The 144,179-nt window shown below is 40.9% G+C and overlaps 2 protein-coding genes across 2 annotated transcripts; one reads left to right on the forward strand and one right to left on the reverse strand.

Moving 5' to 3' along the window:
• Positions 1-214: 214 nt before the first annotated feature.
• LOC122445546 (tsukushi-like) lies at positions 215-71,614 on the reverse strand. The gene is given in 3 exon segments (XM_043474849.1): positions 215-2,793; positions 18,726-18,911; positions 71,456-71,614. Coding segments are annotated over 2 exon segments (1,209 nt in total). The 5' UTR covers positions 18,797-18,911; positions 71,456-71,614; the 3' UTR covers positions 215-1,655.
• Positions 71,615-87,790: 16,176 nt separating this feature from the next.
• LOC122445547 (calmodulin-1) lies at positions 87,791-88,945 on the forward strand. The gene has a single exon (XM_043474850.1). It carries the CDS (start codon positions 87,872-87,874, stop codon positions 88,319-88,321), a length of 450 nt encoding a protein of 149 aa, XP_043330785.1. The 5' UTR covers positions 87,791-87,871; the 3' UTR covers positions 88,322-88,945.
• Positions 88,946-144,179: the final 55,234 nt, after the last annotated feature.

The following is a 144,179-nucleotide window of genomic DNA, read 5'->3' on the forward strand; positions in this document are numbered from 1 at the left end:
GGCAACCTAACTGGGAGGAAAAATTAAATAAGGCCCATAGATTACGTGCCTAAAAGCAACTCCCAGCAGAAAAGTACCCCAGACGCCCGCATCCGCCACCAGCAAGTGGGGGCGGAACGGAGAGGAGTGGGCGGCATTGCTTAGGGTAAGGACTGGGCCTGAGTGCTCTGAGAGCAATCGGAGGGAGCTTTTTATTTATTTATTTAAAAAAAAATTTTTTTTTTGACTCTTTGTAGTGTTTATTAAACCAAGGTGTTGGGTGGGGCTGCTGGGGGAGGATAGAGCTCTCATTGTCCTGTGGGCGTCTCTAAGGGACCGGCCCCATGGATGCCCGCATGGCGATGTATGGCTGGCTTCTACCCAACGCCTCCTCTCCCAGCTCATCCCCAGGACGCAGTGTTACAAAAGTGAAAAAATGCAATGTCTTCCTCCTTTTACAAATGACATATTTCCAATCCCCTGCCAGCAGGGACCTGGATGGGGGGGGGGAGAGGGGGGGTGTGGTGGTGGTTAAGTGACAGTCCATTAAAAAGGCAACAACTTTTATAAAACTGATACTAAGGAAAGAGCCCAGGGCTGGGAAGCTGAGATGCCACCCTGGTGGGGAAGCATAAACATGGGTGGGGGCTACCCTGCCTCCTTGGCTGCATTCGCAATAGGATGAGCTGGGCTGTCAGGCACAAGGCCAGTAGGGGCTGACTGCAGGAGGCCCCTCGGAGCTGGTGGGGCTCCAGGACGGCATCAACTCCTGGGGAACCAGCTAGATGAAGGACCTCAGGGGTCAAGGAGCGCATTTCCATTCTGGACGCTGGGGGATGCCTCCCGAGTGGGAAACTGGCAGGGCTGGGACTGGCACCCCTTAGGCTTCCAGGGCCTCTAGGGTGAACTGACTTAGCCTGAGCCACAGCTAGTTACCAGGCCCAGAGTGCCACCCTCGAGGCCCTGGCCTGCCCTCCTGGGGATGACAGGGAAAGGGTACAAATGGGAGGATGTGAGTCTTGGAAGCAAGGGGGAGCCCAGGAAGGGGAGAGGGAGGGCATGATTTAGAGAAGAGAGAAAAGTGCAACCAGGCCCTTTGAGCGGGCATGTGGGACACTGAGTTCACTCATGCTTCTGCCACTGTAAGACCTCTGAACACAGTTTTTTCTTCTTTGGGCCTCAGTTTCCCCATCTGTCACATGAGGAAGTGGGCTTGATGTTTTTCTCCCATCCTTTCTACAATTGAAGTCCTATCCAGAGTTCTACGGGAAGAAAAAAGAATGAGGTAGGCCTCACATGGCCAGAACAAAGAGAGATTTATGTCACAGAAGAAGTCTGAGTGGCTGGACCTCCCTCCCGCCTCCCTCCTGTCACAGGGTCAGGTTGGTCCAGGCCTCAGGGAAGGCACTTTGGGGACAAGTGGGGAAGGACAGCAGGGGACTGCTGTCTGGTTTGGCATCGAAGACCCTTGGCTTATGGTCTGGGGAGCAACATAGACAAAGGGGCAAGACTTTGCTCCTGGGTGTGGGTCCCAGGTTCAAAGCCTCTCTTTCAATGATGCTGCCACACAGGAATGGAGAGTCCCTGTGGGCATTGGCACATTAAAATATAAATTACCCAGGACCTGAGGAAACCCAGGGCACAGTCTGTTACACGGCCCCAGGCCGCACCGTTCGTCACAAGGTATTGGAGCCCCTGGCGGCTAACTCCTGGGTGTCTATGCAGTGCAGGGCCACCTTGGGGGTGTAGCCAGGCTGCCGTGGGTAGGTGCCCTCCCGCACCAGGCGCCGGCACTGCACGCCCTGGCCCACACTGATGCTCTACAGTGCGGGGAGGTGGACGAGCAGCCTCTCGGGCAGGGGCACCAGGCCCGTGCCCGACAGGTCCAGCTCCTGCAGGGAGCCCAGGCCCAAGAACACCTCAGGTCCCGCCCACTGGAGCCTGGGGTTGCTGGACAAGTCCAGGACCTGCAGGCCCTGCAGCTCGTAGAAGCCGTGGGGCGCCAGCTGGGGGAGACCCTGCAGGCTGCCCAGCGACAGGTGAGTGAGGCCCGCCAGCCCCTCAAAGGCGCCAGGGCCGATGGCTGCCAGCGGGTTCCCATCCAGGCTCAGGTAGTGCAGGGGCAGGCCCTGGAGGTCGGGCACGGCGCGGAGCAGGTTCCAGGCCAGGGTGAGGCTCTGAATGGTGGGCGCCGGCCGGACAGTCCGCGAGGAATGGGGCAGCAGGCGGTGGAGGAGGTTGTGGGAGAGGTCCACGTGCAGCGCCCTGCCCTGGCTGTGGGTGGCGAAGGCGGACACGGAGACCTCGCGGAGCCGGTTGTGGCTCAGGTTCACGTCGCTCAGGGGCGAGCTGGTGAAGCTCTTGGTGGGCAGGGTGGCCAGGCCGTTGTGGCTGAGGTCAAGCGACTCCAGGTAGTGGAGGCGGGAGAAGGCCGTGGGCGAGAGGCTGGTGAGCAGGTTGTGGCTGAGATCCAGGCCGGACAGCGTGGTGTAGCTCGGCCCTGCCAACACGGACTTGTTCACTGTCTCCAGCCGATTTGAGGACAGGTCCAGGTGGGCTGTGTCCAGGGGGATGGGCACGGGCACCATGTGGGGGCCCAGGCCGCTGCAGTCCACCCGTGTCACGCTGAAGCTGTCAAAGAGGCCGAACGTCTCCACCTCGCACTGGCACCCGGGGAAGCAGGGCCGGGTGGTCTGGGCCCTGCTTGCCGCCAGCAACAGCAGTAGTAGCAACAGGGGCCACAGCATGGTGGGGCTGGAAGCCTGCACTGCAGCCGCCTCAGCACGCTCACCCAGGCGCGGGAGCTTTTTTAAACTGTGGGATAGCAAGAGAGAAAATTAACCAGCCTGAACACACCGCCGGCTGTTCGCAAAACAAGGGACTGAGAAACTCCAGAGAAGAGCTAGCCTGCAGCGGACCGGCCCATCCCCGCCAGAGGTAGGAGGCGGGGGGAGGGGAAAGGGACAAACTCTGCCTCAGAGATGGCATCCACTCCCACACTGCAAACAGGCCTCCAGTTTCTATCCAAAGACGTCCTGAGATTCTGGATGGTCGACATCCGCTGCCGGGAGGGTCGCGGCTAGAGGCCAGCTCCTGAGAACAAACACAAGCCGCTGGCACCCCAACCAGCGCGCGCAGAAACTGAGGCTGGGGCCGTGGAGGGGAGAGGGTGCGCCGCACCCCGGGGAGAGTGCGCCTGTCAAGCTCCTGGCTGCCTGAGCCGCTCAAGCCGGGGAAGGCACAAAACGCAGGCACAACCGAGTCCTCGCTTTTGTGGAGCCTGCGCTTTTGTGGAGTACCCAAAAACTGGAACCGCACACAATGCAGGGCACACTCCCTATAGAGCAGCCGGGAGCCTGAGCAGTGTAGACGGGAAAGCACAGACACCCGTAAGCAGGGGCAAACCCAGTGTGGCTGGAACACGGTGAGTGCTCCCCAAACACAGCGATATCTGTCTGCAGTGCCCCGCCCTCCCCATAGCAGGACTGAAGTGAAGTAGCGAACCTAAATAAGAGATCACCTCCGCCTGCCTGTGTCAGGGCGGAAATTAGACATGGAAGAGACCGCAAACAGAAGCCAAATAAACAAAGGGAACCGCTTCAGAAAGGACCGGTGCAACAGATTAAAATCCCTGTAGGTAACACCGACTACACTGGAAGGGGCCTATAGATATCAAGAAGTGTAAGCTGGAATGAGGAGCTATATGAAACTGAACTGAACCCACACTGACCACAACAGCTCCAGAGAAATTCCTAGATACATACATATATATATATTTTTTTTTTTTAATTAAAAAAAATTTTTTTCTTTCCTTTTCTTTTTTATTTTTTCTCTGTTATTTTCTTTTAAAATTCCCTATTACTCCCCCATTACTCCTTAAATTTCATTTTCATATATTTTTACAATTTTTTTTAATTAGGGAAAAAAAATTTTTTTTCTTGTTTTTTCTTTTTCTTGTTTTTCTCTCTTATTTCCTTTTAAAGTCCTCTAATACTCCTCTATTATTCCTTAATTTTCATTTTCATTTCACTATAACCTTGCAAAAAAAAAGAGAGAAGCCCTATTTTTAAACCAAACTTCATATATATTTCTAAATTTTTTTTGTGTTTTTGTTTTTGTTTTTAAATATTGTATTTTAAAGAGTCTAACCTCTATGCTAGATTTTTAATCTTTGTTTTTCAGTACGTAATATAAATTTTAGACATTTAAGAATCCAATATTCAGTTCCCATTTCTATTCAGGAGTGTGTTGATTACCCTCTCCCACTTTTGACCCTCTGTTTTCTACCTCAGAACACCTCTATTTCCTCCTTTCCCCTTCTTTTCCCAATCCAATTCTGTGAATCTTTGTTGGTGTCTGGGCTACGGAGAACACTTTGGGAACAGAGTACTGTGTAGATCTGTCTCTCTCCTCTTGAGTTCCCCTTTTTCGCCTCCTGCTCATCTCTATCTCCCTCCTCCCTCTCCTCTTTTTCATGTAACTCTGTGAACCTCTCTGGGTGTCCCTCACGGTGGAGAATCTTTTCACCATTAACCTAGAAGTTTTATTATCAGTGCTGTATAGTTGGAGAAGTCTTGAGACTACTGGAAGAAAAAAGAAAAAATCAAAAGAAATGAGGACAACCTCAGGGACCTCTGGGACAATGTGAAAATCCCCAACATTCGAATCATAGGAATCCCAGAAGAAGAAGACAAAAAGAAAGACCATGAGAAAATACTCAAGGAGATAATAGCTGAAAACTTCCCTAAAATGGGGAAGGAAATAGCCACCCAAGTCCAAGAAACCCAGAGTCCCAAACAGGATAAACCCAAGGCGAAACACCCCAAGACACATATTAATCAAATTAACAAAGATCAAACACAAAGAACAAATACTAAAAGCAGCAAGGGAGAAACAACAAATAACACACAAAGGGATTCCCATTAGGATAACAGCTGATCTTTCAATAGAAACTCTTCAGGCCAGAAGGGAATGGCAGGACATACTTAAAGTAATGAAAGAGAATAACCTACAACCTAGATTACTGTACCCAGCAAGGATCTCATTCAGATATGAAGGAGAATTCAAAAGCTTTACAGACAAGCAAAAGCTGAGAGAATTCAGCACCACCAAACCAGCTCTTCAACAAATGCTAAAGGATCTTCTCTAGACAGGAAACACAGAAAGGCTGTATAAACGTGAACCCAAAACAACAAAGTAAATGGCAATGGGACCACACCTATCAATAATTACCTTAAATGTAAATGGGTTGAATGCCCCAACCAAAAGACAAAGACTGGCTGAATGGATACAAAAACAAGACCCCTATATATGCTGTCTACAAGAGACCCACCTCAAAACAAGAGACACATACAGACTAAAAGTGAAGGGCTGGAAAAAAATATTTCACACAAACGGAGACCAAAGGAAAGCAGGAGTCGCAATACTCATATCAGATAAAATAGACTTTCAAATAAAGGCTGTGAAAAGAGACAAAGAAGGACACTACATAATGATCAAAGGATCAATCCAAGAAGAAGATATAATAATTACAAATATATATGCACCCAACATAGGGGCACCGCAATATGTAATGCAAATGCTAACAAGTATGAAAGAGGAAATTAATAGTAACACATTAATAGTGGGAGACTTTAATACCCCACTCACACCTATGGATAGATCAACTAAACAGAAAATTAACAAGGAAACACAAACTTTAAATGACACAATGGACCAGCTAGACCTAATTGACATCTATAGGACGTTTCACCCCAAAACAATCAACTTCACCTTTTTCTCAAGTGCACATGGAACCTTCTCCAGAATAGATCACATCCTGGGCCATAAATCTGGTCTTGGAAAATTCAAAAAAATTGAAATCATTCCAGTCATCTTTTCTGACCACAGTGCATTAGGATTAGATCTCAATTACAGGAAAAAAACCATTAAAAATTCAAACATATGGAGGCTAAATAACACGCTTCTGAATAACCAACAAATCATAGAAGAAATCAAAAAAGAAATCAAAATATGCATAGAAATGAATGAAAATGAAAACACAACAACCCAAAATCTATGGGACACTGTAAAAGCAGTGCTAAGGGGAAGGTTCATAGCAATACAGGCTTACCTCAAAAAACAAGAAAAAAGCCAAATAAATAACCTAACTCTACACCTAAAGCAACTAGAGAAGGAAGAAATGAAGAACCCCAGGGTTAGTAGAAGGAAAGAAATCTTAAAAATTAAGGCAGAAATAAATGCAAAAGAAACTAAAGAGACCATAGCAAAAATCAACAAAGCTAAAAGCTGGTTTTTTGAAAAAATAAACAAAATTGACAAACCATTAGCAACACTCATTAAGAAACAAAGGGAGAAGAACCAAATTAACAAAATTAGAAATGAAAATGGAGAGATCACAACAGACAACACTGAAATACAAAGGATCATAAGAGACTACTACCAGCAGCTCTATGCCAATAAAATGGACAACTTGGATGAAATGGACAAATTCTTAGAAAAGTATAACTTTCTAAAACTGAACCAGGAAGAAATAGAAGATCTTAACAGACCCATCACAAGCAAGGAAATTGAAACTGTAATCAGAAATCTTCCAGCAAACAAAAGCCCAGGACCAGATGGCTTCACAGCTGAATTCTACCAAAAATTTAGAGAAGAGCTACACCTATCTTACTCAAACTCTTCCGGAAAATTGCAGAAGAAGGTAAATTTCCAAACTCACTCTATGAGGCCACCATCACCCTAATTCCAAAACCAGACAAAGATGCCACAAAAAAAGAAAACTACAGGCCAATATCACTGATGAACATAGATGCAAAAATCCTTAACAAAATTCTAGCAAACAGAATCCAACAACATATTAAAAAAATCATACACCATGACCAAGTGGGCTTTATCCCAGGAATGCAAGGATTCTTTAATATCCGCAAATCAATCAATGTAATACACCACATTAACAAATTGAAAGATAAAAACCATATGATTATCTCAATAGATGCAGAGAAAGCCTTTGACAAAATTCAACACCCATTTATGATTAAAACTCTCCAGAAAGCAGGAATAGAAGGAACATACCTCAACATAATAAAAGCTATATATGACAAACCCACAGCAAGCATTACCCTCAATGGTGAAAAACTGAAAGCATTTCCCCTAAAATCAGGAACAAGACAAGGGTGCCCACTCTCACCACTACTATTCAACACAGTTTTGGAAGTTTTGGCCACAGCAATCAGAGCAGAAAAAGAAGTAAAAGGAATCCAGATAGGAAAAGAAGAAGTGAAACTCTCTCTGTTTGCAGATGACATGATCCTCTACATAGAAAACCATAAAGACTCTACCAGAAAATTACTAGAGCTAATCAATGAATATAGTGAAGTTGCAGGATATAAAATTAACACACAGAAATCCCTTGCATTCCTATACACTAACAATGAAAAAACAGAAAGAGAAATTAAGGAAACAATACCATTCACCATTGCAACAAAAAGAATAAAATACTTAGGAGTACATCTACCTAAAGAAACAAAAGACCTATACATAGAAAACTATAAAACACTGATGAAAGAAATCAAAGAGGACACAAACAGATGGAGAAACATACCGTGTTCATGGATTGGAAGAATCAATATTGTCAAAATGGCTATTCTACCCAAAGCAATCTATAGATTCAATGCAATCCCTATCAAGCTACCAACGGTATTTTTCACAGAACTAGAACAAATAATTTCACAATTTGTATGGAAATACAAAAAACCTCGAATAGCCAAAGTAATCTTGAGAAAGAAGAATGGAACTGGAGGAATCAACCTGCCTGACTTCAGGCTCTACTACAAAGCCACAGTCATCAAGACAATATGGTACTGGCACAAAGACAGAAATATAGATCAATGGAACAGAATAGAAAGCCCAGAGATAAATCCACGAACCTATGGACACCTTATCTTTGACAAAGGAGGCAAGGATATACAATGGAAAAAAGACAACCTCTTTAACAAGTGGTGCTGGGAAAACTGGTCAACCACTTGTAAAAGAATGAAACTAGAACACTTTCTAACACCATACACAAAAATAAACTCAAAATGGATTAAAGATCTAAATGTAAGACCAGAAACTATAAAACTCCTAGAGGAGAACATAGGCAAAACACTCTCCGACATAAATCACAGCAGGATCCTCTATGACCCACCTCCCAGAATATTAGAAATAAAAGCAAAACTAAACAAATGGGACCTAATGAAACTTAAAAGCTTTTGCACAACAAAGGAAACTATAAGTAAGGTGAAAAGACAGCCCTCAGATTGGGAGAAAATAATAGCAAATGAAGAAACAGACAAAGGATTAATCTCAAAAATATACAAGCAACTCCTGCAGCTCAATTCCAGAAAAATAAATGACCCAATCAAAAAATGGGCCAAAGAACTAAACAGACATTTCTCCAAAGAAGACATACAGATGGCTAACAAACACATGAAAAGATGCTCAACATCACTCATTATTAGAGAAATGCAAATCAAAACCACAATGAGGTACCATTACACGCCAGTCAGGATGGCTGCTATCCAAAAGTCTACAAGCAATAAATGCTGGAGAGGGTGTGGAGAAAAGGGAACCCTCTTACACTGTTGGTGGGAATGCAAACTAGTACAGCCGCTATGGAAAACAGTGTGGAGATTCCTTAAAAAACTGGAAATAGAACTGCCATATGACCCAGCAATCCCACTTCTGGGCATACACACTGAGGAAACCAGATCTGAAAGAGACACGTGCACCCCAATGTTCATCGCAGCACTGCTTATAATAACCAGGACATGGAAGCAACCTAGATGCCCATCAGCAGACGAATGGATAAGGAAGCTGTGGTACATATACACCATGGAATATTACTCAGCCATTAAAAAGAATTCATTTGAATCAGTTCTAATGAGATGGATGAAACTGGAGCCCATTATACAGAGTGAAGTAAGCCAGAAAGATAAAGACCATTACAGCATACTAACACATATATATGGAATTTAGAAAGATGGTAACGATAACCCTATATGCAAAACAGAAAAAGAGACACAGATGTACAGAACAGACTTTTGGACTCTGTGGGAGAAGGCGAGGGTGGGATGTTTTGAGAGAACAGCATCGAAACATGTATATTATCTAGGGTGAAACAGATCACCAGCCCAGGTGGGATGCATGAGACAAGTGCTCGGGGCTGGTGCACTGGGAAGACCCAGAGGGATTGGGTAGAGAGGGAGGTGGGAGGGGGGATCGGGATGGGGAACACATGTAAATCCATGGCTGATTCATGTCAATGTATGACAAAAACCACTACAGTATTGTAAAGTAGTTAGCCTCCAACTGATAAAAATAAATGAAGAAAATAAATAAATAAAAGGCATCCTATCAGAGGTTTTAATTTAAAACGCACTCTTCTACCTGATTATAATTTTTTAAAATGTTGACATTTTTAGGTCTGTAAAAAGAAAGCCTATTTTCTTTTAAAAAGTACTTCATGCAAAAGTCTTAAGGAGATTACCTCTCACTTGCACTTAGAACTTTCAGAAGATATAAGGCTAACATGTTTCATTTGAATTCCTGAAGTGAGTTTTGGTTTGGATTTTTATCTGAATGTATAGGTATAAATCACAGTTTAAAGTCTGGAGGATAGAAGGATTATACTTTTCCTGGGTCAAATACTGATTTTCCCTTTTTGGAAATGTGTAAAAATAACCCCTTACAAGAATCTTATAATTATCATGTAAAGATACATAAAGTGATGGTTGATGAAAAGGAAGAGTTTAGAGAAAAAAAAAAGGGAAATGAGTCCCCAACAAGCATAAATAAAAAGAGAGTGGAATTAAAAAAAAAAAAAAAAAGAGAGTGGAATTAAAGATCCCATTATTGAGAAATCAGACTCTTTTAGAGCAACCATTTAAACTCCATTCAGTATATATTTTTATTATAACATTTAGCTTCACAATAGAGTATTACTTAATAGCTTTAAGTGTAATTATTTCCCCATCGACATTTGCATAGACACCTTGACAGCTTTTGCTGAGAAATCAAATTTCTCAGTTGTGGCTTCTTCAATATCCATCTCTCCACCAGAGGGCAGCAAGAAGCTGTGACCAGATTACCCTCTAAGGGCTCCTAGCTTCATTAAGAAACCAAGCAGAACTTAATCTACATTCCAACTCGCCAGTGGAATCCCAGCTTCACAACTTCAGACAGAATGGAGACAAACTGACTTATTCCTGGCAGAGGAGATTCAAATAATCAAAGGAATGTCTTACAGCAAAGTAGATACACATGATTTCAAGGCTTTACCCCTAACTTGGAAGCAAGTCATGTGACCTGAAGGCCTAGTTTTGGCCAGGAGTGGCATAAACCAAGTTCATTTTCAAGGAGCCGAGTCACTTGACCCTGGGAATGGCAAGACTTTTTTAAAAGGGTGATAATCAGATATGTTTTTTCAACATTAAAGACTCAGTGCCAACGAACTTGTCTTGGAGAAAATGAAATTATTATTCCTACTCTTTGACAGCCTTGAGGCAAAATTTCCAAGTCAAAAGGAAGAGTTTAGAGAAAAAATGAGAAATGAGCTCCCAACAAACAGATATAAAAAGAGAGTGAAATTAGCCTTGAGGCAAAATTTCCAAGTCAAATTTATTAGGTGTGTAGGGATTTGGTTGCTTGTTTTGCTTTCTTCTTTCTTGCCAGTTACCTCCTGAGAGCTGGGCATGGATCAGTAAAATCCCTCTGCTGTGGCTGCCAGCAAGTCTGTGTCTGATTTGGCGCATTTCTGGAAAGGTACCAGAGCCTCTAGTGGAACATAACATCCTAGTACTAAGCCAAGGGACAGAGCCAAGCCACATTTCAGTGTCTGCCACTGAACCAAGCTGCAAGCAGGGGCCATCTTTTCTGCTCAAAAAATTGTTACTGGAATCTTTCAAGTGTTTGCTTTTGCAACTAAATTGGTCAAGAAAATGTTCTTTAAAATTAGGATTGACTTAGAAAGAAGATAGTCTCTCTATACCCAAAATTTCCAAGAGACACATCATCTGTGCACCCAGATACATTCACAAGAACACATATACACACTTGCCAAGAAACAAAATGTTCTCAGGAGAATCATGCTCTTAAAATCTTTCTCTTTCCTATACCAGTATTTATTACTGTCTGTTCTCATAAAATCTACTTTGGGAGATTCTGGCATAGCAAGAATTTTGCCTCAGGAATATGTAAAAAAACATGATCAGGCAGTAAGCAGATATATTCAAATAGTGACAAGGTACTCAAGTGTGGTCTTCCCAGGTAGCGCTAGTGGTAAAGAACTCTCCTACCAATGCAGGAGACATAAGAGTCATGGGTGCAATCCCTGGGTCAGGAAGATCTCTTGGAGGAAGGCATGGCAACCCACTCCAGTATTCTTGCCTGGAAAATCTCATGGACAGAGGAGCCTGATAGGATACGGTCCATAGGGTTGCAAAAAGTCAGAAATGACTGAAGCGGCTAAGCACGCATGCACTCGAGTGGTAAAGCCAATAAATGGAGACACATCTAAATCAGGGCAACTCTAGGATTAAAAATTAAAGATACTAAAATCAACATTGATAATCTCTCCCCATGAGCATGTAGGCATCACAAGAACAGGAATGTTTAGTTCCTTGTTCTAAGAAGCAGCTCTTCAGTTCTTCATTCTGTTCTAAGTGCCTAAAATGCTTAATATTTGTCAAGTGAATACTTAAGAAAGTTACCACATCAGAAACCAATATCTTAAGAGAGTACATTTCAGATAATCTTTCTCCCCTTCTAGCATGAAAGCAAATCATGATTTCTTCAGTTGAACACTAGCTGACAAAATTGTCTTGTGTCAAGGGACCATGTTGTCTGCATCGTTAACAACAGTCATAACCAGAGAGGCAAGCTGCTCAACCCAGAGAAGTCTGTGTGAACAGAGACTGATTGAATAAATGAAGATTCCCATCTCACACTCTCTCTGGGGTAGCGTTGCCAGATTTAGCAAATAAAAATAGAGGATGTACAATTAAATTTGAATTTCAGATTAATACATTTATCATAGGGCAAAGACTTATCCTAAAAAAAAAGAAAGTTCACTGAGTGAAAATCAAAATTAACTGGGTGTCCTGTATTTGATCTGGCAATCCTAATCTGCAGCATATACTCCCTAAGCAAAATAGTAGAAGAATTGTTTGACCTTAAAATTGGGACCTTCCTCTCAGGTAACACAGGTTGTATTAATAATATCTTTTTAACTTCAATGTATGAATGCCACTGTAGTATGGTGACAACAATGGGTTCCATTTAATTCCTTTAGGTGTGCCATCAAAAATTCCAGTATTTGGAAACATCCTTGGAACTCAAAGTTTTGAACACCACTAATATAGAGTCTTTGGTAATCTGTGTTCTTTGATCTGAATGAAAGGTCTGCCCTATAACATTTTTCATCCCTGTACTTCAGGAAATAATTTTTGGGAAAATAACATTCAGTATCACAGTAATCCAAGTCTATGCCCCAACCAGTAATGCTGAAGAAGGTAAAGTTGAACAGTTCTAGGAAGACCTACAAGACCTTCTAGAACTATCACCCAAAAAAGATTTCCTTTTCATTATAGGGGACTGGAATGCAAAAGTAGGAAGTCAAGAAATACCTGAAGTAACAGGCAAATCTGGCCTTGGAGTACAGAATGAAGCAGGACAAAGGCTAATAAAGTTTTGCCAAGAGAATGCACTGGTCATAGCAAACACCCTCTTCCAACAACAAAAGAGAAGACTCTACACATGGACATCACCAGATGGTCAGTACTGATATCAGATTGATTATATTCTTTGTAGCCCAAGATGGAGAAGCTCTATACAGTCGGCAAAAACAAGACCAGGAGCTGACTGTGGCTCAGATTATGAACTCCTTATTGCCAAATTCAGATTTAAATTCAAGGAAGTAGGGAAAATCACTAGGCCATTCAGGGATGACCTAAATCAAATCACTTATGATTATACAGTGGAAGTGACAAATAGATTCAAGGGATTAGATCTGATGGAGTGCCTAAAGAACTATGGGTGGAGGTTCATGACATTGTACAGGAGGCAGGGATCAAGACCATCCCCAAGAAAAAGAAATGCAAAAAGGCAAAATGGTTGTCTGAGGAGGCCTTACAAATAGCTGTGAAAAGAAGAAAAGTGAAAGGCAAAGGAGAAAAGGAAAGATATACCATTTGAGTGCAGAGTTCCAAAGGATAGCAAGGAGAGATAAGAAAGCCTCCCTCAGTGATCAATGCCAAGAAATAAAGGAAAACAATAGAAAGGGAAAGACTAGAGATCTCTTCAAGAAAATTCAAGATATCAAGGGAACATTTCAGGCAAAGATGGGCATAATAAAGGACAGAAATGGTATGGACCTAATAGAAGCAGAAGATATTAAGAAGAGGTGGCAAGAATACAAAGAAGAATTATTAAAAAAAAAAAATCTTCATGACCCAGATAACCACGATGGTGTGATCACTCACCTAGAGCCAGACATCCTGGAATGCGAAGTAAGGTGGGCCTTAGGAAGCATCACTATGAACAAAGCGAGTGGAGGTGATGGAATTCCAGTTGAGCTATTTCAAATCCTAAAAGGTGATGCTGTGAAAGTGCTGCACTCAATATGCCAGCAAATCTGGAAAACTCAGCAGTGGCCATAGGACTGGAAAAGGTCACTTTTCATTCCAATCCCAAAGAAAGGCAATACCAAAAAAATGTCCAAAGTACCGCACAATTGCACTCATTTCACACACTAGTAAAGTAATGCTCAAAATTCTCCAAGCCAGGCTTCAACAGTATGTGAACTGTGAACTTCCAGATGTTCAAGCTAGATGTAGAAAAGGCAGAGGAACCAGAGATCAAATTGCCAACATCCACTGGATCATCGAAAAAGCAAGAGAGTTTCAGAAAAGTATCTACTCCTGTTTTATTGACTATCCCAATGTCTTTGACTGTGTGGATCGCAACAAACTGTGGAAAATTCTAAAAGAGATGGGAATACCAGATCACCTGACCTGCCTCCTGAGAAATCTGTATGCAGGTCAGGAAGCAACAGTTAGAACTGAACATGGAACAACAGAATGTTTCCAAATTGGGAAAGGGGTATGTCAAGGCTGTATATTGTCACCCTGCTTATTTAACTTATATGCAGAGTACATCATGAGAAACGCTGGGCTGGATGAAGCACAAGCTGGAATCAAGATTGCCAGAACAAATATCAATAACCTCAGATATGCAGATGACACTACACTATGGTAGAAAGTGAAGAAGAATTAAGGAGCCTCTTGATGAAAGTGAAAGAGGAGAATGAAAAAGCTGGCTTAAAACTCAACATTCAAAAAACGAAGATCATGTCATCCTGTCCCATCACTTCATGACAAAGAGATGGGGAAACAGTGGAAACAGTGAGAAACTTTATTTTGGGGGGCTCCAAAATCACTGCAGATGGTGACTGCAGTCGTGAAATTAAGACATTTACTCCTTGGAAGAAACGCTATGACCAACCTAAATAGCATATTAAAAAGCAGAGACATTACTTTGCCAACAAAGGTCTGTCTAGTCAAAGCTATGGATTTTCCAGTAGTCTTGTATGGATGTGATAGTTGGACTATAAAAAAGTTGAGTGCCAAAGAATTGTTGCTTTTGAACTGTGGTGTTGGAGAAGACTCTTGAGAATCTCTTGGACTGCAAGGAGATCCAACCAGTCCATCCTAAAAGAAATCAGTCTTGAATATTCATTGGAAGGACTGATGCTGAAGCTGAAACTCCAATACTTTGGCTACCTGATGCATAGAACTGACTCCTTTGAAAAGACCCTGATGCTGGGAAAGATTGAAGGTGGGAGTAGAAGGGGACAACAGAGAATGAAACAGTTGGATGGAATCATTGACTCAATGGACATGAGTTTGAGTGAATTCGGGGAGTGGTGATGGACAGGGAGGCCTGGCATGCTGCAGTCCAGGGGGTCATAGAGTCAGACACAATTGAACAACTGAACCTTTGTTTAGAAGGTTGAAACTAGGCTTAGGAGGTTCTGTGTTTCCTGAGTGACTTCCAGTTCAATCATCTACCTCCTGATCCTGAAGTGGTAATAAAACCCAGTTCTGAGTGGGAGAGGAATTCATAATGCAAGAGCTTGGGAGGAAAGGTACTGAATTAAGTAATGATTATACGAACTCAGTTTTTCCAACTTGAGTATGGCTTAGAAGATTTCTGTTCACAAACATCATATATTAGTCCTGGACCAGAGCCAGTCTTTTGGGAAAACTTGTACCTAACTGTAAGCTAAACAAGTGATCAGTTCCTGGTTACAGTCTCAGAGGCACCTAGTCCACCTTTACCCAGAGTTCAGCCCTTGTGCTTCATGGGTCAGTTCAGCCAGAAATCTCAGGGGATAACCTTGGGATGGACGTAGGGATGGAAGGTGAAGGAGTGGCTAGGGGCAGAGGAATTTAGCTGGTAATCATCAAAGGGATACATAGGGATGAACTCTTTTCCATAAGAAAATCTTTGTTGAGATGACCTCAAAGTTTAGTTACAGAATTTTATAAAGAAAATGTTCCTTTGTCACTTATAAGCATTATTGCTTCTTATTGAACTGTACTATAAATGAGTACAATTGAGTAAAAGAAGACCAACCAAATGAATAAAAATAAAGCTCTTACCTTCCTAGAAATCTCTGTTATATTTTATGGTGTTTAAGACCTTTCACAAATTAACGCCGATCTATTTTTCCAAGCTCATTTCCTACTACTTCTTTCTAGGACTGTCATACTCTATACTCCAGAGTTTCTGAGCCTCAGCACTATCAGCATTTTGAATGGGATAATTCTTTGTTGTAAGGAACTGTCCTGTGCAGTTCTTATTGTATTGTAGGGTATTTAGCAACATGTCTGGCTTCTACCCACTAGAAGTCCCCAATTCCCACCCTGCTGTTACCCTCCCGACAGCCAGAAAATCTGGAGACATTGCCAGAGGTCCCCTGGGGGGCAAAATCATCTCCATCAATCATCCTACCTGGGGCTAACTTCCCCCACTCCCACTGAGAACCTGCCTTCCTATGAACACATTTTCACATACCCTCCCCACCACACACACACAACACACATACACCCACACACACACCTTTCTTCCTGTTACCTTTACCTGAAACATTCTACTTTCCCCCTTTCCACTGACAAACTCTACTCATTTCTGAAAGCTGTAAGCAAATGCCTCCTCTCTGATAATTTTCCTTACAAATTCATGCCAGCGTGATTTCCCTTCCCTTCCCTGGCTGTCAGAGGCACTGCACACAATTTTACTACTAGTACTAATGATGTCTACCACATGGAGTTGCAATCATCCCCTCCCCTCAAGAGAGAGAGTTTCTTAAGAGCAAGGTCCATATGTCTACACTACCCAGCACAGCATGTGCGTGTGTCCCACCAAATACACACAGCACTCAAACAAGCTGAAGTCCTAAGCCTGATGAACTATGGACGGAGGTTCATGACATTGTACAGGGGACAGGGATCAAGACCATCCCCAAGAAAAAGAAATGCAAAAAAGCAAAATGGCTGTCTGAGGAGGCCTTACAAATAGCTGTTAAAAGAAGAGAAGTGAAAAGCAAAGGAGAAAAGGGAAGATATTCCCATTTGAATGCAGAGTTCCAAAGAATAGCAAGGAGAGAAAAGAAAGCCTTCCTCAGTGATCAATGCAAAGAAGTAGAGGAAAACAACAGAATGAGAAAGACTAGAGATCTCTTCAAGAAAATTAGAGATACCAAGAGAACATTTCATGCAAAGATGGGCTCAATAAAGGACAGAAATGGTATGGACCTAACAGAAGCAGAAGATATTAAGAAGAGGTGGCAAGAATACACAGAACTGTACAAAAAAGGTCTTCACGACCCAGATAATCACAATGGTGTGATCACTCACCTAGAGCCAGACATCCTGGAATGTGAAGTCAGGTGGGCCTTAGAAAGCATCACTATGAACAAAACGAGTGGAGGTGATGGAATTCCAGTTGAGCTATTTCAAATCCTGAAAGATGATGCTGTGAAAGTGCTGCACTCAATATGCCAGCACATTTGGAAAACTCAGCAGTGGTCACAGGACTGGAAAAGGTCAGTTTTCATTCCAATCCCAAAGAAAGGCAATGCCAAAGAATACTCAAACTACCACACAATTGCACTCATCTCACATGCTAGTAAAGTAATGCTCAAAATTCTCCAAGCCAGGCTTCAGCAATATGTGAACCATGAACTTCCAGGTGTTCAAGCTGGTTTTAGATAAGGCAGAGGGAACAGAGATCAAATTGCCAACATCCGCTGGATCATCAAAAAAGCAAGAGAGTTCCAGAAAAATATCTATTTCTGCTTTATTGACTATGCCAAAGCCTTTGACTGTGTGGATCACAATAAACTGTGGAAAATTCTGAAAGAGATGGGTATACCAGACTACCTGACCTGCCTCTTGAGAAACCTATATGCAGGTCAGAAAGCAACAGTTGGAACTGGACATGGAACAACAGACTGGTTCCAAATAGGAAACGGAGTACATCATGGCTGTATATTGTCACCCTGCTTATTTAACTTATATTCAGAGTACTTCATGAGAAATGCTGGGATGGAAGAAGCACAAGCTGGAATCAAGATTGCCAGGAGAAATATCAATAACCTCAGATATGCAGATGACACCACCCTTATGGAAGAAAGTAAAGAAGAACTAAAAAGCCTCTTGATGAAAGTGAACGAGGAGAGTGGAAAAGTTGGCTTAAAGCTCAATATTCGGAAAACTAAGATCATGGCATCCGGTCCCATCACTTCATGGCAAATAGATGGGGAAACAGTGGAAACCATGTCAGACTTTATTTTTTTGGGCTCCAAAATCACTGCGATAGCCATTACATTAAAAGATGCTTACTCCTTGGAAGGAAAGTTATGACCAACCTAGACAGCATACTAAAAAGCAGAGACATTACTTTGTCAACAAAGGTCCATCTAGTCAAGGCTATGGTTTTTCCAGTGGTCATGTACAGATGTGAGTGTTGGACTGTGAAGAAAGCTGAGTGCCAAAGAATTGATGCTTTTGAACTGTGGTGTTGGAGAAGACTCTTGAGAGTCCCTTGGACTGCAAGGAGATCCAACCAGTCCATCCTAAAGGAAATCAGTCCTGGGTGTTCATTGGAAGGACTGATGCTGAAGCTGAAAGTCCAATACTTTGGCCACCTCATGCGAGGAGTTGACTCATTGGAAAATACCCTGATGCTGGAAGGGATTGGGGGCAGGAGAAGAAGAGGACGACAGAGGATGAGATGGCTGGATGGCAATACCAACTCGACGGACATGAGTTTGAGTAAACTCCAGGAGTTGGTGATGGACAGGGAGGCTTGGCGTGCTGCAGTTCATGGGGCCGCAAAGAGTCAGGCACAACTGAGCAACTGAACTGGACTGAACTGAACACCATTTACTCTATATTTCCTAAAGGAATACATGGATTTTCATGCTTATCAAGTAGATTAAATTAGACTGGACTTCACTAGACTTCTGTTCTTCAGCAAATCTGGATTACTCGCCATTTTCCAAACATTCATGGTAATTTCTCATCTTTACACCATGGTTGAAAATGTTTTCTTCACCTGGAAGCTTCTACTCTCATTTCTCCCTATTAAAATCTTCCACAAATGCCACTTCCACCTACAACACTAGATACATACTTACTCACATGCATATACTATGACCTCCTCCTTCTGAAAGCATCATTGCTTTTTTCTCTTCCTTTCTAGTTCTTCTCATTCTCTGTCTTATTCCCCATGGTCTTCTCTTAAAGTTGCATTCTGCTTCTTGAAGGTAAAGACTCTATCTTCCTCTTTCTGCAGCTGTTCATCAAGGGACTTGTACATACCAGTCACTAACCAAGAATTTGTTGAATTGAATAGAAAAATAAGACGTTATTTTAAAATGCTTGGCTCATATCCTGAGACAAATATAAGTGTTTAAAGAAAGGAAGGGGATTGCAACCCATCATGGGGAAGCTTTAAAAAGATGAATTCACCTGGGTCAGGAAAGAATGAAGGTGTATTACCAGGCAACCACAGTAATACAAGGGTAAGGCAAATCCATTGCTTTGATAATAATGTTAGGTAGTTAGAATAGGAAACATGAGTCCAAAATGGCAGTGACTAAAAGACAAGGAAGAGACAAGCCCGTGAAAATAGAACAAAGGAAGGTCCAAGGATTGGAGTGAGGACCTCAGGTAGAACAAACAGCCCTCCTGGCTAGCCCAATTTACATAGGGCAGGCCCAGGGGGAAGGAAAAAATCATATAAAAAAAGGAGCCAAAAGGCTCTCTCCCCCCGCCCCACCCCCACCCCCACATGCTCTCTTCTCTTTGCATCTTTGGGTCAGCATGCCCTCACTCCTCGAGGATGGATTCTCCTGCTATTTTCTAAAAATTTTCAAATCAGCTGTAACACGGTCTGTTTGAGACCTGAGAGCTGTGATGCGCCAAGGGCTTTAATGTCCGTCACTCCAAATCTTTGTTGTGACAAGACAGAACTGAGGAGCATACACTCGCCTGACAATAACAAAGATGATAGGAGTGATTTCAGAAATGATGGTGTACAGGATTTGGTAACTAACTGGAAATGAGACAAGGGAGAGAGACAAATGGGAATAAATAATATTCAGATCCTGGTTTTGGGTGCTGGGATGATGCAGCATCACTCACCAAAATATAAAGATTCAGAGAAAGGACAATGAGTGCAGCAGTTGAGTGTCAGTGAGCCACCCCAGTAGAAATATAGCAGAGACAGTTGGAAAGATTCGCTTGAGGCTTAGAGAAGCAGGGGAACCTTTGGGAGTCAGTCTTATAGCTGAGGCCAAGGGGCAATATGGATAACTGAGGGAAGGGGTCTGTGACAAGAGAAGAGGGGGTGTTGGGGGGAAAGGGAAAGGAAGAAGGTGGGGAGCACAATGTTGTGGAATAAATAACATTAGGGTTTCAGTGCTGCGTGAGTAGTTGAGAATGAGGACTGGAGATAGGCCAGTGGATTCATTGATCTGGTGGTCTGCTGCCTCTTGAGAAATGAGACTTGGTGGGGTAGAGGGGCTGAAAGCCAGACTGGTAGGAGGTGAGGAGTGAAAGAACAGTGAGAATGTAATCACTGAGATAAAAGAAACCAATTTCCTCAACAAGTGTATCAGTAAGAGGAAGGCAGTTTACCATGATACCTTGAGGGCATAGCAAGGTTCATAAAGGTTGTGTTTGTTTTTGGGTTGTATGAGACTGGAATCTGTTTGTTGACAAAGGGAAGGAGCTTGAGAGTATGAGATTTTGAAGTTATGAGAGCGAAAACGTAATAAACAAAATCTTGGAGGAGGTGAGATGCTATTAGAGTCTTGGAGGAGGGGCTGGCTTTGGGAGGAGAAAATACCTCTTCCTCTGAGGGAAAGTGGGAAGGAGTGAGGAATTACATGACTCAGGCAAAGAGGAGGGTGGAGGGGCTTCACCTCCATACTTTCTTATCCATTAGAGCAGGGGGTGAGACCATGCACCCAGGAATACCCAGTTTGTGAAGCTGGACTTACCTGAGGACAATCCTGAGGCACCTGTGTCAGGGAGATGACTAGAGACAAGGGAAGGGGTGACAAAGCAGCAGTGAGCTCTGAGGATTCCTTTCATATGGTTGTATCTTTTCCTGAAAAACTCCTTACCTTTCAAACCCAGCTCAAATGTTTTCTTCTGTGGCTCACCCAGGTGGAAACTGAACTCATGGGAGTCATACTCCCCCCACCCCCAGACCTGCAACCTTTATGAAACTATTTACCTTGTTGTATTTCAAGTATCTTTCATTTGTCTGCCCCATCAGTTCTTAAGCTTCTCAGAGGTCATTATTCATTTCTGTATACCTAGTGCCTGGCAACATGGCCAGCACACACAATAAGTGCTCAAAAAATAATGAGTGAGTGAATGAACGATGGGATGGATATGTGAATGAATGATATTTCCTTCCCTGGCGGAGGCTGACTTGGGCTTCCAGTATATTAACTAGTGCAGAGAGAGACCTCAGGAGAGAGATTAAAGGAAAACTGCATGTGTGGATATGTGTGAAGTAAAAGCAAATGAAAACAAGAATAGCCATGAAACAAATGTGGAACTCAAATGTTTTTCTCAAAAGCCATATGCAGTCCTGAATAGTAGGGGAAACAAGTGGGAGGATGGAGAACTGAGTGAAAAAAGTAACAGGCCCAGGATGTAATTTACAGTTGGGAATGGAATGACTTCTTAAATCGTAGAGTGTGTGGTCCAGAGAGCACAGCACTGCAGATGCAGTTACTGTTAAAAAAACAAAACAAAACAAAACAAAACAAAACACTCGTGACTCTTTTTTGCAAAAAGAAAGTCTGTTTTGAATCTGACAGTCTCTCTAGCAGTATATAACCTTGTCTTAGAAAGCAACAGCTCCATGAAACCCTCCTTCAGATGGAATCCAGTTTCATGTGAATAACAGTACCTTGCAACACTGGTGATGCTGTTTACGAATCCCAACACATGCTTACAACCTTCCTTCTGGGTGGGTGTGATTTGCCTGTTTTAACCACAAGGAAATTGAGGCAAGGAGCAACTAGATGAGGAACCCAAGATCACACACTGGTGCATAGAGCCAAGATTAAAGACCAAGTCTTTCTTTTTGTTTTTTACTGAAGGATAGTTGATTTATAGCGTTGTGTTAGTTTCTGGTAAAGACCAAGTCTTTCCAACTTCAAAGCCCATATTCTTCCCACTACATTAAGCAGATGCTCCATCAGAAAAGGGTAATGTGGGGTTATCCATAGAATCAAGGCCAACTTCCTGAGCACACCATCTGGTCAGGCACTCAGGGGCCGGTGCTTAGAAGGATCCTATGCTTGTCTTCATGTTCTGCTCTTGCTGTCTTGAAATTCTTGCCTTGCAAGAAGTCTTGCATTTTCATTTTGCACTGAGCCCTGCAAATTATGTAGACAGTCCTGTGTAAAATCGTAGAATGCTTGAGCTGGAAGGGCTTTGAGAGGTCACCCATTCCCCTCACCACTCATTTTAGAGGTGAAGAAACTGAAGCACAGAGAGGCAAACTGGCCAGCTTTCAGTCACACAGCTCATTGGTGGCAGAGGAGCAGCAGAACCCAGGTGTCCCGTGTTCTTCCTCTTTGACCACACAAACCTTTGAGAGCCTTTAAAGTTAAAGAAGGGAGGTTTCCCTCTTCCCTACAGGAGCTTATCTTCAGCCAAAATATCATTTGTGGCTGAGTTGGGTCAACTCATTTCACTCCTGGGCAAATGGCCCTGGGTTTTTCATAAAACCAAACACACACAAACCTGGACGTGATTCTGACAAAACCACAGTGTCTACACTGTGGTTAAAGAAACCTTTAGCTGAGTCTCTTACCCCACACCCCTCTCACTGGCTGCAATCTCCTTTCTTATGAGCCGAGGGGGCTGGCTTAGCCAGGGTCAAGCTGGGACATGGCCAGGGCAATTAGGGGGAGGCTACATTCAAGGACAACGCCCAAACTGCTACCAAAACTGACCCTAAGAAGAGGAAGTATTCTGACATGGCCAGTCTCCATCCAGCGCCCAGGGTGTAGATATGCTGTTTCTCTTAAACTGGTAGCACATTAAGCCCCAATAGCAGGACCCAGCAGAGCCACCCTTGGGCCAAGACAGAAGTGACCAAACATGTGTAAAGGTTTATGTTCATCTCCTCTATGCCCATGTATTTGGAAGTTGCACTAAGGAAGACAGTTCTGATTTTCAGCCCAGAAAACATGTATTTGCTTCAGACATACCAGGGCATGTGGCTCTGCTCAGGGCAGAGCTGGTGCTGAGAAGCATTTGAAACGTTTTGAAGGTCATGTGCATTCCCCCAGCATGAAGAAGTAGAAGTGCGGCTCATGCAGGTCACCAAGGAAACTTGATTATGTTATAAAAGAGCTTCCATGTCTTGGCTATTGTAAATAGTGAATGCTGGGGCACATGTATCTTTTTGAATGAGACTTCTTGCTTTTTGGGGGGTATATACCCAGGGGTAGACTTCCTGAGTCATATGGTAGTACTATTTCTGTTTCCTTAAGGAAACGCCATACTGTTTTTCATAGCAGTTTCACCAATTTACATTTCCAATAACAGTGTCTGCAGGGTCCCTTTTTTCCACACCCTCTCCAGCATTTATTGTTTGTAGACTTTTTGATGATAGCCATTTTGACTAGTGTGAGGTGATACCTCATTGTAGTTTTGATGCGCCTTTCTCTAATACTAATTTATTAGTGGTGTTGTCTTTTCATGTGCCTGCTAGCCATTTGCTTTCCTGGAAAAATGTCTGTTTAGGTCCTTTGCCCAGTTTTTGTATTGGGTTGTTTGTTCTTTGATTTTGAGTTGTATACACTGCTTGTATATTTTGGATATTTACCCCTGGTCCATCACATCATTTGCAAAAATTTTCTTCCATTCTGTACATTGTCTTTTCACTTTGTTGATGGTTTCATTTGCTGTGCAAAAGCTTTTAATCTTAATTAGACCCCATTTGTTTATTTTTGCTTTACTTCCTTCTGCATTAGGAGATTGATCTAAGAAAATATTGCTATGATTTATGTCAAAGAAACTCAAACCATTTTGAGTTTATTTTTGTATGGTGTAAGGGAATGTTCTAATCTCATTGATTTACATGTAGCTCTCCAACTTTCCCAGCACCACTTCTGAAGAAACTGTCTTTTCTCCATTGTATATTCTTGCCACCTTTGAAATAGATTGACTATAGGTGCATGTGTTTATTTCTGGGCTCTCTAATCTGTTCCACTGAAATACGTGTCTATTTTTGTGCCAATACCTATGTGTCTATTTTGTGCTATTTTGATTACTGTAGCTTTGTTATATAGCCTGAAGTCTGGAAGTGTTATACCCAGCTTTGGTCTTTTTTCTCAGGATTACTTTGGCAATTCTAGGTCTTTTGTGGTTCCATATAATTTTTAAGGTTATTTGTTCTAGTTCTGTAACAATGTCATGGGGATTTTGATAGGGATTGCACTATATTTGTAGATTGCTTTCAGTAATATGGCCATTTTAACAATTCTCTCAATCCAAGAGCAGGGGATATCTTTCCATTTCTTTGAGTCATCTTCAATTTTCTTTATTGGCATTTTATAGTTTTCAGCATAAATGCCTTTCATCTCCTTAGTGAAGTATATTCCTAGGTATTTTTTCAATGAAATTTTTTAATGGGATTATTTCTTAATTTCTCTTTCCAATATTTCATTATTAGTGTATAGAAAGCCAACCAATTTCTGTATTTTAACTTTCTTTCCTGCTGACTTGCTGAATTCATTTCTTAGTTCTAACAGTTTTGTGTGGAAACTTTAAGGTTCTTGATATAAACTATCATGTCATCTTCAGAGAGTGACAGTTTTCTCTCTTTCATTCCAATTTGGATACCTTTTATTTCTTGACTGATCACTGTGGCTAGGAATTCCAGTTCTGTGTTGAATGGAAGAAGTGAGAGTGACCATCCTTACCTTGTTCTTGACTTTAGTGGGAATGAAACCATTTACCACAGATTGGGACTTGAACCTATGTGCCTGGGACTCGAACCCAGCCAAAACCCTGCTTGGGACTTGAACCCAAGTGGCTGGGACTCAAACCCAGCCAACACCCACAGTACCTAGTTTCAGGGCCTAATGAAGCTCAGGTTCTTGATGTCTCATTGCAGAAAAAATTCAGTAAGAGACAAAATGATGAATAAGAAGTGGATTTATTCAGATACAGAGAGAAGCACACTCGGCAGAGTACAGGCCATCACAGAGGGTAAATGCAGCGGCTGTGAAATGTGTCATGGTTAGTTTTTATAGGCTGGGTAATTTCATGTGCTCATGAGTGGGAGGACTCATTTTGGGGAAGGGGAGGAGATTTCCTGGATTTGGGCCACCACCCGCTCCTTAGTCTTTTAACAGTGCCTGGGAACTGTCATGGCACCTCTAGGTGTGTCATTTCACTTGCTGATTCAGGATCAAGGTCTAGTCTTGTCTGCCATCTTGGTCCCATTTGATTCTAATCAGTTTATGTTGTCCTTGGGCTAAGTCATTTTTCGAAAGTTGTGCCCTGCCCCTTTCCCTCCTGTTACAGGAAGACTTTCAGCGTTTCACCATTTTGTTGTGTCTGGGTTTGTCATAAATTGCCTTTATTTTGTTGAGATATGTTCCCTCCGTACACACTTTGATGAGAATTTTTTTATCGTGAATGGATATTGAGTTTTGCAGAAGCTTTTTCTGCAGCTATTAAGGTGATAGTCTTGTTTTTAATCTTTCCTTGTGTTACTGTGGTGTATCACATTGATTGATTTGCATCTGTTGAACCAACTTTGAGACCCAGGGTAAATCCAGCTTGATTGTAGTGTATGATTCTTTTTATGTGTTATTGGGTTTGAATTGTTATTATTTTGTTAAGGATTTTGAATCTATATTCATCAAAGATATTGGCCTGTAATTTTCTTTTTTTCTCTTTTTAGTAATGTCTTTGTCTGATTTTGATATCAGGCTGATTGTGAATTGTGAAAGTCGCTCAATCGTGTCTGACTCTTTGTGACCCCATGGACTATACAGACCCCATGGAATTCTCCAGGCCAGAATGCTAGAGTGGGTAGCCTTTCCCTTCTCCAGGGGCTCTTCCTAACCCAGAGATTGAACCCAGGTCTCCTGCATTGCTGGCAGATTCTTTACCAGCTGAGCCACAAGGGAAGCCCATGGTTGCCTCATAGAATGAATTTGGGAGTGTTCTCGCCTCTTCAATTCTTTGGAGTAGTTTGAAAATGATAAATATAAGTTTTTCGTATGCCTGGTAGGATTCCCCAGTAAAGCCATCCAGTCCTGGGCTTTTGTTTGCTGAGGTTTTATTATTATTATTATTACAGATTCCATTCCACTTCTACTGTTAAGTCTGTTCAAATTGTCTATTTCACTTGACTTAGTCTTTGCAGACTGTCTGTTTCTAGAAATTTGCCCATTTTGTTTTGATTGTCCAAATCATTGATATATAACTGTTCATAGTATAGTCTTATGATATTTTGTTTTCCTATATTGAGTGCATATATATTAATAAGTATAATATCCTCTTCTTGTATTGATTCCTTTATCATTATATAATGCCCTTCTTTGTCTTTCCTTATGACCTTTGCTTTAAAGTCTGTTTTGTCTGATACAAGTATTGCTATTCCTGCCTTCTTGTCATTTCCATTTGCATGAAGTATTGTTTTCTATCTCATAACTTTCCATCTCTATGTGTCTTTCACCTTGAAGTGACTCTTGTAGGCAACAAATTGCAGGTTCTTGTTTTTTATCTAAGCAATCACTCTTTTTCTTTTGATCAGAGCATTTATTTGTTGACATTTAGAGTAATTATTGATAGGTATGTATTTATTGCCATTTTAATCCTTGTTTTCCAGTTGTTTTTGTAGTTTTTATGTGTTCTTATTCTCTTTGTTTTTCCTTTTGTGGTTTGATGATTTTCCTTTGTAGTATGCTGAGTTCCTTTGTTTTTGCTTTTTGTGAATCTATGGTATGTTTTTGATTTGTGGTTGCCATGCAGTTTGTAGATGTTGATCCATAACTATACCTACTCTCTTTAAACTGATAGTCATTCAAGTTCAAACACATTGTAAAATATCTACAGTTTTATAATTCCTTCTCTCGTATTTTGTGATTTTGATGTCCTATTTTAAAGCTTCATGATTATCATTTTACTGTTAATTGTAGTTATAATCAGTTTTACCATTTTAAAATAATTTTTCATCTATATGCATGCTTATTTAAAAGACCTTCAATCTTTACTATATGTTTGCCTTTCCTATTTTGATTTTACCTTTCTTATGCATTTGTGCTTCTTTTCTGTTTAGAGAAGACCTTTTAATATTTCTTTAAGGGTAGATTTTGTGTTTAAAAAATACTCTGTTCATATCCTGAGACAAATTTAAGTATTTAAAGAAAGGAAGGAGATTGTGACCCATCGTGTGGAAGCTTTAGGAAGATGAATTCACCTGGGTCAGGAAAGAATGGAAGTGCATTATCAGGCAACCACAGTAGTACAAGGGTAAGGTAAAGTTATATAAAATAAAGTTATTATTACTTTCATAGTAACAAAGATGTCAGGAATGGTTTCAAAATAATGGTGTACAGGATTTGGTACCTAACTGGAAATGAGACAAGGGAGAGAGACTAGTGGGAATAAATAATATTTAGGTCCTAATTCTGCATGCTGGGATAATGACAGCATTACTCACCAAAATATAAAGATTTGGAGGAAAGGACAATGAGTGCAGCAGTTGAGTGTCAGTGAGTCACCCCAGTAGAAATATAGCAGACAGTTGGAAAGATCATTTTAGTTTTTGCTTACCTGAGAAATTTTTTATTAAATCACTCCTTCTATTATACATGATAATCTTGCTGAGTAGAGTATCCTAGGTTGCAGGTTGTTCCTTTTCAGGACTTTGAATATTTATCATGCCACTCCCTTCTGGTCTGCAAAGTTAAATTGGCTGATAGCCTTGTGGGGATTCCCTTGTAAATAATTGTTTTTCTCTTGCTTCCTTGAGAATCCTTCCCTTATCTTTAACTTTTGTCATTTTAATTATAGTATGTCTTGGTGTGGGCCTGTTTGAGTTTATCTGGTTTCAGACCTTTTGTACTTCCTATATCTGGATTGTTTCCTTCTTTTCTTCTTCAGGTTTGGGAAGTTTTCAGCCATAATTTCTTCAAATACATTTTAGATATCTTTCTCTCTCTCTCTCTTCTCCTTCTGGTATTCTTATACATAGGTTGTCACACTTTATTTTATCCTATAGGTCTCATATGTTTCTTTCATTTTTCTTTTTCGGTTGTCTTTCTGTCTACTGTTCTGATTGGAGATCTCCATTATTCTATCTTCCAGATCACTTATTTATTTTTCTGTGTCATTTAGTTGGCTATTTATTGCTTTTTGCCTTAGAAATTGAATTACATATTTTTGATTGGTTTATCTTTATAGTTTCTAGTTCCTTGTTACAGTTATCTGCATTTATAGCAATAATTTTTCTCAATTCAGTTGATATTTTTATTACCACCTTTATAAACTCAGGATTTGGTAGAGAGGTGAGCTCTGTTTCATTATTTGTTCTTTCAGGAGATTTCTCTTGTTCTTTTAATTGGCACTGGTTCCTCTGCCTTTTAATTTTATTTAACTTTCTCTATTTATATCTCTATGAATTTGGGAGAAACAAAATATCCATTGTGGTTTAGAAGCAGTGTTTTTATATGGGAGAGTCCCTGTGTAGACTGTGTGTATCCAATGTCTTTGGTGTGAGGTCTGATTTTGACACAGACACCAGTCATTTGTTGTTTCCTCAGGGTGTGCTGGCCATTAGCACTTAATGCTGGCCATTATCATTATCCCCCTTGATAGGGGATTTGATTGGTGTTGGGGGACCTAAAGCCTGTGCAGGGTGTGAGGCAGGACTTCCACTCTCTCTCTCTCTCTCTGCTCCTTGGCAGTTGCTGCCCTGCTGCGGGGTGTATGCTCCCCAATTGTTGGAGTGGAAGCCTTGAGGGTCAAGCTCTATCAGGCTCTGACCCCCTTGAATGTATGCTCTGCCCCTTGGTGGGGGAGGTTGCTCAAGGAAGTGAGATCAATGTTCTCACAGAGGACTTATGCATCACCTGTGTAGGCGTCTGCAGTTCTGCTCAGAGGTAGCCCAAGGTTACAACCCTTTCCCTGTTGTGCTTGTCCTAGATCTAGTTCAAGTCTGTGGTGAGGAGTGGGTAGGGCCAGAGAATTCACTGGACTTGGGACTGGGGGGTCGGAACAGGAATTGAGGTGTCTGTACTGCCACCTGAGATCTGGGCTGCCTCTGTAGCAGTCTTCTCCCAGGACCTGTCTGCCCTAGATGCAGTGCTAAACTGTGGTGTAGAGTGCATGGGGCTGGAGCCCTCTCATTTAGCTGGGAGAAGAAATACAAAGTCTCTTGTGGCACACCACTCGAGCATGTGCTGGCAATGGCTGCCACCATATTACCTGGATCACACCCCACACCCCTCAGGCTAGCTGTCTTTGTAGCTAGTCCAGGTCTTTACCCATGGCCCAGTTGGTCCTAATCTCCCACCAGGCTGTGGTGTGAAGTGAACAGGGCCAGGGTATTCACCCTGTTTGGACTGGGGAGTTCAGCAAGGTGGCAGCCACCAGTGTAAGGCTCTCTTCACCCTGTCAGTAAGCTAACATGTTTGCATTCCTCATGAGTAGAGTCTAGGCTTCTCCAACCCTCCTGTCTGTCCCAGCAGTTCTTCCAGGAGCCACTGGGTCTCTGGTGGGTGAGGTGGTGGAAGCCATTGTGAGTGAGTATAGCCAGTGGATGCACAATTTTGTCTTGAACACATCTCTGCCAGCACACCCCAGCCTTGACCTGTGATGTCTGCTTTCAACTGATCTGACTTTGAACCACCACTCAGCAACCTCATCGCCTTCTTTATTTAATCTTTGTAATATAGCCTAGTAGGAATCATAAACCCAACACCAAACTCCACAAGCCAGAACTGCCAGGGTAAAGCAATATTAACCCATTTGAGCCAAAGTTATTGCACTTTCTCCAGCTCCACACTAATGAAGAAATGTGTCAAATGTTTATTCTGGAAGAGAAATTGAAATCAAGTTAATAGGAAAGGAGAATGAATTATTACATTCTGATATTGCCCTTCCTGGCTTTTGATGCTGCTAGGGAAAGCTACAAAACTTTATTTGTGCTGTTAATTTTCATACTTTCATGCTTACATTATGGTTGAAAGGAAAGTCACATCTGGCTCCGGATGAAACATCTCTGCCTAGAAAAGGAACATTTTGTCCCAGAGCCACCACTGGCATGGCCCTACAAAGCAAGCTTATACAACAAAGTTAAGGGGAAAGGTAAACATGAGGAGAACTAAAAAGAGAAAGAGCCCAACAGAGGAGGTTCTTTAATTTATTAAAGCTTTGTTAAGTTAATATCTGGCTTGATAATAATAGATTGGTCTCTAAAATCTTCCTCTGACCTGATGGTCAATTCCCAGAGATCACCATGAATGGTATTTAGAGAAGGAATCCTTGAGTAAATCACAGATGGACATGGACCACAAGAAAACTCCTGTTAGACATGGAATTCATGCTGCTTAAAGCTTAGCTTTAGGAGTACCTTCTCCTTTCTAAAATGCTAACATGGAAGGTTAAAGTTGATTATATTTTCATGGGTATGTGTGTGTGCCTTAAAAATCAAAGTAGCACAATCAAGCACAGCAGACTTGATGTCTGGTAAGGGGCCCCTTCCTGGTTCATAGATGGCTGGTTATCTTCTCACTGTGTCCTTACATGGCAGAAAGGGATGAGAGAGCTTTCTGGGGTCTCTTCTGTAAGAGCACTAGGCCCAATCATGAGGGCTCCACCCTTATGACCTAGTTACCTCTCAAAGATTCCACCTCCAAATACTATCAAATTGGGGATTAGATTTCAACATGTGAATCTGGGGATAGAAGATTATCATGTCATGATGAGGCTCGATCAATCAAGGGCTCACTTGTGTTCCTGCTCTGTACACTGCAATGTATTGACATGAACTGATAAAAGAAATAAAATGTTCTTACCTATAATCTCTGTTGGACCAGTGGTGTGTTGGAATAAGTTCATGTTGCCTCATGAGAACAGGTTGTTAAATATTCAGGCAGTTCTCAAGCAGGTTGTTACATCATTTTTAACCTGAAATTGGCCACAAAAGTAATATTTATACCATGAAAATAGACAAATGCTACAAATTAGGACTTTATTTTGAAAGAGCCAGTTTGTCAGCACAGCAGTGCCAGTACCCATACAGAGACACTCCCCAAGTTGGAGATGATCAACTTAGAGTTAGAAGGAATATGAGGATTGACATGAGAAAGAATGAGTTGGCTCCTATAGAGCCAGCTACCAGAAGAAGGCAAAGCCATCTGGTGTCTTGGGGAGGTTTCTGTTCAAAGTAGGGCTTGAGAAAAGGGGAGGAAATAAACATCTGTGTTTTTTCCTAGCTAGTCTTAGTCACTATCCCCAGCTTATCCTTAACCAGAGCTGTCCCACCAACCTACTCAGTTTTTAGGGAAAGGCAGAGAGGAACACAAACAAAGCAAAGGAGATAGTAGAAAATGTACTAAAGCATACAATCCATTGATTTCTAGCAATGGACAGGACCTTGAGGATTACTCAATCCAACCCCTCACTTAGAGTCGTGGAAATAGAGCCAAAAAGGTAAAACAACACGAAGCTTGCACAAAGAACGACACAGCCAGGGCCGGAACCACGTCTTGTCCACTACCCCTACTATGTGCCCGGTTCTGTGATGATTCCTAAATCCTTGCTTCTCCTACTGTCACCTCCAGTGTAACTTAGGGAGAAGCTGAGTGGAATTGAAGGAAGAACCGAGACTCATTAATCTTTCTCTCCCAGACAGCACATTGACTATGTGATGTTCCAAGAAGAATTAGGTTTATTAATTCCAACCACATAGGCCTGCCAACTTAGAAAAGGGCTGTGTGATTAAACAGCTGGTGATGAAGGTGCTGTGTATGTACCATCTGGTGTAATTGGGGAAAAGTCCTATTTTTTTGCTAAATTGAGTTCTAAATTACAATTTCTTAAATCCCAACCTACTCCCTAGGAAACTACCAAAGATGAGCTGGTGATTTCAGTTCTTGCCAGGTGGAAAAAGGTTGATGTCATCCTGAGCATTGCCTCTGCAAGTGTCATTTATTCTGCCCAGCACAATTGGGCAGCTGAAGTAGAGACATCAGCTGGAATGAGTCCCTGAGGCCAAACAGGCCCTTCTAAAGCTATTTACACACCAGTCAGGATGGCTGCTATCCAAAAGTCTATAAGCAATAAATGCTGGAGAGGGTGTGGAGAAAAGGGAACCCTCTTACACTGTTGGTGGGAATGCAAACTCGTACAGCCACTATGGAGAACAGTGTGGAGATTTCTTAAAAAACTGGAAATAGAACTGCCATATGACCCAGCAATCCCACTTCTGGGCATACACACTGAGGAAACAAGATCTGAAAGAGACACATGCACCCCGATGTTCATCGCAGCACTGTTTATAATAGCGAGGACATGGAAGCAACCTAGATGCCCATCAGCAGACGAATGGATAAGGAAGCTGTGGTACATACACACCATGGAATATTACTCAGCCATTAAAAAGAATTCATTTGAATCAGTTCTAATGAGATGGATGAAACTGGAGCCCATTATACAGAGTGAAGTAAGCCAGAAAGGTAAAGACCAATACAGTATACTAACACATATATATGGAATTTAGAAAGATGGTAATGATAACCCCATATGCAAAACAGAAAAAGAGACACAGATGTACAGAACAGACTTTTGTACTCTGTGGGAGAAGGCAAGGGTGGGATGTTTTGAGAGAACAGCACTGAAACATGTATATTATCAAGGGTGAAACAGATCACCAGCCCAGGTTGGATGCATGAGACAAGTGCTCGGGGCTGGTGCACTGGGAAGACCCAGAGGGATGGGGTGGAGAGGGAGGTGGGAGGGGAGATCCGGATGGGGAATACATGTAAATCCATGGCTGATTCATGTTAATGTATGACAAAAACCACTACAATATTGTAAAGTAATTAGCCTCCAACTAATAAAAATAAATGGAAAAAAAAAATAAAGCTATTTAATACCTGTTAGGATTGCACCTCTCAGAACTTGGGAGGAAAACTGGTGCTGTAGATACACCAGCTGAAACTTCTCAAGACATAGGAAATTTGGTTCTGTACTTGCTGCCCAACACTTGTCATCAACATTAAACTCACATTGTATTTTAAGAAGAGAAGTTCTTATTAAGCTAGTATAAATACAGCCTTTGTGAGAGAACAATTCTATGCCGGTCCCCAGAATGGTGGATGGAATGTATAGCTTGATTGATCCTCTGCCTCCTTGACTACATTGATCATTCCAACAGAAGTAATAGGAGAATCAGTCCGCCTTTCGCAAGGACTTTCCATAGTAAGAAGATTACAGGGTTTTCTTCAAAACGTCATTTAGGGGCTTGTCTAGGGAAAGATGAATTAGATCAGATCAGTTTTCAAAATTTTTATTTTGTGCCTAATAATCATATTGCTGAGATGACTTAAAAGACTAACTCATCATCCATGGATAGTTGATCATAAAGCAGAACTGCAGAGGCATGGAGCAAAGCGAAACTGACCACTCATTCACACTACTCTGAGGACAGCAATCCATGTAAATGAGATGCACTATTACATGATATATGAACTTCATAACAATTCTGCTGAGTTGTATGGTAACCAGCCATTCCAATTTGCTCAGGACTGAGAGGGTTCCTACGATGCAGAATTTTAGTTTTAAAATCAGGATAGTCTCAGATGAACCTGGGAAGTCTGGTAACACCCTTAAACTCCAGTTCTACCTATCCCCCAAATCATACATTGTGAAACTAAGACTCCAAGAGACTTGCTCAAGATCACAAACTACCTGGTGGCAGAACCTGAATTGGTTTCCCAGTCCGATTGAAAGATGGGACTGTCCTTTCAGTGGCCTATAAGGGGATTTATATTTATTGACAGAAAAAGATATGAAAATATTAAACAGGTGGCTGCTTCCTTGTAGACCTCCATGTTGGAGGCCTATTTAACAAGACAGCAGGCTTAAAAACCAGGTTTGGATGAGGAAGATTTCCTAAATTTCTCTGGGAGCATTAAAAACTGAGATGATAATGTACCTCCTCGCAGAAGGCAATGGCACCCCACTCCAGTACTCTCGCCTGGAAAATCCCATGGACAGAGGAGCCTGGTAGGCTGCAGTACCTGGGGTCTCGAAGAGTCAGACACGACTGAGCGACTTCACTTTCACTTTTCACTTTCACTTTTCATTTTCATGCATTGGAGAAGGAAATGGCAAACCACTCCAGTGTTCTTGCCTGGAGAATCCCAGGGACGGGGGAGCCTGATGAGCTGCCATCTATGGGGTCGCACAGAGTCGGACACAACTGAAGTGACTTAGCAGCAGCAGTGTATCTCCCATATTTTATAGATAACACAATTTTCTGAGTATGAAGACTGGATCAAGAGTTTTCTGAGACTAATCCTGCTTTATTCCTGTTATTCTAATGAAAAATTAAGAGTGACTTTTTCTTTCTCAGAAAAGTCCTTGTTTGAATGATAAATTGTACAGTTCTAGCCAAGAGGCTTACCCTTCCACAATAGAAGGAGAATGTAATATATTGAAAAGAAAACCCACTCTTCACAGTTGAGAAATTGTAAGAAGAAACAAATAGATAAATGAGAAAAAAACAAAGGTAGAAAAAGCAAGGCTCCAGGTAGCTGGTAGCTGGATGCTGGTCTCAGTTTATATTGGCTAGCAAGGTCACTTTTTAAATTCAGATATTTTCTAAGCAGGTTGTTAAATTACTGATAGCTTGAGATCAGTCATGATGGAAGTATTTACACCACAGCAGCAAACACTATAAACCAGAGCCCCCTTTTTCCTCACAGATCCAGTATATTACTGGCTCCAGAGAACTCATTTTCTCTCTCACTCTCACTCACTCTTTCATGCACATATATACACAGACCATGAGCTGAAACGGCAGGGGTACTTCAGAAACACCAATAAGTTGAGTGAGTTCTAAGGAGAGAAATCTTTATTCTGGCTCCTCACTTGGGGCTCTGTAAGAAGATGACTTCTTATGCTGCTCTTGATCAACATGAGATGTGTTACTTAATGCAAACCAACGCATATAGTGTAGTTGAGCAGAAAATGAAAAAGTGAAAGTGTCAGTTGCTCAGTTGTGTCTGACTCTGTAACCCCATGGACTGTAGCCCTCCAGGCTCCTCTGCTTATGGAATTATCCAGGCAAGAATACTGGAGAGGGTAGCCATTCCCTTCCATCAGGGAGTCTTCCCAACCCAGGGATCAAACCTGGGTCTCCTGAGTTGCAGGCAGATTCTTTACCTTCTGAGCCACGAAGTAAGCCTAGTTGAGCAGAGAAAACATATAAATTTAGCTTTTCTAAGCCACCTTCTATTACCCATGGCACATAGAACTCAAATGTGGCTAAGAGTCTACTTGGAGAACTTGGCAAAGAGGATATGCCAACTTGGGGTGGGATGATAGCGCAGAGGACTGCCTGGACCAAGGCCAAATATAGGTCTTAGCTCAACTCCAGAGGAATCACAGATGAGGCAAGACTGGCAGTGATGGTTACAATCCCCAGAGGGGCCCAAAGGAACCTAAGTAAGCATTATGCTACTCATCAGTGTTAGTCATGAATGCCTGAAAGCCTAGTAGTGACCAGCTGGACAAAGGACATCACGGTGGGGTCAGAAGAGCAGAGGGCCTATAATAGTAAACACTTGCGTGTGTGTTCAATCGCTCAGTCATGTCTGACTCTTTGCAACACTATGGATTGTAGCCCACCAGGCTCCTCTATCCATGGAATTTTTCAGGTGGATCTTCCCAACCCAGGGATCAAACCCATGTCTCTTGTATCTCTTGCATTGGCAGGTGGATTCTTTATCACTGGCACCACCATCAACTCTCCCCCATATATGTCTAATTTTCTTTCCTTACTATTGGCCCTAGTAACCCCAGGCCTAACATCAGATACAGAAGTGTGGCCTTAAATGGACCAGCCCCCATAACTGTGCAAGGCCTTATCCCTGTCATAAGTCCCTTACTCTCTGTCACTCATGGCTCTGCTGCTCAACAAACCCTGACTAACATAGAAATTATTAACACTTGAAGTGGTTTCAAAGAAACATAGCTTTAAGGATATGTTCTCTGAATTGGCTTTGGGGTTTTGGGAATTGTTTCCTTGATCTGATTAGATTTAAAGGCTTGGATTATTCTATTTCCAGTAGTAAAGGAAACACTGGTAGCCCATGACATGCTAAGGCAGCACTTATGTTATCACCTATCACCTGAAGACGTGTATAGTCAATTTCCAGTAGAAGTCAAGTCTTCTTTGTGACAAAGCAGCTGTGTCATAGAACATTTTAGTAAAAATAAGAAGTATAATGAAGCTAGTTAGATGCTTCTTAGCATGGTGGAGAACTTGAAACAGAGAAAAGGGTGAGTTTGGGGCTTTAAATTGCCAACTCACATTTTAATGTGGACAGATGGGCAAATCCTGACCTTAAACTGCTAAATTCTACTGAGTCTTTTTTGCAGGAAGAAGCATTCCTTCTTCTCATTTCTAAGGAAATTAGTCTCCCCTCACCTGAAGAACCTGAAATGGAAAATCCTGAGGCAGCTGCCTTGAAGAAGACTACTGACCTTTCAGACCTATGCTCATGTATTCTCACTACTTGTAGACTTAGAACCAGACTCAAGTCCTGGCAGGCCCATGGGTAATATACAGAGTTGATGACATGAGAGGATGCAACATACACAAGAAGAGTTGCATGATTTTGCCCAATTTTACTGACAGAACCCTGAGGAAATGTATGGGACTGAGTCCTAGGGGTGATGGATCAGAATGGAAGGATTATAATGTTGGACACAACCTAACTCATTGTGACGAGTGTCACTAAATAGAGATTCTGGATTCAAAGTACTAGCTCAAGCAGCCAAGAGCATCTTGGAAGAGCTCTAAAATGGGTTGTTGATTGAATTCTGGAGGCAAAGTTGGCCTATCCCCATTAAAATGCCAGAACTTCTTTGATACACTATAGAGCAGAGGTTTTTAAAATATAGTCCACTGAACCTTGGAAGTCCCCATCACCCTATCACAAAGTCCATAAGATCAGAACTATTTTTGTAATAATACCATGATGTTATTTGTTATTTTTTAATATGTTGATAGTTTAATATGTTGATAGTTCCACTAATGGTGAAAAAGCTGCTAGCATGTAAGCAAGAACCAGGTAGGATCGTTCAACTATACTAGTCATTATATAGTCTTCACTGCCACACACTCACAATTAAAAGGAAAATATCAGTTGCACTTAAGAATATCCTTGATGAAGTAGTAAAAATATTAAATTTCAACCCTCAAGTACGCATCTTTTTAATATTTTGTTTAATGAAGTGAGAAGTACATATAAAGCATTACAGTTGCCTGAGAAAGAGCCCTTGTATGACTGAGTTGTAAGCTGAACTAGACAGTTTTTTCTCACGGGATGCCATACTTTACTTGATAGCATGACTGACAAACAAATTGTCAACATTTTCTTAACATTTTCACGTCACTTCAATGAAAACAACTGGCAGAATTTGTTAACAGTAAAAATTTGAAAATTCCATTGAAAGTTAGAGTTATGGAAATTTGTATCTGCCACCCTATGCTCAACAGTTTTTCAGTTTCTGATATTAACAAATGTAGTTTTTAATAGTGTAGAGTAAAATGTGTCAACATTTAGAAGCCTTCAAATTCAGTGAACCAATATTTTGCAAATGACGTTACAATAGCATAAAAGATCTATTGAAAGTTCAAGATAGACCAGTGGATTTTTTTTTTTTTTTTTAGACCAGTGGATTTTAACCAAGTAAAAAATGTTTCATTGATGAAATTTGTTTCATACTGTAATGAACCTTTATCAAGTTTTGGTGTAGCATCAAAAGAATATTTTTAAACTCAGTTTTAATTTCTAATATGATACAGAACAGTTGATATAACCCAAAGAAACAAAATCTCTTTGGAGTTCCCAATAATTTCTAAGGATGCCAGGGAGTCTGAAATCAAAAGTTAAGCTGCCAAAGAGAAAGGTATCCAAAGGTTTAATGAGATTTGAATTCTAGAATGGATTTGTTCTGTAAGACCAGTGCCTTCCAAATATGTCCCCCAAGAGAGTTCAGAGGACTCTCTTTTACCAAGATTGTAAGAAATATATTCATGAAGGGGACGCTAGCATCCTTTATCTGCTCTGTATTGCCATCTAACTGTTCTGCCTGAATTCAATGGGGTGATAGGATCCAGGAATGGCAGGAGTTAAGTGGCAATCACCAAAGACAGGTGGATATAGTTACTATAATGGGCAACAGAACCGAAACAATAAATAGAAGCATTTGAGCCTCAGAGGTCAAAGGCATTGGTTAGTTGATCGTGGTGTCCCTAGAACTAAATACTGAATAGATGGACAGTCTACTAAAGACTTATTTGATTTGTAAAAGCAGAAAAACTCTAGGTTTTTTCAACAGAACTCTGACTTGAATCACCACAATAGAGACTTGCAGCCCCTCAATTCAGTTTTTAGACTTGAGCCAGTTCACAAATCCAGAGCCCCTTAAATGAAGAGGCTCTGAGCCCTCTTGAGCAAATCCTCTTTACACAGTCAAAAAATGTATATTGTAAATTATCTTCCTAGATGTCCCTTCCTAAGAAGAGACCTATACCCCAGCTCTCCAGGGACTTCAAACTGTCCTAATTAGTCATTATTTTTCCATCCAAATCATTCCAGGCTAGCAAATTATTGCATGGTTATGCAAGGCCCCACTTAGGCCGAGAAAGGGAACACAGATCTCTACAAACACTGGGTGCCACAGCATCCACAAGATCCATGCTGGACCACCCCCTACCCTACCTTTGTGAGTGTACTTCACTTTGTCTCTACCTCTTCTCCCCCCATATCTCTCTATTTTCTCTGTGCACTCTTTTGCTTCTGCCTTATCTCTGCCCTAAAGGTGTTTTTCTGTTGGTGGCAGGCCTGTCCCAGATGAGAGGGATGTCTTATATATTTGGAATAGTGAAGATACAGGCAAGATATCTAGACCATCAATGTCATGTCTTTATCAGCCTCGACTTTACCTTCCATCCCAAAGTAAAACTACAACATAAGAACCTCCCAGCTTACGCAGGACTTGAGGGTCCTGCTGTAGTCCTACTAAAGGGCTGGCACCGCATCTCTCTCATGAAGGAACTGGTTTATAAGAGCTCAGGAAATGTGTGCTAAGTGAATGGGTATGTGTTCATTCTCAATCTTGTTGGATGTGAGTGTGGTAGAGGTCAGTGCCCAGAGTACCTGAACACTACACATTTGTAGCTGGAGAACCCCAACTCCATACCTCATATGAGAAGGTATAGTACATGTATTTCTAAAATAAGATAGAAAGATACATGCCTAAGTATATAGCTAGGATATATAATGACAATAAACTGAAATTTCAGCCCCCCACACTAGGGCCCTCAGTTCAAGTCTTCTATAATCTGAATTTTCGATGCTGCTGAGGATATATCCTCATATATATATATATATATGAGTATCGTATATATAAGTATCAAATATTTTCATTGAACTATTTTGAAATTATAGATGTATTTATTTTCATTTGCTATATATTAATATATATATACTTTCTTAACCAGAGCCTGTTGCACATAATTCTGTATGTTCTGAACATCAAATTATGACATTAAATATGGTTTAATGTAGTAGTCTAGTTCCTGTAACAATTGGATATGTCCACAAATTAGTCAAGGGTAAGATTCTGTCTCAAAGAATAATTCTATGTGTAGGCACTGAAATGAACTAAATGTCCTCTTAGTTCTTTACATTCAGGTCAACAATTGAAGGCTATGTCTATTCTGTGGCTACTTCATGTCAGGCACTGTGCCAGGGGCTAGGTACAGAGGAGTAATAAGATCTGGAAAGAGCTCTCAGTCCACATGGAAGTTTCTTTATGAGACAGAGGGTGGGAAGGAATCCTGGGAGCCTTTTCCTCCAGAATCGGTTTGTCCTCTACGTCGTCCAAATGTCTTTTCCAAGATTCCTTTTCATTGCTCTGTCATTCTTGGAGAAAAAGTTTTTGTGTCAGCAGTAGCAACAGCAACTCTTTCGATGTGTTGAGTGCTTATGCTAATCAGTAATCTGGCACCAGTTTACTGATTCTTTTGCCTGATTATTTATTATTTATAGAGTGTGGTAAGTGCAGATGGCATTTTGCAAAGCACAGAACTCTGATAATGAAACCCCAGCCTCAAGGCGTTGACTGTCTGATTTAGACATAAACAAAACAGTGAATAAACAGACATCTAGTTGAGTTGATGTGGCTGTAATGGAGCAAAAAATTGGGAGACCAAGAAAAAGAAATGAGGTTTATAGAAAGATGTGAAGGGAGAAAAAGGAGTATGAAAAATGTGAGCCATTTCAAGAAGTATATAAGCAATATTACCAAATTTAGATGTTAAAAAAGAAACGAAAGGAGCAAAGCAAAACTGAGGACAGAATCCCAGGAGAAAGGTCTCAATGAAATTTCCTGGTAGCCTCTTTTGGTTGGAGAGGCAGGGATGTCCAGGTGAAGGAAACTTTAATGATCCTGTACAAAGGTGACAAGATCATGGACTCTAGTGTTTAATATCTAGAGAGAAAGAGATAAAGATGGCAATCAAAAGTTGGGAAAGACTTGGAGGGAGTCTTAATGCAAAAAGATAGGAAAAGAAATGGACAGTTCAGAAATTAGTTTCCAACATGTGCCTAGGGAGATGGCCATTTCCATTAACTGGCCATTTACACCTAATTTTAACTTTTTAGGTTCAGAAATTTCCTCTTATTGATTCACCCAAAGATGATCCTACTTGCAATATCTTATTTAAATTAATGAAATTCACAAAAAGCTCTTACATAGACATGAATTTAGTTGTATTGATTCTGAGTGGATGATATAGGTTGAAACTAACTGGGTAGAAAAAATGAACCACACAAGGAGTAAGCATAAGAGGGATGGAATGGCTATTGATATCAAATAAAATAGACCTCAAGACAAAATAGTTCCAGAGATAGAGACATTTCATAATGATAAAAGGAGTTTATCATACAGAAAGGCATAAAATAAGAAGTGAAAATATACAAAGCAAAAATGGATGGAATGAAAAGCACAAGTAGACAAATCCACAGTCATAGTTGGATATTTTAATTCATTTATTAGAATGAATTTCTATTTCCTTCCTCAGCAGTTTCTAGAACAAGACAAAAAATTAGTGAAGACATAGGTTATTTGGACAATACTAAAGAGTCGGACACGACTGAGCGACTGAACTGAACTGAACTGATTGGCCACCTTAAATGAATTGTTTTAGAACACTTCACCCAACATCTAGAGAACTCACACATTCTTTTTAAAAATAGGTGATAGTTCTTACCTCAAAGTTTGTACAGGTTACTTGTAGAATAAATTTTGCCTATAATGAGGCAGAACATTTCAATGTCATTCAAATCTAAAGTCTCTGAATCCAAAGTGATTACAGTTTACCTTACATTTGTTGCAATCTTTCTGATTTTCTGGTAGTAGTTCTAGGTTCCCAGGTAAGACCTGACAAATACTTTTATAAAACCTACACATTTTCTTTGAGGGTGAATTATTTTCAAAGACTATATTGCTAATGTTAATTTCTTCTATAAACACAACATTCATTTTCTAGCACCAGAATGAAACATTCTGTGCCTGAGTCATAGAAGACCTGGGTTCTTGTCACTCCCTACCACCTCTGCAAACACACACACACAACTTCCTAGCTGCGTGACTTTGGACACATGACCTCTTTAAGCCTGACTCAGTTTCTTTATCTCCAGAACTCTTAGTTAGGACTATAGTGAAATTCAACTGATAGCCTGTATGAAGCTTTTTTATAGACTATGAAGTATTATCCAAATATGCAGCAGTATTTCCTTTCTGCTAATATTAGTGTGGAGAAGGAAATGGCAATCCACTCCAGTACTCTTGCCTGGAAAATCCCATGGACAGAGGAGCCTGGTAGGCTGCAGTCCATGGGGTCGCAAAGAGTCGGACAGGACTGAGCTACTTCACTTTCACTTTTCACTTTCATGCATTGGAGAAGGAAATGGCAACCCACTCAAGTGTTCTTGCCTGGAGAATCCCAGGGACAGGGGAGCCTGATGGGCTGTCGTCTATGGGTTTGCACAGAGTTGGACACGACTGAAGCGACTTAGCAGCAGCAACAGCAATATTAGTTGGGATAACTATTCTCCCAAGAAAGGGAAATTGGGACAGGGTATCCTGCTTTTGCCTTTGAATACATGTGTGTCAAGCCTAGTATGAGCAGAAGTTGAATGATGAGGGAAGAAAGTCAAGATTGCAGGGTTTATTTGGAAGTAAGACATGTGAGAACATTAGATTTCATACCACAGGAAAGATTATTAAAGGTGTAATGGGCAGCTTTTTAAGTTTGCACACAGAGACAAGGGGAAAACTTGAGCATAAAAATAAGAATAAAACAAATGGAAATTTTGTTGAAGGAAATGTTGGATGACATTGGTCTTACAGAAAGATGGGTAGATTTCAGCTTAGGAATGATGAATTTTAGACCTTAGTCTACCGTGGAATTTCTGAGTAACTAGAAGTTTCTGAGTAAACTTGTACTAATGATTTAATTTCTCCAAACCAATTTCTCCATGTGAGAGCTTAGGGTAATAACAGAGGCCACCTACTACTGTCCTGAGGTTCGATTAATGTTTACAAAATGCTCTGAGCAATTTGGCGGGATAGGCTTTTTAAGAATACAGTATACTATTTAGAAAAGTGAAAGAACATTATTAGAGAAGACTTGGGGCATCTCCCTCCATGTAACGTTTTCATGAGATTCCTTTTTTTGTCTTATAAGGAAAGAAAACCAAGTTGTAGATGACTAATTCCACAGGCTAATCTCTTCCTTTAATGTTCTCTGGACACACTCTTCTATATGAGCACATTGGGATGTTGTCGTTTAGATTTCCTCATGAGTATAAATGCATTCTTTCCTAGAAATACAATAGTGAGTTTTGCGAGCTGCTGGCTGTGGTCCCAGCAGTCAGATGTTCTTGATCCCTGGCTTTACCTTGGGCTTTGTGCAAATCACAGTGCTGTTCAACTTCCTCTCCTCATATGTACAAGTAGAATAAAAACACCACTCTCTGGGAGGTCAAGTGAAAATTAATTAGCTGTGTTTTCTTTAAGTTCCTCTCCATTGATATTTCAGCAGTCTCTGTGCCATTAATTGGAACAGTGCTTTCAGACATTACTTCTCTCCCGTGACCACAATGTTGTCAATGGAAAAGGATATGAAGGAATCTGGGAAGTTTACTAATCACTGCATTTTGGGGATTCTGGTGACATTTCCTAAGCTTTACTTTTTCAAAAGGCACTAGAGATTTTTGCTAGATCTGTTAGATACTTTCAGCTGAGTATTAGATTAAAAACACCAAAATTTTTATTTCTTTTCTCTCTTTTCCCCTTTCTTTGTTTGTTGATATTTATTTCTGAATCTCTCTGGATTTTACTCTTTCTCTCTCTGTTTCTCTCATTTCCCTCAGTTTTAGGGAACTTATGAAAACGAAGGTTTAGCTGAGTGTTTTAACAGAGTTAGCCATCTCGCAGCCTTGCTGGGAAATAAAGCACTTTTAAAATACAAGTGTCAGCCAGCTCATTAGCGTCCTCCTCCCCTTACCTCTTTTGCACTGGGTCACTAACAAGTTACAATGTTTTTCTCTTTCCTCTCCAGCCGCCCTTGTTTGGGGTTTTGTTCTCTTCTTCCTCATTTCTGCCTTGCTTGCTCGTCTTAGAAGACCGGATTGCCCCCGCTGCCACCACTGTCTTCACTCCCCAGCAGACAGAAAGGCTAAAGTGTCAAAAGATGCCTCAGTTGCCTCTGACAAAAGTGCAGATCAGCTCTGAAAAGGAATAAATATGATAGGGGGCACAATAATAACAGTGTGCACTTGTTAACTACAAAAATCCAGCAGGAGCTAGGGGCAGGGAGGGAGGGAACTATGGAGAATAGAAGCTGCCTGGGCAGGAGCCCTCCGGGGAAGGAGTGGAGGAGGGTCCTCCAGCAGCAACCATCAATTCTACCGGCTGGTTTTGTTTTGTTTTGTGAGGTCTGAGCTGAGACTCAGCTGATGGGGCAGGGGGTGGCCAGGGGGTGAATAAGGGATTTTACCCAAACCAGTGACTCTGAATGGAGGTCTTGGGCTCTGTTGAGGGGGCTTCAGCAGTGGGAGCTTGAAAAGAGGGTCTTTGGGTTGTTGGGGTGGGTGGAAGTTGAGTGGGGGCTGGGGGGAACATTTTAAGGTAGGAGGGGTAGGGAGAAGGAGGAAAATAGCACAATAATGGGAAAAAGGAGGCCAGCTTCTGAGCTCTCATTTCTGACAATGAGTCCTATGTGGTTCTCTTTATCTCGGCCATTCAGGAGTCAATAGAGAGAGCTTTTTTTTATTTTCAACTCTGAGTGTACAGCTACCCCCACCCCCCATTTCACACACACACACACACACACAGAGTGTGTGTAGGACACAGAGCAAGACACTAGAAATATCTGAAAAGCTATTCCCTTGGCTGCAGATTTGCTACTTTTCTTGTCCCCCGGCCAGAACTAACATGTGAGATATTCAGTCCACAGTTATTCCTGCCACTACACTGCTCATCATCTCCTGGCATCCCCACACTCAGCCTCTAATCTTTCTTTCCCCTGTCAGGCACCCTTCCTCTCCTCCTTCCATGGAGTCCTTGGTCCTTGACTCCTTAGGAAGACATGAGTCATACAATGACAAGTAAAGCAGAGCTCCATGATGGAGCAATGGTTACGTTTAACCAAAACAAGCAAAAAAAAAGATGGGAGCAAACCCAAGCCTAAACTCTAGACTGGTTTAGTGTAAAGAACACAATAGACAACAAACAACAACATTGTTTTTGATGGTGGACTTTTGTGAAATGGTAATCCCCAGTTAGATAGATCCCTATCAATTTGTCCTATGACTATCACTGAGGCTACTGGAGCTTGTGAAGCTAATCTGATAGAAAACAATTTGTCCCGTTTTCAAAGAATATTGTTGTGGATTTTCATAGGGTATGGGAGTGAATAGGTGCAACATTCCTAATCAGGGATGGAAGTTTTTAAAATATAGGCTCCAGGCCTCATCTCTACAAGATTCTGACTCAGTAGCTCTGAAAGGGGCTCAGGGCTTGTGAGTTTCTCTGTGTGTATGTGTATGTGTGTTGGATCAGAGAGGCATTAGTCAAATGATAGTCACTAGGCACTAGTCCAGTGCTGGGCAGATGGTTGACTTCTTGACTCAGGTTCATCTGACCAGGGGAAGGCTCTCTGCTACCAAGCAGTGTAGCTGAATGAAAGAAATGGGAAAGAGGAGGAAATGATCATTTTCATCACCAAACAATGAAGATAAGGGGAAAGGAGTAATTGAAAATGACAATAAAATCTAGCAATTGCTCAGTGCCACGTAGTTCCTCCAAGAATTAGAAGGGAAATGAGACTCAGTTGCCTTAAGTGACTTGTCCAAGGTCACGCAGCTGGTGAGTTGCAAAGCCAGAATGTCTTCCCAGTCTTGTGTAGTCTGGACAGCATGCTCTAAAGTGGGAGGAGACTCCAAGAGTGGGATAGGAGCGAGGGAGCACTGGAAAGCAGATTTTTGCATGGCTGAGAGGAATGCTCCTAAGGGCTGGTCATGCACTCAAAAGCTGTAATCTGTGAAGTGGCTCCTGGGTAATGCATTCTCATCAAGGGCTCCATAATGATTGTCCATAACAGTACTGTATTGCATATTTGAATGTTGCTGGGAGAATAGATCTTAGAAGTTTTCATAATGAGGGAAAAAATTATGACTACATGGAGTGATCAGTTCAGTTCAGTCACTCAGTTATGTCCAACTCTTTGCGACCCCACATACTGCAGCATGCCAGGCTTCCATGTCCATCACCAACTCCCGGAGCTTATTCAAACTCATGTCCATCGAGTCAGTGATGCCATCCAACCATCTCATCCTCTGTCATCCCCTTCCCACCTTCAATCTTTCCCAGCATCAGGGTCTTTTCCAATGAGTCAGTTCTTTGCATCAGGTGGCCAAGGTATTGGAGTTTCAGCTTCATCATCAGTCCTTCCAATGAATGTTCAGGGTTCATTTCCTTCAGGATTGAATGGTTGGATCTCCTGCTGTCCAAGGGACTCTCAAGAGTCTTCTCCAACACCACAGGTCAAAAGCATCAATTCTTCAGTGCTCAGCTTTGTTTATAGTCCAACTCTCACATCTGTACATGACTATTGGAAAAACCATAGCTTTAAATAGATGGACTTTTGTTGGCAAAGTAATGTCTCTGCTTTTTAATATGCTGTCTAGGTTGGTCATAACTTTTCTTCCAAGGAGCAAGCGTCATTTAATTTCATGGCTGCAGTCACCATCTGCAGTGATTTTGAAGCCCCCAGAGATATAGTCTCTCACTATTTCCATTATTTCTCCATTTATTTGTCATGAACTGATGGGACCAGATGATATGATCTTTGTTTTTTGAATGTTGAGCTTTAAGCCAGCTTTTTCACTCTCTTCTTTCACTTTCATCAAGAGGCTTTTTAGTTCTTCTTCACTTTCTGCCATAAGGGTGGTGTCATCTGCATATCTGAGGTTGATATTTCTCCCAGCAATCTTGATTCCCGCTTGAGCCTCATCCAGCCTGGCATTTTACATGATGTACTCTGCATATAAGTTAAATAAGCAGAGTGACAATATACAACCTTGACATACTCCTTTCCTCATTTGAAACCAGTGTGTTGTTCCATGTCCAGTTCTAACTGTTCCTTCTTGACCTGCATACAGATTTCTCAGGAGGCAGGTCAGGTGGTCTGGTATTCCTGTCTCTTTCAGAATTTTCCATAGTTTGTTGTGATCCACACAGTCAAAGGCTTTGGCATAGTCAATAAAACAGAAGTAGATGTTTTTTCTGGAACTCTTGTGCTTTTTCGATGATCCAACGGATGTTGGAAATTTGATCTCTGGTTCCTCTGCCTTTTCTAAATCCAGCTTGAACATCTGGAAGTTCACAGTTCATGTACTGTTGAAGCCTGGCTTGGAGAATTTTGACAATCACTTTTCTAACGTGTGAGATGAGTGCAATTGTGTGGTAGTTTGAACATTCTTTGGCATTGCCTTTCTTTGGGATTGGAATGAAAAATGACCTTTTCCAGTCCTGTGGCCCCTGCTGAGTTTTCCAAATTTGCTGACATATTGAGTGCAGCACTTTCACAGCATTGTCTTTTAGGATTTGAAATAGCTCAACTAGAATTCCATCACCTCCACTAGCTTTGTTCGTAGTGATGCTTCTTAAGGCCCACTTGACTTCACATTCCAGGATGTCTGGCTCTAGGTGAGTGATCATGCCATCGTGGTTATCTGGGTCGTGAAGACCTTTTTTGTACAGTTCTTCTTTGTATTCTTGCCACCTCTTCTTAATATCTTCTGCTTCTGTTAGGTCCATACCATTTCTGTCCTTTATTGTGCCCATCTTTGCATGAATGTTCTCTTGGTATCTCGAATTTTCTTGAAGAGATCTCTAGTCTTTCCCATTCTATTCGTTTTCCTTTATTTCTTTGCACTGATCACTGAGGAAGGCTTTCTTATCTATCCTTGCAGTTCTTCAGAACTCTGCGTTCAAATGGGTATATCTTTCCTTTCTCCTTGGCCTTTCGCTTCTCTTCTTTTCTAAGCTATTTGTAAGGCCTCCTCAGACATGGAGTGATACATGTTAACTAATCTTATGGTGGTGATCATTTTGCAGCATAATGTTATATACTTTAGACTTATGTTGTATGTCAGTTATATCTCAGTACAGCTGGGCAGAGAGGGGAGAGTAAATAATTTTCTTAAAGACCTCCAGATTTCTCATCTCTCACAAATCTCATTTCTTCCTTTTAACACAACTTGCTCTGCTGGGTGAAGTATCTCATGCCAGGCATAGAAGGAAGATGAGTACTGCTTTTAAATCTATCTGAGCAAGGAAATGAGTGTAGCTTTCAGGTCTGTCACACATGATGAGGAAATCACAGTTATCCTTTCCTTAGCTCCATTTTCATTGTCTTGAAGGTGCAGCTGTGTGATTTGGCTATGAATATTGGGGAGAATGTGAAAAAGGTAGGAGAGGGGACAGCTCCCATCATACCATCTGGCTGCTTCTTAACCAGCTATCCTCCAGCCAACTCTTCACAATGTTTGAAGTCCTAACGCACAGTGTGGATGCACTCGCTCACAGGGCTCAGATGTGCTTATCCTCTCCCTGTAATTACACTAAAGCTCTGTGAGGGCAGGAGCACTGCCTCACCCTTCTGCATCCCCAACATGTGAAGCCTAGTATGGAGCATATGCTGCTGAGTTAGTTTGTTGGATTCCCAACAAGTACCTTTTAAGCTGGAATGCTCAGAGTGGATGTGTTCGCCCAGTTGACCATTTTGAATCATCTTTCTCTTGTTGGCATAATCTAGTGTCTGATCATTCCAACTGGGGTGTTTTAACTCCATATGGACTCAGCCAGTTACTTCAGTACTACTGTCAGCTCCTTGCATTCTGGTGCCCACTTCACTTTCCCTGACCTGTTGGGTTAGTTACACACACCTGAGTCAAGTCCACTGTCTTTAGGTGTGTATCTGTGCTTACTTGGTGTATTCATGCTCATCACAACTGTTGTTTAGCAATGCTTCTTGTTCATCTATTGCTAATTACATAATACAATGGTCTGTCCAAACCTTTCCCATCCATCCACTTTATCTCCAGACCCAGAGCTTGAAAACAATCTCACATGCTACTTTATTGAAGTGGAATTTACTGAGGAAACTGAATATTCCATCTCTGTACCCCTGTTCTTCCAGATATGTGGAAACAGAGTTGTTTGGCATTGTTTTTTGTTCAGAGGGATTTTTTTTCAATATTTATAGTACTCACTCCTTTACCAATGGTCCTTTCTCCTTCAGGCCTTTGCCTCCTCAAATTCCTGTCCCTCTGAAGTTTTTAGATACCATCAACTTTTCATTCCTTTTTTCCCTTCTCCTTAATCAATAAACAAGTAAATTTAATCACCACTATAATAAAAGACAATAAAAGCACTTGACCTTACATTCCCCTTCAGTTTCCATCTTATTTTTCCTTTAAAGATAAATTCTAACTTTGTTATGATTTGGTCACTCCTTCATTTTTTGTCATCTCGTTTCCTCCCTTTCACTCTGTGTGAGTGGAATAGCAACTGGACTGGATTTACCAAACTGGAAAGAACAACAATAACTTTGAAGAGTCTTTCCTTGATCTCATCGTACCCGTGCTTGGTTCTCTGCTGCATTTGATATTGTGGCCATACCCTCTTCCCGTCGCTTCTTTAATACTCTGTGTGCCTCTGTTTCTTCTACTACTGCTGTTTCTTCATCCAGGTCACACATACAGATGTTCCCTAAGATTCTCAGATTCTGCATATTTTCCCTTGGAGATATTTTTCACTTACAAGTCTCTGCTTATGACTACATCTCAGTAGGGTCACATCTCAGTAGGGTCACACTGTCATACTTCCAGTCCAGTTGTCTATTAGATTTTTCTACTTGTTCATCTTACTATTACTTAAAACTTAAGATATCTCAAGTTGAATTTATTTCCCGCCCTAAACTGTTCATTTTCCTTCTACTAACTTCAAGCCCCAAAAGCACTGCCTTTCCACGAACTATACTATCCCATCAGTCACTAAGACCTATGACTCCTTTAGATCAACCCTCAGTCCTATCTATTAAGTTCCCTTCACCACCATCCTAATTCTGACCCTTAACTCTGACACTTTGACTGTGGAAGTGAATCAATTAAGATACTTTTAATAAAAATATTTTTAAGCTGTTAAAATTTATTTTTCTACTCAATACATCCAGTAGTTCCATATAGTTTACAGAATCAAGTCCAACCTTTGTCCACTCAAGACCTTTCTTAATCCAATCCCCATGCTGTGTTCCCACTGTTTCTCTCTTTACCATGTTTCATTTAAACAAATACATCACTCCAGCAAGCTGTTCTGCTCATAAACTCTCAAACACTTTATATTCTCTTGTATCCACACAATTGTTTTGTCCTTCCTGAGGCACTCATCCCTCTTCTTCCATCTCTGCTGGCCTAACCTTCCTTCAGATTTCAATTCAAATCTTTGTTTCCAGAATACCTTCTTTGACCATCTAAATCTAAATTCATCTATTCTTTCCTTAAATTCCCTTTAAATCTCATAAATTCCTGGAAGCTTATGAAATTATGTAAAATTACATTTTAGACTTAAAAATTTTGCTTAATTTTTAAATTGTCTTTCTAACTAGATTGTCTGCTCCATTTGGATCTGGATCCCCAACTGATATCACGCTCAGACTTAGGAAATACTAACAATTCTCTTCTGAGTTTCTGTGGATTTATAAACATAAGTTGCCTCTGTAAATTAAGTTCCAAGTCTATGTGTTTATGAGAGCAAACATCCTTGATAGGATTAACTATGTACTGGTGGGGAGATTTTGTTGTACTTCTTTTCAAACAAAATCTTATTGATTGGTTACCAATGGAACTACATGTACCTTACCCCATCCTTTCTTTTTGCCTTTTCTTTAGCAGGTGGAAAAGAAGCAAGGTAGATAGCTAGTCATATTCTCTTTCAAGTAAACTGATTTTTTTTCATTCAATGCCTAATTTCTTTCTTTAAGCTAAAATAAGCCCACTGTTTAAAAGAAAGAGAGAAAGAAATTTTGTAATATAATCTGGCTCAAATATGTTTTAAAAATATGGAAATTTATACCAGACAAATGACTTTAGTATATCTAGATCATGAGTTAATTTACTGTTTCCTAGCACCACCTACACTCATTTACCAAAAAGGAAAGATATGAGAATCATAGATATAAATACATCTCTTTTCCTTTTGTGAGGAATAAAAATCTTTGTTAATGAGACTTCACTTCTTTAATTGAAGTTAGAGTCAGTCCATCTTCACAAAGCTGTCTTCATTTCTTGCAAAGTTGACGAAGTAATTAATGTCTTGCAACGGAATCAGGCTGTCAGCACACCAGGAGCAAAGCCTTCACCTGAGAGCTTGTGAGAAATGTAGACTCTCAGGATACCTCTCAGAAGTGGCATTTTCCCAAGATTTCCAGTTGATTCACATTCACATGCAAGTTTGAAAAGCACTAAGATAAAGCAGGATTGATAACCAAACAGCCTTGGAAATTTATCTCAAATGGTGTGAATGGGATGCTTGTTTCTACAGGAATCTTAAAGCAAATATGTGGGTATTGATGAACTGACAATATAGGATACCTCATCTTGCAGACCAGAGTGATGAATAATGCCAAGGAGACCTGAAAAGACATGCCTACACCCTTTCTCTTGGGCTCAGGTAATCCCTCCAAGATTTACAGTCTATCCTCCAGCTCTCACTCATTTCTGTTACTTTACTCTCCTCCTGGACCTTCCTCTCTGCCTTTCTACAGATGTCTGGTTTAGACAGGCTGGTAGTGAGTGCCTGCTGCTAACCTTTGGGTGCCTCTCAACACCCTGATTGAGGCCAGGGTGCAGGAGAGGAAGAACCTGAACATCTGTGTAATCCAGAAATGAACTGTCCCCAGGAGCTTTTTTCTCTAGTACAAGTATCCCCAACCTTCAGGATCTAATGCCTGATGATCTGAGGTGGAGCCCATGCTTGAATGGGATTGAATCATCCTGAAACCATTCCCCCCTGCCACTCTGGTCCATGGAAAAACTGTCTTCCATGAAACCAGTCCCTGGTGTCAAAAAGTTTGGGGACCACTGCTCTGGTATGTCATCTGCTACTGTCTTTACTCTGTCATCTTTCTCAAACCATCTGGAGAAATGTATTTATTTCCTATTGGGATCTGTTATTTTCCTGTTAGGCTTTTCGTAAGTGTATCTTCATTTTGAATAGTAAAGAGAAAAAAAAAGACCAGCATTCATATAAAAGAGCAGAAACAGCAAACCAGGAGCAGGCAAACCATTTTGGTGTGATGCTGGGTTCTCCTTAACCCTGAGAGCCATCAATGACTTGCAAATAATTTTTTACTAGTACATTAATTTTCAACAAATATTAAGAGCTCCTGCTTGTGCCAGATGCTATCCTATGGCATGCAGATGTTTTGGTGAAGGAAACAAGGTCTCTTTGTCTTTTCACTGTAGATATTTGGTGTGGGTATGAAACAGAAGAGAGAGAGAACAAAAATGAGTGAAACAAAACTCCTAGCATCAAGTCTCCAGCATAAGTGGAATGATACAGGCACAGATATGAGGACAAAGGGGGAAATGAGGGAAAGGAGGAGAGGAAGGCAAGAAGTAGAGACAGAAGTCAAAAATACATGGATGTGGTAGGAGATGCCAGCCACAGCCATCATGGTGCAGCGGGCTCCCACCCAAGTTCTGAGACCAGAGTACATTTCTCCTTCAGAGGGAGGAAAAGACACTAATCAGAAAGAGGCAAAAGAGGCTCTTAGTAACAAGAAACTTTCTGAAGAAAGGAAATTTGGAATCAGATTATAGCAAAGATATAAGTCAGAATTTTAAAGCTCGGTAATTTTCATAGGTTTTAAGAAAACGTCAGAGCCTTCTGCTCTGAGAGTTCTCACAGTCCTTTGCAACAGTCACACAAACACGTTGGGTGTGAACATAGGATCCTATGTGTATATGATGTGTGTTGGGATCGTGGGGGGCGCAGTGCTTGGGCAGAAGGAAAGAAAGAAGGGAAAGCCATTAAAAGCCTTGCTGAGAAAGGTATTTCTTGTGCACAAAAAAGAATCAGGCCCCTCGCTCCCTACTGAGCCCATTTCTCCTGCCTTTGCCCGAGCTGTCAGGCATGAATCCCTGTAGCATTCCGTAACTAATTGACAGTAATGGGGGCCATTGGGAGTCTAAGAATACATGGCATTGCCCGGCATGCACTGGAAAGAAGGGGGGGGGGGCTACCTCGGGGGCAGCTGTGGGGAAAATAAAGGCTGTCTTGTAAACTTCTTTTAATGTGAAGGTAGGAGGTAGAACATAGGGAGGAGCAGATTTAGACAAACTTCTACTTTAGCCTAAAAATAAAAAAGTTATAAATCCCCTATCTTATCCTGAGCTAATATCCCAGGATACTAAGTTTGCCACAGAGAAGAAACAGATGGAATTTCAATTAACCTCAGGGGCCCCTGTGAAATCTATATTGTACCCTCTGGATTTACAACATATTGTAATGTATGACTGCAGGCTCTGGAGATTCCATCGCAAATCAACCCACTTTATTCCAGGGATTCAGAAAACAGCTACAAAGACCCACTTCAGAATCAAAAGTGGCCAACTTTTTACAACTTCATCCTCAGAGTTTGAAATCAAATTTTTATTTTTACAACAGATCTTATTTATGTGAGTGGTCTCATGTTTGTTTGTTTGTTTCTTTAAGAGGAGACATTTATTTTTTCCTTCTATTAATGATAATGTTTCTGTGCTAAAACTGTTTAGCCCAAATAGAAAATTGGGGGCAAAAAATACACCATTATCACATCTTCAAGAATGATTCACTACAGACCTGCAGTAAATTATCTTCCAAGGATTTTTACCTTTCTAGAATCTAGTTTTTAATAGTAAAAGTAGTCAGAATAAAAGCAACTACCTCTGCTATGAATAGCACATGAAGTTGGAAACATTGAAATAACTTTTTGAAGAATTCCAACTTGTTTTTCAAAGCCAGAATTATTTATCAGGTACCTGTGTGTGTGTGGTCACTCAGTCATATCCAACTCTTTGTGACCCCATGAATTGTAGCCCAGCAGGCTCCTCTGTCCATGAAATTTTCCAGGCAAGAATATTGGAGTGGGTTGCCATTTCCTATTTTAGGGGCTCTGCCCAACCCAGGGACAGAACCTGTGTCTCTTGAGTCTCTCATGCATTGGCAGGCACATTCTTTACCACTGCGCCACCCGGGAAACCCCTTATCAGGTACCTACAAACTTACAACTTTAATTTTGCTTTGCCTGTCTGTATTTGTTTTTCATTTCACAATTAATATTTGCATAAGCATTCATTTTTTCACACACAAAAAAAGTTTTCAAGTTGACTTTGGCTTTTTGATAAGTTTTCAGCACATTTTCTCAGCATAGGGCTTTTCTCTAAAATTGCACTTCACCTTAGATCTTTCATGACTTTCTGCAGAGATGAGTTTCTTCCATGCAGCAGTACAGACTCTTTCTCTCCAGGTGGCTGCTCTGTTGTCCAGCATCATTTTATAGAAGATTTTCCCTTGAACTCCTGGGGAATATCTCTAGGAATCCAGATAAGCAAAGACCTGTGCTTTGAGAAAAAGTCAATTCAGGAAAAGTTCAGGAGAACTTAAATGTGTCTTTTTAAAAAGAAGACTAGGGGCTGAAATGATGTGAAGGGTCTTCCTCTCTAAGGTCATACAGGAAACTGAGGACCAGAGGGTTGTCCTTGGAAACACTATATAGGGACTCAGATGCTGAGAGCTGGAAGGACGAGGGAAGAGATGTCATTTAGGCAGCAAAGAGATTGTGTGTCCCCATTCTTCAGTTTCATGGAAAAGTAAGCAAAATCCAATGAGGCAGTGGCAGGGACATTCCTCTCCAAATGGTCAGGAAGGCAGAATTCTCAAACTAACTGCTATTTTTCTCCACAAAAGCATAGCCTTGGAGCATTACATCAGGGAACCTTTCTTTTTTGCCTTCATCTACCAACGTGTAGCTCAGCCAGCAAAGGCTGTTACCTGGTGAGAACATCCAAATCAAGCAGAGAGCCTTCATGTGGCACAAGGACTCTTTTAGGGGCCACCAGGGACACTTAAAAGACTGGTCAACCCACTCTTCCACAGTTCTGAAACATGGCTTCAAGGTTGGAAGAGATTCCTTGTAAAGAATAAGCCCCTATTTCTAGTGATGTTGGTTTATCCTCTTAAGCCACTCTTTAATCAGATATACATGTTGATATATAAAGGATGTTTCTCAGCCTTTAGAGCTTGTGGCCAGATATCAGGTTTTCTTTTTTTTTTAATTAATTAATTTATTTTAATTGGAGGATAATTACTTTATAATATTGTGATGGCTTCTGCCATACATCAACATGAATCGGTCACAGATATACATGTGTCACCCCCATCCTGAACCACCCCCCACCTCCCACCCACCCTATCCCTCTGGGTTGTCCCAGAGCACTAGCTTTGGGTGCCCTGCTTCATGCATGGAACTTGCACTGGTCATCTATTTTATATATGGTAACATACAGGTTTCAATGCTATTCTCTCAAATCATCCCACCCATAATCCTACATGCAGGGCACCAAAGGAGACACAAATGTAGAGAACAGACTTTTGGGCTCAGAGGTATCAGATTTTCTGATGGCCTGATCACTTGCAGAGTTGAAAGTGACTTATCTTTTAAAACATAGTCAATATGGTTCTTCTTCATTTTTCCTTCTCTAACTTCTTCTCCAAGTCAGCCCTGAACTCTGTACTATTTAAAACTTGTTTAAGACTCCCACAGTTATATTTGGAAACTTTACATTTGGCCCTTATGTTTTTGTTTTTATCTTGTTAATTTCCTATTCCAACACCAGCAGAAATTAAAGCAAAATAAAGGAGAAAGAGAGGATAATATAAGCGGTGTTCTGAAATCACCGAGTTTAAGCTTCATGATCAGATAAAGTGGGAAAAAAATCCTAAGTAACTCAATTGAAAAAATATATGCTTGATGAAATTTTTTGCTATTATTTTACTTTTTCCTTGTGTGTTTTCTGGGTTAGTTTTATTATTTTATCATATCTTTTCCTGAAGACTCAAACCATGATTGTTTTTAATCTCTTCACTGACCCAAAGAAATTGAGTACACTAGATCAAACAAGCTTTCTATTAGATCTTACATACTAGTTTCTTCCAAAAATCTTCACTGACAAGCCTTTCTCAAAGATATCTATTCCTTTCTTTGAATTTTTTTGGCATTTACATTTATAGACAGCACCTCATCACCAAGCTTTTGTTTATTAACTTGGCTTGAGATTGTTCTCTATTTATTTAACTGAGACACATCTTAGCTTCAGAATCAAGTTCCAAGGAAAAGGACTATTCTTTTTCTTTGAAGATTCTGCAGAGCCTGATTTTATAGGTCAGACAGTTTGTTGAGCTGAATTAGGGAGAGTGCTATATATAGGTAATTTCCCTGAAGTATGGTTGCTGAGCCCTGAATTGATTGGGAAACTGGGCCATGTAGATGAAGTATCATAGTGAGAAGAGGAGAAACATTGGTCTGGACTATGCTAGATTCTGGCAAACAAAAAGATAATCTTAGTTGAGGACGGGAGCCCAGACAGAGCAGACACAGAGCTGGAGTCCAGCTTAGGTGCCTCTCTGGTGGTGGGACCAAAGGAGGAAGACTGTGCAGGGAAGGTATTGGAAGATGTTGAAGTTAGAGACCAGAAGTAAGACTGGGTTTTCTCTAAACAAAAGAGGAGACATTTTCTGTAACATTTGTAGCAGAGAGTCCAGGAGAAACATCTGCACTGAGAATGGAAAGCCAACCCATGAGACACCAGAGATGAAGATGTTCAAAGAAAAGCATTGATGTGGCTGAATGACTGGCCAGGAATGTTTGACTGGGCTATTATGACAAAACTGATTCCAGGATCTTATTTTTGTGGTTGCGACAATTCCTTGCCCATTCTCTGCAGATTGTCCTCTTTACCATAAGTATGAGTTTTGACCTTACATTCTCTTTATCTTTGAAAGCTCCAAGGAAATCATTGTTTAAGGAAGATCAGACTCTGCTTGTGAGAGCAGAATCACACTATGTGGATTGTTCTGAGCTTGCCACCAGCACAGTGGTAATAACAGCCACTCAGAGATAGTGTTACTATATCTGAATATATCTTTTTCTGTATATTAGGAAGCTGTTTTTATGTCTTCAGAAGTCATTTCCACCTGTCATTAAGATTGATAAAATAAATTGGCATTCATGTAGGATCTTTGCAACAAGCACTAAAACTCACTATTGACAGAAGAATCTCTCTCTCTTTCTCTAATTGGCTTTATTTTTTGAGCAGTTTTAGGTCTACAGAAACACTGAATGAAAAGTACAGCAAGTTCCCATATACTCTCTCTTCCTCCCCATTCTCTTACCTCCTTCCTCCACAGTTTCTCCTATCATTAATATCTAGTATTGGTGAGGTACATTTCTTACAACCTATGAGCTGATATTTATACATATTTTTAACCTAAAGTCCATAATATATATTGGGGATTCGCAGGTGACTCAGTGTAAAGAATCCACCTGCCAGTGCAAGAGATGCAGGCAATGCAGGTTTGATCCCTGGGCGGGGAAGATTCCCCTAGAGGAGGAAATTGCAACCCACTCCAGTATTCTTGCCTGGGAAATCCCATGGACAGAGGAGCCTGGTGGGCTAGAGTCCATGGGGTCATGAAGAGTCAGACACAACTGAGCACACATGCACACATAGTGTATTATATATTAGGACTTTATACATCCTATGGGTTTTGACTAATGTATAATGAAAAGCATCCACTGTTACAGTGTCAAACAGAATAGTTTCACTGTCTGAGAAATCCCCTGTGCTCCCCCTATTCATCCCTCCCTCACTCCCTCTCCTCTAACCCCTATATCACTGATATTTTTACTCTCCATAGTTTCGCCTTTTCCAGAATGTAATATGGTTGGAATTGTACAGTATATAGTATCTTCGGATTGACTTCTTTCAGTGAACAATATTCATTTAAGGTTCCTTTATGTCTTTTCTTGCCTTGACTTTTTATCACCGAATAATATTCCTCTGTCTGGATGTACCACATTCACCAACTGAAGGACATCTTGGTTGTTTAAAAGATGCTAAAGCATCATCTTCAAAGCAGTATCTGAAGCAACATTGTCAAAGCTGTAGTAAGCAACAACTTCAGATCTTTCCTGGTGGCTCAGTGGTAAAGAATCCACCTGCAATGCCAGAGATCACACGCAGTGTAGAAGACATGGGTTTGATCTCTGTGTCAGGAAGACCCCTTGACAAGGAATTGGCAACCCACTCCAATATTTTTGCCTGGACAGAGGAGCCTGGCGGGTTACAGTCTATAGGTTTTCAAAGAGTCAGACATGACTTAGCAACTAAACATCAACAACTTCAAAAGCAAGCCTCTCAGAATTCTATATCCCCACACTACCCCATCTGGCTCATTGGCTGGCTGGCTCCTAGACTCTGGGAACTGACTGCTCACAACTGCTCTTGGTTCTCCAAGGCCAGTGTGGCAGAGGTTAAGGTCATAGTTATGTCCAAATAGCCAGATGGCTAATTCTAGCCCAAGGCAAGATGAACTCTAAGGTATAACCATTGTGGAGGAGAGGCAGTCTCAACTGACCCAAAGGAACATATGCCACCTCAGCTTCTGACCCTTGGAACTTGGACTTCTGTCTGAGAAGTCACTTGGAGATGCCGTTTCCAGCCACATGCCCAGACAGACCACTTTCATCTTCTGAACCCAATTCCCAGCTAGATAGATGCTGCAATTACAACCCATCCTTAACACTTAACCACCTGTGTGTTTTTAAAACCTGCTTCAGCCTCAGAAAAATAATCATCTGGTTCTATTTATTTATTTTTTTGGCTGCGTCAGGTCTTCATTACAGCCTGCAGGATCTTTAGCTGCAGCATACAGGATCTTTTTTTCTTTTTAGTTGTGACATGTGAGATCTAGTTCCCTGACCAGGGATCAAAACTGGGCCGCCTGCATTGGGATCACAGAGTCTTAGCCACTAGGCCACCAAGGAAGTCCTTTGTTTTGCTTAAAAAAGAGGTTCTTGTGTTACCAAACTGAACCTGAGTCTGCTCACCTACTCTACATGGCAAAACTGGTCTACTGACACCAATGGTCATGAAGGAAAGTACAGCATTTACTGCACCAAGCAAGGAGAACAGGCAGCTCATGCTCAAAAGACCAGAATTCCCCACTGTCTTTCAGAGATGGGTTTTTAAAGACAATATTTGGAGTAAAGGTTTCAGGGGACATGACTATCTTCTTGTTTGTTGGTGAGGTAATAGGATGATGTTTCAGGAATCTTAACCACCGACCTTTTGGTTCCAACCAGCCCGGGGTCTATGTGCTTGTGGTCAGGATGTGGTCACCATCCTCCACCTGGTTTAGGGGTCTTAGTTTCTGCAGAACAACTCAAAGATATGTGTCAGATTGTTATCTATGTTTCTGGAGAAGGAACTAGGACTATTTTTTAAGCTATCATTACTTTTCTTGTTTGACAGCTTTTCCTTTGTTTCTGCATTCCCTCACTTTACTAATAGTTAACTGCTTCAATCTGCTCTTTGGAACTAAGGGAAGGCCTAGGAGACTGAATAAATTCTTCTTCTTTTTTTTTTTGCAAACAAGAAATGGGCATACAGAAGGGCTTTTGTACCTGGGAGAACACCATATGATCCTACTTGATTTTAATCTTCTCTTTTCTTTGATACTCACAGATATTCCTGAGAGTAACAGGGGTGAAACAGAAAGGGAATAAAGTTTTAGGTAAAGAGGTTCATTATAAACTCAGCAGGGGAACTCAGTTTTAGGGGGGTTCAGATTCAGTTAGAACCATCCACTTTAGATTTCTTCCATTGGTTCCTCCCCTGTGTTCTTATATTGTCCTCTTGACTTCTACATACACTTAAAATGCATTTGGGGTTTTTTTCCCATGAACGTGGGAGCTTCCACAGCAAAGTTGCAGAGGTGGTCTGTCTTCTCAGGCTCCTCTCTGGGCCACTTCCTTTCTACCCACCCCCTGGTGCCTTTGTACTCACCACAGCACCACCCTCAGCACTCACAGGATCACTCACAACCTGCTTCCAGGCTCTCTAGTCACCCCAATCATCCCAAGAAGTAAAGGGTTGAAAACAGCTTAAGCTGTTTAAGCATTTTCAAAAAGGGACTGCTTAGATCAGCCAGAAGTAGAGTAGACACATGAAGCTTCAAGACACCTGGCCCTATCTCAAGGTGGAGGCATCAGGGCTCTCCTGAGATGGGGAAAGGAGGCTCCAAACCCCTTAAACGGCTTCCTCTCTAGGTTAGCTCCTCACTTAGAGCGTCCTGAACATCTCCTGGAAACTTTCTCATCATGTAACTCACCTCTCGAACATTCCCTGAAGGGAGTCCATTTTCAGTTTTCTTGGCATGGTTCTTCAGAGTCCACTCCCCTTGGAGTTCTTACACTGCTGTCATTCAGAGATGGTTCCATGCTGGGTGTCAACAGAGTGGACTTCTTCCAGCCAGGCCCAAACAGCCCCCCTCTACTTTAACTTTCTGTGAAATGTGGCTGATGGCACTTAACATGAGAGTACCCATAAAAGTGCACCTTAGCACTAGAGGAGAGGCATGGATACGTGTATGCTAAGTCCCTTCAGGCATGTCTGACTCTTTGTGACCCCACGGACCATACCCCATGAGGTTCCTGTGTCCTTGGGATTCTCTAAGCAAGAACACAAAGAGTGGGTTGCCATGCCCTCCTCCAGGGAATCTTCCAGATCCAGGGATTGAGCCTGCATCTCTTACATCTCCTGCTTTGGCAGGCAGGTTCTTTACCACTAGCATCACCTGCATCAAAGATAGTGAAAGGAGGGCAGGAGGAAGGAGGCTTTCTGTGACAGTAGCAGAAACTGGGCATGGAATCTTGGCAGTCCTGAGGAAGAACGGGGAAGACAAAAGACGAAGAAGCGGGGAGGGTGAGTTGAGTGAGATGGTTTAATTATGATGTATTTTGTGTGCCAGGATCTCTGTGGATATGGACATAAAGAAGGCAGTCTGCTCTCAAGATCTGGTTTGGCAATGAAAAAATAGTTCTCTGTCATTCAAATGGCAACACTGGGTTTGAATTGAGAGAAAACCATTGATTATCCTATCAGAAAACTCTTGAGTCAGCACTGCCTTGTATCATAAACAGAATAAGTAAAGAAGTAGTCTGTAACGTTTGCACAGCGTCTTTCATGTTTGCTGAGACATACTTCAAGCAGATTTACATGCATTACCTCTATTTAGGGAGGTATCTTTATCTTAAATAGGAGTCAATGAAAGCAAGAAAAGTTCAGGGACTCGCACAAGGACATGTGACTAGTAATTTTCAGAGTCTTGGTCCAGCTGTTTCTAAGGCCTGTTCTCGTGCTATGTAGGTGATTGGAATTCAGCTGACCTACTCACCTACTCCAGACTCTCTTCCCACTAAGAGAATAGTTGTTCCTGAGGTAGGAGCTTGAAGTTTAAGAATTAGAGGTATATCCTTTATCTAAACATTTTATTCTTCAGTAAATTTCTGCTGAGAGGAACGAACCTTTAAAAAATTTAGCATTAATGTCTTCCTTACTGAGAATATATTTATGAGAGAATTTCCTGCAAGGAAATTTTGATCACGTGCCTGTGGGATGAATAGCAGTCAGAAAAGGGATAAAATGAGAGATACACAGAAGAAGAAGGCAGAGATGGAAGACACTTTGGCTTACTCCTCAAATTTTTGTGGGTGCTCTGCTACCTGGGAGAAGCCCTGGCCCACCTAATTTCTCTCTCTGTCCAGGGAACATGAAGATAACTGGCTCGTTCACCCCAAAGGATCAGCAACTGGGCAGAGGCCAGAGAGAAGGCCGCAGTAGCAGAGGTGGGGGTGGAGGACGGTAGGGTGGAGACAAAGGGGGAAGTAACTTTTTAAATAAAAAATGATAAGTGATGAATAGAATGGCTAATCCTGAGGAGTCCTGAGAATGCTGGACCGCCAAGCAAAGGCCTCTCTTTTTTTCACTTTCCTTTTTCTATTCTTTTTAATTTTCTTTTATTTAATTTCGCTGCAGCACGTATAATCAATTATAGCCTGAATCAGGATAAAGGGAAGGGAAGCACTTTAATTCATAAATCAATTTTATACGGTCATCAGTCAGGTTGTGAATGCAAATACCTCTGTCGGTTTAGGTTATTCAGAATTAATTGACTCCCACCGGGCTGGGCTGCAGATGGAGAAGGGCTTTCTCACAGAGTCTCCTTGGGCCCAGCATGGGGGCTGCCAGCTTCCTCCCTTCCCCCTCAGGCCATCAGCCACCCCTCCATGCTCCTTTACCCTCTGGGCCCCAAATGTGGAGGTGATGGGGGTGGGCATCCAGCAAAGAAGCTGGATGGGTAAGAGCCCAAAAAGATTGTTTGAAGAAGGAAGGGGATACACAGAAAGATGAAAGCCTCCAAACAAACCCTCTTCAGCCCAGGCCCTGCAGAGACAACTTTATGTGATTAGAAATGCTTAGCTTTCAAGGGTCTGCTTGTAAGTTCTCTTCAGCTTCTTAAATAAGAAAGAAAAAAGAAAATAAGCAAAAACCCAGAGCCCCTGGCCTGAAGCTGAAGGGATATCATTCAGAAACTGCCCGGTCACAGGGGTTTGTGCGGCTGCCAGATTCGAACAGCTCAGGAGAGAGGGCAAAGCGTCTGCAAGCAAGGCCAGCACACGTAAGGGCAGGGCCCTGTCCAAAGCACCTGAGGCTGATAGCCCAGGACAGCCCTGGATGGGGGAAAGAATGAATGAATCTGGTGTAGGAAGGACTGCGGTGGCCTAGCGGGACAGCATCTGCTTCCTAAGTTCCCAAGTTAGGGTCTTCCATCACAGGAGTTGATTCTAATGTGGAAAAGACACACACCTATCCACTCATATACTCAACATACCCTGCTCTCTACTTCTCAGCTAACTATACCCCCTGAGTGTGTTGCTCCAAATCAGATTATATTCGTGGTTTTCACCAGTGGCCCCCATGTTAGACTCACCCAAGGAGTTTTTTGTTTTGTGTGTTTTGTTCATTTGTCATCTACAGTCCATGGGGTTACAAAGAGTTGGACATGACTAAGTGACTAATACTTTCACTTTATTGCTAATGTACAGGTCCAATCTTAAAAATTCTGCTTTAATCAGATCTTGAGTAGAGCATATTTTTTGTTTTAGTTTTTTTTTTTTTTACTTTCAATAAAGTTACAAGCGAGTCCAATGTACAGATAAGAATTGAGCCACTGAAGTATCTGAGAACCACCTCCACCCCCAGGCTCCAGGCTCTCCCCACTACCCAGCATGGTTCTCAAAGCATGGTGCATTAGAATTGTAAGGGCAGGAAATAAAATGGCAAGGAAAAAAATAACAAAATAAAACTTGAGGTTATATATGTTGCAGATTCCCTCATCCTTTCCAGACACAGTGAATCTCTGGAAAATTATATAATTTATACAAACTCCCAGTAAGTATGGGGACCCTCACTGGGGCAAATCACCAAGATATCAATATTTGGCCTGTTTTTATTTAAAAGCAAATCCTGGCCTCCTCCTGAGAGATCCAGACCTGAATCTACATGCAAAGGAAAGCAGTCCATTTGATGAAATGATCTTAAGGTTGTTGTTGTTTAGTCGCTAAGTCATGTCCAACTCTTTTGCAACCCCATAGACTGTAGCCTGCTTACTTTGGCTCCTTTGTCTACGGGATTTCCCAGGCAAGAATACTGGCATGCGTTGCCATTTCCTTCTCCAGGGGATCTTTCCAATCCAGGGATTGAACCTGCATCTCCTGAATTGGCAGGCAGATTCTTTACCACTGAGTCACTTGGGAAGCCCCATCTTAAAGATTGCATGTTCCCAAACATGGGTTTTTAACCCATATTGAGCCTCTGAAAAATCAGATGCAAGCTCCTCTATCCACGGAATTCTCCAGGCAAGACTACTGGAGTGGGGAGCCATTCCCTTTTCCAGGGGATCTTCCAGAGTCAGAGATCAAACCCAGGTCTCCTACATCACAGGCAGATTCTTTACCATCTGAGCCACCAGGGAAACCCTACTTATTTTTTAACCAGAACTCAAATAATCAGCCCTAGATCTTTAATACAGTCCTCAATCTTTTGTTTGTATGCAAATAAGCCATATTTATTATTATAAAAGGCTAAAAGGAATTATTGGAGAAATGTTCCAGTTAGACATTCATTTGCATAGCCATATGTTATTTGAGGCAATAAAGCTACCTTTCTTTAAAAATCTCAGTACTTCAGGCTTCATTCCCAAGTCAGACTAGACTTCCTCTCCCAAAAGTCTGAAGGCCTTAATGGAGATTAAATGTGTGTTTTCTCCTGCTGTACTTAGCTAGCAGCAATGAGAAACAGGGGGAGGGGGTGGGTTCAGAATGAAAGGGCACCTTGTTTGCAAAGCTCCATGCTTTAAGGTAGAAAATGAAGACATCCATGTGAAGAAAAAAAAATCCTTAGACCACTAAGGCAGTATGGCAGGGTGATTAAATACACAAGCTTCAGAGTCAAAACTGCCCAGCTTTGAAACAACTGCACCACTTACCTTAGATAAGACATATAAGCTGTGTGCCTCAGTTTCTTTTTATTTAAAGTGGAAACATTAGTGGGAGCTACCTCATACAGTTGTTGTGAGGATTAAATGAGATAAAGGATCTAAAAAGCTAAGCAGAAAGCAGGCCCAGTAAACAGCAACACATATATTGACTGAGAGAAAGCAGGAATGAGAGGTTTCTGAAGAGTGGATCACTGGGCCTGTTGGTCTAACTTGGTCCCGCCAGTAGCATTAGCATCCCTGAGAACTTGTTAGAAATGTGAAATGTCCAGCCCCATCCCAGAACTCCTGAGCTGAAGCTCTGGGGATGGGACTTAGCACCCTGTGTGTTAACAAGCCCTCTGTTTGATTCTGAACCACACTAAAGGTGGAGAACCATGGGTGAGTGAAGGGCTGGAGCCTTGACAAGCGATCAGAAGGTTCTTAGGGTCAAGCAGTTTGTGGTAAACAAAGAAGTTGGACTCGACTCTCTGTATAGGAAACAGATAAAGATGGCTCACACGATGGTGTTTGGCATTAGAAGGAAAGGCAACGTAGAGAGAGGTACTTCCACCTGTGGAGTCCAACCAAAGGATGAGAGCTCACCAGAAACCATAACAACTCCTACAACAGTGTGGCTTACAGAGTGCTGGCCCAGACCTCACAACCTTTGATGGCCTTCCCTCCTCCAGACTCCCAGCCCCTCCCTAGATTCCAAGACCCAGCAGTGCCTCCAACCCCACTGTACCCTGGGACTTCAGCAGACTGCACTGCCCACTCTGCTGCCAGGTTAGAGCAGCAGGGAAGTCTGAGGCTCTCACCCTAGGCGTGTGCAGAGAGGGCAGCTCTGCCAGGTACAGGGGCCTAGAGGGGTGGTCTCAGCCATGCTGCTTTGAGATGCCGGGGGAGTATCTTCTCCCCAGTGCTTTCCTTCTCTTACAATCAGATTCCCAAGAGCCAGAGGGGAGATGGGGGAAAGGTAGCCTGGAGGGGTGGAAACAAAGGAATTTGGAAGCCATCTGTATAAAGGTAGTTTTTTAAAAGTATCCAAAAAAAAAAGAGAAAAGAGAGAGAAGTCCAGGTGTTTCGGAGAGAAATCACATATTCTGATCTACAAGAAGCTAAAGAAGGAAAAGCAGGCACAAGTAGGAGCCAAAGAGGGTATTAAAATGCCCTGTTAAAGATTTCTGCTCCTTCAGTTCCATAAACAATAACTAAACACCTATTAGGTCCCAGGGACTCTGCTAGACTCTGAGAGAAAGAAATCATAAGACACAATTTCTGCCCTCCAGGAGCCTTTGAAGAAAAACAGAAGAAAATAAAAAAAAAATGTGCACATTCCTTCCAAAATGATGTCTGAATAAAAGGAAACAAAGCAACTCCCAAAGCTTTTTATTAAACATTTGACTTAAATTTGAGATTTGGGGTTCAGCAAACAGGCAGAATGTAAATTATCTACTCCCAACCCATCACCTTTACACACACATACATATACGCACATGCATGCACACACACATACATACATGCACGCATGCACACACCATGCACACATACTTCAGTGGTGCTCATTTCCTTGTGGAACTGACTATTGAAGGATTGGCCTGGCTGCTGCTGGCCCTGCCACTGGACTTCAGTCTCGATCAGAAAAAACACTAGAAGTTCATTAAAGAAACAAATCCTAGCAGTTTCTGGTACGTAAGCCAACTCCAACCTACCCTCCCTCCAATGAGGTAAGGGTAAAGGAATCTGACAAACACAGATTTAATTTCCTGTGAAAGGCACAGGGTTTTAGAAACTAGGAGAGGAGCAAGATTTAGACAGATACATCTTGTGTTTTATCACACATGACACGTAAAACCCTTGTACTGTGTTCATCAGGGCTCCTTGGTTTCATCCATCCTTGACTTGCACTACATCCTCTGTCCGAGCGCAGCCCTTCAGCTCCCGCTCCTTGGGGAAGAGAAGTTAGGGCAGCTTGGTTGGTGTGGGGGCTGGGACTTAAGTCACATGCTTCCCAAAATATCTGTCCTGTGGCCACTTTCCCAGGTCACTGTCCCACCTTCACACTTTCTCTAAATGTGAGCTAGTAAGTTATTAGGCTAAGGTATAAAGAAGACTCAAAAAGGGGGCCCTGTTGTTATCTTTCATGCATCAGCCCCTAGGTGCTCCTGGGATCTGTTCTGTTACTACCTGAAAGAAAAAATGAGTTTTTATTCCCTCTCAGCTCCCTGCTGATATTTATTTCCCATGTCAGTTCCAAACAGCCCAATGAATTTTTCAGAAAAGCCACAGCTGGAGTGTCAGGGACCAGGTAACAATATTAAAATAATCAAGAGAGGAAAAAAAATCTCAGAATCCCTTGGATGTTGTTTTCAAAGTTTTCTTCTGGGCATTCTTACATGCTTAGGATTACTCTTGGTTTCCCTTCTGTTGTTGGCTATTTTCTTCTGCCACTTCTTTTCTTTCTCTATATTGCTCCCCAAAGCATAAGCTATATGTCTGTGATGCTGAACAACATCGATTCTGAAAGTTTTGGTTTTTTTTTAAAGAATGTTCCTTAGACAAAACACAGCCCTGGCTGCAGCAGGAGGCTTCTGGGATTTCTGTGCCTTGTTTTCATGCATGGCCCCTTTCATGAAACCCAGGGAAATTCATGGGGGTGGGGTGAAGGGAAAAGAGAAGGAGGGGGAAGAAAGGCGTGAACCTTTACACCCAAAGTGGGACTTCAGAAGAATTTACAGAGCTCAGAGCTGAGCCCATGCCAAGGATCCCGTAGCTCACTAAAGCCAACAAGAGGCCAATTCTAAAGCAAGTTCTCTTCAAGAAGAGAGGGAGCTAGCTTAAGTGGGAGGTGGGCTAGAGGAAAGAGAGAAACCCAGAAAGTAAATAAGGCATTATAAAGTCACAGCTTGGCTCCACAGTCAAACAGCGCTGACTTTGGGTGACTTTTCACTATTTACTAGCTAATGATGTTAAACAAGTGATTTAACCACTCCAAGGCTGAGGTTTCCAATCTGTAAAACAGAGCTCATAACAGCACCAAGCTTATTGGATTATTGTGAGAATTAAATAAAATAAATCCTGCAGAGTTTAGTATAGTGTCTGGTTCACAGTAAGAGCTTAATGTATATTATTTTATACTGATATTGTAAATAATGGCATTGCAGAAGAGGAGAGGCCAACAAGGTCACACTTTTTCTAAAGGTGAATGTGTATAATGAGACATAATTTTTTTCTTACCTCTAAACATTCCCTTTTATGGCAATTCTCCCAGCCAATCCTACTGGATACCTTAGGTGTAAGGGGAAAGATCAGTAAAAAAGAAGAAAAGTGAGAAGAAAAAGAAAAGATGATGATAGCAAAGCAGATTTATAGGCAGAAACAATTGGAAAAAGACATGAGAAAAAACTAAGTGAGGGAAAATAAAATGAAAATTGTCAAAGATGGAAAGAAGTTTTTCAGCTGGACACAGACTAAGCAGGAAATGTGGACAAGAGGCAGATGAGTCTGGAAACGTGCAGGGTTTGGTTTCCCAGCCATTGTGTCCTCTGGGGAGGTTCAGTTCAGTCACTCAGCCCTGTCCAACTCTTTGTGACCCCATGGACTGCAGCACGCCAGGCCTCCCTCTCCATCACCAACTCCCAGAGTTTAACCAAATTCATGTCCATTGAGTCCGTGAGTCCATCTAACCATCTCATCCTCTGTCGTCCCCTTCTCCTCCTGCCTTCAATCTTTCCCAGCATCAGGGTCTTTTCAGATGAGTCAGTTCTTCACATCAGGTGGCCAAACTATTGGAGTTTAAGCTTCAGCATCAGTCCTTCCAATGAATATTCAGGACTGATTTCCTTTAGGATGGACTGGTTGGATCTCCTTGTAGTCCAAAGGACTCCTAAAAGCCATGAGCCTGTGGGTGTTTAAAAGGAACCCAAGCAGCAGAACAAATCTTCCTGCAGAATATGTAACCCCTCTGCATACCTTCTGTCAGTCACAATTCCTCCTTCACAGCCCTCCCTGACCTCTAGCTGCACAGCCTCATACCTGCGGACTTCACTGTCATCCTGAAAGAAACTGGGCTCTCCAAGATAATGTTTGGCATCTTGTGCGGTGGGTGCTTCTGCTGCAAAGTGTAGGGTTAAATTATCCTGTTCCTGGAACTTGCTGAGTGCTCCACAGTGTTTGTTGAATGACTGAGTGAATGAATGAATGAATGAGTCATGTTGAGGCAGACCTGTGTGACTTCTAAAGGCTACAGGGTTTCTTCCTTGGGAGTGAGGGTGGTGAAATGTTCCAGAATTAGATAGCATTGGTGGTTGTACAGCCTTGTGAATGTACTAAAATTGCTGAATTGTACGCTTTAAAATGGTGAGTGTTGTGGTATGTGAATAATATCTCAATAAAATAAATATAAAAACATAAACTACAGCCTTAGAGAAAAAAGAGTCACAAGCTTGTCTTCCAATTTGCTCTTCACACTGGGTCCTCTTCCCATCCCTTTGCTCCTTCTCAGAACATAAAGACAGAATGATTACTTTAAAAAGTCTTTTTCAAGTTTTCCTTGGAAAACTTGTTCGCATGAAATCTAAGTGAGCCAAGGATGGTCAGATCTCAGAGGAATAAGGTGATAGTAGAAGGGGCACAGCCTCCTCTGAACATTTCTCTAGGAACTGTGTGAACTGTGGTTTGTGCTTGAACACAAAGATTTACTCTCTTAGAAAACCTCTTCATATTGTCCCAGCCACCGAGATTCAGCCACTAAGAAATTCTTGGAAATCAATTGCAGTGTTACCCCACCTTAATGTATGTTAGCCTTTATGTGCTTTTATGAAACACCTGATCTTTAGTGACAGTCAGGGGCATTCAAGTGAGCAGAAATGATTTTCCAGATGGGCTGAAGTAGAGCAAAGTCTAATCACAGATTCTCCTGTTTTTCAACCTCCCCACACAGTGTCCCTATATACACAGAGACATCTTCCTGGTATTGGAAGTTACTGTTTGCTATGGACACTTCAGTTTTGTGAGATAGTGTGGTTAACTGATTCACAGCACAGTTCTCAAAGGACTTTGTGTGGAGCTTATTTCAGTGGCTTGTTTAGTACTGGCAAAAGAAACTCCTAAATCTTAAGTACCATTTAATACATCAGTAGCAGACTGCTTAGACAAACAGGATTTCAGGTTTGGGGCTGCTGTCTGCTCCATCCTTATAAATTAAAGAGGGAATGAGTCCATACATGTCTGCATCCACTCTAAGGTTTGGGCCAAGTACTGTCTTTTGTTTCAAGTTCCTTCTCCAGCATCCAACCATGAACGAAATAAAAATGGAAAAAAGGAAAATGCTACTTACTCAAACCTAATCTTGAAGTAAACAAACGTCAATATCGTCATTCATTCAGAGGTTTTATGTGAACTGAGAGGCTTTAAGAGTTTCTGAAAAGTCCACCCAATCATTCTCTACAACTTTTCACAACTCACTGAGAATCTCAGTTACCAAGCCTCCAAAGTGGGATTTGATCTCGATTTTGGGTCCCTTAGTTGTCACTATCAAGGCCCCCATTCCTATATTTTTTCAACAACGTCATCAGCCAACCTGAGCCTCAAATCCTTGTGAGTTCTCAGTGCTAAAAACTGACATCATCATCAGCTAGGGAGTTTGTTGAAAGTTAAATGTATGATTCCTTTCAACCTTTTAAAGTTATTGAAGAAAAGCTTTCAGAGTCACTACTTTTGTCTTTACCCTCCACCTGTTCAAGCACCCCAGGTTGGAATTTCTGACCAGATAATCTGTGAGGCCCTTCCCTGCTTCATGATTCTTGGTCTGGCTTGCTTCATTCAGTATGATCATTTATATATCACAGCCTACTTCTCACTTTGTCCCCCGTGGAGTATCAGTTTAAGATCATGCACATTGCCATGTGCTCATCTCTTTTGTTGCTTTTTTGCTGCCCAGTACTCCAGGGTGGGCCTCCACTGTACTTTATCTATCCAGACCCCTGACACCACAGAGAGTACCAAAATAAGCATCCCTGTGTCTATCCCTTATGACATATTTTAAGCACTTCATTTGAATAGTATGTCTGGGGATACATTTGTTGGGTCAATAGGTTTGTAAATATTTATTTGACCAAGTAGAGCCAGATTGCTTTCCAGAATGGCTACACTATCCATATTTCAGCAGCAGCAAACGAGGGTCCTCTGAGCCCACATCCCTGCCAAAACTTGGCATTATCTAGCTTTCTCATTTTACATTTGAGAAAAGGAAGCTTAGCATGAGTGGTTCCTCCTCCCTTGACCAAGAAGAAGTAAATGTAGCTAGGGGTACCAGACTGGCTAGACTATACCAAGATGCCTCTGTGGCCTCGTGGAAAAATCATGTGGTTTTTTGATCTGCATATCTTCAGTCATTTAAGAATGTCCCTCACTGTCTTTGGATATCAGTGTTCTCATCCCTTATTTAAAGGAGTAGTGTTTGATGATGTCCAGGGCTCTTTCCAAATCTACAGTTCTCCAACTGTGAATACCCTTTTGTCTATCACTAGCAATTGCCTCCAATGGCATCCAGGTGTGTCTGTGAGCTTCAAGATGTTGGAAATAACAGACTGTTCTTTGTACCTTTTTTTCATTAAGTATTGAAAGCATTTAAGGAATAACCTAGCACCCACATGCAATGTTATAATCCTTTCATATGAATCTCCTCTCCCAATCTCCCTGCACCCTCGACTAAGACAATGCCCAGAAATAAAAGACAAGGTACACAGTGTACTTTTGCAAAGTCCAAGAGTATGTTAGATTAGACTTTGTTCCAGTCTGAATAGTATTATTTCCCCTGTTCTAGTGAGGGATGGATCACATTATTTCTGAGGCAGAGTCCAAATATGGAAATGATATCACCCAAACTAGGAGAAGCCAAAGGTCCCTCCTCAGGCATTTACTGAATGAGGATGGAGAACGGACATGAAGTTGGGGGTCACTTTGAGAACTTTTATGGCTAACTGGTCACTCCCCACTTATTTTTCTCTGTGCCCAATGAGGTTCTACAGACTCCCCTGGCATCCCCTGGCTTCCAGACACTGTCTGAGAGGATCATCAGAGCATGTGCATGTAGACCAGCCTCACTAGGATTCACTTCTGACAGCTCTCTCAGGAAGACCAGCCCTTCTTGAGCCTCATAGATGGGCAGTTGCTTTCCACCAGCAATCTACACGTTTAAACCTCTCAGCCCCTCCCCATGTCACATTTTTGTCAGGTTTCCAAATCCCAGAGACCTGAGAGGCTATAGTTTGGACTGAGTTTCAGCTCACCGTTTTCAGGAAGAAAGAGATGAAGTGAACCACTTGCCACAGAGGGAAGCTCCAAGATGACATGTCTCAGGTCCTAGTCTCTCATCCTCTGAGCTGGTATCTCTTCTGTCTCCTGAGTCTGTATAGTTCCATTGTGAATACCCAGTATACCTCTGTCTATCCCGGGGTTGTAAAGGGCAGGGTAAGAATCTTACTGAGGGATATTTAACTAGATGCTCATGTGTAATTCAAACAGCTTGTTTTCCTAAACAAAGGACACTGGCTGGCTGTTTTGCTCTTGTCCCAGTGAGCCTCTTTGTCAGCAGCAGGATTCAATCTTCTCCCTTCGATGGCCAAGTTGGGAGATTTATTTTACTTTGCTATGGCCCAAGTTCTGCTTTTTGGGAAGAGCTGCTAGGCCAGTTTGGATCAGCTCTGCTGGGACCTGGATGGGAAATTCAGTATAAGCCCACATGGAATATTGTCCTGGCTTAGCTGCAGGATTAGAGTTCAGAGTTCCAATGTGCCTGTGCTCTCTTACTCTACAGGGTCATTGCTAGGACACGTGGGGCCCTGCACCACTCGAGCTGGTAAGGGTTTTTCCAAAAAAACCCTCGCCACTCGAGTTTTTCTACTAGGTATGGGGAGTACTTAAGTCTGGGGCTTATTGCTTTCCTTTTTTTTTTTTTTTAACTTTAAGTAATAGAACATTATAGTGGAAAAAGCAATGACCAGGGAAGTCTGGACTTCATTGAACTCACTAACTGAGATAAGTGAACATTATAACCAGCCTCATTGGTTCAGGTCAGGGCTTTGACAGAAAGAGTTTTGAGACAAAACATTTTGTGATTTTTAGAACTCCTTTTCAGATGTGGAAATTGCAGATAAAGAATTATGGAGCTAACTAATGGGAAAAGCATAGTAAGTCTTCAGCATCAGAAAGATAGAGATTCAAATCCTTTTAGGCTGATTTTGGTGAAGTCACTTAACTGTTCTGAGCTTCAGTTTCTTCATCTGTAAAAAGGAAGATTATCTTCATTACCCTGTAGTATTGCTTGGAAGACTATGTGCAGCATAGGATAAATTTTTTTTTAAAGATAACTGTTAATTTTAGGATATGTGGAGGGAGGCAGGGATGAACTAGAACAATGAAGTGCATGAAAAAACAAGAAACTTAGACTTGGAGAGGGCAGTGAACCATGTGGAAAACCTTAATTTGAGAGTGGAAAGGAACAAAAGAAAGAAGAGTCTGAAGAATGAAAACTTGCTGGTGGGCTAGGTGGGTTCTGGGAAGACTGGAGCCTCTAATGTAGGTGCCTTGAGCTACCAATAACCAGACTACGGCACATTGGAGCTAAGGGATGGGCATAGGTTCAGCAGGAAATGTTGAGACACCTCGCACAGGGACGTGCCTGTTGGATCCATAAAGAACCATTCAATGTGTCTTTCAGCATCAGGCGGTTTTGTCTTCTAGGAACACATGACTCTTACTCATCTGGATGCATATCTACCCTATGATTTCATTGCACTTGGAGCCAGGTGACTAAAGTCATAGTGCACAAAAGCCCCCAAACAGAAATGCAAATGATAACAGTTGTTTATGGAGTGCATGTCTCCCTAAAATGCCAGACACTGGGTTAAGGCATTTTACATCCATCGTCTCCTTAAATTCTCACAACATCATGAGGGATGCATTATTTTCCACATCCTATAGAGGAAGAAGCTGAGGCTCAGAGACATGAAATGACTGCCCAAGGTCACAGAGCTAACAAGTGGTAGAGCTGGAATTCACCTCTAAGTCTGACTGATGGCACAAACCACCGCAGTGCACTTCCTTACTACTAATAGCAAGAATTTTACATGAGAAATCCCTAAGCTCTCAGACATTGGAAATGGAAGGCTAAGTGGTGCAGCTTTTGTGGGAAGGACTTTGGCTCCCTTCACCACAGTCCTTTCTCTCGGCCGGGTCCCAGATCCAGGCTGATACCCACTAGGCACGGTAGGCACAGGGAACTCACAATCCTTCTAAGGACTTGCAGAAATGTTTTAATTTGTCATAAAATCAGAAGAGAAAAACAAATATAATTTATTATATTCAAAGAAGCTATAAAAGATCATTTTTAATACATTCAGTGGAGAAAGGGGCACACAAAAGGCCCATAAAAACCATAATGTGGTCCTGCCTGCTTTCTTAAATACTAGAAAGTGTATGGTGTGTAATTGCAATCCTTGTATAGCACCACTTCCTCTTTCATTCATTTGGGGTGTTATATCATTCTAGAACTCCTTAAGTAGGAAACATGCTTTTCTTGGCAGGCAGTTCTTTTTGGCTAACATAAAAGTTGGTACAAATATGTCCAAATTCTCAGATATGCAAATGTCAACAGATATTTAATGTTTAATATTTATAAGCTATACCCAAGAAATGTGTACCCCAACTTGTCTATGGATGTAAATTCACAAGCACCAGGGGGCAGGCCTAGAACCTTTACTGTAAATATGATCACATGCACACATGTGCGCATACACACACACACACTTCTCCAACAATAAAATGAATAGACAAGAAGCCAAGAAGATCAAATTACTATCCCATGAACAGTTAAAAAGAGAAAAATCCCAGATTTAGAGTCTAATCTGCGGTAGGTAAATAAAGGAGCCAGGGCCCCAGGGGTGGGAAAAAGGATAAATCTGTGTAGATTGAGCCAATACATTTGTTATGATTATTTTTCAAGGTCCAATTCCAGAGCACGTATTAATGATGGCTCTCAGAGTTTCCCCAATTAGGCATCCCCTGCTCTTTGAGGGATTCCAGATCTGCACAGACCAGTAGTAACATCAGATTTGAGAACTGAGCTGGGGGGTCAAGACGAGGGTAGAAGAGGAGTGGGTCAAAACTTTGTGAGGGTTAAAAACAAGTTCAGAAACAGCTGGAAAGCCAGAGAAGAAGCTGTCTCCTTAATCAGATCCTTTTCACCTCTTTCTTTCCCCATTCCACCCACAATTCTCCTCCCTCCAGAGAATGTACCCAGACAAAACAGTTGAAAAGGATTATTTGCCCTGTTCTTCAAAGCCAAGTTATTTTTGGTTAATTGGGGGTGAAAATGTGAGGCAACCTCTGAGCAAGATACCCTCAAGTCCTGCCTGTTTGGAATCAGCAAATCCCAAACCCATACAGATAAGAAGATGTATACTCATAATGAGGTCTCAGGCTTCAATATGATTTCTGTAATATTCATTTATCTAGAATATTGGGAGATTTAGGTGTTCTGGTTCACTAATTCAGTCCACAAAGATATAATATCACCTATTGAAATAATAATAATAAAGTAATAACTATGTGCTTGTGCTAAGTGAAAACTATGGCACTATGCTAAGTACTTTATCTGCAATGATCTCATTTAATCCTTGCAGCTCCATGAATTATGCACTGTTACTATAGAGAAGGAATTTTACAGACAAGGAAACTGAAGCTTGGAGATATTAAATAATTTACCCAAGTTCTCACACCTAGTAAGTAAATAGATCCAGTGTAGTGCAACTCAGGTCTCTTGTTGTATAGTTTACATTGTGTTTTTCCTCTTTGCTATTCATCATTTAGGGTTCTTTCCAAATTTTAATTGCTAGAAACAACATGGCAATGTACTCTTTGCACATAAAGCTTTTCTCTTATTCTTGCTTTTTTTAGAATAAATTCACAGAAGTAAAATGTCTGGATTAAATGGTTTCATTATTTGTTGGCTCTCACTATATATTGTAAAATTGCATTTTTAAATGTTTTGCTCATTTACACTGGGAATACCACCATACAAATGATCAATTTTTCTCAAATACTGACACTCTCTATTTGCAGATAAGATTTGGCTACTCTCTGACCACCATTCAATGATCAATTCCAAAGTTTCTCAGGAATTCTATTTTCACAGTCAGTAGCATCCCAAGTCTGTGAAAGTGCTGTGAAAGTCTGTGAAAGTGCATACCAGGCTCTATGAAGGCCTACTACCTCTTTCCCCATCTCCCCTCTGTTGGCCAATACCTGTAATTCCATCATTAGGGACTCATCCATTCGACTTAAGGCTTAGAGTTTTTCTAAAACATCCCCTAGAAGGTTTTACTTTTAAATGGCTATTAGTTGTTTGTAATCTGTTGTGAAGGAAAAGAACCAGATTATTGTGAGAAGGGAACAAAGCAAGGGACAGTGATTGGAGTTCTGGGGGCATGGAGTGGGAAAGGGGGTTTGGGGAGGGATTGAGAAGCAAGAAGAAAGAAGGTGCAAGGCTGTTCACTCCCATACTAGCCAAGGTTACACTTTGTTTTTCCCTTCTAGTGTTATGCAAAGGAAGGCAGTTTTCATTTATTCCTTTATTCACTGATTCCACAAAAAATATTTTTGAGTGTTTACTGTGATGTAGACAGCATTACAGGTGCTAGAGGTGGATATATTTGTGAACAAAATAAAGTCCTTGCCCTCAGAATACTTACATTTTAGTGACAGGAGACAGTCAAACAAATAAACATATAATATGTCAGGAAGCAATAAATGCTATAAAGTTTTATCTTAAAAGAGAAAAATTGTCAGAAACCAGTCTCTGACAAGGACTCTGGGGATAGATAACCTGTAGACTCAAGGGTTTGGGGCATGTATGTGAGACTGAGGGATATGATAGGAAAATAGAAATTACAGACAATCAGTAGCTAACACAAGGCAGCTTTCTGACTCTTATTAGACAGTACTCTAGACCCACTTCATCACTCCCAACAAAGATCTGTGATTTTAGTCAGCAGATCCCTCACTTGGCTGTGAGAATGTGAAGGATATGTGTAGATAGGGTATTATTGTTCTGTGTCTAGATCCAGTGTATTGTTCTATAGCAAGAGCGGCAGAGCTCTTGCAGGCTTCCTTCTGAGAAGTGCATTTGGTAAGAAGGCTGGGAAGCCTTGGAGGTTAAGGCTCTCTCTAACCTGCTGCTATGGAACTTGGGCCAGGCCTCTAATTGCTCTGCCCTGGGCCTCAATCAAGCCCAATTAAGCAAAATGAGAAGTTTAGACTCTAGAAAGAAGGTCTTCATGGTTCCTTCCAACCTTAGTCCTTGTCTTCTACCTCAGCTTGCATTTCTGCCTGTGAGCCTTCCAAGTAAGCAACCTGATTAATCCATCAGCTCAGTGGGCTGGAAGAGGAAGGGAGGCAGGCAGAAGAAGTATCAATGGTATTGCACTCCAGTGAGCACTGAAGAGGCTCCATTCATGGACCAACAAAACCTGGGATAAGCCTCAGACTTAATCAGCCAAGGAGGCTCCAGCAGTAGGAACAAAGGAAATCACAGCCTTATTTTGCAATCCAGACACAGCTTCTGTGTTCTCCCTGAGACTTGAGCCCACCAGCTCCCCCAGTGCACGTGCGTGTATGCACACACACACACACACACACAGAGTAGGATTACAGGTTTCCAGAAGGAAAGGGGAGGACAAAGAGGCAAAGACAATGCACCTGAAGAATTAGATGGTAACTGATATCAGAGCCTCATTTTAACACTACCTTTTAGACCAGGCTCTAGGAGCACATATAGCTTAATTTTATAAAATTGGGATCCTTTTTACACTAAATAACCAAGGAACACTTTGATGAGGCTCAAAATGAAATTCAGGCATGGACTTCTGTATGAAAACTTTTAGGGTTCTGAAGTATTTGTTTCTTAACACATTATGGCAGTTGTAATACTTTGTGCCATGCCTTTCCATAGAACCCTTAGCTAAGCATTTAAAAATATTCCAGCATCCTTCTAGTGAAGTAAGTTGGGAATATGCATAGTCCCATTTTATAAGTGGGAAAACTGAGGTTGTATTTCTTATGTCTGCTTATTATGCCTACAGTGTGCTGTTGCAATCACCTAGGCCAGCTTACCCCACAGGCAGGATCCTTGACCCTGAATGGATGGTGGTGAGAAGGAGCAGATTGCCACCACCCTTCCATAGGCAAGTGCCAAAAGGAGGAGGGACAATTAGGATGCCACACAACCAGTAACTTTCTTGGAAGCAGGGACATGACACTACCCTTCTCCATACTAATCTAAATGCCATACTATCTTTGTCAGCTGCTAAAGTATCTGAGAGATTATATCATTAGGATGACTCACACAATTAAATGATTACTTGTTTTTGTTTTATTTTGTACTCATTTTTTTATTTGACCTTCTGCTGCCCTATGCTATCATAAGTTGCATCTTTCTGAAGGCAAGTTTGCAAACATGAGTATATATTAGTAGAATTTCAACCTATAGGCATTGTCTTTAAAAGGGGGCTGGAGCAGTCTTTTGTGGGGTCTTTAATTAAGATATTTGCTAAATAGCTTTAGGGCAAATATTTTTGGCTGAAAAGTCTAGTAGGAAAATGAAAAGAATTCTGCAAGCAAAGAATGTAGCTTATTGTGTTCAGTTATTTTTCCACAAGGAATAGGTAAAGGATGTGAGGTTAAAAATCATTGTTGAGTTATGACCAGTAGGTGACTGACATGGTTTCTTTTTAAAAAATATGATATCAGTGGCCACAACTGATTGTAGGAAAAACCATGGAGATGTTTCTATTCATCTATTTTCCTTTCCTGTGCTCCTCTCCCTACTAGTGGTTTGTTTTTACCTATGAATTTGGTGGGCCTTGTCATTCCATCAAGATGTCTTGATCTCTGCCCTTGATCTCTGTTTCCCCTGGTAGCATCTCCTACTTGGGAGCAAATCCATTTCCTCCCTTCACTACTTTCCAGTCCAGGTATGACTTCATAATAATTGGACAATTGCAGGCGTATCCCAAGAACAGGGGACTTTGGGGGCCAAGGAGCTCCATGCAGTCCTCTTCTCTAGTTCCCTGTGAAGGGTCTGCTCACTGGCTAAGTATGGCCCCTTCAGGCTTCTCTGCTGTCACAGAGGGAGTCAAGACTCTCGGGAAGGTTTGTGAGCAAAAAAAAAAGGAAGCTGTTGCAGTTGTAAAGTTACTTCCTGCTTTGGTGGCATCTATCATTAGAAGGGATTGGAGGTGTTTTGCACACAACTGGCACATGTTAAGCACAGTGTATATGTTGGCAGAGTTGAACAGACTGCCAAGAAAAAGAGACTACCCTTCTGCCATAAAACTCCAGTAGAAGTTGGCTAGTGTTCGGGACAGTGATCCTCAAGAGGTGTCTAAAGCTCACAGCAGGCAAAAAAGATCTGCTTGTAAGCCTTGAAAGGGTTAAAATATGTCTTTTGTGGGGAGCATGGATCTTCATACGGTAGATGAGGGAGTAAGTGAGTCTTGGGACTTTTTGTCACAGTCAAAAACACATGAGAACATTGGATAAAAGTATAGTCATGCCAGGAAGCAAAGGGATGGCCATTGTCTTTGAAGAGTATCTTCTGTTGCACCTGAAAATGGGCAGCTCAGCGTTTGACACACAGGGATGCAGAGAAGGTCCACAGGTGGCCTTGGCCCCAGAGACTCATCACCATCCTTTTAGGTTGTGAATCCTGATTCTCCTGGCATCATTAGAGTAGCTTTCCACACCCCTAAGAGCTGACATACAAACCCTGTGTGCATCCAGATATACACACACACACACACACACACACACACATGCACGCATGCACACACAAACATGATGTCAGTTTGTTAATTATATGTTAATAAATACAACTGATAAAGATTACTGGTCATTTCCTTTGGCCTGATCAGCACACTCCTTAGGAACGAGGCATGTGAGTTCAGTTTCAAAAGCGTGTCTCCTTGAAGAAGCTTTAGGCACTCTCACACAGTCAGGGGCCAGAAGAACCACTGTTCAGTGCCTATATGCAAGCTTCCTTTTTCTTAACTCTTAAAGCTAATCATTTTCCCTCCCCATCCTATTCCCCAGAGAGATACATTCTGTTCAGAGGGGTTCTTCAAAGAGTATGCTTTCAGTTGGTTGGGTTCTGAGTACTGTCCTACTATCTGCTTCCCTGATTTTCTTATAGTTCACTTGATTGGTATCTTAAGTATCCCAAGCATTTTGTCTCACGTATTTAGGGATGATGTCCTGGCTTACTTCCACAGGTATCCCAATCATATCCATTGTGTATGGATTTTAGTAGTTTAACTCTTATAGCAAACTATTTCTACAGTCCTAGAAGACACCTTTTGTGGCCTCTAGGCTCTCCAATGTCTTCTAACCTGTGATCTGTTAGTAGGAACAAACTCTCTCAAGTGACAGCTCCTGGGGCACAGAGATGGATGCTGAATGGGTGTATTCCATCTACCTTCGCTCCTCTGACTTAGGCGTTCACCTTGACCTCTTCAGTGAAGCTGGCTCTAGGCATTCTTCCCACACTGCACATAAAGAATTGGAATGAGAGTTGGCTGAGTCCCTTAACAGCAACTTTTGGAACAGCAGTAGAATCAAATAAGAGATGAAAAAGCAGCTGCAAATGAATATGTGTGAACTAAAAAGTTAGCAATCTGGACCCTACAGCAGGGCAGAGGGCAGAAATTTAATTCTCCTCTCTCTGGGTCAGTTTATTGGTTGTAGTTTTCAGGATGGTCCCAGCTCCTCAAGTCTTACTCACTTAGCAAACAACGTGCACAGTACAAAGTGTGGGTGTAAGATGAATAAAAGATGAACAAGACATGGTGCATGCACTCCAGAAACTTACAGTCTAGTGAAGACAGAAACACTGGCTTCCTGGCAAGTGGTTCCTGGAATAAGTTATGGGATAATGACTGGCAAGAAGGAGAAGGAACATTAGGAATTGCCTGGAGAGGCATGTAAACTTGCAGTCCTTCCTGTAAGCACAGGCTGTTTTTCTGCACTGTGAGCCCTGCTCGCCTTCTTCCTCCTTCTCCTGCCCTCCCACTCTTTCCTCCTGTGGAGTCTGGCTGTTCTCCTGACTGAGGGCTGAGGAGCTGCTTTCCAGAATGAGTCATCCCCACCCACTCCCACACATAGAGCTGTGCCCCCTCCATGAAAGGAACAAAGATCTTCAGAGTAAGCTCATGTTTGAGCTGGTATATTTACTTATTTTAAAGAAGTTAAAGAGTGAAAACTCATTTGAATGTGAATGAGTTTTGACACTCCTTTTTAAAAGCACAAAGATGTGGTAAATTTTTTAAAAATGTCCCTATCCTGGTACCATGAGAGCCCCAGGCCTAGATACTTTGGACTAGTGAGTGAAAAAAAGCTGGGAAATAAACTAGCCTCATTCAAAAAGCCAAAAAGGAGTGTTGTATTAATTTCAGCTAAAGTAAATTCTAAAACCAAGTGAAATGTTCCAAAAACAGGCATCCCTACAGAGTCTATTGTTCATAAAATGGTAATCCAAGATATTATGGACTTGACAAGTATTTACCGTCAGTCATCTTAGTGAGCACTGTAAATACTGACAATCTCAGTCCTTGTGGTTCCTTGATGATATTTCTTCAAAGTAAAAGGCATAGTTTCCTGAAAGTTCTGTGCTCTCTCTCACTCTCTCGCACTCTCTTCCTCACCTTTCTTTCTCTCTGTCCCCCTCCCCCAACTTTCTTTCTATTCCTCTCCCTCTGGCTTCCTCTCTCTCCCCACACTGGTGATAGTCAAGGGGAGAATCTGTTGGCAGCTATTAAACCAAAGTCTAGGCACTGCTTTGTATCATCTATAGTTGGCAGCATGGTCGTATTAGTCAGGGTAGACTCGGTTATGCTATAAGTAGCAAACAACTCCAAAATCTTAGTGGCTTAAAACAACAAAGTTTTCACTCAAGCCACATATCCATTACAAGTTAGCAGGGATCTTTGCTTTTTGTATCATTTAGCAACCCAAGCTGATGGAGCAGCTTACCATCTTGAATGTTGCTGATGATTGTACCAAAGGAAAAAGAATACTTGGAAAAGTCTTAAAACAGGCTCCAGGCTCCAGCCTGAAAGTGTAACATGTTGCTTCTGTACAAAATTCAAAGGCAATATAATTAGTCACAATATTCCCATTCAATCATAAAGAATCCAAGAAGTTTAATCGTAACTTCATGCCAGAATAGAGAAAAACAAAATATTTGGCAAACAGAACTATTGACTACCACAATGGTGTAGTGGTGCCGATCCAAACCCTAAGATACGAGGTTACTGGGCAATTTCAACCTCATCATCATAAATTTTGCCTCCTCAGCCTTAAAGGAAAGTAGAAAATGCACATTTCCCACTAGATCCTTGGAATAGTCTTATCCCAGGATGATCTTTCATACCACTCTCTAGCCATGTCTCCACAAAGGCACTCACACACACACAAAATGGAGATAAGAAGGGACAGGGAGTTGGGAAGTGGGATGGTTGTCCAAAAGGATATAAAAAAAGATAAAAAGGAAAAAGAGGGAGGAGGCTAGGGTAATGAGGGAGGAGGAAGGGTAAAATCCAATGCAGAGATTTTAAAATCAGACAAGTTGGATTGGATTTACATCCTGCTTTCACCATTGATTGTCCATGTGAACTTGGGCAAGTTTCTTGACTCTTCTGTGTCTCAGTTTCCTCATCTGAAAAAATGGGACTAATAAAGCTAAACTTATAAGTTTATTGTTGGGAAACACTGAGAGAAATCATGCAAATCCCTTATCCCAGTGCTGGTAACTGGCAAGTCCTCAATAAGTGATAACCATTATTGTTAGTGTTAGGATTGGAATAATAAGCAAATATCAGTACAATATCTAAAAGAAATCATGTAGCAAATCTAAAGGATATTTTAAAATTTTTGCCTTTTCTTTGCGATGCTCTACTAAGTGTCAATAGAAAGAGTGTGGGAGAGATATGCACAAATAACAACAAAAATGCACTTGGAGAAGCCAGTGGTATGATATAGCAGGTATGCATTTCCAAGCATATAGTCCTTGGGAATTTCATGTATATAGCACTCCTAAACTTCTCCTAAGATTAGTGTGTCTACTCTAATCTTATATATTTATTGAGAGCCAACTATGCATAGGCACCTCACAAATATCATTCCAATTTAATCATTGTGATAAACCCATCAGCCCAGATTTGGATCCCTGTTTTACGAATGGGGTAAGAGCACAGCCTCTGGAGTTAGACTGCCTGGATTAATATCCAAACTCTACCAACAACCAGCAGAGTGTCCTCAGGCAACTTACTTTACTGATTGCTCATCTATAAAATGGGAATAATAATTACATGTCACCAATATGCTGTGTAATTAGATGAGATAATGTGTGTAAAATGGTGAGCCCAGTGCTTGACATGTACTAGGGGCTTGATGAATGTTAGAATTACCAACTGTGAGGAAATCAAGTCTCCAAAAACGTAAGTCCCTTGCCCGAGATCACACAGTTAGTAATTAGGAAAATTTAAAATCTGGTCTTTCCAAATCCAAAGCACATGTGCCTGTGTTTAACCACATCATTTTATTATTTACACTCAAATAATTGCCCTTAGGACTGCATTCATCTCTTGAAATTTGGGTCCAGCAATTATAAGGTATAGTTGAAGAAAGCAAGAAATTGTGCAGTGGGCAGACTCTGACAGTGGGAATAAGTAAATGGAGTCACTCTATTTTCAGTATTAGTCCAAACTGGCTCATAAAGATGCTTATACTCTAAGAAAGGGGAGGAGTTACTTCAGAGTTTTAGATTATTTATTATTATTTAGAGTACTTATTACTGAGTACCTGCATCTGTCAGGCTCTGTGCTAGTTATTTCCCTGTTTTCTCATTTAATCTTCACACAGACCTGTAAAGAAAGTACATACTTACTTTCCTCATTTTACAGGGAGGAGACTAAGATTTAAAGGATTTAAACTTACCCAAGGTCATGCAGGTGGAAAATGGCAAAGCTTCTGAAAGATGAATTTGGTTGAAAACTACCTTTAGTACCTGAAAAATGTAATCTCATTTTAAAAAATAGTCATTATGTTCCCACATTATCAGAGTAAGAAATGGTCATCATAGAAAGTCTAAAAGTAGTGCAAAGTGCAAAGAATCAGGAAAGATTATCCATAACTCTATCACTCAATGACTGTTAAGTCTTTTAGTATGGTTCCTTTAGGTCTATTAGTTCCTTTAGGTCTGTGTTTCTTTTTCATTATGTACTTGAGATCATACTACAATAGTTTGCAATGCTGTTTTTTAAGAGATCAAGAATGAATTCAGTAGTCGTTTCTAGTTAATACAATAAGATCTTCAGTTATAAGAATTCAGTAATTGATCATTATAGCTGCCATTTATTGACTATGTCTCTATGCCTGGCACCACACAAAATAGTTTTGACTAAAGTGTCTCCTTGTATCTACACCTATAAAGTAGGCATTAAATAATCAAAACATCAGAATATTTATGCAACCAGTATTTTAATGCACTCTACTTTTTAAGAGAAAGAGGTAAAGGACAACAAATAAGCTGGTAGAGATTATTTATTTAAAAAATCAAAACAAAAACACTGCCAGGCTATGGCCTGTGATCACCATAAAGTCTTTTCTGTTTTCCATCCCTTTTCTATCTGCAGTACAGTGAGATTTGGTGCCCACCATGATGACCACAGTGATGACTCACAAGCATCACAGATTAAAAGGGTTTAACTATACTTCCTTCCCTTAGCTTGGATAGGCCCACACTTGAGTAGCCCAGGTTACAGGACCACTCAGTGGACATCAGAAACTGGAAATGAACAACATCTCCCTAATGTGGCCTGGGTCATATTCCAATTTCCTCCTTTAGGCATTTTTGCTGGCTCTGCTGTAGCCCTCTCGTCCCTGAGAGGGATGAGATCTGAACTGTGATCTGAACTTCAGGACTACTTTTTCTGCAACCCTCAGAAACTTCCTTAACTAGACACAGACTGAGTGGGAAATGGTAACTGGATTACCTTTGAAGGGAGTCATTGCCCTGTGGGATAGGAAGAAAAGAGAGGAAAGTCTTTTTGAGATTAATGAAAGTGCTCTCAGCCAAGTAAAATCTGAAAATAGCCTCCATGTGGTGTTGACCTACATGGTCATTGACTTGACCCCTAAGGGTCCTAAAGGGAGATGCTAGGGGAAGCTCTGGCTACAAAGATGCTAAAGGTCAGGAGTGTACTTTCAGGGTTTGCTGCTTTATGTTTAAGGACTAGGTCTGTGTTTTGATAAATAAACTTGCTAATAGTCACCACTTGAATTGTTGCTTCCAGCTCTCTGTTTTAAATAAGGAGATTCAGCCAATAGTAATGGGAGGAGCTGCAAATGACTTCCCTAGTTGGGAGTGCCTGCTTGTTTTTCCATCTGCCTGGGCATGCTGGATGTGCAGGCTACACTCACAGACTCACACATCTGAGGAGAGAGCCTAAGGGAGCCCTTGATCTGTATATTTATATAGGAGGTGTGTATTAATATATAAGGGGCACTCAAGTATCAAAATACTTAGGTAACCATGGGTGAAAAGAGGAAGTCTGTTGCAAGAATTTAAATATACAGAATATACAGTTTTTCATATATTCATTTCATTCTTCATTCATTTGACAAACCTTTATTGAGCACCATCTGTGAGAAGCACTGTGTGATTTCCTGTGAGACATGCTATTATTTCTAAAAGATGGAAATTATTCTTCCTCTTTCAGAAGCTTACCATTTGATGGGGGTACTATCTGATCATGCACTAAAGCATACAAATCACCCACAGTGAAAGATAATGCAGGAATGATATCAAAGGTAGGTGCTGTAGAAATCCAAAGAAGCTAATCTTCACTGCTGGCTCAGAAGACATCAAGAAAGAGAGGCAGAGGGGGAACTGAACAGCAAGTATGGACATGCAAAGAAAATCATCTCATATCCTGAGAATTGAAAGCAGACTGGTTTATCTGGAAAGTAATCACACAGGAAAGTGTATTGACATGAAATTGGAAGCTAGGGGTCAGGTTGGGAAGTACCTCCCAAGGTTTCAGAAATTCAGGAGATAAGGGTGATGATAGAGCAGAGAACAGCTCTTCACTTTCTGAGTGCCTGCTAAGCCAGCAATCCATCACTGTATGTTAAGGAAATAAGTTCATACAGAATGTGGCAAAGTTGTGGAAAACATAGCCTCAGGATAAAAGACAGCTCTTTAAATTGAATCAATTAAGAAAATTAAACTATGCTTATTTTTTCACCACGGGCCACTGGAAAGGTCATCATAAACATTGATATAGCTAAATTTTCCTTACTCCAACTCCGAGGTCACCAAGGAAGCTTAAGGCTATAATGTAAGTCTACAGGAGAGGAAGGCTACCTTGGTGAGCTACCTGCCACTCTGGCCTTGCATGTTGGTTTCTTTAGAGCTTTGTGAGCAGGAATAAGTGTCCTCAGTGGGATCTGCTCTTGGGACACTGGCTGAATCTTTAAAGCTTAAGACTAAACCCTAGACTTCGCTGAATTCACCACAGTCAGTGGCCCTTTCTCAAGTTCCATGTGGGCAGCTCACCAGATTTCCCTCTGGGCCTCCTGAGGGAATACCTCATCATTCAAGATACTCAGTTTCAGGTAATGGAAAAGTTTAGTTTATAGACCTGATTGTGTATGACATATGTAAATAATCAAGAAGTGAATAGAATAAAATAGGCTTACACTAAAAGACCCTAAATGTTTACATTTTTTTGATGATTCAAGAACTACTTCCTCAAAATATCCAGAATATATTAGAATTCTTAAAACACAACAGAAAACAAATAACCTAATGGAAAAAAAAAATGGGTAAGGTCATTGAACAGGCACTTCACCAAGAGGATATCTGGATGACACGGGAGCACATAAAAAGTTGTCAACAGCACTAATAAATAATTCCTTAATGCTGATTAAAACCGATGAGCTACCACTGATTATAATGGCTAAAAGAAAAAAAACCCTGATAATGTCACATGCTGACAAGGATGCAGAGCAACTTGAACTCTAGGCATTGCAGGTAAGAATGCAAAAAGTTTGCCGTTTTTTTTTAAATTTTTTTTTAAGTTAAATATGCACAAACCATATGATCCAGGAATTCCATTTCTGGATATTCACCCAAGTGAAATGAAAACTTATTTTCACATAAAAATGTGTACATGCATGTTTATAGCCACTGTAGTCATCATCACCAAAAACTTGAAACAAGACAAATGTCCTTCTGGGAAAGATGGAAGGCAAAAGGAGAAGAGGGTGGCAGAGGATGAGATGGTTAGACACCATTACTAACTCAATGGACACGAACCTGAGAAAACTCCAGGAGACAGTGAAGGACAGGGAAGCCTAGCAAGCCACAATCCATGGGGTCGAAGAGTTGGACATGACTTAACAACTGTGTTCAGTTGTTAACAAACAAAAATCACTTCAGAATTTTACAGTAATTTAGAGGTAACAAACATTATGATCAATTAGTGTCATCAGGTGGTACCATAGAAAAATATGTCATATGTTTTCTTCTACATATTAAGATTCCAGATAAAGTGAGGATTTTATGCTACCACAAACATCAGAAAATGTGCAAGCTGTTCATTGATGCTTATGTTAACCATGCTGTGTATGTAAGAGTGCCCTGTGTCTAAGCATATAGGTACTGAGTATGAAATGTAGGTTTTTGAAGGAGCGGAAGGGTAAAGTATGTGAATGGGAGGAGCACAAGAAGGTCTGCATATAGAATGAATGAAAGAGTCTCTGTCAGTGTTGGCTTCATCCCCAGGACAATGTGAGGCAGTGCCTTCATAGGTGTTGGAATAAAAAAATTTTTAATTACAGCTTAAAACCACAGAATGTCTTTTAAAACTGGTCTCTTTAGGGGTTCAGGAGGTACTGTTTTTTAGATGAACTTAAGAGAGTTGACAGACTGAAAGAACTGGCAGGGCAGGAGATACTGCCAGAGGAAGCTAACTCCTTACATGGGTGCAGTCTCTGTCATTTGCTGTCCTCCATACACAAGCACTTGACTTGGTGTGACCCAGCCTCTCCACTCTGAAGCAGCAAAAGTTCTTCGGCTCCAAATCTATTCCCATATTCCCAAAAGTGCTTGTTAGGCATGGAAAAGCCACTAACTAGATTAAAAGAGGCTTAATTTTACCAGCAGGTGGCAACAGAGGTAATTGTGTCTCTGGAAAGATTAAACTTCTGTTACTTTACAAACCAGAGATGGGAATCTTCAGAAGTTGATTGGGCCCCAGCTTCACTTTGCCCTGCCTTACACTAGCATACTATGAGTTGGCACTGTTCAAGCCAGAATACTATAGCCAGACACATAAACTTTTCCTCCCCGAGCTGCTGCTGCACTCTCTTTTCTGAGTGTCTCCTCTAAGTTTGATGTATTCGTGGAAAAATTAGAAATAATAGCAAAATCATGTTTAGTATCATAAATTATATTTATTTGTGGTTCAGAGAAGCTTGAAAGGTGAAATAAAACCCTGCTTTTAAATATAACCTCCTGAGAGTCCGAGTGGAGCGAGCGAGCTGAGTGGTTGTGTGGTTGCGTCCCGGAGACCGGTAGCGCTTGCAGCATGGCTGACCAACTGACTGAAGAGCAGATTGCAGAATTCAAAGAAGCTTTTTCACTATTTGACAAGGATGGTGATGGAACTATAACAACAAAGGAATTGGGAACTGTAATGAGGTCTCTTGGGCAGAATCCCACAGAAGCAGAGTTACAGGACATGATTAACGAAGTAGATGCTGATGGTAATGGCACAATTGACTTCCCGGAATTTCTGACAATGATGGCAAGAAAAATGAAAGACACAGACAGTGAAGAAGAAATTAGAGAAGCATTCCGTGTGTTTGATAAGGATGGTAATGGCTATATTAGTGCAGCAGAGCTCCGCCATGTGATGACAAACCTTGGAGAGAAGTTAACAGATGAAGAGGTTGATGAAATGATCAGGGAAGCAGATATTGATGGTGATGGTCAAGTAAACTATGAAGAGTTTGTACAAATGATGACAGCAAAGTGAAGACATTGTACAGAATGTGTTAAATTTCTTGTACAAAATTGTTTATTTGCCTTTTCTTTGTTTGTAACTTATCTGTAAAAGGTTTCCCCCTACTGTCAAAAAAAATATGCATGTATAGTAATTAGGACTTCATTCCTCCATGTTTTCTTCCCTTATCTTACTGTCATTGTCCTGAAACCTTATTTTAGAAAATTGATCAAGTAACATGTTGCATGTGGCTTACTCTGGATATATCTAAGCCCTTCTGCACATCTAAACTTAGATGGAGTTGGTCAAATGAGGGAACATCTGGGTTATGCCTTTTTTTTTTTTTTTTTTGAGTAGTTTTCTTTAGGAATTGTCAGCATGTTGTTGTTGAAGTGTGGAGTTGTAACTCTGCGTGGACTACGGACAGTCAACAATATGTACTTAAAAGTTGCACTATTGCAAAACGGGTGTTTTATCCAGGTACTCGTACACTATTTTTTTGTACTGCTGGTCCTATACCAGAAACATTTTCTTTTATTGTTAACTTGCTTTTTAAACTTTGTTTTAGCCACTTAAAGAAAATCTGCTTATGGCACAATTTGCCTCAAATCCATTCCAAGTTGTATATTTGTTTTCCAATAAAAAAATTACAATTTACCCAAAAAAAAAAAAAAAGAAAAAAAAAATATAACCTCCTGATATTATTAAATAAGCTAACCCAAACTCTCAAAGAGCCAAAATGAAGCAATCAGACTGATTTTGAATGTCAAAGAGAGAATTTCTCTGACTGTTGTTAATTCCTTTCATACAGGAGAAAACCTGTAGTTTTCAATGGAAAAATGAACTTTTTATTCATACACCTCTAATTTCAAAGGCCAGTGGAACAAGATAGTGTACTGTGTTTCCACTGGACAGCAAAGTGTTGCAAGAATGTTTCACCTGACTAGTCTCACCCTAAAACTTACCAACTGTCTGTACTTCTTCCTGCTTTGCCAGCTTTCTCTGGTTCTCTTTCCCTGTGGAGAGGTTCCTAACTCCTAGTTTCATCTCCACAATCTATCTGTTCTTCTGTGGTTCCTCACTCCCTTTGTTTTTATTTGTTGTTGTTGTTTTTTAACAATCTCTCTCTTATGACTGAAAGGAAATTTGGAATACATATTTAGAAAAATAAAAACTATGCTGTATTTCTTGGTAAGGCTCATTTCAATTTCATATTTCTAAAAACCAGAAATAAATTATTTTTTCATTTATTTAACTTAAAATTTTTAAATATATTACGTGATTCAAAATTCCAGTGATACATCCTTTTATAATTCAAAAGGATGAAAGGGGATTTGGTGTTTCTATAGCAATTATGGGAGGAGAATATTGCTGACGAAAATAAAACTGGAAAATGTGCCCCTGAAAAAAAAAAAATCCGGTGATACAAAAAGGTAAAAATGTTCTTTCATACCCCTTTTCCCAGTCACACAGTTCTCTTTTGGAGCACCTAATGCTATTATTTTCTGATAAATATTGCCAGAGATATTATATGCATTTATATGCAGTTAAACATATATATATTTATGTGTGTACATATGTATATATATGTGTGTGTTTATACATTCTTTATTTTTCTTATTTCTACACAAATCATAGCATACTTTATACAAAAGCACCCTACTTCTTCTATTTTATTATTTTTACTTACCTTAATATCTTAGCAATCATTCCCCATCAATCCAGAAACAATTCTGCTGGAGATCTCTAATGAATCTCAAGAGGTTCTTGTTTCTGAAACGTTTGTTTAGGGCCTGCATACACTTTTCTCCTTATTTCCTGTTTTCCTAACCATTTATTAGGCTAAGGCTTCTTAGAGAAATGTCATGCTGGAATTTTTTTCTTCCAAAGGGGGAAATAATTCTAGAATTTGACAGTAGTCATCAAAGTAATCAACCAGGTTCAGATGGAAAAGAATCTGCCTGCAGTGTGGGACACTTGGGTTTGATCCCTAGGTTGTAAACATCCCCTGGAGAAGGGCATGGCAACCCACTCCAGTATTCTGGCCTGGAGAATTCCATGGACAGAGGAGACTGGCAGGCTACAGTACATGTAGTTGCAGAGTTGGACATGACTGAGCGACTTTCACCTTCTTTGACATCTTTTACATCTTTTATATGCTCTGTCTCTCAGTGTTGGTGGCTGATTCTAGAACACTGCCCATTTGTTCCCTTTGAATCAGCTATCACCAACTGATATTATGGGCAAAATCTCCAACTGAAACTGGCAAAATTCATAGGGCACTCCCCATCACAATTCAAATAGATTCCTCAAAACCACTTCCCAGAACTAACCAATATCCTACAAGTAAAGAAGCACTTCAAGGCATAAAACCTATAATAGAGGATTACAAAGCTCAAGGCTTCATTATCCCTTCTACTAGTCCCTGTAATACTGCTATTTTACCAGTGAAAAAACAATAAAAACTGAGAATGTAGGTTGTCCAGGACCTTCAAGAAATTAACATTATTATCCTTCAACGCCTTGTTGTTCTTAACCCTCAATGGAAGCAAATTATTTTCTGTAATTGATTTATGCAGTGAATTCTTTAGCATTCCAGTTGATAAAGCTAGCCAATACCTTTTTGCCTTCACTTGGGAAGAAAAACAATTTACTTGGACAGCAGTTCTTCACTGTTGTGTTGAGAGTCCTTCCTATTTCTCACAAACTCTGAAGGCTGATCTTGATAATATAAAGTTCCCTAGATGTTCTACTTTGTTGCAGTATGTGGGTGATTTGCTTCTTTGATCTCCTCAAGCCTCCTCACAGGAAGACAGAATACACCTGCTAAAACTTTTAGCCCTAAAGAGACATAAGGTGGCCAAAGAAAAATTGCAGTTTTCCCAAATCCAGGTCTGATATTTAGGGCATCTGAAACTGGAACAAAGGCTACACCTATATCCAGGTAGACTTCATGGTTTCCTAAGTTTCCCCAAACCCCAAACTAAGTACCAATTGCAAGATTTCTCAAGCTAGTTGATTACTGCTGAAATTGGATTCCAGATTCCTTTTCTATAGTGAACCTGTGTGTGTGTGTTTGTGTGTATGTGCGCACTCAGTCGCTCAGTCATGTCCGATTCTTTGTGACCCTATGGACTGTAGCACACCAGGTTTTTCTGTCCACAGGGTTTTCCAGGCAAGAATATTGGAGAGGGTTGCCATTTCCTCCTGCAGCCAAACCTCTGTATGTTTTTACTAAATAGTAACAACCCCAGCCCAATTTTATAGGAAGAATTGGACTACATAGCTTTTAAGACCTTGAAGGAGAGTTTGATGAACCCATCTGCCCTTTGGCATCCCAATTATTAGGAATGCCCTTGTATATGAAAGGAAGGGAGTGCCCCTGGTACACCCACCCCAGAACATGGAGACCACCATTGATCCATAGGGTTTTCTAGCCAGCAACTGAACCCTGTGACATGGGGATACATCCCTACCTGGCAGACTCCTCTTGAACTTTATAATGATCAAAGAACCCATTTTACTGATCAGGTACTTGACAAGTCTATGTTGTTTGTCAAATTTTCAATAAATACCACAAATATGTGGGAAAATGCAATAAAAATAGAAACAAATTTCCTTACTTAATATGATTATATTCTTTTCAGCTCAAAACAGCACTAATGGGCAAACATTCTCCCTCAATTCTGAAATAAGAGAAAGACATCCACAGTTATCACTATTACTTAACTTGTACTGGTTCTGGCCAATAAACTTAACAAAATAAAGAAAATAGAGTTTGCATTAGTTTGCTAGGGCTGCCATAACAATATACCATAGACTGGGGTGGCTTAAAGAACAAATTAATTTTCTCACAGTTCTGGAGGCTAGAAGTCCAAGATTAAGGTACAGTAGCGTCAGTTTCTGGTGAGGTCTCTCTTCCTGGCTTGCAGATGCCTGATTTTTCATTGTACCCTTATATGGTATTGAGAGAGCAAACTCTCTGGTGTCTCTTCTGATAAGACACTAATCCTATTGGATCTGGGCTTTCTCAACCCTTATGACTTCACTTAATCTGAATTATTTCGTTAGAAGCCCCATGTCCAAATAAAGCCACAATGAGGGCTAGGTGTTCAACATATGATTTTTTGGAGGACACATTCAGTCCATAAGAGAGACATACACTATGGAAAGGAGATAAAATTATCATTATTGAGTCACAGGGTTCTTCTGTCCATAGAATTTTCCAGGCAAGAATACTAGAGTGGGTTGCCATTTCCTACTCCAAGGGATCTTCCTGACCCAGTGATCAAACCCATGTCTCTAGTGTCTCCTGTATTGGCAGGCAGATTCTTCACCACTGAGTCATTTGGGATCGTGCACAATATGGTTATATACCCCCCAAGCTTAAGTGACTCTATTACAAATAATGTGAAAATTCACTGAGGTGGTGAGATACACACTGGGTACAAAAATCAAAGCCATGTAACAGTAACCACTCAGAAGAGATAGAAGGAAAGATCCCACTGAAAATAGCAGCAATAAAAATAAATAAAAACACCAAGAGATGAACTTAAGAAACGTGAGCTTTTTATGAAGAAAATATCCAGTTGCTTCTAAGGATGAAAATGAATCCTTTATCAAATGAAAATTATCTGTAAAGAGACTCAACCATATAAAGATGTCTACTCTCTCTAGGTCAGCCTATATGTTTAATGCAATTCTAATAAAAACTCCTACATGATGTTTTTTGGGACAAAATTTATCCTAAAGTTCATGTAGAAATAAAAGTAAGAATAGAAGAATTGTGAAAAACAGAAATGAAGATGGCTGTGTGGTGAAAATTCAGAAAGACAGGCCTTCTCATATCTCGGGGTTATAAATCCTAAAAAGGGCAGTCTTACAATTTTATTAAATTTACAAATGTACATATCCTTCAATCCAGCAATTCTGCTTCTAGGAATTTATCCTTCAGACATATGCTTCTATATGCAAAATGACATATGAACAAGGTTATGATTTAAACTATTTTAGTCCTTTGAGATAGTAGGGCCTACTTTATAGCAGTGGTGTTGAGCACCAAGAGTGTGGTTCCAGTGTCAGTCAGGACTGGAAGAGATTCATCTCCAATCTGGAGAAGTGTTTCTTCAAGCCAATAAAAATAGAGAATTGGAAAGAATCCCCATAGCTCCTGGAGCCCTGTCATTGACTGGAAGGACATTGGAGAGGCTATTAGAGGGCTGGGAAAGTGTCTGAAGCACTTAGGTTTATATAACAATGTCTTCTCCAATGTCCAAGCTCTTTACAGTAATAGTAGAAAATAGACAGCTTTGGTTTCATTTAGGAATCTTCATTTGTTGGAGTTGAAGATTAAGAGTTTTTATGGTCTTTCTTTTAGGTGACTCATCTAGTGTGTGAGAAAGCTGTTTGCCAGATTAACTAAATCTGGAGTGGATATAGTTTCCCATTTCATTCTGGTCCTTTTTACTAGAAAGGAAAGGTCTCAGTTCAGCCCATTAGCAAACACAAAGTTAAAAGCTACCTGGGTAGAATAAACATCTCAAGGGAAGACTAGGATTTTCCTTAAAAATAATCTGAAGTCAATTGTCATACTAATGAACAGGCTCAGACTGTTTTGTGCAATCCTGAATTTTGTTCCAATCAACAGGCTTTGGAAAAGCCTTAGGAACTGCTTGATGAAGTCACCTAGCAATTGTCTAAGCCTGATATATACTAAGTTAGTGGGCTGGTCTCCTGGTTATAATTTCCAGAAAACTTTCAGTATTTTCCTATTTAGCAGTTTTCATCCAATGCTGGGCCTGGCCTTCACATCAAGCATATGAATTAGCTGTTGTAAGTCAGAGAAACTAGGTTGATAATTTTGAATCACTATATCAAAACTCTGTAAGGATCCAACTCTGTAAGGATCTTAAGTTATCTTGGTAAAATCTTGGACTATGGCTTGCAATTCAGCTTTAGTCCAGAAAATATAAGAAAGTAAGAGTTTAGTTTCTAGATCCCTTTTCCAAAGGAATGGGCCAAAGGCTTCTCAACTAGTTTCAGTTGCAAAAATCTGACCTCAAAATCAGACTGAAATACCAAGCAAGTACTTGTACACAGAAAGAACAAGGCCTTACTGAGAAAGAACAAAGCCTTAAAACAGTTCTTGAATGAAACCTGGAGAGCTTTAAAAGCAAAAGGGGGCATAAGTTTGGGTTCAGAAGAAAGACATACCTTTAAACTCCAGGGTCAGTGAGAAAAGCAGTGAACCCAATGGGCTCAATCATGGATACTGATCATACTTGTTCACTCACCAGCTCCCAAGCTGTCAGGGGTCTACTCTGGTCCCTGTACAGGCCAACAAAATGTTGACCTAAAACAAATAGACTGCCAATTATTTCTTCAGCAAAAAAGAAAAAAAAAAAAGGGGGGGGGGTTTATTCAGGATCAGCAGAGAATTGCAACTTTGTGTTTGCAACCATGGTGGGCCATGTGCCAGTTCCTACACAGGAAGGGAAAGAGTGCCTGCTAATACAGAGAAAAAGGAAGCTGGGAGCATTGTAGTAAATTGAGTCCATGGCTTTTCATTGGCTGAGTCCTTGTCAGGAAATGAAGGGTTTTTCTTCTTCCTGTTGGGCTCTGCTGTGGTCCAAGGGCATGAGAGCTCCCCCTTCTGGTCTCCCAACTCTATTTAACTGGGGTTTCTGTTCATTAGTTTTCTTACAGGTATTGATGATATCAGAGATTTTCTTCTTTTTCTATTTCCCAGAAAAAAAACTTATGAGCATTAGAATAATCCATTCCTTAACGATGTAGTAGAATCTCCTGTGAATTCAACTGGTCCTGATGCTTTCTTGTTTTCCAGTTGTTTGGAGGATATTACTTCTTTAAAAATTTTGCTATTTTTTTAATAGTAATTTGTTTGTGTACATATCCTATTGTTTTCTAGAGACATTTTAAATAATTTTTATTTTTATAAAAGTATGTATTTACTAAGATTTCATATTTATTTGCATAATTTTGAGAAAGGTAGTCCCTATGTTTCTTTTAACTTCCCTTGTTTTGATAATGCAGTTATTGTCCTCCTTTATAATTTTTTAATTTTCTTATTGTATGTATTTGTGTTTTGTCTTAAGTTAAGTACATTATTTTTTTCCTACAAGGGAATAGCTCTTAGATGTAATGTACCCTACTGTTTTTTTGTTTGTTTGTTTTGGGTTAAGAAATTTCTGCTTTAATTTTGATTTCCACTTTCTTTAGTTTTATTATTATCCCTGATATTCAGTTCTTTTTATTAACTCCTTGAGTTGGATGTTACCTTTTTCATTTTTAGCCTTTTTATTATTTGATATATGTAAGGCTGTGGGCTTCCCAGGTGGTGCAAGTGGTAAAGAACCTGCCTGCCAATGCAGGAGACATAAGAGACACGGGTTCAATCTCTGGGTCAGGAAGATCCCCTAGAGGAGGGCATGGAAACCCACTCCAATATTCTTGCCTAGAGAATCCCCATGGACAGAGGAGTTTAGTGGGCTACAGTCCATAAGGTCACAGAGTCAGACATGACTGAGGCAACTTAGCACGCACTTAGCACGCTCACAAGCCTGTTAATTTTTCTCTGAGTAGTACCTTAATTTCACACTATAGATTCTGGTGTGCAGTTATTTCTAAATGCTTTTAGCAAATAAGTGAATTAATCATTGTCTTTATAGCACACTTTCATCATTGGTCAATGCATAGCCTTCTTTTATTTACTTAATTGTTTATTCTGCTAGCTTTTAAAATGTTATCATTTTTATAATTATGAACCCACCATTCTCAAGACTATTTTGGATGGTGGGTCCATAATTATAAAAATGATAACTTTTAAAATAGCCTGTATGGTCCTTCCTATCTCCTCTCTGCCTCCTCCCCCAGCTCGATCAGAGATAGGCATTATCCTGACTTCTTTGTATTTCATTTCCTTGCTTTTCTTTTTATATAGTTTGATATCATCTATCTATCCCATGTCTATTCTTAAAATAGATTTTATTGTAGATTTAAAACTTTTCATTATTTTCTATTCTGTAATTTTGATACTGATTTCCTCTTTGACTCAAGAGTTGTTTCAAAAAGGTTTGGTTTTTGGTTTTTTTTTCTTTATTTTTTAGGTCTTAGGGGATTTTGTTTGTTTTGCTATCTTGATTAATTATTAAGATTCTAGGTTTATAGGTTTGTGATCACAGAATGTTTTCTGCACTATTTTAAATTTTGGAATTTATTAATGTTTTTCTTTGGCTTAAAATATGGCCAATTGTAACTGCCACCCAACTCATATAGAAACAGCATACTGTCTATGTCTAGTATATAGTTAGATATGTATCAATCAGATCTACCTCACTAATTATGTAATTAGTTATTATTCTCTTTTGTTTCTACTTAATCTGTCATGGGGGACAGAACTAAAATTTCCTGCTATGGAACTATTTCTTTTTCATTCTGTCTTCCATGAATTTTGCTTTATAATTGTTGATTCCCTGCTAGTTAGTGTTCTAACTTTTTGAAAATTATATTGTTAAAACATTATAAAGTATCATTCCTTGACTTTCTTAAGCTTTTCTTTTTTTAATGTTGAGGTTATGACCCATTGCATTTGCCAGTATTATTCTGTCCACACTTTTATTCTCACATGTTCTAATTCCTTCATTTTAGGTAGATCTCTATATAGTCTATAGGTGAATTTTGCTTTGTGATCCAATTTGAAAATCTTTTCCTCATCTTTGACTTCTGTTATGTGTTGAATTATATTCCCCAAAATGTGTATGTTGAGTTTCTAATGTCCAGTTCCTCAGAATGTGATCTTATTTGGAAACTGGGTCATTGAAAATGTAATTAGTTAAGATGAAATCATACTGGAAGGTAGGCCCCTAATCCAGTATGACTGGTGTTCTTATGAAAGGGGAAAATGTGGACACAGATATATAGGGATAATGCCATGTCAGGAATGAAGTTATGCTGCCACAGTTCAAGGAATTACCAAAAACTAGGCATAAGGCCTGGAATAGACCCTTCTCTAGACCCTTCAGAGAGATCATGGCCCTGCCAACTTACCTCAGACTTCTAGACACCAGAATTATAAGACAATACATTTCTGTTTACTGAGCCAATCAGTCTGCAGTACTTTGTTATAGCAGCCTTGACAAATTAATACAACTTCTTTGTAAATATCAGTTGATTTCTCATTATTAGAATTTTATATTAATTTAAAAAATCTTTCATACGCCTTTATAAGTAAAAATTTATGGCAAATCGCTGAGGACCAGACATTGTAAGTGTTAACAGGACCTATAGGTGACCCCCTAAAATGTTCCAAATCCTTACAACCCTAAGAAAAACCAGAGTAGCTTATACCCGTTCTAACATTGGTATCCTCCAAAATTCTCAAGTGAGCAAGCTAAAAGCCAGCCATCTGTTTAACACCTCCTTTTCTTTTCCAGATTGTGAGATTTACATGAATCAAAGAACTGAAACCAATAAGAGTCTCTCCAGAAAAAGGAAAGTAAACCTAGACTTCCTGTCTGTAACCTGACACAGAGATACTGGGACTTGCCTGGCCATTTGTAAAAATGAAGCAACTTCTACTTCCTCCAGTAAGGGTAACTCTCTTGCCTAACGGTAAAGGGCTATTAAGAAAATGAGGGCACTTACGGGCCCTAATTGAGATAAGATCTAGATTGTTCTCATCTTGAGCATTAATTTGTAATTTAGCTGTCCATGCTCTTTCTGTCAACCAACAAGTTTTTGTTTTGTGTTTTTACTTTGGTTATCAATATTTAACTGCAATTTATTAAGCAAAGCTAGAAGGCAGAAGCAGCAGACTGGGTGGGCTCTGCAGTTAAGGATGACTTGGTGTTACACTCCAGAAATGCTCTTGTTGCTGGCCTTTGAGAGACAGCACAGAATCCAGAAATGGCTTTAAATATTCTCCCTTCATTCCTTCCCTTCATCCTTCCACTTCTTCCCTCCCAACCCCAGTTGCCATGGAGAATACCAGATATAGAATTTGAAGACTATGAACAGTAGCAATACTTTCAAACTGAAAATACCGACATCTAGTCGATACTTAGTATCAGCAATTTGGGTAGTTTCTAAACTCTGGCAATAATGGCCTCTGTTGAAGGAGAGATAATGACTGAACTGGAGATGAGAATTTCCCTATGTAAACATATGTAACACACATCTTATCTAAATTTATCTTCTGAATGGGAAAATAAAAACTTTACCACACAGGTTATCAACTTGACCACTGTAAAGAATAAAATATAACTCAAAGGAAAAATAAGCAAAAAAAGTTTTACTTGATTCTATATAAGCACTTATGTCAGTATTTTTAAAATAAATTATTTTTTATTAGAGCAATTTTAGGTTCAAAACAAGATTGAGTGGCAAAGACAGAGAGTTCCCATATACCCCTTTTCTTCACACAGTACAATCTTGCCCAAGCTTGACATCCATCCTGCACCCCGGTGGTACCGTGATAAGCCTACAATGATACAACATCACCTAAAGTTCATAGTTAATGTTACAGTCCATTCTTGATGTTGTACATTCTGTGGGTTTTGACTAGTGTACAAAATAGTTCTTCTGCCCTAAAAATTCACTGGGTTTGTCCAATCATCCTTCTTTTCCTCTATCCCCTGGGAACCACTTACCATTTTGTGTCTCCATAATTTTACGTTTTCCGACAGGTCATGTAGTTGGATTCACACAGTGTGTAGTCTTTTTAAAAACTGTTTCTTTCACTTAGAAATATTCATTTAAGTTTCCTCCACATCTTTACATGCCATGACAGCTCACTTCTTTATAATGCTAAATAATATTCCATTATCTAGGTTACTACAGTTTACTTATCCACTCACCTAATGAAGAATAGCTTGGTTGTTTCCAAGTTTTCACAATTATGAATAGAGCTAGTGTAAATATCTGTGTGCAGGTTTTGTGTGGATGTAAGTGTTCAAATCCTTTGCATAAATACCAAGAAGAACAATGGTATGAGGACATTTAATTTTGTGAGAAACAGCTAAATGATCATCTAAATGAACTGTATCATTTTGCACTCCCACCAGCAATGTATGAGAGTTTCTGTTGTTCCACATCCTCACCAGCATTTGATGTTTTCAGTGCTTCAGATTTTGGTAGTTCTAGACAGCATGTTAAAAAGCAGAGACATTACTTTGCCAACATAGGTCCGTCTAGTCAAAGCTATGGTTTTTCCAGTAGTCATGTATGGATGTGAGAGTTGGACTATAAAGAAAGCTGAGCACTGAAGAATTGATGCTTTTGAAGTGTGGTGTTAGAGAAGACTCTTGAGAGCCCCTTGGCCTGCAAGGAGATCCAACCAGTCCATTCTAAAGGAAATCAGTCCTGAATATTCATTGGAAGGACTGATGCTAAAGCTGAAACTCCAATACTTTGGCCACCTGATGAGAAGAGCTGACTCATTTGAAAAGACCCTGATGCTGGGAAAGATTGAAGGTGAGAGGAGAAGGGGATGATAGAGGATGAGATGGTTGGATGGCATCACCGACTCAACGGACATGAGTTTGAGTAAACTCCGAGAGCTGGCTATCAGGGAAGCCTGGCGTGCTGCAGTCCATGGGGTCTAAAAGAGTCAGACACACGTATTTACACGTATTCCCCATCCCGATCCCCCTCCCACCTTCCTCTCCACCCGATTCCTCTGTCTATGGCTGATTCATATCAATGTATGACAAAACCCACTGAAAAAATAAATAAATAAATAAAGGAAAAAAAAGAAAAGAGTCAGACACGACTGAGCAACTGAACTGAATAGGTGAATGGTGGTATCTCATCGTTATTTTAGTTTGCAAATCTGTGATAACATACGTGGAACATCTGTTCATATGCTTATTTGCCATCTGTATATCTTCTTGGTGAAGTGTCTTTGAGGTCTTTGATCCATTTTAAAAATTTTATTTATTTTTGATCATGTTGGGTCTTTGTTGCCGTGCAAGGGCTTTTCTCTAATTGCGGCAAGCAGGGGCTACTCTGTAGTCTGGTGCATGGGCTTCTCCTTGCAGTGGCTTCTTTTATTGCAGAGTATAGGCTCTAGGGTGCTCAGGCTTCAGTGGTTACATTTCCTGAGCTCTAGAGCATAGACTCGATAGCTGTTGTGCATAGGCTTAGTTGCTCCGTGGCATGTCAGGTCTTCCCAGATCAAGGATCAAACCTCTGTCTCTTGCACTGGCAGGCAGATTCTTCACCTCTGAGTCTACAAGGAAGCCTTGGTCCATTTTTTAATGTGATCATTTGTTTTCTTATTGTTGAAAGTTAAGAGTTCTGTGTATATTTTGGATTACAGTCCTTTTTCAGATGTCCACCAAATATTTTTTCCCAGCCTATGCCTTATCTTCACATTCTCTTCACATTTTCTCTCTCAGAGCAGAAGCTTTTCATTTTAATGAAGTTTGGCTAATCAGTTATTTCTTTCATGGATTTGTCTTTGGTCTTAAATGTAAAAAAATCACCATACCAAAGGTTATCTAGATTTTCTCCTCTATTAGAATCTTCTAGAAGTTTTAGAGTTTTACATTTAACATTTAAGTCTGTAATCCATTTTGAGTTAATATTGTGAAAGGTGTCTGTGTCCACGTTCATTTCTTTGCATATGGATGCCCAGTCGTTCCAGAACCATTTGTTTTGTCAAAGATCAGTTGGCTGTATTTCTGGGAATCTATTTCTAGACTCTCTATTCTGTTTCATTGATCTATGTACCTGTTCTTTCCCCAATACCACACTGTCTTGATTAATGTAGCTTTATAGTAAGTCTTGAAGTTGGGTAGTGTCAGTTCTTCAAATGTGTTCTTCTCCTCCAATATCATGTTGACTATTTGGGTCTTTTGCCTCTCTATATAAAGTTTAGAATCAGTTTGTCAATATCGACAGAATAACTTTCTGGGATTTGTGACTGAGATTGCATTGAATCTATAGATCAGACTTATAAGCTTAGAGTTGTTTATAGTATTTCTTCATTATCTTTTTAATGTCCATATAGTGATGTTTCCTCTTTCACTTTTGTTATTATTAATAGCAATTGTTTATTATCTTTTTTCTTAGTTAACCTGGCCTGAGGCTTAATGATCTTATTGATCTTTTCAAATGATTAGCTTTTGGTTTTATTGATTTTTCTCTATTGATCTCCTATATTCAATTTCATTGATTTCTGCTCTGATTTTTGTTATTTTATTTCTTTTCTTCTGCTTGTTTGTACCATTCATTTCATTTATATATAAGCATACATAAGCATATGTATGTATAGATAAGCATTCATAATCAAATATTTGGAACTAGTGTTTTGAACAAACTGTTACCTGTTGCATCAATTAAGAATAAGAAAAATAAAAGTTTTTATTTTACCTTCATTATTCATTCTCCAATATTCTTTCTTTATGTAGATCCAAGTTTTTGTATTATTTTTTTTTTCTCCCTGAAGAATTTCTTTTAACATTTCTTACAAGGCAGGTCTATTGGCAACAAATTTCTTTGATTTTTGTTGTTTGATAAAGTCTTTATTTCTCTTTCACTTTTGAAGGACAATTTTATAGAGTACAGAATTCTGGTTAGTGAATTTTTCTCTCAATACTTAAAATATTTCATCCCACTCTCTTCTTGGTTGCACAGTTTCTGAGAAGTCAGGTGTAATTGTTATTTTTACTTCTGTAGACATAAGGTGTTTTTCTCTCCAGCTTCTTTATCTTTTTTTTTTTCCTACAGTTTGAATATGATGTGTCTAGGTGTAGTATTTTGTTGCTTAATCTGCTTGATGTTCTCTTAGCTTCCTGGGTCTGCCTGTTAAGTATATGGTATACCTTCTGTAGTTGACACACTATTTTTGGATTTTCTGTTCTGTGTTTTTTCAGTCCTTTCTCCTCTTTGCTTTTCAGTTTTGGAAGTTTCTATTGACATACCCTCAAACTCAGAGGTTTTTTCCTTAGTCATGTCCAGTCTACTGATGAGCCTATCAAAGACATTTTTTCATTTCTTTCACAGCTTTTTTTTAATCTCTAGCATTTCTTTTTGATTTTTTCTTAGAATTTCCATCTCTGATTATATTACCATTGCATGTTGTCCACTTAATCCATTAGAGCTTTTAGCATATTAACCATAGTTGTTTTGCATTCATGGTCTGATAATTCCAACACTCCTGCCAATATCTGAGTCTTGTTCTGGTAATTGTTGTGTCTCCTCAGACTGTGTCTTTTGCCTTTTAATATGTCTTGTAATTTTTCGTCAAAAGGTAGATATGATATGATGTACTGGTTAAAAGAAATTGACAAATAGGCCTTTATTAAGATAGTAGTAATGTGTGTGGGGAAAGGAAGTGTTCTATGTTCCTATGTTTAAGTCTCAGTCTTTTGGTAAGCCTGTGTCCCTGGACTGTGAAATTCACCAGTGCTTAGTCTTTTATGTCTTTTTGGTGGAATGGGATGGCTAGAGGGGACACTTCTTTCATGAGGAAGCCCAGAGGGGACTTTAGTTGGATGTTTCCTTTATTCCATGTGGGTTAGGCTCCGATAATCTCAGCAGTTTAGGCCCTGGCAAAAAAAATAAATAAGTAAAGTTTCTACTGAGGGCATGCCCTGTGAAGAAGACAGAATGCTGAAGTCTAGGATATTATTCTCTGATCTTCACTCTGAGCACCTGGTAGAGCTACTGGAGTTCAAAGCCACAGAAGACGAAAATGTGAGGGTTACTTCCTTCCCTGCCCCCCACCCCCATGACTGGGATCCTCCTGGAGTTTTTCTCTCTCAGGCTCATTCAACCTGACTCTTTAGCAGTTCATCTTGTCCTGGCTTCTCAGAGTCTGCTGCTTGTGGGTTTCTGTCCAGTAGTTTGTGAGTCTCTATATCTGTTTATTTGCCTGTCAGTTTTGGGGAGCAGCAGTTTGCCCTGTGATGTTACTTCTCTGGTGGATCTAACAAGAACTGTTGATTTTTCAGTTTGTTAAGCTTTTTACTTATTGTTAGGACTGAATGATGACTTCTAAGCTTCTTCCATGCTGAACAGGAAACTGCAAGTCGATGTAGAGGTAATAATCAGCTCATCCTGACAGAACACCTCTTAGGCAAATCAGCATGACTTTGAGCTGATGGTTAAAACCCGGCTGTCACAGAGATGTTAAGCAGGTTAGCCAAGGCCATAGGGGGCTTCCCAGGTGGCACAGTGGTAAAGAAGATCCCCTGAAGTAGGAAATGGCAATCGACTCCAGTATGCTTGCCCGAAAAATTCCATGGACAGAGGAGCCTGGATAGCTATAGTCCATAGGGTCACAAAAGAGTCAGACACAACTGAGCACACACACATAAGACCACAGAGCAAGTTGGAAGCTGAGCAGGGATTAGAGATCTGAAGTACCTGACTCCCAGCCCTGTATGCAAACTATACCAGTGTAAACTAACTAGCTAACAGCCAAATCAGATAAATGTGCCTGAAGTGAGTCACTTGTGGCTGCCAAATTTGGCCTCTTTTCACAGTCTGCAAACTAAGGATCCAAAAGTCAGAGCCTTCTGCACACATATCAGCACAAGAATCCATCCCTGAGAGGCTGTGCTTCAAGGAGCAAGGAATTGACCGTCTTTGGTGGTCATCACAGTGATTGGCCACTGCATTTGTGTAGTCCGTCTCAGTTTTTGAAGCAGTTTTATGTGATTTATCTCACATGTTCCTCCCAATTATACCAGGAGACTGTAAAATATTATTTTTCTTTTGTTTTTACAAACTTCGTGGACTTCCATTGGCAATCCAGTGGTTAAGACTCCATGCAAGGGGTACAGGTTTGATCCCTGATCAAGGAATTAAGATCCCACATGCAGCATGGTATAGCCAAAAATAGAAAATAAAGTAAAAAAAAACAAAAAATTAAATAAAAAACTCATGAGCCAAGGAGGCGAACAACCTAGTGCTGGGAATTGAATCTTGCCCTAATGTGGATAAAGAAATAAGTGGAAGGCCTTGTCTCCAGATGGACACAGGAGGTGATTTATGAGATCAGTTCTAAGTAGGACAGACAGCACTGCCCTGGTGGAAGCAAGCCGGAGATGCAGCGTTTAAGTAAGGGAACCGTGCACCTGGTAACTGTGTTACCAGTATTATCGTCACAATTTATAAACTTCCTGGGAGACATGTAGTATTAAGAGTATAGTATCTTGGCCATGACTGGGGTGTTAAAAAGTCCTTGCCAAACCCCAAATGAATCATCTTCTTGTTTCTCCCTGTCTCAGTCTTCTGCCTCTTTCACTATTGTGATTAACCTCCACCCAGGGTCCCAGACTTTACCCTCGCAGTTACCTCTGGCCTCTTACACTCAGTCTCCTCCAGTCTTCTGAATTTATTAGTGATCAGGATGCTACCTTTTGGGTCTCCCTGACCACTTGGCTTTAAGTCCTTGCCCTGAACCACATACCCAACTATCCTTTACTACTGTAACCATCCAACAACATACCTGAGAAGTTATATAAAAGTTATAGAAGTTAAACTAAGGCTGCGAACAACAGTGGTAAAAAGTAGAAATAGAATTATGTCATTGTGTCAGCTTACAAGGTATCTTCTCCCTCTCCCCCACCACCAGGCACATGGCTAGACTAGGGTTCCCAGTCTTCCTTGTGGTTAAGTAAAGTAGAGCCATGTAACTAAATTCTTCCCAATGAAGTATGTGGAACTGTTGTATATTCTTTAAAGGCCTGACTGATAAAAATTCTTCTCTGTCCTTCCACACATTTTCTGTGGGCTGGAGGATGTGGCCCTAAAGGTTGACAGGATCGCAGGGGTCTAAGAAGCCTGGGTTCCCTAACCAGCTCATAGAAAAGAGCTATGCCCAGGGAGAAGCACCTGCCTTGAACAGTTATATGAGGGACAAGCTTCTGTTGTGCTTGAACCTTCATATATATTGGGTGTATTTGTGATAGTAGTTCAGCTGACCCTAACTAATAAACCCATCAAGTGAATGAAAGAAGGTAGGACCATCAGTAAGCTCTTACCAGACCCTGCTGCTGCTTCTGCTGTTAAGTCGCTTCAGTCTCTAGAGAAGCATATAATTGAAAAGGAAAAAATATCTGCCTAATAACAAAAGGGAAAAAAAAGCCACAGGTGAATGTGAGTTATACTTGTATAAAATAGGATGGGGAACTTTTGTGTGATAAAGGTTTTTGCAGGAAAGAACCTTTGGGGTTTTAAACAGCTAACTGTCTCAGTGTGAGCTACCGTTACCGGTGGCTGAAAAAGAATTCCTTCAGGACAGGTTCTTTGTTCATGGATCAACACATACTAGTTACACTGTAAATAAGAAACACTTTACTTCAATCAAATCAATATCAAGGGAGGGTACAGTCTCAACACCAGCACATTTCTAGAAATGAAACATAGCCAACCTTGAGGGCCAAACTTTTAAAAAGATATTAACAAAGTTAAATGTCCAAAAAGGGAAGGGAATCAAAGGTAGCAAAGTAGTAAAATCTGAAACCATATCAGATGAGGAGCATTAAGGGAAGGCCATGTGTGTGCTTGTATGTATGTGTGAAGTGGGGAGAGAGAGAAGGAAAAGCAGAGTGAGAACCACAACTGTTGTTCAGTAATTTGAACGGTTGTCTTGGAGAGAAGGAACCATTTTTCACATCCCTTAAGATGTAAAACTGGAACTGAACTTCTGCTTTACATAAAAAGAGCTTTCCAACAAGTACAGCTGTTGGACAATGGAACAGGCTGCCTTGGAAAGAACTAAACTTCCCCTCAGAGGAAGTATTTTATCCAAAGCTGGCTACTGCCAATTGAGAACATTGTAAAAGGTCATCCTGCACTGGGTGTTAGATGAGGTAGTAAATATCCCTTCCAAAGTCTTTGTTGTTGTTCAGTCACTAAGTTATGTCCGACTCTTTATAACCCCCAGGACTGCAGCACACAAGGCTTTCCAGTCCTTCACTGTCTCCTGGAGTTTTCTCAAACTCATCTCCATTGAAATGGTGATACTATCAAACCATCTCATCCTATGCCACCCTCTTATTCTTTGGCCTTCAATCTTTCCCAGCATCAAGGTCTTTTCCAATGAATTGGCTCTTTGCATCAGGTGGCCAAAGTATTGGAGCTTCAGCATCAGTCCTTTCAATGTATATTCAGGGTTTATTTCCTTTAGGATTGACTGGTTTGATCTCCTTGCAGTCCAAGGGACTCTCAAGAGTCTTCTCCAGCACCACAATTCAAAAGCATCAATTCTTTGGTGCTCAGCCTTCTTTTGTTCCAACTCTCACATCCATACATGACTACTGGAAAAACCATAGCTTTGATTACATGGACCTTTGTCAGCAAGATGATGTCTTTGCTTTTTGATATATTGTCTTGGTTTTTCATAACTTTCCTTCCAAGGAACAAACATCCTTTAATTTCGTGGCTGCAGTCATCATCCACAGTGATTTTCAAGCCCAAGAAAATAAAATATGTCACTGTTTCTACTTTTTACTCTTCTATTTGCCATGAAGTGATGAGACCAGATGCCATGATCTTCAGTTTTTTGAATATTGAGTTTTAAGCCAGGTTTTTCACTCTCCTCTTTCACTTTCATCAAGAGGCTCTTTGCTTTCTGCCATTAGAGTGGTATCATTGGCATATCTTAAGAAATCAGTACCTGGTGAGCAGGAAGAAAGGAAGTTCCATATGATGATCAGACTCAAGTTAGTGACAAAGGGTTAAAGGCCCCAAAAGGGCAGTATGAAGGCTGGGAGTGTCCAGGGTGTTGGGGAACTGCAGGGATGGGAGAAGAGGTGGGGAAGAGTTTTGCCTACTTTGCAGTTTAGCCTGGGGCCTTGGTGTATCTCTGAGAACTTTCTGGGCTGATAATACTGTTTCAGTTCAGTCGCCCAGTCATGTCCAACTCTTTGTGACCTCATGGACTGCAGCACGCCAGGCTTCTCTGTCCATCACCAACTCCCGGAGCCTACACAAATTCATGTCCAATTGCATCAGTGATGACATCCAACCATCTCATCCTCTGTTGTCCCCTTCTCCTCCTGCCTTCAATCTTTCCCAGCATCAGAGTCTTTTCAAATGAGTCCGTTCTTCGCATCAGGTAGCCAAAGTATTGGAGTTTCAGCTTCAACATCAATCCTTCCAACGGGTATTCAGGACTGATTTCCTTTAGGATGGACTGGTTGGATCTCCTTGCAGTCCAAGGGATTCTCAAGAGTCTTCTCTAACACCACACTTCAAAAGCATCAATTTTTCAGCACTCAGCTTTCTTTATAGTCCAAATCTCACATCCATAAATGACTACTGTAAAAACCATAGCTTGGACTAGATGGATCTTTGTTGGTAAAGTAATGTCTTTGCTTTTTAATATACTGTCTAGGTTTTTTTTCCAAGGAGCAAATGTCTTTTAATTTCATGGCTGCAGTCACCATCTGCAGTGATTTTGGAGCCCCCAAAAATAGTCTCTCACTGTTTCCATTGTTTCCCCATCTATTTTCCATGAAGTGATGGGACCCTATATCATGATCTTAGTTTTCTGAATGTTGAGTTTTAAGCCAACTTTTTCACTCTCCTCTTCCACTTTCATCAAGAGGCTCTTTAGTTCTTCTTCATTTTCCACTGATAGGATGATGTCATCTGCATATCTGAGGTTGTTGATATTTCTCCCAGAAATCTTGATTCCAGCTTGTGTTTTATCCAGCCCAGCATTTCACATGATGTACTCTGCATATAAGTTAAATAAGCAGGGTGACAATATACAGCCTTGACGTACTCCTTTCCCAATTTGGAACCAGTCTGTTGTTCCATAATATTGTTTACCAGCACTCAAGTTAGGATGTCAGGACTTGTTTATAAACCACTAACACCTTACTATAGCTCTGCCTAGTCTTCCTTACTAGATCAGTCTGGTCTCCTTGGTTTGAAGCCTTGGTCTGTTCATTCTTCCTCTGGGAGAAAGAACGGAGAAGGAAAAGAAGGATGCTAACTGTGTTAAATATCTTCAGTTATCCATTCTGATGTGAGTCCTCCAGCCCTATAGTTTCTCTCTTCCACACCCAGTATGATTACTCCACAACTTCTCTGTCAGGGAGTTATAGAACCCATTCACACTGGCTGACTCTTGAACCCCCAGAAACCTAGCAAAGAGTACTGAATAGTACAGAAACCTAAGAAGGAGCACAGAATAAGTGTTACAAGCTATTGGAGGGGAAATTATGGTGAACTACTTAGTCGAGGAAATCAATTTGAGTCTTGAGGAATGAGCAGAATTTAGTCATGCAAAGAGGAGTGAGAGAATTTCAGGTTGGAGAGACTACACAGGGAGAAAAGAATATGAAAGAGTATGCTAGGAGCCAATGTGTGGAAGAGTCAGACTGGAAGGATCTACTGAGGGAACTCAATGCTTGGTGCAACACTTCTCACAACCTTCAGCTTCCATGTGCCGTTCCAACCCCATCCATGATTGTTTGGGAGTCCCTAGACAGGAATGAGCATGCTATGGTCTAGGCCAGTAGATTAGGGAATGCATAGAAAAGGTTTATCTGCAAAGAATCTGACAAAGCCTCCATGAAATTTTCAAATCAAATGGAAAAAAGTTGACTGGCTAGAAGTATGGTTAAATAAATTTACAGCTGGTTCAATCACTGAACCAAAATTATACTCCTCTCTTGCCCTAAATCTGCCACTGGTCATGTTTTCCTTGTTTCTATCATTGGCAATTCACCCAGTAGAGGTGATAATGGGTCCTTAAAAAAAAAAAGTCACCTCACACCCAGATCAGTGTACCTCTGGAGTTTCTCGTTGATTGAGTTGTCACAGTAGAGGTACTTAATGGCCTTAAAGACAGTCAGCTTTCTCTAGGATCTACATGTAGGTCATAAAACACCATGGTCCTGTATGTCTCATATAATGTGTGGGACTCATATTTTCCAGTTCTAGAGTATTGAGAACCTTTTATTCAAATTTTTATCTGGGTATGCTATACTGTTTAAATAAGTTAGTATTTCCATTTAGACCAACTTGTATGGAAAGAATTAGAAGTTCAAGGGTCAATGCCCCACATAATGCACTTGCCATTGTAAAATAGGAGTTTATATAATGTTTTCCTACTAACATTCACTGATTTGCATAATCACGGTGGTTGGCCTACATCTAGCATTTTGTGTAAAACATATACATGAGAAGACAATAATAGAAAGTTTAGAGAAGTGAGGACTAGTCATAGGATGGAAGGAATGGTGGGAGATGTTTTATAGTTCATCAAGACACAAATAGAGATGGCTCATTAAAAAAAAAAAAAAAGACAGTGGGTCTATAGAGAAATAAGTGAAAATCTAAAAGATTATGTAAGCTAAAGAATGACCTGGAAATATGGAAGATAATAGATCAAAAAGTACCAAACCAGTGGAGCCTAGCACACAAAATTATAGAGTGCCTAGGCATCTTCTCTACCATTACCTTGAAAGGTTGAGAATCATGTTCCTAGTGAGTCTTGAAGAATAAAGACTCAGTAGCAGTCTGACCTGGAAGTCAAAGTAGGGAGATTTAAGTGTTTTCAGAAGCCCTCTCTGTCCAGTGTCTTGGGATTTCTGGTTGAGTTAATGGGATAGAAGTTTTCCAAGTCACAAAGTGTGTAAACTGTGGATGATTAAGGACACCATTTCTAGAAGACAGAGGCTTCCATGAGCAAGATGAGGCTGCCACAGAGCTGTAATCTGCCAGCCTGAGGAGGTTGTCTGTAACAGAACCTATCTGATAATTTGACCAGGAATTTCTTCCCAAATGGGACAATATCTCTGCCTTTTAATTCAAGGTCTGCCTTTCCACCCCCCGCCCCCTGAAATCCTTAAAGCAATAATAATGATTCTTTCCTAAAGGAAAGTTGCCATTTTGCTAGCCTGGTCTTTGAACTGGCTTTCTCTCTAATCCTTCTGGCACAGAAGATTTGTTACTGAGTTAATGAAGTGAATGAACTAGACAAGCACAAGGGAAGACCACCTTGAAATAGCAAGGGGACTAGAGGTTTGTTTTTGTGAGATACTGACAGTGTACAGGATTCACTGTAATGTACAGCGTGGTGCCATAGGATAGCAAGGCAGCCACTTGTTTCAGACTGAGGGGCAGGAGTTGAGTGTACCCCAAAAGAGGGAAAGGCACAGTTGAAAGGAGTGAGTTTCCACTGAACCCCTCTTATGGCTCTGCCTGAGTTCAGAGGTCTATGGAGCTTTCTCAATTTATTATAAACCTGTGGACTGAGGGATAATCAAGAGAAAGCAGCCCATTAATCAACCATAGGTCCAAATACTCTCAACACTTTCACACACTCACCAACCCCAATGGACAATGAAGTCTAAAGGCAGCACTTTTAGGTGAAAAAAAAGTCTAATTAAAGTAACTTTTGAAAAATCCCTTAAATTTCCTGTTATACCATCTTTCAACAAGCTGTTACAACATCTTTATACCACCTTTCATTGTTATACCATCCTTCAACAAGTGCAACATCTCTCATTTCAGCTCATCTGACACTACTCACTGAGTTGAAAGATGGGCAAATCATCCTCGCTATTTAAATGGCCCTCTTTCCTTTCCTTCCTTCTTTCTTTTTTTTTATTCTGTCTTTTGTTTTCCTAATGCATATTGTTAAACTCATGTCAGTTAAAAACACATGACACTCAACCACACTGTGGTTCATGGACATACCTTCTCCCAAGAACCTAAGTAAGAGCCAGAAATAAAAAGTGGGGTCCAATACCTGAGGCTTTAGTTTCAGGACCAGTTGGCCTCTGGAAAGTGCCTTAGCCATCTTTCTAAATGTATCCCCCGGCCTCTGTCTGCCCTTTACTTACCATACTTTTCCCACTGATGATTCCTCTTCCTATCTTTGTGTTCTTTACACAATTCTTGGATGATACCTTTGGTCCAAAAGAATTTAATTAAGAAGAAAATACAGATTTATGGGAAAGAGACCTGGAAAATCTCAAACAGACACATCTTTATTGCAAGCCTCTGGATCCATGAGAGAGAACATGGCCCAGAAGGATCAGCTCTGGATTTGCTCCAACTTGAGTCCTTCAGTCACTCCCTTCTCTGGAAGCTCCCCACTTGCACCAACATTTTAATCTTTCAATCTTGCTCCCTCCTCCATCATCCCCTGTTTATTCACCTTTTCCGTTCCCTTGTCTCATTCTTTCTGATCGCCCCATTCTCTCACACTCATATCCCCTTGCAGATCATCTTTCTGTTGGAACCTGTACTGATGGCCTCTTTCCAAGAGCAGCAGGTTTGAATCAGCTCCAGCTTAAAATGAAAGTAGGAGGTGGGGGGAGTGAGGCCAGGAGGGGATATCAGCTCTCTTGTGTCCATTGTTCTGAGTGTGCAGCCTTCACCCAGGCCTCCTGGCACCCTCCTCTCTCTCTCTCTCTCTCTCTCCCCCTCTCTTCCCAGACATCCCCCACACCACACACAAGAGAAGGCACAACAGGTATGCACAAGAGAAGGCTTCATGATCCTTTGCAGGCAAAACCAGAGACCCTCCATCCCCACCCCCAATCAGGCAGCTGGTTTCCATTAGATGTTCCAAGCCCTATAAATATTCTCTTTTCTTACTTATCTCTTATTATTTTTCCTTTCTCTTTCTCATATTCCCCTCCCTGCCTCTGGATTCCCTCCTGGGAGGAGGCTGAAATTAAGAAGAGAAAGCCTGCCAAATTTTGCATTAACCATCTTGTCATGCCCCAGGCCCCTGGCAGAGCAGAACCCAGAAATAATGGCTTCTTGTTTGTCTAGTTTGCTGCTCCACACACGAAAGTTTGAAATCCGCCCAGGAGAGCAGAAAAGTTGAGCTCAACCCGAGCTCAAGGGTCACCCCATGTCTGTGCTCTCATCGTATTGCTGGCTGAGCCTCTTGAGTCCTCTCTCTTGTGCTTTGCACTGAATGGTGTGTGATGTTTGGGGCACAGCCCTGGAGGGGGATGTTCTAGGTTCTACACAGGCAACCTGACCTCAGGCAAGTTACCTAAACTCCCTCATTTGTAAAATTGTGCTGTAACACCTACCTCAAAGAACTGCTAGGAAGATGAAAATGAAGTAACTAATGGGAAAACATTTAGCTCAGGTCTGCGCTTAGCACACACCAGTTCTCTCCTCTTGCCCCTTCCAATAGGATTGACTGTGGAAAAACCCACCCTCTTTTTCTGCCTACTTCTACACCTTCCAAGTAATTAACTGAGCGATTAGAGAAAAACTGCTGCTGCTGCTGCTGCTGCTGCTGCTAAGTCGCTTCAGTCGTGTCCGACTCTGTGCGACCCCATAGACGGCAGCCCACCAGGCTCCCCTGTTCCTGGGATTCTCCAGGCAAGAACACTGGAGTGGGTTTCCATTTCCTTCTCCAATGCATGAAAGTGAAAAGTGAAAGTGAAGTTGCTCAGTCGTGTCTGACTTTTAGCGACCCCATGGACTGTGGCCTACCAATCTTCTCCGTCCATGGGATTTTCCAGGCAAGAGTACTGGAGTGGGGTGCCATTGCCTTCTCTAAATACCCAAGATCTGAGTTGGGGAGTGTAAAATGTTTGCTTCTTGATAAATGTTTTCTCTCAAAGAGACAGAGAAAGAGTGATTGTAAAAGGCTTCAACTAGAACAATGATTATATTCTTTGCAGCCAAAGGTGGAGAAGCTCTATATGGTCAGCAAAAACAAGACAGGGAGCTGACTGTGGCTCAGATTATGAACTCCTTATTGCAAAATTCAGGCTCAAATTGAAGAAAGTAGGGAAAGCCACTAGGCCATTCAGGTATGAACTAAATCAAATTCCTTATGATTATACAGTGAAAGTGACAAATAGATTCAAGGGATTAGATCTGATAGAGTGCCTGAAGAACTATGGACAGAGATTCGTGACATTGTACAGAAGGCAGTAAACAAAACCATCCCCAAGAAAAAGAAATACAAAAGGGCAAAATGGTTGTCTGAGGAGACTTTACAAATAGCTGAGAAAAGAAGAGAAGCGAAAGGCGAAAGAGAAAAGGAAAGATATTCCCATTTGAATGCAGAGTCCAAAGAATAGCAAGGAGAGATAAGAAAACCTTCTTCAGTGATCAATGCAAAGAAATAGAGGAAAACAACAGAATGGGAAAGACAAGAGATCTCTTCAAGAAAATTCAAGATACCAAGGGAACATTTCATGCAAAGATGGGCTCAATAAAGGACAGAAATGGTATGGAGCTAACAGAAGCAGAAGATAGTAAGAAGAGGTGGCAGGAATACACAGAAGAACTATACAAAAAAAACCTTAATGACCCGGATTACCATGATGGTGTTATCTCACCTAGATGGTGTTATACTCACCTAGAGCCTGACATCTTGGATTGTGAAGTCAAATGGGCCTTAGGAAGCATCACTATGAACAAAACTCATGGAAGTGATGGAATTCCAGCTGAGTTATTTCAAATTCTAAAAGATGTTGCTATTAAAGTGCTGCACTCAATATGTCAGAAAATTTGGAAAACTCAGAAGTGGCCATAGGACTGGAAAAGGTCATTCCAATACCAAAGAAGGGAAATGCCAAAGAATGTTCAAACTACTCCACAACTGCACTCATTTCACACACTAGCAAAGTGATGCTCAAAATCCTCCAACCTAGGCTTCAACAGTTTGTGAACCGAGAGCTTCCAGATGTACAAGCTGAATTTAGAAAAGGCAGAGGAAGCAGAGATCAAATTGTCAACATCTGTTGGATGGTATAAAAACCAAGAGAATTCCATAAAAACACCTATTTTTCTGCTTTATTGACTAGGCGAAAGCCTTTGACTGTGTGGATCAGAAAAAACTGTGGAACTTTTTAAAGAGATGGGAATACCAGATGACCTTTCCTGTCTCCTAAGAAACCTGTGTGCAGGTTTAAGAAGCAACAGTTCAAACTGGACATGGAACAACAGACTGGTTCCAAATTGGGAAAGGAGTACAACAAGGCTATATATTGTTACCCTGTTTATTTAACTTATATGCAAAGTACATCATGAGAATGCTGAGAGAGATGAATCAGAAGCTGGAGTCAAGATTGCCAGGAGAACTATCAATAGCCTCAGATATGCAGATAACACCACGTTTATGGCAGAAAGCGAAGAGGAACTAAAGAGCTTCTTGATGAAGGTGGAAGAGGAGAGTGGAAAAGTTGGCTTAAAACCCAGCATTCAAAAAACTAAAATCAAGGCATCCGGTCCCATCACTTCATGGCATATAGATGGGGAAACAAAGGAAAGTGACAGACTTTATTTTCTTGGGCTCCAAAATCACTGCAGATGGTGAATGTAACCATGAAATTAAAAGACTTTTGTTCCTTGGAAGAAAAGCTTTGATAAATTTAGACAGTGTATTAAAAAGCAGAGACATTATTTTGCTGACAAAGGTCATATAGTCAAAACTATGGTTTTTCCAGTAGTCGTGTATGGATGTGAGCACACAGAATTGATGCTTTCAAACTGTGGTGTTGGAGAAGACTCTTGAGAGTCCCTTAGACTACAATGAGATCAAACCATTCAATCCTAAAGGAAATGAACCCTGAATATTCATTGGAAAGACTGATACTAAAGCTGAAGCTCCAAAAAAATAAATAAATAAATAAAGCTGAAGCTCCAATACTTTGGCCTCCTGAGGTGAAGAGCTGACTCATTGGAAAAGACCCTGATGCTGGGAAAGATTAAAGGCAGGAGGAGAAGGGGATGAGATGGTTGAATGGCATCAATAACTAAATGGATGTGAGTTTGAGCAAGCTCCAGGAGATGGTGAAGGACAGGAAAGCCTAGCGTGCTGTAGTCCATGGGGTCACAAGGAGTCAGACAGGACAGATTGACTGAATAACAACAGAACACTATTTAGAGTTGTCAGTACTTCTTATAACTTAGGCAGCAAGAACCAATGTCGAGTCAGTGACCTCAGGGCAAAAGTTCCTCCATGGGTGGGTGGGAGGAAGTAGGGGAATCTGGACACCTAATTCCAAGCCATGAGGTTAAGAATGTAGCCTTCAGGATCAAACTGTTTCTGATCCTGGATTCAAACTCTTTTTTTTTTTTTTCCATTTATTTTTATTAGTTGGAGGCTAGTTACTTTACAATATTGTAGTGGTTTTTGCCATACATTGATGATCCTGGATTCAAACTCTTAACACAAATCAACCTAGGAAGGAACTGGGTAAGATTATTTGTTTGTTTTGGCTAATGTCCTTGCTCTATAAGTCAACCTTCTCATACACTGGAGTCAGCTAGACCTGATTCTATCATGTCCTTTACTGTGTGACCTTGGGCAAATTGCTTAACTTCTCTAAACCTCCATTTCTTAATCTATAAAATGGGACTTACAACCTTACAGAGGTATCACATCTTTCTTAACAGACTTTAGCCATGGCCACTCACTTTCATGATTATTACTCTGTCACTTTGCTATAGTTTAATTCCACTTCCTCCATTCTATCCTTAGTGCAGTCAGGAAAACAGCTGGTCACCATCATTCCTATATATAACTACCTTCTAGAGACCTGGAAACAGTTAATAAATCATTCTTCAGCCTCTGATCTTCAGGCTAAATAATGCCAGTTTCATTCATCTTCCTCCTGAAGTCCTATCTGAAAATCTTGAATAATTGTATTTTTGCCTGATGGTCTATCTCCAAATTATTAACGACTCTGCTTTTACTGCCCAAACATGAATGTATAATTTTAATAAGTGCCCACCCAACAAAAATATTGACCATAGTGAACATAAAGTTTAATTAAGTTAATTCATGCTTAGCTTGGGTGCCCACTAGTATCCCATATATAAAGTAATATGTATTTGTTGTTGTTTCGTTGCTAAGATGTGTCTAACTCTTTGCAACCCCATGGACTGTAACCGCCAGGCTTCTCTGTCCATGGGATTTCCCAGGCAAAAACACTGGAGTGGGTTGCCACTTCCTTCTCCAGGGCATTTTCCCGACCCAGGGATCAAACCCAGGTCTCCGGCATTGGAGGTGGATTCTTCACCACTGAGCTACCAAGGAAGCCCATATATAGGTATTCCTTGGTGTCTCTGCAGTAAAGAATCCATCTGCCAATGCCAGAGACACAGATTTGATCCCTGGGTTGGGCAGATTCCCTGGAGAAGGAAATGGCAACCAATCCAGCATTCTTGTCTGGGAAATCCCATGGACAGAGGAGCCTGAAGGGCTACAGTCCATGGGGTCGCAGAGTTGGACATGACTTAGCAACCAAACAACGGCAACCAGGAAAGCCCATATATATGTATATATATATACATGTATGTAATATTTTTGTATGTAAATGTTAAAAAATTCAAGTATAAAATAAAGAAAGGTCAGTGTTTGTTCCTTTCAAAAGACAACCCCACGACTTATTTGCTAAACTTTGACCCATTTGCTGGAGGAGGAAAAGGAGAAAGAACTGTCAAAAGGGACTGTGAAGGAAATCATTAAAGTGAGAAGAAAGACTCTTTAAGATATGCTTTCTGCCCTCTGATCCTTTTGTGTTAGAGCCTGTTCTCCCATGGTGATAGTGCAGCTCATATAAGTCTGTGCTCCCCTAGGCCCCTGCCGAGCAGGGCTGGGGTAGGACAGGAAATCGCCACTCACAAAATAAATGACCTGTCCCAGAGTCTTTTGTTAATGAGTCTAGGGTATAATAAATCAAGGTGATCCAGTCTCAAGAAACACAAGCCTGTGTTAAAAGAAAAAAACCCAAAACCCCAAGCCCCAGAGGTGAAGAGGAGGAGAAGGGAAAGGGGACTGCAGGGAGTCCTTATAAATCACACCCAGATGAAACTAGTGCAGATGTTTTCTAGTTTCAGACCTACTCAAGAGGCAGAGGACAGACGCATGTGGATTGAATGGAAGGGGCTATCCATTTGGGAGGGGAGACAGGAGCCGGCAGGCCCCAGAGACACAGCTCCTCCTCTTGCTCAGCTTCCCCAAGGCTGTTAGTGGCACAGGTCCACAAGTGCCTTCTCAGTGTCTTCTAATTGTCACCATCCTCTTGGCTTTTTCATCTCGTCCCAGATCTCACCTTAATCAGTATGGCCGGACTGTCTAGAGTTAATGGCCTACCTAAAGCCCCTTGGCTTTAAGAGCTTCTGGTGTCACATGAAGTTTTCAGCTTCCTAAAGTGGGAGGCTCTGGTAAGACAGGGGTGGTCAGGTAAACTGTGGGAGAGCCTTAGCTTACCAAGGAAATTGCCAGTTCTCTAAAGGTGAAATTTAACAATGGGATAGAAAGAATGCTGGTCTTCCCAGGTGGTACAGTGGTAAAAGAATCTGCCTGCTAATGCCAGAGATGTGGGAGAATGGGTTCAATCCCTGGGTCAGGAAGATCTCCTGGAGTAGGAAATTGCAACCCACTCAAGTGTTCTTCCTGGAAAATTCCATGGACAGAGGAGCCTGGCAGGCTACAGTACATGGGGTTGCAAAGAGTCTTACACGACTGAGAAACTGAGCACAAGAAAGAATGTCACATTAAAAATAAATATTCCAGTCTGTGGTGGAAACCTGGAGCCTACAGATTACATCTCGGGTGAGCAGTAATGTGAGACTCTGTTATATGCCGAGGGCTTTCGTCATAGCTCAGTTGGCAAAGAATCTGCCTGCAATGCAGGAGACCCGGGTTCAATTCCTGGGTTGGGAGGATTCCCTGGAGAAGGAAATGGCAACCCACTCCAGTATTCTTGCCTGGAGAATCCCATGGACAGAGGAGCCTGGCGGGCTATAGTCCATGCGGTTGCAAAGAGTCGGATATGACTTAGTGACTAAACCACCACCACCGAGATAGATAAGAGTCCCAGCTTCACATTCTGAGACCCATATTGTTCCTATTTGACAAATGCAGAAATTGAGGCCAAAAGAGGCTAAGTAATCACTACAAAAGGCATTTGTAATGCACTTTGCAGTTTGCAAAGAGAGTATGGCCAGTTAAACAGGTTGTTCTTCCCTTGGCTACAGATGAGGACACCTGGGATGAGGGGATAGAAGAAAACCTGTCCAGGTCATGCAGCTAATGTGTGGAGGTACTCCTGTCCATACCCAGGCTCTCAAATCTGTCTGTTGTCCTTTCTATTCAACACAGCTATTTGCCAAAGTCCCATGGTGAACACAATGCTATTAGGGAAAGGATAATGAAACAGGGAGACTAAAACTTTGGCCAAAGTTCATGACTAGTTAGTGTTTAGAGGTAGCTAGAAAGTAGATGAATGGACAAGAGGAAACCAGCCAAAGATTTTTCTTTCTCCTTGTTGTATAAAACCTGTCATCTGGTCATTTCCCTTCCTCTTAATAAGCATGGCCTCCTCTGGTCACTCTCTCCTGCTGCTGATTAGTTGCTTTGGTTGTGTCTGACTCTTTGTGACCCCGTGGGCTGAAGCCCACAAGGCTCTTCTGTCCACGTAATTCTCCAGGCAATAGTGCAGGAGTGGGTTGCTGTGCCCTCCTCAGAGAATCTTCCCGGCCCAGGGATCTAATCCGTCTTCTGCATTGCAGGCAGATTCTTTACCACTGAGCCACCAGGGAAGCCCCACTCTCTTCTACTCACTGTCATTTCAAAAGAAATGGCGTCACACCAACTACTTCTTTTTAAAATTGTTGCCCATGATGAATTCAGTCCCAATGACCATCATTACCACTACTAGTTTGCATAGTACTTTATAGTAAAAAAAAATTTTTTTCATATCTGTTACTACCTCTGAACCTCTTAGTTGGGTTTGCCATTTACCCTTGGAGAAACTGAGATCAGAGTGACTTGCCTAGGATCACACCACACATTAGAATGGAGATCTGCCCTCTCCCCTCTCTCCAGTCTGCACTACTTTCAAAACAAACACAAGTAGCCAGATGCCTTTTTCCATCTCAGTTTTTTTTTTTTTTTTTTAAACTCATATTGCCCCAGTTCTGCAGTGAGAGACGTCAGTATCTCCTCCAGGGTTCTCCATAGACCTTCTATACCAGCTCTGCTTCCTCTAAAAATAAGATAATGAGCATTATGTTCTAATCCAAGTAAGAGTCCAGGGCTCAACCAGACACAGTTGTCAACCATAACAGAAAGATGCCACAGCAGGCCGCCTAAACAAACCAAAAGAAACCCATAGCCTTAAATTGGTCCAGGACCCAGATCTGCAGGATGGCAGGCACACCCATTAAAATTAGAACTATTCCAAGTATTTTAGTAGAATAGCAGCCTTCTACCAAGGCAGAATACTGCTTAGGTTTCCTTTTCTTGTTTTTTGTTGGTTTTTGGTTTTGTTGTTTTGGTTTGGTTTTTGGTTCTGCTCTATGAGTTCAAATCTTTCCTACTCAGATGTTGACTCTCAGCTGGGTATCCAGAGCCAAGAACCCCAGGATGTGGGCATTTTGGTGAATTCTGGGATATCAATTATCTGTTATAAAAGTCAGTCGTGTCATTCAGCATATTGTCTTGGTTTCCTACTATGTACCAGGGACTGTGTTAGGTGGTGAAGAAGATTGAGACTTATGTTTTATACTATTCTGGCCACTAAATATCTGGGACACCTTGGGCAAGATCTTCCCCTCTATGGATGGCAATTCCTGCCTCTGTAAAGGATAAAAGTGGGTTATTCTGTCTCTGGGTCCTTTCTACATTGCTGTTCTATAGTTCATGGGAATCTGTGCCAGTGTAGTAGGCCTGGGAGCAGCACCTAAGGAGAATAATGTCCTTTTGATTTACTTATGAAAAGAACTAGAAAAGGAGGTAGAAATGAAGACTATGTTTTGCAAGGAAATCAGGCTTTGTCATGTATGGTGGGGCTGGAGGGGTGGGACAGGGAAGAATGGCTACTGAGTTTTAAAAATCTGTTGTATATGTCAAGAGAAAATTCTAAAATACAAATATGTGTATCACTTTATGCTCCTTTCTGATACATGTTTTATTTAGCTATAACCAGTTCTTGCATGATATTTTTCATTCTTTGTTTTATCTGTTATTTTGTGTATGCATTCTAAATACACAGAGAGTATGATCTTCTCATTGTTTTTAGTAGATAAGAGCATTCCATCCTATGGTATCTTAGATATCTTACTTATTCGCAAATGGTGGGACATTTGGAATATGTTGGTGTTTTACTTTTATTAATAGCACTAATATAACTTTCCTCCTAATTTATTTCCTTTGGACATTCTTGAAAAAAATTAAATTTCTAAATCAGTGATGTGATCTATTTCCAAAGACCCAACTCACTTACAATAGTATCAGCAGTTTCTGAGCACTTTTGGTTTTCTATATCCCTATTTACATTGCATATAATAATTTAAAGTTCTTTTTGATAATTTAAATTGCATGTTTCTACAACTATAACTTCTATGAAATTGTTTATATTTTAATTTCTTTCACTGTTACTGAGGCTGATCTGTTTTCTATGTGTTGAATAATTTTCCATATCTCCTCCTATGTGAATAATTTATTTATGTTTTTTGACTTCATGTATAATGATCTTTGAAAAACATGTTAAAGTTTTTGTGGGCCAGATCCTTAAGCATTACTGATGTTGGGGAAACATTCATCAGGAAGAAAGTAGAGATTTTTGTCTATTTTGTTCACTGAAGTATCCCAAGCACCTAAAATAATGTACACAGCAGATGAGTGTATTGAATAAGTGGATAAATATTTATGAGATACCCAGTATGTATTGGGACAAATATGAGCACTTAGTTTTGGCATGGAGAATGAGAATGACCTTTGGCAAGGTCAAAGAGAGTGGAAGAAGCAGTGTTTCTCACTTCAGAATTTTAAAAATTTACTCAAGGTGAAGCGGCAAGGTAAGAAGCCACTGAGGAGTCCCTGTAGTTATTGCCTTAATATCGCCAAAACATGGCAAAGACATTTGTGTGTTTTGTCTGCTCCCCTCATTTGTGTATGCACTAAGACTTTAGACCAACTTTAATAATATCATATTGTGAACCTAATTCAAGCAACAAACATTTTCTCAGCTTTTACTGTAATAAGCAGGCACTGAAGTAGCCACAGGATACTAGTCCAAAGAGCAGAGTCCTGTGTGTGCATGCAACAGAATACTATATATCAAGGAAAAGGAACAAACTACAGACACAGACTACAATGTGTATAAAACTCAAAAACTTCATGATAAGTGAAGTGGAGATATAAAAAATTACATATTATATGACTCCACTTATATGAAATGCCCAGAAAGATAAATCTATCAAGATAGAAAGTAGATTACTGGTTACCTGGGGCTAAGGAATGGGGTGACAGCAAATGGGCACAAGGGATCTCTTTGAGGGTGGTAAAGTTCTTCTAATAGCAGAAAAATAGCTCCAGAAGGAATAAAGAGGCTGAGCCAAAGCAGAAACGATGCCCAGTTGTGCATGTGTCTGATGGTGAAAGTAAAATCTGATGCTATAAGAACAATATTGTGTAGGAACGTGGAATGTTAGGTCCATGAATGAAGGCAAATTGGAAGTGGTCAAACAGTAGATGGCAAGAGTGAACATCAACATTTTAGAAATCAGCGAACTAAAATGAACTGGAATGGATGAATTTAACCCAGATGACCATTATATCTACTACTGTGGGCAAGAATCCCTTAGAAGAAATGCAGTAGCCCTCACAGTTAACAAAGGTGTCTGAAATTCAGTACTTGGGTGCAGTTTCAAAAATGACAAAATGATCTCAGTTCGTTTCCAAGGTAAACCATTCAGTATCACAATAATCCAAGTCTATGCCCCAACCACTAATGACAAAGAGGCTGAAGTTGAATGGTTCTATGAAGACCTACAAGACCTAGAACTAACACCAAAAAAAGATGTCCTTTTCATCATAGAGGACTGAAATGCAATAGTAGGAAGTCAAGAGACATCTGGAGTAACAGGCAAATTTGGCCTTGGAGTACAAAATAAAGTAGGGAAAAGGCTAACAGAGTTTTGCCAAGAGAACACACTGGTCATAGCAAACATCCTCTTCCAACAACACAAGGGACAACTCTACACATGGACATCATCAGATGGTCAATACTGACTTCGGATTGATTATATTCTTTGCATCCAAAGATGGAGAAGCTCTATACAGTCAGCAAAAACAAGACCAGAAGCTGACTGTGGCTCAGATCATGAACTCCTTATTGCCAAATTCAAACTTAAACTGAAGAAAGTAGGGAAAACCACTAGGCCATTCAGGTATGAACTAAATCAAATCCCTTATGATTATACAGTGGAAGTGACAAATAGATTCCAGGGATTAGATCTGATAGACAGAGTGCCTGAAGAACTATGGGCAGAGGTTCATGACATCATATAGGAGGCAGTGATCAAGACCATTCCCAAGAAAAAGAAATGCAAAAAGACAAAATGGTTGTCTGAGGAGGCCTTACAAATAGCCAAAAAAAGAAGAGAAGTGAAAGGCAAAGGAGATAAGGAAAGATACACCCATCTGAATGCAGAGTTCCAAAGAGGAGAGCAAGGAGAGATAAGAAAGCCTTCCTCAGTGAACAATGCAAAGAAATAGAGGAAAACAATAGAATGGGAAAGATTAGAGATCTCCTCAAGAAATTAGAGATACCAAGGGGACATTTCATACAAAGACGGGCACAACAAAGGACAGAAATGGTATGGACCTAACAGAAGCAGAAGATATTAAGAAGAGGTGGCAAGAATACACAGAACAACTATACAAAAATGATCTTAATGACCCAGATAGCCATGATGGTGTGATCACTCACCTGGAGCCAGACATCTTGGAATCGGAGGCCAAGTGGGTCTTAGGAAGCATTACTATGAACAAAACTCTTGGAAGTGTTGGAATTACAGCTGAGCCATTTCAAAAAGATGATGCTGTGAAAGTGCTGCACTCAATATGCCAGCAAATTTGGAAAACTCAGCAGTGGCCATAGGACTGGAAAAGTTCGGTTTTCATTCCAACCCCAAAGAAGGGCAGTGCCAAAGAATGTTCAAACTACTACACAATTGCACTCATTTCATGTGCTAAGAAGGTCATGCTCAAAATCCTTCAACTTAGGTTTCAACAGTTTGTGAACTGAGAACTTCCAGATGTACAAGCTGCATTTAGAAAAGGCAGAGGAACCAGAGGTCAACTTGCCAACATCCACAGGATCATAGAAAAAGCAAGGGAATTAAAAAAAAAAATCTACTTCTGCTTTTTGACTGCACTAAAGCCTTTGACTGTGTGGATCACAACAAAATCGAAAATTCTCAAATAGATGGGAATACCAGACCACCTTACCTGCCTCCTGAGAAACCTAAATGCAGGTCAAGAAACAACAGTTGGAACCTCTCACAGAACAATTGGCTGGTTCAAATTTGGGAAAGGCGTATGTCAAGGCTGTATTTTGTCACCATGCTTATTTAACTTATATGCAGAGTACATCATGTGAAATGCTAGGCTGGATGAAGCTCAAGCTGGAATTGCCAGGAGAAATATCAGTAACTTCCAATAGGCAGATAACATCACCGAAATGGCAGAAAGTGAAGAGGAACTAAAGAGCCTCTTGTTGAAGGTGAAAGTGGAGAGTGAAAAGCCCGCTTAAAACTCAGCATTCAAAAAACTAAGGTCATGGCATCCGGTCCCATCATCACCTCATGGCAAATAGATGGGGAAACAATGGAAACAGTGACAGACTTTATTTTCTTGGGCTCCAAAATCACTGCAGATGGTGACCAGCCTTGAAATTAAAAGATGCTTGCTTCTTGGAAGAAAAGCTGTGACAGATCTAGACAGTGCCTAAATCTAGATAGATCTAGACAGATCTAAAAAGCAGAGACATCACTTTGCTGACAAAGATCCATCTAGTCAAAACTATTGTTTTTCCAGCAATCATGTACAGATGTGTGAGTTGAACCATGAGGAAGGCTGAGGGCTGAAGAATTGATGCTTTCAAAATGTGTTGCTGGAGAAGACTCTTGAGAGTCCCTTGGACAGCAAGGAAATCAAACCAGTCAATCCTAAAGGAAATCAACACTGAATATCCGTTGGAAGGACTGATGCTGAAGCTGAAGTTCCAATACTTTCACCACCTGATGGGAAAAACTGACTCATCGGAAAAGACCCTGATGCTGGAAAAGATTGAGGAAAAAAGGAGAACAGAGGATCAGATGGTTGGATGGCATCATTTACTCAATGGACATGAGTTTGAGCAAGCTCCAGGAGATAGTGAAGGACAGGGAAGCCTGGCGTGCTGCAGTCCATGGGGTTGCAAACATGACTGAACGACTGAACAACAGCAATAAGTTGTTCTAATACTTGATTGTGGTGATAACTGTACAACTCTGTAAAATTACTGAGAACCCATTAAATTATACACTGAAAGTGAGTGGATTTTATGGGATTTTTAACTATACCTAGATAAAGCTGATTAAAAGAGGAGAGCAGCTATCGTGACCTTTACCCTGTCAAAAGAAAGCAAAACACAGTCCCCAGAGCAGGCAGACAATTAGAATACTGTCAGTTATGAGCTGCCATGGAGGTGAGCCCAGGGGACTATGGAAGCCCTCAGGCACCTACACCAGTCCTGGCGCTCAAGGGAAGTTTCCTGAAGGAGTCAATGTCTGGCTGGGGGAAACTATTGCAGGCAGAGCAACTGGAAGTGAGAGAGTAGAAGAGATGCCATACCAAGACAGTGATAATAGAATTCATACCATGGAAGGTAGCTCTAAGGCCAATTCCCACCTTGTTCTGAGTTTAGCAGGTTTCAGAGGAAGCTAAACACTAGGAGAAGCTTTATATGTGAATGATGACCGTCATTTACTAAATACCTTGCCATGAGACAAGAACTGTACATTCCGTAACAACAATCCTGCAAGGCAGGATTATGATGAAGAATCAGGCAAAGAGAGGTTCCTTCTTAGGGGTAACTTTCCTAATACAGCAGCAGCGCTGGAATTCAGACATATGCCTGGGTGTGAAACCCATGCTTTTCCCAATCCACTATCTCCTTTTCCATTACACAAACACGTGACTACTACCAATGTGAAATCAATGACCTTTGCTGAGAAGGACAAGAGTTTTACTGATTTGCTCTAAAGAATTCATAAAACTCATCTGCAAAGACTTGTGCAAATGCAGTTTGACAGGGTCTCAGAGCCACAGCCTTTGTAATTTATCACCATCCTCAGCGCACTGCTCTGTATATAGCAGGCAGGCATTTGAAATGTACTGTTCCCTATTTAGCTTCAGAATGTGAGTAAATCCAATGATCAAGATAAGTTAAAGGATGTTGAGTTCCTAAAAGAGCTAGCTAGAAAACTCTGAAAGGCCACAGAAATCTAATTTGTAACACATAGCCATAATCCAAAACCCTCATTAAAGGCCTTTCAATAACAATTTTAGATGATCACACAAAGAGCTTAAAATGATAAGACCAAAACAGAAACATGATTTCTTTTAAAAATATGTTTAATTTCCCTTTTAGGTTGAAAACTGCTCCTTCCCCTCACCTTTGCCCCAAGTGTATCTATGCCTTTTGGAAATTGTGAGTCAACTTGGGTGAGGCAAAGACACACATTCTTCTCTTGAAAGAACAGACTTGCATTCCTATGAGTAAAATAAATTAGACTCAGTTTCCCTGTCCATTAATTATGTGGAATAAACAACTTTCCACTGCTCAGAAAGCAGCTCAGGAGACCAGCACAAATTTCCTCCTCAGACTCAGGGGAAAGATCACTTGACTATCCAGGAGAACACCTGTAGTCTGAGAGGACTCAGAGCATTGGAACAGGCAAGGCTGTACCGCCAGATGTTTGTAAGAAATGCACTGATGGAGACAATCCCATGATACAATCCACAGAGGACTGCTGCGTTGGGGGGAAGGGGGCTGGTATTGCAGAAGAGCAGCAGAGTGAGAAGGAATTTGCGTCCAAGTCTTCCCCTCAGGAATATCCAGCCCTCAACCCTGAGGACAGCCCATGGAGTCCAGGGAATGTACTGCCCCACCCCACCTCCAAGTACTTATGTTATTTTAGAGTCTTAAAAGATGCCAGGAACATTACTCCTGAGAAAGTGGGTAGATAGGAGGGAGGTAATGCAGGGCCTCTGACATTCTATAGTCAGATTGAACTGGCTGGGATTTGCAAGAGCGTGGACCATTACCACTGGGAATCACACAAGGAGAAACATGGCTGATGAGAGGGAGGTATCTGAGTTGGAAATGTGTTTGTATTTTTGGCCTTTACACATTTGTAACCAAGACTCCTGTTCATTATCCCCTTCTTCCACATCAACAGAACCTTGACTTTATTGTAAGCTGCAGCTGTGCTGTCAGTTAAACCATTCAGCTTCCCAGACTCCACTGCAGCCAAGATGGGCAACGTGATCCACTTCTGGCCAACAAGATGTGAGCAGACCTTGCTGGGGTCGGCCATTGAGCAATTGCAACTTGTTGACCTCCTGTCCTTTGTGCTGTGAGTGTGGACACCTGGAGCAGCCTCTTTTCCCAAGAAAAGAACCGCAGAATACCAGGCTGTCGAGCAGAAATAGCAAAGCAGCCAGGTGTTTGATGATTCCCAGCAGACATTGCACTAATGCTGGTCCGCTGTCTGTAAGTCATATCTTGTTTAAGCCACCGTTTGTTGGGTCTTCATTGCCTGAAACCGGGCATAACTGCTAACTGCTAGCAATTTGAATTGAATTAAATTCAGCAGTGATCACCTATGACGTTCTAGGTTTGGGAATATGAAAATAAGAAAGATAAAACCCACAGCCCTCAGAAAATTCACGGACTAGTGCACAGGAGAAAATACTTAAGTAAACCATTCTAGTGTAGTGGATACCTTCTAGAGTGGAGGTTTGTTTAAAGTGTTATGGGAACAGTCACTGTTACTAATAAAGAAGCAAAATGTACTGGAATAAATTGTGTGACATCATAAGCTATTCTCACCCCTTATAATACATATATACCTGTGTACATGTATACAGGTAAATCCGATAAACTCAATGAATAGCCACAATTCATATTATTGATACTGCCTGTCAAATCATGAAGTCACAGTTATTTTATCCTCCCTTAAGTACCACTTTACACTTGTTTATTTTCTCTGGTGGGGTCAGAGGACCTCCATGTTTCCTAAGTAAATTTCTCAAACCTTTGTCAATTCCTTATATACAAGAGAAACCCCAAGAAGTCCATGGAAAAATAAACTCTGTCTCAAAGAGCAGTAGTAACAAAGGACAGTTTGGTCTGAAGCATATCCAGAAGTGGATGGCAAAGTACAGTAGCAGCATTTTCACCCAGGGCAGCACCTACTACAGAAGCAGCTGCCCCTGTCCTTGCCTCTTTCCCTAATTTGTGACTCTCTCTATGGATTCCTCTTTCCTAGTCCTCTCCTGCCTCATTCCCCATCATCTCCCCTTGGTCTCCTGGATGACATCTTTATCTCCTGCTTTCTCACACTCTCCATTGTTCTCTCCCTTGCAACTGTGAGTTAAGAATAATGTTTTTATAAAATATTACTTGCAGCTTTTATTAAAAGAGATTTTTATTCAAGATTTTAATTTTTTATAAGTTGATTAAATTAACTGATATTTTGCAAAAACAAAAATAGTCACTTTAAAAATTTTGAAGAGGTAATACATTCACATGGTTCAAAATTTAGGAAATTTAAAGTATACATGTAAAACATCTCCCTCACATCTGCTACCTAGCTCCCTTGCTCAGGACAAGCAACATTACCAGTTTTGTGTGTATCTTTACATAGCTATACAGGTAAATATGTACACCTATTTTCCCACTTCATTTTTTCCCACAAAAAGATGACATATACTACATACCTTGGGGCTTCCCAGGTGGCACTAGTGGTAAAGAACTTGTCTGCCAATGCAGGAGATGTAAGAGATACAGGTTTGAACCCTGAGTCGGGAAGATCCCCCAGAGGAGGGCATGGTGACCCACTCCACTATTCTTGCCTGGAGAATCCCATGGACAGAGTAGACTGTAGCATGGCAGGCTACAGTCCATAGGGTTGCAAAGGGTCGAACAAGACTAGAACAACTTAGCACGCACTCACACAAGTAGTATTATATATGCATCATTTCATGATTAGAGAATATTCTTTTTGGTTTGCTGGGTCTTCACTGGTGCTCATGGGCTTTCTCTAGTTGCAGCAAGCTGGAACTACTCTTTGTTCCATGGGTTTCTCATGTGGTGGCTTCTCCTCTTGTGGAGCGCAGGCTCTAGGCTCACAAGCTTCAGTGGTTACAGCACAAGGGCTCAGTAGTCGTGGTATGTGGGCTCTTGGGCATGCAGGCTTCAATAGCTGTGGCGTGGGGACTCAGTAGTTGCTCTGTGGCATGTGGAATCTTCCCAGACCAGGGATCAAACCCTGCATGGGTAGGGCAAATTCTTTTCCACTGTACCACCAGGGATTTTTTTCTAGTTTTGTATCATTTCTAGTTTTCTATCATGCTTAGAAAGGTCTTCTGATAGAAGAGGAGTTTCTTCTTGACTATACATTATACTGAACATCAGTCAAGAAGTTGTTTCTTAAATGACTGGTACAACCTAGAGTGATCAGGAATAAAAAGCAGGTGGGGGACAGGATATACAGGTGGCAAGATTCTGGGTTCAGATTCTCTCCATTCCTGGTTATATTGCTAGGTAAGAGGCCTTATTCTGACATCCACTCTATCCATTTGTCTGCTGTAGGTGAAAGAATATGACCAAAGTTCCACTAGGTGTGTGTGAAAGCGAAAGAAGGATTCTAAGGTGATTTGATGACATGTGTGCATAAACATTTTAATTTCTTCACCACTGCATATAATAGTGTCATATCTCCTATTGGACATCTCGGTACTTCCTTTCTACATAATTTTGTTATTACTGCTTTTCCACAAAGATAAAGATTCTGGCATGGCAGCCATAGAAAAACTCATTAGCCATGGCAGCTAAAAAAATAAAAAGAAGGTCCCCAATACATTGCATTTCAGTGGAAGTGGGGGTATGGGGGCGGAATCATTCAGCCATCACTCTTTGGGTGAGCAGGGCTTAAGAGATTGCTAGGCTCTGACATGTGTAATGAGGTGCCTATAACAAGCTGGAGCCATCCTGCCTCTTCCATCTGCCTCAGTCATAGCCTCCCAATCTTATGGGTCCTAGCTCCGTCCTTCAGATGAGGCCAGAATCCCAGACAAGCACCTAAGCAGAAAAAGTTGACCTCCTGCAGGATTGGAATACCTCTATCAATTCCCAAGGTGGCAGCATCTGAGACTGTAGAAGAAACAGCCCCCTTCCTGGTGTCTTTACAACCTCAGAAGAGCAGTAAAGCTGGCCACTTATGAACCCAAACTTGGCTCCAGAGCGCCTTGACTTACTTCCAAGAAGCACCATTCAGGCTTTAGGATTTGTCCTTCGATTTTTCTCAGTTTGGGGAAATTTTGAGGTAACGTCCTGCTTACACAAAGTTCTTCACTGACAAGAGTGGTCAAAAGCTCTGTTGCCATTGGGTCATACACGAAGGGTCACTCTGAGGATATTAGCCTCAGTCATCAGGTGCTCCCAGGACTTGGGCTCTGGGGAGGTAAATAGTGGGGCTGCTTGGATCCAGCAGGACAGAATGATGGGCAGCCACAGAGATCAAAATTAGGCGATGTGGGTGCCAGGAGGTCAGGTTTCCTCAGGTCATTCTCACAGATTGCATCATGGACATAGAATCTTGGGGTAGAGTTAGAAGTGGGGGCTAAAGGATAGGGGAAGTTTGTTATAGTTGTGGTAACAACTCTGTGTGAAAGCCAAGATGATAGAGGCCTGAAGATGCTGTTCTATGTCTGCCCTAGATAGTCAGCAGCTGGATGAGGTCATTTAACATTTGGGGCATTAGTTATCAAACATGTGAGACATTGCTAGTCTCACCGGCTTTAAGAAAGCCCCACCTATTTCTGATGGTGTAGAAAGAAGAGGGGATTCACTGGAGTCAGGGGACTCAGGATTGATGAGGAAGGGGTTGTGTCCAATAGGAAGGCAGCTACATCCAGAGAAATTCTACAGGCAGATCCTTCCATTGTCCCCTGAGTTGGGATTCAGGTGGTTTGAGAACATTTTCTATCTGAAACTATGGCAGTGACTTGAGACTTAAGTGTAAAAAGAAGAGATCAAGAGTCATGAGAGAAATGGCTCCAAGTTAGGGACTGAAAAGTAATCAATCAGCCAGCATGAAGGGAAAGAGTGGCTATTATTTATTCATCCCACCACCGTTCATTGAACTTTGTGTGCGCAATACTGCTTAAGGTACCAGGGATATGAAGTGAAGTGAAGTGAAATGAAGTCACTCAATCGTGTCTGACTCTTTGCAACCCCATGGATGGTAGCCTACCAGGATCCTCAACCCATGGGATTTTCCGGGCAAGAATACTGGAGTGGGTTGCCATTTACCAGGGATATAGCAGTGAATAAAGCAAAGCCCCTGCTCTCCTGGTACCTATATTTTAGTGGGAGTGACAGGTGATAAACAAGATATCTTTCTATATAATATATATTTCTATAATGATGTATTTATATTTACCCTTACTCCATCACCTACCTATCTATCCCCTTCCCTGGTTCTTTTAACACATTTTCCTACAGTTAATAGACAAGTGATGGAGGGAGGATGCTATTCTATGTTGGATGGACATAGAATGCTTCAGTAGTAATGATATGACATTTGAGCAGAGCTGGAATGAAGTAAGAAGGGAGCCATGCAAACAGGGGAAACAGCATCCAAGGCAAAGGGCACAGTAAGCCCAGAGGCAGGCAGGAGTGTGTTGGTGCCACAGGGAAGCCCCTCAGGCTGGAAAAAAGTGAGGGTGGCATTATAGGGGATAAAGTCACAGAGATTGGAAGGAATGTCATGGTATAGGCCATGACATGGATTTAGGAATGTATTAGGTTGGTGCAACCTAATAGAAGAACTATACAAGGAAGGTCTTAATAACCCAGAAAACCACAGTGGTGTGGTCACTCACTTGGAGCCAGACATCCTGGAATCTGAAGCCAAGTGGGTCTTAGGAAGCATTACTACAAACAAGGCTAGTGGTGGTGATGGAATTCCAGCTGAACTATTTCAAATCCTAAAAGATGATGCTGTGAAAGTGCTGCACTCAATAAGTCAGCACAGCACATTTGGAAAACTCAGCAGTGGCCACAGGACTGGAAAAGGTCAGTTTTCATTCCAATCCCAGTGAACAGCAGTGCCAAAGAATGTAAAAACTACCATACAATTGTATTTATTTCACATGCTAGTAAGGTAATGTTCAAAATCCTTCAAGCTAGGGTTCAGCAGTACGTGAACCAAGAACTTCCAGATGTACAAACTGGGTTTAGAAAAGGCAGAGAAACCAGAGACCAAATTGTCAACATTCATTGGATCATAGAGAAAGCAAGGGATTCCATAAAAACATCTGCTTCTGCTTCATTGACTACATGAAAGCCTTTAAATGTGTGGATCAGTCAAATGTGGAAAATTCTTAAAGAGATGGGAATACCAGACCACCTTACCTGTCTCCTGAGAAACCTGTATGAGGGATCAAGAAGCAATGGTTAGAAACTTACATGGAACAATGGTCTTGTTCAAAGTTGAGAAAAGAGTACAACAAGGCTGTATATTGTCACTCTATTTATTTAACTTCTATGCAGAGTATATCATGAGAAATACTGGGCTAGATGAATCACAAGCTGGACTCAAGATAGCTGGGAGAAATATCAGTAACCTCAGATAGGCAGATGATACCACTCTGATGTCAGAAAGTGAAGAGGAACTAAAGAGCCTCTTGATGAGGGTTAAAGAAGAGGGTGAAAAAGCTGGCTTAAAACTCATAACATTCAAAAAACTAAGGTGATGGCGTCTGGTCCCATCCCTTTATGGCAAATAGAGGGGGAAAAAGTGGAAGCAGTAGCAGATTTTATTTTCTTGGGCTCCAAAATCAGGTGATGACTGCAGCCATGAAATTAAAAGATGCTTGCTCCTTGGAAGGAAAGCTGTGACAAACCTAGACAGCATATTAACAAGCAAAGACATCACTTTGCTGACAAAGGTCTGTATAGTCAAAGCTATTGTTTTTCCAGTAATCGTGTATGGATGTGACAGTTGGACCATAAAGAAGGCTGAGTGCCGAAGAATTGATGCCTTTGAATTGTGGTGTTGGAGAAGTCCCTTGAGAGTCCCTTGGACAGCAAGGAGATCAAACCAGTCAATCCTAAGGGAAATGAACCCTGAATATTCATTGGAAGGATTTATGCTGAAGCTGAAGCTCCAGTATTTTGGCCACCTGATACGAACAGCCAACTCATTGGAAAAAACCCTCATGCTTGGAAAGATTGAAGGCAAAAGAAGAAGAGGGTGGCAAAGGATGAAATGATTGGATAGCATCACTGACTCAATGGACATGAATCTGAGCAAACTCTGGGAGATAGTGAAGGACAGGGAAGCCTGGTGTGCTGCAGTCCATGGAATCACAAAGAGTTAGACATAACTTAGCAAATGAACAACAGATAGGTGCAAAAGTAATTGTAGTTTTGCATTGTTGAACTTTGTCATTTGATATTGGAATACATTCTTAAATAAATGTGTTATAGATTTTAATGTGCAATTCTTGTTTTATGTCTTTTGATAATGAATTATTACTTACTGACGATTTTATATAATTTTAGACTATGGCAATGATATTAGACAAAAAGCAAATTCAAGTGATTTTCTTATTCAAGTCAGCATGGCTCATAAAGCAGTGGAGATAACTTGCAACATCAACAACCCATTTGGCCCTAGAACTGCTAATGAACGTACAGTGAAGTGATGGTTCAAGAAGTTTTGCAAAGGAGATGACAACCTTGAAGATGATTAGCATAGTGGCTGGCCATCAGAAGTTGACAACAACCAGTTGAGAGCAATTAATGAAGCTAATTCTCTTACAACTACACCAGAGGTTGCCAAAGAACTCATCATCAACCATTCTATGGTCATTCAGCATTTGGAGCAAGTTGAAAAGTTGAAAAAGCTTAATAAGTGGGTGCCTCATGAATGAGCTGACCACAAATCAAAAAAATTATCATTTAAAAGTGTTGTCTTCTCTTATTTCACACAACAACAAACCATTTCTCAATCAGATGGTGACATGCAACAAAAAGTTGATTGTATATGACAACCATTGACAATCAGCTCAGTAGCTGGACCGAGAAGAAGCTTCAAAGCACTTCCCAAAGCCAAACTTGCACCAGAAAAGGGTCATGGTGGTCTGCTGCTGGCCTGATCCCCTACAACTTTCTGAATCCTGATGAATCCATTACATCTGAGAAGTATGCTCAGCAAATTGATGAGATGAACCAAAAACTGCAGTGCCTACAGCTGGCATTGGTCAACAGAAAGGGCCCAATTCTTCTCCATGACAGCTTCCAACCACTCATTCATTGCACAACCAATGCTTCAGAAGTTGAACTAATTGGGCTGTGAAGTTTTGCCTCATCTGCCATATTCACCTGACCACTCACCAACCAACTACCACTTCTTCAAGCATCTCAACAGCTTTTTGCAAGGAAAATGCTTCCACAACCAACAGGATGCAGAAAATGCTTTCCAAGAGCTTATTGAATCCCAAAGCATGGATTTTTATGCCACAGGAAAAGACAAACCTATTTCTCATTGGCAAAAATGTGTTGATTGTAATGGTTTTTATTTTGATTAATAAAAATGTGTTTGAAACTAGTTAGAATGGTTTAAAATTCAATGTCTGAAACCATAATTACTTTTGTACCAACCTAACATTCTGAGTGCATTGAGACGCCATTGGAGGATCACATACTCATCAAGTTACTGCACAGCCTCGAAGATACTGCACTTACATGTACATGTGATTCTCTAGTGCTGTACTTGCCTCCTAGCCTGTGAAAGGTTTTGCCCCCCAAAGCCTCAATAACAGGGAAAACAGGCATGTACCTCAACCTCCAGTTGTGTAATTCTGGGCTGCAGAGAGGCCTGACATGGAAAGAAAGGCAAAGCCTGCAAATCTCAGGCCACTGGAGCAAAGCTTCCTCATCTGGATGATGTCAGTTGCAGTCTCGTAGGTGGGGGTTACCTTGACTTCTGACTTGAGTTGCATCTTATACTAGTAAGTGGCTAGTACTCCAGTATTCAGAAAACAGTGTCTGCTTCCCGTTCCCTATATTCATCCTCTTAACCCCTCCATAGACCAGGCCTCTGCTTAACAGAGCCTAGGAGAACACCTGCTGTGAACATCTTCTTTCTGGGACAAAGGACCGGACAGGCCTTTGCAAGCTTCTTCCTTGCATAGGAAGTGAGATATCCCCCTAAAGTCCCCATACAGTTAAAGAATGGGCTTTGTCTAGAAAGTTTATAGACTCAGCCTGGAAAACCCTTCACTCCTTATTAGATTCAAATGCGTTAGCGGATATTCACAAGGAAGGAACTCAGATTCCAGAAGTTGATCTCTTTTACAGGTGTCCTTCCTTGACAGGGAAGCCTGGCAGACTGCAGTCCATGGGGTCGCAAAGAGTTGGACATGACTTAACAAAGGAACAACTTCCTTTTGAAGTCTTAGAAAATGGTGGTGATCTTGTCATTTGTACATTTTGGTTTGTGTGTGTGTGTGTGTTTGGCTTACAACACAGTAGTCTATTTCTTGCTCACACAACATGTCCACTCTACATGGCTGTAGATCCCCACTGTCTTCATGCCAGTGAAGACAGTGAATACACTCCTCCTTCATACTGAGGCTGAAGGTATAGTTTCCGTTGTAACATGCTCGTCATCCTCCTCAGGATTGTTCCCAAACACTGATGGTTTTTGCAAAATAGGGTGCAACTTCTGTGCTTTCTTTGTGAAATAAGCTTCCATCAGCTTAGAAACATGTTCTTGTTCCCATCTCCCTATTTCGTTTTTATCATAAAGTTTTTGAACACACTTGGACACGTGCATGCATACACACAGACTCGTTGTGATAATGTTGTTGAAGACTAACGACTTAGGAAGATATTCACGTGAAAGAGTATGCTCAGTATCATTGTGTGTCTGTTCTAAGGATAGGTAATTATGCATAGCTATAAATACCAAGTGATGCATTATGGATGATTTTTATTTTCATCTTTTTTGTGTGTGTTTTCAAATATTTTTTAAAAAATCTTACATTGCATCTACCTGGGTCTCAACCTCAGTACTTTCCATCTAACAGCTCTCTGCAAGGGAGGGCCTTGTAAGTCCCTCCAACAAATCCTCTTTTAAATAGAGCACTTGTGTGTGGTAAACATGCATGGACTGATCCCCTGACCCACTGACCAACCCCCTTTTGTTAGGTGTCTGCACATGGTTTAGAATCATTCACACTCAAGATGACAGAAATGGCAGAGATTTCGGAAGTGATCCTGCCTGACTGCCTGCTCGGGCACAGCTCTCCTTTCTGCATGCCTGAGTGGGGCTTGTCCAGTCTCTGGTTACTCATGTCCTCAGATGGGGACCATAGGGTGGGAGACCAGCCATTGTTGGATAATGGCCTTAGTTAAGAAAGTCTACCTTACAGACAGGAGGGATCTATCTGCACATAACATGCACCCTCAGATCCTGGCCCCCATATTTATGGCACTTCATAGCTCTAAGAGCTCATCCCATGGGAAATAAAAGGGGGATGAGATGAACTGACATTTTATGTTGTTTCTCTGTTGTTTTGTTTTGACTCAGAGTCTCTTTTAGTTCATCTAAGTTTCTTTTCCATGTCTGGCACCATTCAAAGATTTGCTTTGTTTTGTCTCTCTCTTTTTATATCTGAGGTTTCTTTTTCTCCAAATGAAACATCTTGAAGTTATTTCTCCCCACTTCATCCCAGCCACTGCTCTTTGGTAGCCATCCCTGCTCTTTTATTTTCTACCCTATAGGTAGAATGACTTTATTTGATTTTTCCTCTCCTAATTCCAGGATGTCTCTGCTTTTTAATATGCAGGACTATAAAGAAAGCTGAGCACCGAAGAATTGATGCTTTTGAACCATGGTGTTGGAGAAGACTCTTGAGAGTCCCTTGGACTGCAAGGAGATCCAACCAGTCCATCCTAAAGGAAATCAGTCCTGAATATTCATTGGAAGGACTGATGCTGAAGCTGAAGCTCCAATACTTTGGCCACCTGATGCGAAGAACTGACTCATTGGAAAAGACCCTGATGCTGGGAAAGATTGAAGGTGGGAGTAGAAGGGGATGACAAGGGTTGAGATGGTTGGATGGCATCACTGACACAATGGACATGAGTTTGAGTAGGCTCTGGGAGTTGGTGATAGACAGGGGAGCCTGGTGTTCTGCAGTCCATGGAGTCGCAAAGAGTCAGACCCGACTGAGTGACTGAACTGAACTGAACTCCATCACCCTTTTCCTTTTTTCATTAGAACTTCCTATTCTCTCTTTCCCTTTTACAGCCATGTTACAACAGTTATAGTAACACCCTTCCAAACATGAGTTTCAATAAAACCAGTACCTAACCATAGAACAAGTTTATGGGAAAACAAATTTCTTTTTTTTTTTCTTTCAGATTTTCACAATAAAGTTCTTTCAGCACTTTTTTTTCTTTTTGCATTTTTTTAGTTGTAAAATATACATAGCATAAAATGTGTCATTTTAAAATGTATAATTCAGTGTCACTACGTACATTCACAAAGTTTTGCAGCCATCACCACTGTCTAGTTCCAGAACTTTTGCATCACCCCAAATGGAAACTCCATGCTCATTAAGCAGGCATTCCCCATTCTCCATTCCCCCAAGGCTACAACAGCAACTAAATTGCATTTTGTCACTATGGATTTGCCATTTCTAGATATTTCCTATAGATGAAATCATATAATATGATTTTCCTTAACTTTGTGTATTATTTGCAAAGTTCATCACTGTTGTAGCAGGCATCAGGACTTTGTTTCTTTTTTATGGCTGTATAATATTTTACTCTATGAATATACACATGCTGTTTATCCATGTGCTCATCAGTTGATGGATATTTGGGTGGTTTCCGTCTTTCAGAGATTATAAATAGTGCTGCTATGAACTTTTTTGTACAAGTTTTTATTTGGACAAAAATGCTTTTTTTTGAAGTATTAATTTTTTTCTCCAAAATGCAGGCTTGTTTGTTTCTTCCTGAGGGCAGAGGTGGGTATGGCTCCATATTCTGGTGCCCTAAGTGAGGTCCAGCTTATCCACTGGCAATCTTCCTCTGTTTATTGTTCTTGTGCCTCTTGATGCTCTGTCTCCTTATTTTTCCTTTAATCTCTCTTCCCTATGCAAATCTGCAAGTATATGTGGGTCCTCCCCCCACTCAAACAATTTGGAATTCATATTGGCAAGTTTCTTTCCTCTTCTTACACAGGTGTGTTTTTTTTTTTTTTCTTTCTTTCTTTAATAAATACAATGAATGTGCACAATTCAGAAAGGCCTTAGGCCTTAGTCCTTAGCTTCCCCTAACAAGGCCCCTTTCCAACTCAATTCCAGGAAATCAGGCTCCAGGAGCTCCAGCCAGGAGAGGCCCTTCCCCGGGCCTCAGCTCGTAAAGCCAAGGTGTGTCTGGCCCTCGACTCTCTCAGGCTTGGAACTTGAGCCTTCCCTCACTGGCTGCTGTCAGAGTTCAGTGCTCCCTGTCAAGCCCTTGGGAAGCTGGGGGCCAGAGAGAACAGAGAGGCATCAGATTACTGCCTACAAAAAGGAGGGGGCCACCCTATCTGACACCCCCTGTGTACAGAGTTGCCAGTATATGTTCAGCAAGCTGGGTGAGCAATGCCAGGCATCATTAGGATCATATCACAAAACACCGTTCGATTATTTTGCCTCCTCTCAGAGGTATAGATGCCATTTCTCCTTTCCTCTGTGCCTCTCCCACCCTTTTTTCCTGGGTTTGCCCCTCTCCCCCTTCTCCATATCCCCTGCTTTCCTCAATCCGTTTCTTTTCTTTCCCCCAAGACGCTCTCTAGTTCTCTCCTGTCCCTTTGATTCCCTCCCCCTCCTTTCACCCTCCAAACTTTTTCTATCCACTCCCTGTCTCCTTGCCTTTCTCGGTGTGCCTTTTGGATCTGTTTCCTTTGACACTGGTCCCAGGCCTGCTGCCAAGTTGCAGACCCATTAGTGAGGTGCCTTACTGACTGAAACACAAATCAAAACTTATCCGGGTACAATTAGCAGCTGCTCGCACCTCATCTGGAAAGCATTAGCCAGCACAGAGAGTGGAGGGAGGGAAACAGGAGAGAAATACTGATGCCAAACAGAACAGATCTCCTATTTTGGAACATGAAAGGACCCTGACCCAGTAGACGTATAACTGAAAATAAGACACAAATAGACAAAAAGACACAAATAGACAAAGAGGGCCCCCATGAGAGTCAAAGATGAGTGGCCTGTTAACTGACCTTGGGTGTCCTTCAATATCTACATGAGAGATATAGACTCCTCCACATTTGATTCAGGGGTAGAACTGTCATCCAGGAAAAAAGGTGTCTGTTCTGTTCAATCCAGATATTTGACCATTCATGTGATCCAGGAGTCCTATGCTCTCTTGCTGCATACTGTTACCTTAGTACTGCTTCTAGAAATCCAGTGTGTTAAGAATCATCTGGCACTGAGTTAAAAATGCAGATTCCAATTCACTAGGACTGGGGAAGGGCCTGAGATTCTGCATGTATAACAAGCTGATGTATGAACCATACTTCAAGAGTCTAAGACAATTCAACTCATGTAATGTTGGTCAAATACCCCTGCTAAAGTCTTCTCCCAGTACCTGTCCTTTTCCTTGTTAGCACTCACAATTACTACTTGATGCCTATCTTTCCAAGTCAAGTGCAAGCTGTCCAAGGGCAAGGACCAGGCCTGTCTGATTTACTTCTGTATCCCCAGTACTAGCCCAGGGTGTTGCTTACAGTAGGTGGTAAATAAACATTTCACAGGTGAATGAACCAGCTCAATCCTCAAGGCCCATCACAAGTATCTCCTCTTTCAGAGAGCTTTTCTAGGTCAGCCTGCTGACAGTCGTTAATTTCCCATGTGTCCCAGCCCTTTAACTAAATCATTTGCTACTTAAAACTGGGACTTGTCTTCTGCATTTCTGAACTTTTTTTGTGCTCTTCCTCCTCCATCCCCCCACCACCTTAGCACTGCCTTGCTCTAGGAGGCATTTAATGGCAGTTGATTGATTGAGAGACCCTAGGATGATGCCAAGTTCTATTTAGACCTCAATTATAAAGCCCATGGGTTGGCTGAATTTTGGCTTGGACTGAAACCAAGGTTTCACATGCCCCAGTGGGAAAGTCTTTAATACTACCTAACACATCTGTGGGTGGGAAGACTGAGACATTCTGTGTGTACAAAATCAAGAGGTGTAATATTGTGAGGCTTCCAAAGAAGTTATAAATCAGGCCACTTGGAGGGTTAACTGGTGCGCCTGTGGCCATTACCTCACTCCCTTTTCTCCACTGAAAACCATGGCTCACAGTGCAGGGCATGCTTGCCAGGGTGAGGGCTTCTGCTCTCTTCCAAAATCAGGCAGATCAGTTACCTTGGAAATACACAAAACTGGCTTACTATGTTCTCCTATAGAGAGGAGAACCTGGTTTTGCTTGAAATTCATCTGATGTCCTATTGTTCAAACATTCAGGGCTTGGGGAAACCCAGTTTGCCTTTTGTCAAGCACTTTCCCCCCATAATCTTAAGACACATATGTATTGTAAGGGACATTTAATGCATATGCTTTTGATTTACTTACACTTAAATCATCAAAATATTGTTATGCGAGATCTGTTTGATGTCTTAATGAGCATTATTTGAGGATTTAAAAACAGTACATTCAGCATAAAAAACAAGAAGTTGTATTTTTCCAAAAACACAGTGCCTTCAACACAAAAAAAATTTGAGAGCCTTTTCAGAATCCTCATTTTGCAGGGCTTAAGGCATTCAGAGTCAGCACAGTCGAGGCTCACATCCCTGTCTCTCCAGTGAATCAGAGCATAGCTGGAAGTCCTAGGCTTGGCAGACTCTGTGACCCTTCAATATCCAATGGTGACAAAGCTTAATCTGTCTGGAGACTCCTGCGCATATTTCGCAGCCAATACTCCAGATGCATGCTCCATGTGTAATCCTACAAAATGCCTGACTGTGATCTTGATTATCTTCTGAAGCAGATAAAACACAAATCTAGGGTTTCAGAGACAACTTTTGAAGTTTGAAAGTACCTGGCAAAGAAAATCCACCAGAATGCAGCTCAAAGATGTAGTTCTGTGGGATGGGTTTTCAATGATCAGTTTGATCTCAGGGCAGGCCATGAGGTAGGGGATGTATGATGTCCTGTTATCTGCTAAGGCTCTGCCTCAAATGGACCCTGTAAACTCAGAGCCACCACTTTGGTCTCTGAGTTCTGGTTCAATTACAAGTGAAATGGTGAAATGACTGAGATGGGTAAGTTTAAAAATGATGCTGATATATGCACATGCACACACATACACAGAAGGTTTGTATATGAATGTCCCATATAAACACAATGAGCAAGAACAGAGAAAGTAAGAGATTATAAATGGCAGAACAAACTCAATAGTTGAATGAGAAGGGACTGCATGTTGCTGAGAATAGGTAACAGGAAATCTGAATCCATAACCACCAGCTCTCAGATAATAGGCTCACCTGTGGGGACAGGGAAGTTTGGGGTAAGAGGAGAGAGGAAGATGGCCCTTGGGCAGGTAGGAGTGGCCTAAGCAAGTGGTGAGAGGCATAGGGAGACCTATGTTCCCCAGGCTACCTGGACTGCCTCCCCACTGTGCTTTTTCCTCTGGGACCTTGGAGCCCAGCCTGAAATGAGCAGAGCCCTGCCTGGGGGATGAGTCCAGCTGAACTGATATTCAGCTGCTGTGTTAACCACTCAGTAGATAGCACAGAGGCATGCCATCTGTCAAGCTTGGCACAGCCGTCTCAGCCACAGCGGTGGCTGAGATGCAGATCCCACCCTCAGCGAGTTCACAGTCTGGCAAAGGCAAGCAGCCAGCTTCCTTCCTGCCCGCCCAGGATGCAAGAGAGTGTGAATGGAAACAACAGGACAGAAGAAAGACATGAGCAAGAGATGGAATTGACAGCCCCGAGCAGATGTGAGGGGCAAAGGACACAGCAGCATGAAGAGTATTACTGAAGTTTCAAGTCTCAGTGTCTTGGAGGATGGTGATGATATTAGCAAAAATAGAGATTATAGAGGGAAAAAAAGGCAGTTGGGAAGGAAGATGCCACAACCAGCTTGGAACCTACCTGCTCTATCTGGTTGGATGTCTCTGTAAAAGGGCACTACAGGAGACCTTTATTCATTTGGGGAGAAAAAAGTGGATGCCTAGAAAGAAAAAAGTGGATACAGAAAAATGAGAGAAGCAGGAGGTAACAGAGCCTGAAAGCCCTGTTTAAGGGGCTACACTCTTGCCTGGTGGGAGGCCAGCAGAAACAGTGAACTCTCTTGGCCCCAGCTTGCCTAGGTCAGAACTAGCACTCTGTTTCATTTTTGATCATTTTAAATGTTCTCAAAGTGAGAGAAAAGAGTCATCCCACACCCTCATAAACTAGATCAGATGTGTGTGCTTCAATGGGGAGTGGTGAATCTACTTACGGAAAATTGTATTCAGAAATGCCTGACTCCAGCGCTTAAATTCCATGGCACACATGGAAGGAATTGAGGAGATAGCTAGATTTAAAAATATCCCACCCACACTGTGTAATGTGGCGTCCTGATGCATTTTGGAAACTGAAAAGCACCACGGTGGGAAAACCTCTGCATAGTTAAATGTGGACACCTTGAACATGAGCTAAATTCTTTAGGAGATTTCTATATCACTAAAGACTTGGCCAGCTTCATCCCATGAAGAGAAATCATTGAGTGTCACTTCTGGCTATCTAGAATGCTTTGGAAAATGTATTGTTTTGAAGAAGTAAATATTCCAGAGAGCAAAGAGCTTACCCTTTTCAGTGAAAAATTTTATTTCAGTGATTTTGAATGAAATCTTTTCCAAAGGCATATACTTTTCCTTAACTTCTTAAATATGAACTTAATTTTATTTGAGGAATGCCAATTATAAACCACTATAATAAGAGAAATACTAGACTATAAGTTCATTGAGAAGTGAATGCTGCAAAAATTAGTGAAATCCAAATAAGGTCTATAGTGCATTTAATGGCATTGTGCTGGCATTAGCTTTTTCCCTCTGGTTATGAACTAATATAATACATTGGGGTAAGCTAGCGGAAGGGTACACATAGGAAATAATTTTGCAGCTTCTTGTGAGTCTAAAATCATTCAAAGTAAGTTTTTTTTGTTTTGTTTTGTTTTGTTTTTTTGAGTACACTGACATCAGGGACTCTGTTTCAGGTATCAAGTGGATGAATAGAAGGAAGAAAGTAAGGAAAGAAGGGAGGGAGAGAGGGAGGGAGGGAGGACAGACAGACAGACATGGGATCTTTAGAGATCTAAAAAGCTGTATGGGGGCAAGTGTGGTGTATCAGAAATGTGGGGCTTTAAATGTAGGTAGGTATCAAGGTGATGGTGTCTTCGTAGAATGAGTTTGGAACTGTTCCTTTCTCTGCAATTTTTTGAAAGAGTTTTAGAAGGATAGGCATTAGTTATTCTCTAAATGTTTGATAGAATTCTCCTGGGAAGCCATCCTGGGCTTTTGTTTTTTGGGAGATTTTTGATCACAGCTTCAATTTCAGTGCTTGTAATTGGGTTGTTCATAATTTCTATTTCTTCCTATTTCAGTCTTGGAAGATTGAATTTTTCTAAGTATCTGTCAATTTCTTCCAGGTTATCCATTTTATTGCCATATAGTTGTTCATAATAATCCCTTATAATTCTTTGTATTTCTGCATTGTTTGTTGTAACCTCTCCTTTTTCATTTCTAATTTTGTTGATTTGATTCTTCTCTTTTTTTTTCTTGATGAGTCTGACTAAAGGCTTGTCAACTTTGTTTATCTTCTCAAAGAGTCAGCTTTTAGTTTTATTAATCTTTACTATTGTTTCTTTCATTTCTTTTTCATTTCTGTTCAGATATTTATGATTTCTTTCCTCCTACTTTTGGGGTTTTCTTGTTCTTCTTTTTCCAGTTGTTTTAGGTGTAAAGTTAGGTTGTCTATTTGATGTTTTTCTTGTTCTTGAGGTAGGATTGTATTGCTATAAACTTCTCTCTTAGAACTGCTTTTGCTGCATCCCATAGGTTTTGAGTTGTCGTTTTTCATTGTCATTTGTTTCTAGAACTTTTTTCATTTCCCTTTTGATTTCTTCAGTAACCTGTTGGTTATTTAGAAACATGTTGTTTAATCTCCATGTGTTTGTGTTTCTTCTTGTTTTATTCTTGTAATTGATATCTAGTCTCATAGCATTGTGGTCGGAGAAGATGCTTGATAAGATTTCAGTTTTCTTAAATTTACTGAGGTTTGATTTGTGACCCAAGATGTGGTCTATCCTGGAGAATGTTCCATGGGCACTCAAGAAGAAGGTGTATTCTTCTGCATTTGGACAGAATGTCCTGAATGTATCAATGAGATCCATCTCATCTAATGTATCATTTAAGACTTATATTTCCTTATTAATTTTCTGTTTTGATGATCTGTCCATTGGTGTGAGTGGGGTGTTAAAGTCTCCTACTATTATTGTGTTACTGTCAATTTCTCCTTTTATGTCTGTTAGTGTTTGTCTTATGTATTGAGGTGCACCTATGTTGGGTGCATAGATATTTACAATTGTTATGTCTTCCTCTTGGATTGATCCCTTGATCATTATGGAGTATCCTTTCTTATCTCTTGTAATCTTTATTTTAAGGTCTATTTGTCTGATATGACGATTGCTACCCCAGCTTTCTTTTGCTTCCCATTTGCATAGAATATATTTTTCCATCCTCTCACTTTCAGTCTATATGTGTCTTGAGGTCTGAAGTGGTTTCTTTTAGA

The sequence above is a fragment of the Cervus canadensis genome, chromosome 7, assembly GCF_019320065.1.
Source record: "Cervus canadensis isolate Bull #8, Minnesota chromosome 7, ASM1932006v1, whole genome shotgun sequence".
Classification (NCBI taxonomy): domain Eukaryota; kingdom Metazoa; phylum Chordata; class Mammalia; order Artiodactyla; family Cervidae; genus Cervus; species Cervus canadensis.

Coding starts and splice junctions, on each gene's coding strand:
- LOC122445547 (XM_043474850.1), top strand. CDS start 87,872: ATGGCTGACCAACTGACTGAAGAGCAGATTGCAGAATTCAAAGAAGCT.